This window comes from Nuphar pumila, chromosome 15 (genome assembly GCF_984573655.1).
Source record: "Nuphar pumila chromosome 15, dmNupPumi1.hap1.1, whole genome shotgun sequence".
Classification (NCBI taxonomy): Eukaryota; Viridiplantae; Streptophyta; class Magnoliopsida; order Nymphaeales; family Nymphaeaceae; genus Nuphar; species Nuphar pumila.
The window spans coordinates 20,157,315-20,298,934 of record NC_143263.1 but is presented as its reverse complement, the minus strand read 5'-3'; the positions used below and the strand labels follow the sequence as shown (position 1 = coordinate 20,298,934).

The 141,620-nt window shown below is 36.9% G+C and overlaps 3 protein-coding genes, 1 non-coding gene and 1 pseudogene across 6 annotated transcripts; 1 reads left to right on the top strand and 4 right to left on the bottom strand.

The window, feature by feature from the left end:
• Positions 1–659: 659 nt before the first annotated feature.
• On the bottom strand, positions 660–15,302 carry LOC149814737 (F-box protein SKIP8-like). Its single transcript, XM_089989174.1, has 3 exons — positions 14,569–15,302; positions 8,604–8,800; positions 660–1,308 (listed from the first exon to the last, which is right to left on the bottom strand). The coding sequence occupies exons 1-3, from the start codon at positions 15,067–15,069 to the stop codon at positions 1,086–1,088; spliced, it is 921 nt and encodes a 306-aa protein (XP_089845300.1). The 5' UTR covers positions 15,070–15,302; the 3' UTR covers positions 660–1,085.
• A 17,098-nt stretch (positions 15,303–32,400) lies between these two features.
• Positions 32,401–32,472, top strand: TRNAQ-CUG (transfer RNA glutamine (anticodon CUG)). The gene has a single exon. It is a non-coding gene; the product is annotated as a tRNA-Gln (tRNA).
• Positions 32,473–33,549: 1,077 nt separating this feature from the next.
• LOC149814735 (protein DEFECTIVE IN MERISTEM SILENCING 3-like) lies at positions 33,550–38,899 on the bottom strand. Its single transcript, XM_089990421.1, has 8 exons — positions 38,827–38,899; positions 37,958–38,116; positions 37,663–37,777; positions 36,809–37,037; positions 35,557–35,728; positions 35,021–35,436; positions 34,503–34,725; positions 33,550–33,990 (listed from the first exon to the last, which is right to left on the bottom strand). The coding sequence occupies exons 1-8, from the start codon at positions 38,854–38,856 to the stop codon at positions 33,949–33,951; spliced, it is 1,386 nt and encodes a 461-aa protein (XP_089846547.1). The 5' UTR covers positions 38,857–38,899; the 3' UTR covers positions 33,550–33,948.
• A 15,758-nt stretch (positions 38,900–54,657) lies between these two features.
• LOC149814734 (aspartyl protease family protein 2 pseudogene) lies at positions 54,658–56,441 on the bottom strand (annotated as a pseudogene). The gene has a single exon (XR_016427821.1). The product of XR_016427821.1 is annotated as an aspartyl protease family protein 2 pseudogene (transcript).
• Positions 56,442–78,074: 21,633 nt separating this feature from the next.
• Positions 78,075–138,182, bottom strand: FTSHI1 (FtsH extracellular protease family). 2 transcript variants are annotated; one of them, XM_089990062.1, is made up of 16 exons: positions 138,016–138,182; positions 134,447–135,407; positions 126,400–126,484; positions 125,693–126,127; positions 125,545–125,598; positions 125,370–125,435; positions 114,082–114,177; positions 113,861–113,989; positions 95,637–95,689; positions 93,023–93,218; positions 92,627–92,741; positions 92,221–92,495; positions 91,965–92,048; positions 91,514–91,626; positions 91,185–91,434; positions 78,075–78,722 (listed from the first exon to the last, which is right to left on the bottom strand). In XM_089990062.1, the coding sequence occupies exons 2-16, from the start codon at positions 135,184–135,186 to the stop codon at positions 78,537–78,539; spliced, it is 2,877 nt and encodes a 958-aa protein (XP_089846188.1). In that variant the 5' UTR covers positions 135,187–135,407; positions 138,016–138,182; the 3' UTR covers positions 78,075–78,536. The 2 variants fall into 2 exon arrangements, with proteins under 2 accessions (XP_089846188.1, XP_089846187.1); XM_089990061.1 differs by lacking the exon at positions 138,016–138,182 and adding an exon at positions 136,901–137,128.
• Positions 138,183–141,620: the final 3,438 nt, after the last annotated feature.

Below are 141,620 nucleotides of genomic sequence, written 5' to 3'. Positions count from 1 at the left end.
GGCAAAAATATCCAATAATAATAAAATTTTAATGCAACTTAAGCAAAATAAAATGGATTACATGTGAAGGTTTGAAGTCCGAAGCTTGCCATACATGTAAAAATAATCAGAAGGATTAAAAAAAAATCACAAGTAGATTAGTGCAGTCAACAATAGATGGTGCAACTGCTGTATTTAAACAAAAAGGAAAAAAAAGAAATGCAAAGCCAAAATTTATGCAAAATGTATGACGATCAAAAGATTAAATGCTTATGCACACTTGTGTATGACAAATGGAGACGGTTTTCCTTATCATAGAAAAGAACAAAAGGAGGAAAACCCCCTTCAAAACTATGAACATGCTTCAACCAATGCACAGATGTCCCAATTTACTGACATCCCCTGAACAGCAACGTAGGGCTTAAATAGCTTTTCTTTTAGAAAGGTTTCCATGCATAAACAAACAATGAGGGTCTATCTCCAAATCATTGTGAAATGTGAAGCACCATCCTTACAGCAAATGACGTCTGTCCACATACAAAATGGATAAGAGTAGACAATGCCTTTACCTTTGAACAAAACCACTCACATACACAATTTCGTACTCAACTTTGTCTACAAGAATTAAAGACAAAAGAACCCTTCTATCACAGACTGACCAAAACACGGTGACAATGAGATCAGCAAAATGAATGAATTTTTATGTACAGTAAAAATGGTTGCCTTATCCGTTCAGATCATTCAAACAAAGACCAACTGCTAGACATCAACATTCAACTTACATCCTTTAATTTGACAAAAGTCTGCTCACATTCTGTATAAAAACAAATATATATGAAGGCTGGAGGACAACTCATGATGAAACCTGTACAAAGCTGTTAGATTGCGCCCACTTTGAACCAACAGGGGAAACAAAAAAGGGAACTGAATAGGGGGTGAAGGAACATGGGCAAGAGAGCCTAAGAACCAACATGAGGTTGGCATGAATATCATGGAAAAAAATTTCCAATCTTTCTTCATTTTGATTGCTGAAAGCTAGCAAAAATAACCTGGTACGTAGATGCTGTATCGGATAAAGTTCATTGGTTCAACCAAAAAATAAGGGATCAACCATTGGATCCGCTGTGGTGATGAACCATAAACCATTGTCCATTATGAAACTCATAAATATTGGTGACATTAAATGGGCCAGAATCAACATTTACATATGCTTTCATGGTGACCCAAGCCATCTCAGGTAGCACACGGACACGCACATCCCTGATATGAAAGGCTATTACCTGATGCCAATTGAAAGCTAATAACCAGCTCTCCATAACAGCGTCGTATCTGAAAAAAAGTACCAAAACATGACATTATTTAAAAAGTTTCATTCTTTCAATATAGAAACTAAATGCTTTTTATAGATCGTCTCATTAAAGCAATAGCTTGCTCGCTCAATAAATTACCATCATCACAGGATTACCAACAAGAATGACTGAGAAAACTGTCCAGTTAAATCAGAAAAATGTTTTCATTCCCTTAGCAAGTCAAGAAATAACTCAAATGCATGTAATCTGACATAACGAAGGGCAGTCCAGGTTATTTCCAGTTTTCTATAACACAGTCATACCCCTATGAAACAGACCAAGGAACCATTTAAGCCTACCTTGGCTAAACAACCCGAGATATCTTCTGTTATCTTACAGGAGAAACAATAACACAGAAAACTTTTTATCTGAATTTAAGAAAAGCCCTTTATTTTTCTGAAAGAGGGTCTCCAAAAAAGTATTTACAAGCAAACGAACCATGCTTGATTAGCCTAGCTCGGTAGGCTCCATAAGGCTCGGATACAAGAATATATACAATATATTCGCAATTTTATTCAACAAATTATAGTTAGTGTAATGGGTAGCCATTAGTTTTTATCAAAAGGCTCATAATTAGAATCCCGTTTTTCACTTTTCCTGTTGTTAATATAGAGTAGTTTTAGTATGTATATATTATTTTCGGTGTCAATGACTAAAATATATGCTTTGGCTTAATCGTGGGTCACTCGGGAAACTTGAGAGGGGTTAGGGTTCGAAACCCACCTTCAACAATATTTTTAAAAAATACATTTTTTTGGAATGCCTTGAAGCTTGACTCGGCTCGAGCTCGAAACCGAGCCAAGTCCGAAAAAAGCCATTCAAGCTCGGCCCCGAGCTCAAGCCGAGCTTGGACAGAAATATTTTGCACCGAGCCAAGTTCGAACAGCCCAAGCTCGGCTCGAACTCTGCTCGTGTGCATCCCTATTGGCTAGTATTGACCATGAAGATCATTGGACGCAATTTTTGTATTTGCAACTGATGATGGGTCTAGACTGCTACGTAGGGATGCACACAAGACGAGTTCAAGCCGAGCCTGGGTTGTTCAAACTCGGCTCGTTTCAAAATGCTCCTGTTCAAGCTCAACTCGAGCTCGAAGCCGAGCTTCAACGGCATTGTTCAAACTCGTCTCAGTTCCAAGCTCGAGCCAAAATTGAACAGCATTCTAAAAAGATATATATATATATATATATATATATATATATATATATATATATATATATATATATATATATATATATAGTGAGAAGGTGTGATTCGATCCTTGACCAACCAAACGTTGCACAAACAACCCACCACTGTACCAAACCATGTTTTTTGTTTACTGTGACCCAAAAAAATATACAAATACTAAAAATGTGAGGCACGAAACTCGATCTCAGCACCTTTTGCAGAAGAGGCTAACGCCCTCCCAGTAAGCTAGCAGTAACTCTTATGTTTTAAATTGAAAACATATTATATATATATATATATATATATATATATATATATATATATATATATATATGTGTGTGTGTGTGTGCAAGCTTAATCGAGTTCAACAGCTTGATCAACCTTGTCTCGTTTATGCACACCGAGCCTAGACTTAGTGTTCAAGCTTGGCTCATTTATGTTCACAGACGAGCTCGGACCGAGCTTAAATGCCGAGCCCGAGTTGAACTCGAGCTAGCTTGGCTCGTTGTGCATCCCTACTACTGCTACGGAAGCAACTCCTCAAGCCCTTCTAATCAAGATTTTGGTTACAAACATGGAGTTTAGTTGTAAAGAAAATTTTCCTTTGGGATAAGATTAAATACCCCATTGCTTTCTTTATGCCAGCGTGAGGGAATTTAGGCTGAAATGGAAGGTTGAGTACAAAAGCAAATCTTTCCAACTAGAGATGATGTATAGAATGGATAAGACCACTCCTTTCTATGAGTTTTAAGTGTAAACAAAGAGTCAGAATGAGTCTATAAAGGTACAAGAAACAAACCTCATTTCAAGAATACGAACATTTTTTGTAAGTACTTTGTTGAGTATTGGTTGCTTTGCATAAAGGAACAAACTTGACCAAGGTTCCAGACTAGGAAGTGAAAGCGGAAAACGATACGAGAAGCAAAAGCGAAAAGCGATGCATTTTAAAATATATAGGAAGCGGGAAGCAAGGAATAAAAAGAAATATAAGAATAGAATAGGAATCAAAATGAAACTAAAATAAAAGTGACTAATATTAAATTTCATGATGTTTTAGTGTAAGAATTAAATTTTAAACAAAATCTAAAAATGATAACTACCAATTTAGAGAAAGTACATGAAAGTGTGAAAAAGTGAAAAAACACATAAAAAACATGACAAGTTGACTAAGAGAACGTATAAGAAGCATAGGAGAGGCGTGGGGGAATCGAGGTTCTCATCAAGTTTTGAAAGCGAGTATAAGCGAGTTCCTGGGAAGCGAGCTTCCCACTTATATAAGAAGCTTCCAATAACCTTGGACTTGACACACTATAGTTGAAAAGAACCGAGCAGAAATTGTCCATATTGATGAAGGTAAGCAATATATAGCTGCTTAAATTTTCAGTGTTGTTACAATAAGCTGAATCTCACCAATAGCTCCTGTACATTGAGGCCATTAAGAAAGGGACTAGACCAAGAAAACAAGGTTGCTGAGTGGGACAAGCATAGAGTAGTTTATGAAGCAACTAAGGCCAAGGGCATGATGGAGCAATTCCTAATTCTACCAATGAGAGCAACAGCATTAATGGCCTACTTGGCTAGGAAACTAGGCTCTCTACCTCTATGAGTTCAAATCCCTTCCACCAAAAGCTCATCATTGTCATTAATCGATAAGCACTGACTTGATTGCAATCTTTCCACAAATGATGATCTCCTTTTACCTCCAAAGCACGTTGGTTCCATCAATCCATCACAATTTTGACAATGTGACTTCAAAAAAGCTCAAGACAAATTGGTCTCAGGAGCAAGAATTTTGTTGCAAACACCCAATGGGTTCCATCGTTGAGAGCCTCTCAACATACAATGCACAAGCAATGTTAAAGAATGAGCCTCTTCTTGTTGATCAACAACTCCATGTTAAAAACCATAGGGTATTTGGAGACTCAAAGCTTGTTATTAACCAATGTAGAGGAGAGTCCATGCTGTAAAACTTATGAAGTACCAGAATACTATAGAGCACATGATTGATTATTTCAGTCTGATTGATTTTCAGCAAAAACCTTATTTGCAAAGTGAGTTGGCTGACTCAATGGCCAAGGCTGGCCCACCTTGTTCCTTTTGGTCGATAGGCTAGGTGTTGTGGCATACAAAGACACCAATTTTTACTCCCATTTGTATACCCTGTATGCTAGTATTGGAAACTTAATAGAAAAAGTCAAATCCCAATACAGGTGGGGTGGAACCTACTAATAGCATTATAATTTTAATACTAACCCTGGCTTGGGAGGAAGGGTGAGAGATAGTGGGTAACATGGTTAGAAGATAATCCATGTCCATTTAACAGTAAAGCCCTACCTATTTTAGGATTTATAAAAGAAGACTCATAAAAGGAAAGTGGAATTATTATGATGTCTTCGATTGGTTTACCAAAAAATGGTGGTTAATTCTCTTTATTTAATTCTTCATTATTTCTTTTTTTTTTGGAAACTCCCAGTCACCTTTCTTTTGTTCTACCATTTTTGTAGTGAGTGTTATAAATTCATTGATCATAAAAAAAAACAAAAACTCATCAGACTAAAAACAGATAATTGTAAATCCAACTACCACAATTATACAATTATAAACCATTAGTCAAATGCACTAGTTGGCACAGGCACCAAGCCCCAAAAAGGCTTAGTTTGCACCTGGCAGGACTGACCCGGCCTAGTTGGGACCAAAAAATGAAGAAAAACAAAAAACAAAAAAGTACACTAAATTCTTCAAATCACAAAGTGCACTTATATATGCAAAAATCATAAAGCATACACACACACCCCGTGCGCGCGCACACACACACACATATATATAACAATAAATTACTTGTGTTTCACAGTAGTTACATTCTACCATATTAAAATGACTAAAATACCCTTAAAAGAATGGCATTTTTTAAAGTGCATTATAGGTCATTTGAACTTGGAGGGAAATGAAAAGTCACACACCTTTTAAAAAAAAGTAACTTTATGCATCTATCAAAGTTACCTTTTCGACCTCAAAATGTAACCATGTATTTTCAGAAAAGTCATTCTTTTAAGGGTATTGTAGTCACTTAAATCACATTGAATCTACCTAATGTTAAACACAACTAGTTTATTGTTAGATAAATCCTATATATATATGGGCCTTTATATGCTATTGTCGCCCTATGTCACATGGGTGCAGGTACGGGTGCGACACGGGTGCAGAGCAATTTCAAAAATTTTGAACACAGGGACACGGCTATATATATATATATAATTGTAAATTTTAAAGCAAAACTAAAAAAATAATTCTATTGAAGTAACAACACAGACTTACCAAAATATAACACATAAAGAAGCTTGTGAGTGTGATACCGTCTTGGATCCGGGTCGGGTCCGAATCTAGACCTGACCCGAGTCCAAATTAATTTTAATAAATGGACAAAAATAGACTCTGTCAAAGTTGACCGAGTCCAAAATGTGAACGAACTCAACCCCGATAAGTTGGCTGAGTCCGACACTTAGTTGACCGTGTCTAAAGCCGCACCCGTGTCGGGGCGTGGGTGAGTCCGTGTGACTTAGCTATCGCCATTACATACAAATGTCTCCTTTTATTTTTTCCATTTTTTTGGTTATTTTTCATGAAACTAACCTTACAAATGTGATCTACATGTTTCACGTAGTGAGAATAGACTATTGGACTGCCTAGTGTAGGCAGGATTTTATAAGGCTTAAAAAATCAACGTCCTATAATGTGTGATACTTTCCCATGTCATAAAATCGTGTTTTCATCAAAACATGATCCAAAAGCCGGTTCCCACAATTTTCAATATGTTGAATGCATCCATGAGGTCAGATTGGATCAAAACAACCTGTGCATAGATCTAGAGGCAGTTGTACGTAATGGCACTATTACTAAAACTGTAAAACATTACCCTATACACACACACGCGCGCGAAAGAAGGTAGCGTAGAAAAACGTCGGGCGTGCAAGGTGTGTTCGATTTGCGAAAAAAAGGCTTCAGCAGCAATCAGCTACTGCTGCTAAAGACAGCGTGCAACCACTGCCAGAGAACCCAAAACTGTATTTTTTAAGTGCACCATTGACTGCACACTCATCCAATCATAATTGAATGAGAAGGGTGTTCGATGATACACCTCTCTCTCTCTCTTTATATATATATATATATATATATATATATATGGAGAGAGAGTAGGTGGTAGCTGCCTATACCGCCAGCGTACCAAACTTTTGAAAGTTTTTTCAATATTTTTCTTAAATCTGACCCTACAGATGTATTCTACATGCTTGATTTTATAGGAATTGACTCTTGGATCATCTGATTCCAGCACGCAGGTAAGTTTTTCAAAAGGTTTAAAAATCAACAATCTAATTTGCAAAAAACAACCTGAAAATGCCTATTTGCTCAGTAGGCTGGCAGTAGGCAGCTACCACTTTTCCATATATATATATATATATACATGTGTGTGTGGGGGGGGGGGGTGCGGTGCACAATATTTGGTACTAATAAAGGTAAGGAACTCTTGAGTAAAAATTACCTTCATTTCATGGCTTTCAGATTTTCTTTTAGTCCAGACCTTATGAATGTGATCCGTAAATGTGTTTTGAATCATGTGATTGTGACATGTAGGCAGAGTTATGGCTCGAAAAATCATATTTTAACATTGAAAGAAACATGATCCAAGGTTGAATTCCTTGGTAAACAAACCATGTTGAACACATCTATGAGGTCAGATGAAGCCGATGCAGCCTGCACCTATGATTCTAGCTCAATAGTTCTGTACCTTCATTATGCCAAATATAACCCATGTGTTTTTGTTTACAAGTGTGCATAAATATCGCATGTATGCATGTGCACTACATACATATGCAGGCACCAAACATGCACTTATGGCAAATATTGGATTTGCAATAACATCAGCAATGGTTCTTTTTTGGAGAATTTAGAAACAAGTGGCTTTTTCTTTTTGGAGAATATAAGAAATTTGTTAAAAATAAATAATAATTTGAAGATATAAATAAACATGTAAAAATAAGGAGAATGAAATATTCTATGCAAAATGATTGAGCTTTGTTGTTTCAGTTTACACAATATTTTGCAGTTCTTTCATTATTGAAAAAAAAAGCCTTCACAAGTATGATAAGATTAAAACCAGCAACATTTGTAACGACACACAATGGTGCTTCAAGATATTGTGCGTGTGTGGAGAGAGAGAGACATAAGCACATACATAAATATATGTACGTATGCATGCATGTATATGGAAGCCTAGGCCCACTTCCCAAGCTAACCAGCTTGTTTAGCTGTCCATCCAAGCATTACACTCAAGGTAGTCCACCTCAGGCCCGGCCCACAGTGTCCAACCCCCATGATTTCAGCATCCAAAGCTAGTGTGTACATGCACACATGCAAGCATGTGCATTTGTACATTTATATATTTATTTTGATACCCTATTGGATGCTGGACATGTATGTACTAATATGTATGCCTAAATGTATAGGAATAAATAAGAATAGGACATATGTCCTGATGCCAAGCTGCCTAGCACGTTCAGATTTCAACCCAGACTTTAAGCCCAAGGTGCTGAAGGCGGGCCCAAACCCACACCCAGTACCCACCCTATGGCTTTCAGATCTGAAAGATCTTGCAAGGATCGTCCTAATCAAGGAATTGAAACAACCTAGGTTGAAAAGTTAACTTCAGATCAAGAAAGGTCTTCATGACATCCCTCGAAAGCACTTACTGAAAATGCCAGTTTGTACAATTTCAAAAGGAGTCCCCACAATGTATGAAAACAATGATAAATGCATTTGTTCACATCCTCTGTACAATAGATAGTCTCTTAGCAAAACAGAACAGGAGAAACATACAGACAAAAACAGCTTCACAAAAAAATAAAATTAATTAACAAATACTTTCCATTCTACCTCAACAAAAGTGTGTTGAGTGTTTTTTAGACATTCATGGATGTCAAATAGAATGTATAGAGCACAAAGTAAACAAGGAATATGGTCCAAACATCATGCAGTTCATCCATGAAATCTTATGTTAAAAGTCAGTAAATCACTTCAGGTACCAAAGTACAACTACATTTGAAAACATACCCTGTGAAGAGCTCTCCAGACCCATGAACACACTTGACATAATCAGCTCGAAGCCAAAGACGACCCATAGCTTCGAGAGATCTCTCCCTGATAATGTTGTAAAACACAGAATTTACATTTACGACAGCTTTTGTAGCCGCATAATATGCTTTCCATCCATTTGGTGGAGTAATAGTGTCTTGTTCAACTGTAAAATCCTGGTACAACAGAATTCTGTTATCAATCTCCATATACATCTTTTCCAACAAAAGAAATTCCATAAATACCTTAAGATTCTTATAGCAGCAACAAGCAGAACCATAATACCTTGTTAACTCCAACAAAATGAACGAACCAATAGAAATTGCCTAGATATTTATATACATTATTTCCTAAAGATGATCATCCAGCCGACCAAGAGTGGAAGTTTAAGGGTTACAACAAAGTCAAAGTGCAAATGAAACAGGACATCAATCATTTCCTGTAATCTTTAAGGTAAATTCATGAGTGCAGATACACAAGAAAGCAGCCACAGTAACAAGGATCATTTTAATCACCATTTGTTAAATAGCAAACTGGCTTTGTAAAGTAGCGAATGGCTAGCTAGAAGGAAGCTCTCATAGTAGAGTACCTTTATTAATCTAATTTGAGTGTAACCTGCAATAGACAGGAATTTGCGCAGGTACTGCAGCATAGTAGCTTTTCCCTGAGATATAGTATTTTCTACGAACTAGTGGCTCTGGATCATCCTTCTAGAAAGTGTTCATAGACAAGCTTGTGCATGATTCAATGCTTAAAACGAAATATGCTTGTGAATGTGAATGAATGATGCTTGTGCATAATATCCAAGTATGTTTGGCATACATATTATTAAGGCATTGAAATCATGCATGATTGTGCCCAAACTGGAAGCATGTAAACCTAGAATTGGTTAACTGTGTAAGTGCATGAATGTCAATAGAATTAATGAAATTAAAATTTATCTTGCACATTTATTTTATTAATGCTTACAATGAGAGGGCAAGCGGTACTTCTAACTCTGTGGAAGTTTATTTAAAGCACAAAATGTTGCTTCTCTCCCACCACGAAAATAGAGGAATTGACCTCCATTGCATCTGCTAGGTGGTAGGTATGTAACTCATGAGTGAAGTCTGATATATCAGGTTAGAAGTGTTGGGAGCTCTCTCTCGACGATAGTCATCCCTCACCCAACACTGATGAATGGTGCACGGCCAGGGTTAAGCCACAACTTGTTTAAATGTACCCCTGTTAAGCCATTGCCCTAACCCAGGACATTGATTTGTGTTAGTACCCACAGATATTGAATATCGAAACAATAATTAATTGTGCATTAGTTTAGGCATTGCATGCATCACTTAAGAAAAAAAACATAAATGAAAAATGTTAAACTCACCATGCATGAAAGTGATATCTGGTTCGCATTGATAAGTACATGAATTATTTAACTGCCCATGTATAGTATTGACATTTGCTTCTGAATGAATTTGTGGCATGCACTTGTACATGAAATCATGTTTTGAATGAATAATTGTTTTAGTGTTATGAGATTGAGAATGTACTCTGAAAACTGTTTAGTTTTTTGTATTTGAATGATGGCATGTCTCATGTATATTCAGTTTTATTTTCATGTATTGTGATTTAGTATTTCCTACTGAAACTCGACGAGTCTGACCCTAATTATAACATATAGGTACTAATTGAGGAGCCTTGTGATGGCGGGATGTTCTGACGGTATCGAGAGCTAGTTTTTTTTTTCATGAGGAATGTTTTGGAAAGACAATTTTTGTTTATGTTGGACTTGAGAGACTCTGATTTAATTATTAAATTGTTGGGACTGACTTAAATTTTAAATGATGAACGTTATTCGTATTTTTAATTCAGTGTGATGATTGAATGATTTGTAACTCGCCTAGATTGTTTAACTGATTTTAACAAAAGATTTTCGGTATGATTTTGAAAATATTTGATAAAGGGTTTTGTCAAATCGCGTCAAATTGTGTATTAAAAAAATCATATATTTTCGGGATAAAATTTTGGGGCATTACGCACTCGTATTGAGATACAAGTGTGTATCATGATGATATTCCTTATAGTAACAATATGTATAGTACGATACGATACATACAACATTGTTCTATAGTACTAATTAAGGCAAAATACATGATAATATTCGAATAGGCTTATGATATTGTACATACTATAGACTAAGGATGATGTATTATGAATGAGTAAGAAAAAATAAGTACATTTAATTTACTTCACATAAACAAAAGCTATTAATATTTGATGCAAGCCCAATTGTGGGGCATTGGAGACCTTGTGGGGCCCACCCATGGGACAACCCTCCTATTTTTGGAGCTTGAAGACATAGTAGGCCCGACTCAAGTGGCACCCCACCTTAAAATAGAGCACCAAGGAACCGTGTAGAGGGCTTTGAATGCCTCTCTAAGAAAGGAGAAAGGAAGTTAAAGAAGACTATTTTTGGATATCCTAAGTCTAACTGTGGTGAATCTATTTTCGGAGCCCCATGAAAGTCGTGTAAGGGGGTTTATGACTGTCTTAAGAATGGTGAAGGAAGACCAAGACTAGTCCAAAAATAGGATAGTCAAAATAGGTTTTAACTAGATTTAGCTTTTGCCTACTTTAGGTTTTACCTACATTTAGGTTTATATTCAATATTTGCTTTTGCAACTTATGTAAGCATTATATGCCCTCATTGGCCTATATATTGGGGCCTTGTATCAGCTTAAAGAAAAATTATGGAAATGAATTAAGACTTGAACTTCTCTCTCTCTCTCTCTCTCTCTCTCTCTCTCTCTCTCTCTCTCTCTCTCTCTCTCTCTCTCTTCTAATGAGTCCCTACCCCCGACTCGTCTCTCTCTCAAAGGCTAGTCCCTCTTACATTTAGGTGTGATGATCATTAGTGGGTCTACCCACTTCAGTGAACCAATCCTGCAGCCAAGGCACACCTCTATCAAGCGAGCTCAATCCCATGTCCCCGATGGTACAACCTTGTCCAAAGTCAATCCTGTGAAGCCCTGGCCTTCCCCAACCGAACCATCTCCTGTAGCAAACCTCACCTGAGTCAGGCTCAACCCAGTAAGTAGTCCAAGCCCATCCATTAACCCTAAACCTAATTTAGAATTCACCTAACCCAATTCAGCTAAACCAAAAATCTAACGTACGCTGAAAAGTGGTAAGACTTCATAAAATCACCTAAAACCCACATTGTAAGGTGCCAGAGTTTGAATTTTGGACCCAGTATACTCTAAGGTATCTAGTGTCTACCCTCCAAATCCCATGATTTATTGAGATCTTTGTAAAGAGAATTCGATTTTATAAGTCAAGAGTTTCAAAACTCAATCTGTCCATGTACTGTCATATCTGTCCAGCAACTTCAAAAAATGAGCTCAATATTCCCGTGTTGTCTGCCCCTCAAAACTAAGCCGTACCTAGTCCAATGTGTCCAAAACCATCCCTTAAAATTTGGGATTTTTTTGTGGTACTGTTTGGGTGCATTGACTTTTCTCCCGAAACCTGTCAAAAACTCACACCCTGTTTACCTGTGTTGACCATTGACCTAGACCCTGACCAAACCCAGCCTAACCCTGCCTAAAATTTCCTAACTCGGTCCCAAGAATGCACCAATATCCAACAACAAATGTCAGATTTTTTATCAAATAAATTATCAAAAAATATGCTTTCTTAATTTAAATATTTTATTTTTTTATTTTAAATTCATAACATTCCCATGTACCTAATGGTTGACAGCTTTATGATATACTTTTTTCCACATCACTTTTTAGTTCAAATAAAGTCACACTAGTATAGTGCAACCTTTGGGCCAAATACTCACAACCAATATTATCAATATTGTATCATATTGTATGATACGACATGCTATATCAGTAGGAGAACTGATATGATATTGCCCCTGTATCAGAAAATTTACAATTATCGGTCCATATCAGACCATATCGTATGATACAGGATGCATCATAAGATATGACTACATTTTAACTTTACTTGGTTGAAATTTTTCAAGTAATTAATTTTGGATCCATCTTCACTTTTGTGACATTTTTTTACATAAATAAGACTTTATTAGAGTCCTATTCACTTATTCCATATGCTAAGACAAGAAAGAAAAGTATTATTATGGAAGAGGCAGAGCACACATTATTCAAATCTTGCACTTATTGTAATTAGCAAAACTAATTAATGAAGGACATTATGAAACTCCTTTTAATGCTTCTTGAGTCACAAATGGCACGGAAGAAGAAGACGAAGAATTAGTTTCTTTATTTATTTACTTTTTATTAGTTTCTTTACTTTTTATATGTTAATCTCATATATTTTAACTTTTATAGGTTAATCTCATTTTTTTAGTACTTATTTGAGAAGAATAAGAAGAAGTTATATGTTATATTTATTAGTTTCTTTATTTATTTACTTTTTATTAGTTTCTTTACTTTTTATATGTTAATCTCATATATTTTAACTTTTATAGGTTAATCTCATATTTTTTAGTACTTATTTGAGATTTTCTATTGCTTATTAGTTGTTGCTTTATACGACATTATATTTTTCAATTATATAATTAGTTTTCTAGTTATGTAATCAGTTTCTTAGTTACTTTTATATGTTAATCTCATATTTTTTAGTACTTATTTGAGATTTTCTATTTCTTATTGGTTGTTTCTTCATCAATAAAGAAATTTTTTATTTATTTGTATTTTTAGATATTTTTTTATAATTTTTTTAAAGTTTTCAAAAAAAAATGGAGGATTACGCTTTAGGCCTCAACACTTTTCACAACACTGCTGCATAGAAATGACATATTACTTTCTTTTTCTTTCACTTTTTAATGTTTAATTTCAGACTCTTTCGATATATGTAATGGATACATTTTTATAACCACATAATTATAGCTTTTATATTTGATAATTATTACATATTTATTCATGGTCAATTTATTTCATAATTAAGTTTACTTAATATTGTAGTTTGACTACCTAAATGTGGTTTACTTTCCTTTGTGGTCATATTCATTACATATATCAGTATTCCTTCAGCAACACCTTGTTAGCAAAATCTTTAAGAGAAAATAATCAAGCTAAATCTTTTTACTGTTATGAATACTTGGAGACTACTTGCTACCTATTTTCTCAATGCTGCTTCATTATAGCAAAGGTCCAAATACTCGGCTATTAACACCATTTAGCACAAGCTCCTTAAGGACTTCCAACACAGAAAGGTTAAATATGTGATCAAAGACAAATGCACATCAACAGTTAACACGATTATGTTAGCATGTTGGACTGAAACACAATCAACAGTCATCTCAAAATTCCAGTATAAATGATTCCATCTTCCCTAGAAGCATTTGGAAAGATACAGAAACATAGTTTCATACAGAATGTAGTGTCTGTTTACTCTTCCACTTCATATTCAGAAATCAGCAAGATTTAGTGGATGAGCTTCAATACAAGGTTAAAATGTTCAAGTCATGATGTTGGTAACCTTTGAGATTAATTTTTCGTTTTATGTAGTCTTCCATGTCACCGAAATGTAGATGCAATTTAGTCCTTGCAACGCATTGATACATACCCACAATCTTCATATAACTCGCGCATTTTGTCCAGATTAATGCATCTCATTTCCCTCCCAATGGTAACCATCATAATGTGTGCTAGTCAAAAAAATAAAAACTACGACATTTGATAGAAGGGTAACGTCTAATTTCATTAACTAGCTTTTCATTCATACCCAAGAAACTAAATAACACATCACGATCATGATGGTGAAGGTTATAATGACAAAGGAAACAATACTGTTGCGGGAAGAAGGGGAAAAAGATACTTTCACTACACTGCTTCGCAAACCAAACCATAAGAATAAAAACGAAAACAGTGAAATAACAAGCCTATCATGGAGAATATGAAGGCGGAGACGATGATATTACCTTGTGATAAAGGGCCTTCCAAGCACTATCATCATTGGCGGCCTTGCGCATCGAAGAATTGGTCATCGACAACCGGCACAAGCTCGGGTAATCCAAATAACTCAGCGCATGAGTAGTGATCTCCGGCACCAACTGCTCCATCATCGACGAGCCCGGCTGGTCCCTTTCCCTAGCAACCTCATGAACGGTAGGAGGCACGTTCCCATTCGCAGTCCCGTTAGCATAACCACAAGAACAGCGGCACCCGCAAGCCTTCTTCTTATCGTTGTCTCCGGACTCCGCTGTCTTATGCTGCTCTGGCTTCTCCATATCCGCCTTGCGCCTGAGGTTCAATCGGGCAACCCGAACCGCGCAGAAGGAACACAAGAGTGTCACCAAGGCCGCGAAGAAAGCCCACGTGCCGGGGCGCGGGAAGTCCACCTCGTGGACGCCGGACGATGACGATGGGGAGATTAGGGCAAATGGAAACAGTGAGAGAATGGGAAAGAAGCGAAGCGCCATCTACTCATCATCCAGGAATCCTCGAGGTTCTACAGAAACCCTAGAGGGGAAGGTGGTCACAAAAGAACAAAGAGAGGGCAAACAAGGAAGGGCGGAAGAGCAAGAGGAGAAACTCTCGCGCTTCTCCGTCGAAAAGAAATTTGAAGGAAGAAAGATATCCCGAAATTCAAGGGTTAAGGAAGAGAGAGATATCCAGAAATTGTAGGGGGGCTTTTTTTCTTTTTTTGCTTCTCCTTTTTCCTTCCTTTTCTAGGGTTAGGGTTTCCCCCTCGGATCGGATTCTCCTCTGCTCCCTTGATTCCGATTTCTGCAGCGCAGACTTTTCTCTCTCTCTCTCTCTCTCTCTCTGGTTGTTTGAATTTTAGGGTTCGGGTCGACCTTCGTGGAGTCCGAATCGTATAATGATGAGCTTGTGCGGTTTGTATCGGGTCGTGGCTACTTGGCCTCATAGTCAGGGGGTGTCAACGGGCCTGGTTTACCTGGACCCAACTCGAACCAAACCCTATAAGGTCCAGATATGGTGATAAATAAGAAGACCCGAGTCCGGACCTGAAAGTCCGATTAATACATGAACCCGGGTATAGTTTGTGAAATTTTATACCTGACCCGAGTTCCGTATGACCCACAATTTTTCAATGTAAAAATGATAAAAAAATATGATTTTACCAGGTATGATCGAGGTTTGGCTCATGTAGTTTTTATGGGGTTCCGGATATGGTTATCTTTATAGTAGACTCGATTAGACCCGGATCTGGACCTAATACCATACCCAAAATTCTAGTCCAAGTCTAGTTCCACCTAGGTCCGAACCAAACCGGACTCGTTGACACCCCTGGTCACACAACTCACAATCTGGTTATGAAGATATTTTTGTTATAGAAAATCTCTCAATAAATTAAAAATAATAATATTTTTGAGAAAAGTATTGACATACTTATATATATATATATATTATAATACAAAAATATTTAAAATATAAGCATCATCTTAATTCTGAGAATATTTCCATATTTTGAAAATATGGATTTTTCTGGAATATATCAGTTTTTGAAAAACTTATGATACAATGACAAGATTTTTTAAAAACCAGCGATATTTGTGACTAAGGTTGGGTGAGTTGGATTTTCTTGGCTAATGAAAATATCATGGAAAAGTAAAACTGTTTGTTTTTATACGACACAAATATATGAGAAATTTGAAAGTTTTTGAAAAAACAGCTTTGTATTGCAAATATTGTGATATTTTTGAGATTCGATGTCTGAAAATATCACGACAAAATCACGTTATTCCATTGAATTTATCATAGATGTTTATAACAAAAGTTTGGTGGGTAACCAATGGGGGCTCCGCTTTTCTGGTAAGAGCATCTAGTGCACGTCACCTTGTGTTGGAACGTTGCAGGTTCAAAACCCAAGTGTATAGTTTAACCCCAGCTTGAGAATATCCGCATCAGTCCACCTCAGCAAAACACTATTTTAAAACATGTCTTACAGGCAACTTCTTTTTTTTTTTTCATAATGGCATCAAATTAAAAGAAAGTTATAGAACATGAAAATTTGTATTTCCATATAACACGTTTCGAAAATAACTTTAGAGTATGCTGCTAAAAATAAATTAAATCAATTTGAGAGCAGCTGCTAGTTAGAATGTAAGTTGAGGATTTGGGTTTAAACCTTAAAGTTGATTATATAGGTCTTATACACCTAAAAAACCTCTAAAAACAGTTTTTTTTTTAGAAAATGAACCAACTTGTGATCGGCTCCTAATGAGCTACAGCTCGGTTCGGCTCGTGATGAGATCACAAGCCGAGACTGGGTAGGGTTATTACCCTTAACGAGTCGAGCCCGAACAAAACGAACCGGGTTCGTTTAGCAGCCATGACTAGAAGTGATAGGTGTAGATTCTAAAAATTGATGGCTTTTACTTTTCTAAATACATAAATTATCTCCTGCTTCTAGTTTTCAATCAGAGAGACTTCTTGATAAAGGATGATGAAGACATGTATGAGATTTTTGGAAGACTGAAACCTTCTCTTTGGAAGCCTTGCATTTGCATAGAAACATTATTTCAATGCGTTACCAAAATATGGTTTTGACCAAAAACATCCTTTTGTGAATGGTGTTAAAATATGGCATTGGGGCTTTCAACTTTATTACCAATGCTGTCTTTTAGCCACACTGAAACTGACGTAAAGTTGATGCCAGATTTACAGATGAATCTAACAAACTACGAGCTGCCGCTAAAATTATCTAAAATATCTAATTTTATCTAGAAAAGCAAGAAAAAAACTAGAAATAATGAGAAATTTAAACAAATCAGATTTATCTCATCTCAAACTCTCCCTAACAATTACATCTCTCCTCTTTTTAAAAAAAGATTTTTCCAATATAATCAAAACAAACAATTTTCTAAGATAACCTTTCAAAAAGATAAAATATATCTTAAAAATATAAAGCCGATCCAAATACAAAAATATCCAAAATAGCAAATGGATACAAATGGAACCTTATGAACCCAAGTCCTCTTGCTTCTCACTTGCATCATTCTCTCCGAATCCAAGAAAACTTGCCCTCAAGTATGGATCTCACTTGTGCTTTTTCAATTCAGTTTCACCTTATGGGTTATGGGCCCACAACTGCTACTCCAAAACAAAGGGGATTGTTCAATTTGATATAATATGCATATAACAAGACCAATAATATTTTTTTCAAACTATCCATAGCCTTCCACTATACCTCCATACAGATCTGAATCAAATGGATAGAATATATCCAATACAGGTATGCTCTAATCTGAAGTTGTCACGGATGTGGATTGGATTTGTTGCACCAAATTGTTCATCTCTTGATGCTCCACATGCTATTGTTGTTGGACCCTAATCAAATCCACTAATTAGACCGAGTATGGGTTGGAAAAAATAGATATGAGAGGCTTTTGGATTCTAACTAAAGGTTTGGTTTGAGAGGACTCACTATGAGATATAACCAATTGGTTTTGGGTATTGTGTAAGACATAGGAAGGTTCACCTTGGATTGGGCTTAAAGGAGTTTGGTTAATTGGATTCAAATATAAAAATAATTGGATTTGAGCATTTGGGATTGTTTTGTATCAGGTTTTAGAAAGGCTTTATTTGAGCTAGGTTCTAAATAGGTTTGGATAAGTTTTAGACCAAGAGTGAAGGGTAGTTGCTCTGTGAATCTAACCCACATCAACATCCATCCACCATCATTTAGCAGCCTTGTGAAATGCAATAGTGGCTCGAAGAACTTTTTGAAGCTTCGGGATTTAGTGTTGCTCGAAGATCCATTACATTACTTGAATCCAATTAAAGAATGCATTTAGATTGTCTCGACCTGTGAACTCAAGAATATCCAACTTATCACTATGTTCAGCATGGATCTAATATTCTAGCCATTGTTTTGCCATTCTTGGTGGATGTTTGGATCATGGGACTTGTGCATCATTTTCGGTTTGGGGCAATGAAGGGGCTTATGTATCTTGAATCATATTAGGGCTTAGGTAAGTAAAAGAATGGATTTGAATAGAATTTGGTTGGTTTGGATAGGGATTCTGGTGATTTCGGGGTTTTGAAGTATATTAGCTAGAGTTGACGAGGTTTAGGATTGGATTAGATGGGTTTTGGGGCAAAATAGTGTCCAAGGAGGTTTTAAATTTGTTCAATGAAAGGGTTTGATAAACAGTTATGTTGTTTAGAAACCGTTTTTATGGTTGAGTTTGGAGGCAAACATAAAGGGTTAGGATGTGTGGGAAGTGAGTGAGATGTGACAAATCGGTTCACAAAAGAACTGCTTTGCTCAAATCCCTCCCTGCACACGATGGGTTGAGGGATGGTGTGGAGGCTAGGGTTTTGAAAACAACCCTCCACACCCATCTCTTTGGCCATTGGCGGCCATGGTTGTCATCGACCAGGGGAGGATGGCGGAAGCTTGTTGACCATGTCCCTACTAAAGGTCAAGTTGTCACTGGCTGGTGGCCCGGTCCGCTCAAAATAAAGAAAAGGGGAATAAGAAGAAATAGGAGCACTGGTGGGCTCGACTTAGAAAGAAGACGGCGGGGAAGAAGAAAGAAGAAAGAAGAAAGAAGAAAGAAGAGATAGTGGGGTGGGTGTTGTGGTCAAGGAAGGGGGCATCAACGCGGATGGGTATCGCTAGTTGAGGTTGATCAATGCTTAGGTCAAAGGGGAGGGATGACAATGTCTAAACAACCCAATTTTGACCTAGTTATCTTGTGTCAAAGGTTGCATTTCAAAATCCAGTTGCCCCAAGTCTATTTTGACATACATATTTTACTATATTTTCTGCCTACAAAACGACATTCTCATGATTTTTATCCAAAAGATAATTGAAACTAGCTGGTATTAGAATTCAAATGTGGCAAAAATCAAGTCATTTAGATATTGGAGGATAATATTATAGCCAAAACATGTTGATTTGCTTAGTTCCAAAACCTATTTTTGGAAAGGTCTATTTTGAGTCTGATTTTGATCCCCAAAATGACTAAATTAGAATTTTGTTTGATCAAAAGATAAAATATTAGTTTTTCACACACTAAACTGCACATCAAAAGGATTAATAGTTAGAAAGATATAACCAAAACAAGTTAACCTATCAGTGCAGTGCAGTGCAGTCAAAAATTGGTTGTCTGATGACAACTCAGAAAAATGAATTGTCATTAGAGGCCAACCAATTGCCATCAGACAGGACCAGATATCCCATCGGACCAATTATTGTTAGACTAAAAAAATTCCTTTGACCAAGGAATGTGCAAGAGGATGAAAATAAGCCCTATCTAGCCATCCAAAAACCCTAGATTTCATGCTTGTACCTTCCCCAAGTCAATCATGCTAGCGTGCCAAAAACCTCATTTCTTATCTCTTAAGAAATCAGCCAACCAATAAGAGCCTGTCACTTCAAAACATCAACCAATTAGAATTAGGCCATTGCACAATAGCCATATCTCATCATCCTAGCCAAAGTACTCTCACCTCCTTAAGCCCATCAGTCATCTTCCAGATCTAGATCCACTACCCAATTGGGTCCACCGTGTTAGGCCCAATTCTTTATCCTAAATTGCCTAGTCCCTTAGGCAAGAATCTGAAAGAAAGGATGCTTTTCGATCTTTTAGGTTGGCACTTCCCTTCACATTATTTGGTGGACTCACTTCCAGCCTTTGGCACCATGCATCATAAGTGAGCTTCTAGAGGAGGGAGCTAACTTGGCCAATGGTGGATCCATTGTTGGCTTCCACTGGGATAAAAAATAGCAGACTGGTCAACTTCAATCACCATAGAATGCACTATTAAGATGACCTTTTTTGTCGGTGCTTTAATTGAGTTTTGAACTCAAAACTTTCTTTTCTCAAACTATAAAAAAATTTCACAAACATATCGACTTGTTGGAGAAAAGATATTTATAGGGGAATTTATCATGTGATCTCTATGGTTGTAACTTAAATTCATCCCCCTCATAAACGGGTAGCAACTCGACTATATTGACCCCAAGCTACAAAAGATGTGGAACCTTGTCAATGACCTCATGTAACATTTATGTAAGTGTGGGTCCAACACATTAGATGCACGAACAACAGGCTGAGGGTGACAAATCCTACAGAGCTCACACACACACACACACACACACATATTCTATAATGCACCACACTCAACCTTGAAAATGGAAGGCCACAACAAGTAGTGGACAGAGGTCCTATGCACAAACGATTAAAAGGATCCGAGCTAGAGCAACCAGTGAAGTTGCAAGATCAGCCAACTTCACAAACAATGGCACCACTCTCAAAGGCTTTTGTATATGATACTCACGATGCAGTAGTTCAACCACAAGGACATCTGACAGAGTTGTGGCTATGTCAGCATGCCTGACCACACTGCAATTTCACAACACATGTTGTCTCACAATGTAGCAAGTCATCATACAACCTTGCCGTGGATGGAACATGGCAACAACAACTCCAGCCAACTGGACAAGGTTAACATATGAGGAGAAATATTGCCCGACTGGTTCAGAAAACATCACAACAATGTCGAGCCTAGCATCAGCCCCATGGGCAGGCCTAGTGTAGTTCCTGATGGTCCCAATCGAACCGCCAGTCATAGTCATAACATCAAAAGTACTGGCAAGAGTGTCATGACAAACAGAGGATAATGGGGGCACAATTCTGCTTAGCAATGACCATTCTAAGCTCATGCGTTGAAGCCAATCCACCTTATCAGATAGGATTGTTGGAATTGTCACCATTTGTGGTGACTGCACAAGCATAGCTTCTACGTTGCAAATGCCAGCCATCAACCACAAAAGCCCTTGATCACATTTCCTAGAGGTCATCAAGCCGGCCATGTAATGAAACACTCCTTCAATTACAGCTAGCTTCTCAACGCCTAGAAAAATGTTTAAACACAACCAATTTTTTTCGCTGCATCAATGGACTGCATGCGGTCGCTCCCAAGACGATCGCATTGCTCCTCCTTCAACTGAATATATTTCTGCAACAATAAATCGAGATTTTGTTCCAGTTGCTTGGCAACAAATTTTCCTTTTACTATTATCACTTTGATGTCACACTTCCTTGCCACATCGCTCTGACAAAGCCATGACATGTGTGGTTATAGATTCTAACCCTCATCCAATGCCAAGGTCATTAGGATATGTGTCCTTGAAGCCCCATGTTGGGATGGATAACCACAATCACAACAATAACGCTAATAATAACAGTTCTATGGTATGGTGCACTATCGTCAAAGAGAAGTAGAATGTTATGAGCAAGCTGGACTGTCATTATTGAAGACAACAAAGCACTTGCACCCAAATTAAAACCTCCCAATGGATTAACATCGTTGGCCATTTTCTCCAGCGTCAATGGCTCAGTCTGTATGTTGAGCATTTTCTCACGATGCTCAGCAGAACAAGCTCTCTCTTGCACACATGAAAATTAGTTTTACTGCCTCCTATGATCCAGTTATCGCAAGGGCCACCATCCATCACAGAAATGGCCTTTGGTTCCAACATATAACAACCAAGAGACAACTTGTATTGTGGTTTCTCCTCATAATGCATGTGTTTGTCAAAGGAGCACGAACCATCTATAATCGACTGATCATACAAGCACATTGATCTATCACATAGTGTGGGAGGTTTGAGAAATCATTCGACACTTGGAGGAACTTGTCTCCAAGGTTCAATATCTCATTTTGCATCTTTTCGGACAGAGCTATGTAGTCCATTTGTTTGACTACGAAGCTCATCACCTTTCCTTGCTTCAGAATCCAAGAACTACGATGAGGATTCATCAAGAAAGAGAAAAGGAAGGATGGAATACTTCTCAATTTTATTGTTCATTGGGACCACCTTGATCACTCATTCAGGAGTCGTGTCGACATCGAGAATAATGGCAAGATCATTCTCACTAGTTTTGTCGATATGCTATGATAATTGGTTCAATTCACATGTCAAAAATTTGACATGCTTCTCGAGAACTTCTCCTCCTTAGAAAGAAAGTTGAAGCTATTACTGTGCATCTTGAACACCCACTTGGATTTGCTGTGGCAAGTTCATTATTTATCAGAAGCTAGTCGTGAGCCCAAACATGTTCTAACACCCCAAAAATCTAGGACTTGTAACTTTTAGAATAATTTAGAAAGCTTTTGAAATCATACAATTATCAGAGTTTAATTAGTAATTCAACAAAAAATGATATCTTTAAAATGACAAGTCAATGGACCTTGAGCGCATTACAGCGTAAACTTATCTTTTCAAATTTCGCACAACCATTGAAATCAAATGGTTTCAAAATGTTGTTTCAATAATTGATAGTTTGTACATCAGATTTGCAACTCATTATATTTATTGAAACAAAAAAGAAGTTCAGTATAACAGTTTTAGTAATTTAAGGTTTAATCAAAGAGAATTTTTGAAAGACATTTTATACCAAATTTACCAACATGTTCTCATAAGCGAAATGTTAGGGAAAGAGATTTATCTTGATTTCTTCACATCATCGTGTCATCGCAAGTTGTATCATCTGTACACCACCTGCCCATGAAATGGGCCAGTTTCACAAAAAACTGGTAGGTACGCAAGAGAGTCAATATAGGACTGAAATAAGCAATTAAAACAAGTTATGAGTTATATTTAGCATGTGCAATAGACTATGCAAATGAGTAAGCATTTCTAATATGAACATTTGAATATGCAAACAAATAAAGTTTACAAGGTGACCAATAAGCCATAAAATTAAGTGAGTTATCGACCATCACAAGGTATACACAACTTTACGGCAAATAACTACCTAACTCATAAGATGCAAGCAATTGCACATCAAGCAGTTTATAAGTTGCACGCGGTAAACAATCATACGACAACGGTTATACTAATTACAAGTTGTAAGCAACTTATAAGATAGGCAACTCTATTAGTCCTAGTTATAAACAGTTCATGGATTACGAGCTGTAAGCAGCCGCACTAATCTTAAGATGCAACCAGTTCGTAGATTACGAGCTGTAAGCAATCACATTGACAAGCCAGGATAGTTCGACCAAGTAGTAAAGCATGTCACAAGTGTCATATTGCAACTAGCATAATGCTATTATCATAAGCATTTAACTAGCACGAGCAACCAGTTATTACTAGCAAAGAACTAGTGCAATCACTATAACAAATGTGCACAATTCAATGAGTAGAATACTGAACTAAACAAGCAAGTCATGTCACAACGTGCATATCTCAATAATGTGAATAGTTTATCTTATGTTTCAATATTAGAGGGTAAGGCGGGTACACACAAGGCATGAAACGTAGAAACAACCAAGACCAGTCTAGGCATTTATTGTATTTTAGATAACCCGAATGACTAACTGAGTTTGCTTCTAAGGGGATGGCCAGTGGCCAAGAGAGTAAATCCTCAAAGGCATAGGTGGCCCGTGGATGCATCCAAACTTCTGTAGAAGTGGCCTAAAAGCTATCTTTTATAGCCCATTTCTCCTAACTCTCATAACTGAGGAATCTGAATCTTTTGCCCGTAACTGCTATTAAAGGACTTGTCCATCAAAGTTTTGTACCATCCATACTTTCTCTTGACGAACCGTGTCGAACGAGCACGATGGCGGTTTCTTAACCGCCACCATGTTCTACATGCTCCGATCTTTCGATCCACTCGAGCATCTTGCCTGTGAAGGCAAAACCATCACTAATCATTTGTAGGCGTGATATATCATCCACCTAATAAGTCAGAACTAATCAATTGCAGGCATGATATGTCATTCACTTATATACTAACACAAGCATCACAATCATAAGAATCTCGAAAACATAAAATTCATATGTAATTTCATCGATATGCTCTTGCTTGATAAAATACGTACCCAAAACACATAAAAGTCTTAAACTAAGACTATGAGAGTATCTATTTGATATTCTCTATGTTGTTCTATCATAGTGAAAAGGATATGGGTTACTGCTTGAGTTGTTTTTGTTGTTGCTGCTAAGGAGGTTGGAGTGTGTCGCTCGTTCGTTGGAGGTCATCGACCTTCTTCTTTCGACAAACACGGATAAAGTGGCCTATTTTGCCACAATATAAATAGCCACTAGTGTCTTAGGGGCATGGTAGTCTACGATGAACATGATTGCATCTCAGGCATTTCTGATTTGATGATCGTTGTGGCTTATTTTCTTCACCTTGTTTCTATTTCTTAGCAGATTGACGCTTGTTATCATTACTATCTTCAGTTGACTTTTTATGCGACATTGTTTAAGGTGACATTCTTTAGCAGAACGACCCACCTTTTCACATAAAATACTATCATTGGGGTTCTGAAAGCATATCAGACCTAAAAGAACTTGAGGGCTAATACCTCATTTTAGATTGATGCTTTCGCAAACCAACTCATCCACCTTATGATCCAGGTTTTGGACCATTGTTTGGAGTCGTTCAACTGTTGTGGTTAATGCATCCATTGACTTAATCAGTTCATTGAATGACATCTAAGTAGAAACATATTTCTTTAATTAAAATAAATACTAAACAATTCAACTAATAATACTTACAATGCAATGCAGATGTTGAATGATCAAGAATTATTGATTTCCTTGTCGCTCTGATACCAAGTTGTAACACCCCAAAAATCCAGGACTTATAACTTTTAGAATAATTTAGAAAGCTTTTGAAATCATACGATTATCAAAGTATAAATAGTAATTCAACTAAAAATGATATCTTTAAAATAACAAGTCAATGGACCTTAAGTGCATTATAGACCATGTAATGAAACACTCCTTCAATTACAACTAGCTTCACAGTGCCATAATCATTACTAGAAAAATATTTAAATACAACCAATTCTTCTGTTGCATCAATGGATTGCATGTGGTCCCTCACAAGATTGTCACATTGCTCCTCCTTCAACTGAATATATTTCTGCAACAATAAATCAAGACTTGTTGCAGTTGCTTGGCAGCAAATTTGCCTTTTACTATTATCACTTTGATGCCACATCGCTCTGACAAAGCCATGACATGTGTGGTTATAGATTCTAACCCTCGTCCAATGCCAAGGTCATTAGGATATGTGTCCTTGAAGCCCCATGTTGGGATGGACAACCACAATCACAACAATAACGCTAATAATAACAGTTCTATGGTATAGTGCACTATCATCAAAGAGAAGTAGAATGTTATGAGCAAGCTGGACTGTCATTATTGAAGACAACAAAGCACTTGCACCCAAATTAAAACCTCCCAATGGATTAACATCGTTGGCCATTTTCTCCAGCGTCAATGGCTCAGTCTGTATGTTGAGCATTTTCTCACGATGCTCAGCAGAACAAGCTCTCTCTTGCACACATGAAAATTAGTTTTACTACCTCCTATGATCCAGTTATCGCAAGGGCCACCATCCATCACAGAAATGGCCTTTGGTTCCAACATATAACGACCAAGAGACAACTTGTATTGTGGTTTCTCCTCATAATGCATGTGTTTGTCAAAGGAGCACAAACCATCTATAATCGACTGATCATACAAGCACATTGATCTATCACATAGTGTGGGAGGTTTGAGAAATCATTCGACACTTGGAGGAACTTGTCTCCAAGGTTCAATATCTCATTTTGCATCTTTTCGAACAGAGCTATGTAGTCCATTTGTTTGACTACGAAGCTCATCACCTTTTCTTGCTTCAGAATCCAAGAACTACGATGAGGATTCATCAAGAAAGAGAAAAGGAAGGACGGAATACTTCTCAATTTTATTGTTCATTGGGACCACCTTGATCACTCATTCAGGAGTCGTGTCGACATCGAGAATAATGGCAAGATCATTCTCACTAGTTTTGTCGATATGCTATGATAATTGATTCAATTCACATGTCAAAATTTTGACATGCTTCTCGAGAACTTCTCCTCCTTAGAAAGAAAGTTGAAGCTATTACTGTGCATCTTGAACACCCACTTGGATTTGCTGTGGCAAGTTCATTATTTATCAGAAGCTAGTCGTGAGCCCAAACATGTAGTTTTTCACATGTAAAAGCTTGGTGTTGCTTCTCTTATTTGCAGTTTTTTTGATGAGCCCAAAATTTATTTTAAAAAATTTCGAGGAATGCATGATTTTTGCTCAGATACCAATTGATACATTTTTTAGCCTGGGTTAAAAAATTTTGGGCAGGGGGTAGGCTAGGTTAGTTTAGGGTCTAGGTTAAAGTCAAACTTCGGTAGGCAAGGTTATGTTTTCTAATAGGGTTTGGTTGAGAAATCAAAACGCACAAATGGCATCACAGAAAAATATCAAATTTAAAGGATAGTTCTAAACACCTTGGACTAGGTATAATTTAAATTTGAAAGGCAAGCAACATGGGGACTGGGATATATAATTTTTATAAGAGGCCAGATTGACAAGACAGGACAAGGACAAATTGGATTTTGGGAAAAACATGCCTAACTTGTAAATTTGAGTTCTCAATAAATCATGAAATTCAAAGGGTAGACACTAGACACCCAAAAGTCTATTGGGTCCAATTTTCAGATTCAAATAATTCACGATTTGGGTTGGGCAATTTTAGGGATTGTCAAATTTTAGGTTTAGCTTAATTGGGTTAGGTGGGTTCTAAACTAAGTTTGGGGTTAAGGGAGAGGCTTAGATGACTTACTGAACTTAGGTTGGCTTGGCTAGGGTCTGCTAAAGGTTCTAGTTTAGTAGGGGGAGGCTAGGGCTTCATGGGATTGGCTTGGTAAAGGTGAGACCGCTTGTGACTTGGGTTCGAATTGTCATATTAAGGTGGGCCTTAGTTGCAGCCTTGGTCCACTGAAGTGAGCAGACCCATTAGGGATCAACACACCTAAACATGAGATGTATTAGACATTGAGAGAGAGACGAGTCAAGCAGTAGAGACTCGTTAGAAGAGAGAGAGGATCAAGTTGAGAGAGAGTGACTCAAGTTGAAAAGAGAGAAAGATGAATTTGAGCGTGATTGTATTTCATTTTTTATAATCTTCAAACTGAGACAAGGCCTCTGTATATTTGCCAATGAGGGGCATATAATGACTTACACAATTTTATAAGCAATATTAAATCTAAACCTAAATCTAGATAAAACCTAAATAGGCAAAAACTAAATCTACTTAAACCCAAAATAGGTTAGGCTATTCTTGGTTGAGATTACTTGGACCAAACTATTTTTAGAGTCTTCTCCTCCACTTTTAGTCCACACCTTAGACTTCCATTTGTCATCTTTAGCAAAACACATGAGATTCTCTACACAAGTTTTATAGAGCTCTAATTTAGAGTGGAGCACCAATGAGGTGGGTTCCATTGGGTCTCCTTGCCCTATTTCTGGAGGGGGCATTCCATGAGTGAGCCCACTTGATCTTTAATGCCCCATGGGTGGGCCCCATAGGTTCCAACACTTGTGTAATTGGATTAAGATCTGAGCCTTTAAAATTTGGATACACATCATTCTTAGACCCAATATTTATATAATCTCATCATGCATACCTCTTTTAAAGTTTTCTTTCATCCAACTTGTCGCGTTAATGAGCTCCACAAATGCATCATACTTTTGAGTTACTAAGAGTCCCTTCAATGGTTGGTTGAAATTGTTCATTATCAGAGTGATGACGTGAGACTTAGTGATAGGGTCCTTTGTACGATGGTACATGGATCTCCATCGGTTCATGAAATTCTGTGCATGTTCATCATTCTTTTATCACTTTGTTCTCTATGTTCTTCTTATATTAGATCTCGAAGTCATATCCTATGAGCTTCGTGAACCAACTTTGTTGGCTGACATTGATGATCTTCTGCTCCAACAAGTACTTAAGATAAACTTTCACTCAAGGAGATAGGGGCATCATTTCTCCACCGTAAGCACTGTTACAAGCATTTCTTCATCATAGGTAGACAAGGCATGACTTTGATTGGGCAAGACCTTACTCATGAATATAATGAGGTGTTTCTATTGAGAGAGAATAACTCCTACCCCACTGTCACATGCATATGTCTCTATCACGAAAACCTTGGAGAAATCTGATAAAGTAAAAATGGATGATGTACACATCGCTTCCTTTAACCACTTAATTGTGTTAGTGACCTTCTCGGTCCACACGATCCCATCATTCTTCAAGTGGGAGGTAAGTTGTTGGGCAATGTGATTGTTGTCCTTAACAAACCTTTGGTAATACCCAGTCAGCCTCATGAAACCCTAAGTTCCTATACAGTTTGTAGCTTGGGCCACACTCGGATTTTATCAATTTTGTTCGAATTGGCTTGGACTCCTTGACCAAAAATAATATGGCCGAGACAGCTCACTTTGTCTTGTTCAGAGAGAGACTTGGACATCTTGACACTCAAGTGAAATTCACACAAAGTCCTCAAACCAACTCACATATGTTGAAAATATGCATCCCATGAACAACTATACACCAATATATTGTCGAAAAGGACTAGTACAAACTTTTAGAGTATTATTTTAAAAATGTCATTTATGATAGATTTAAAGGTAGCAGGTGCATTGGTCAACCCAAAGGACATAATCAGGAACTCATAGAGACCCTCATGAGTCCTAAAGGTCATCTTGTGCACATTATCATGGGCCATGCACACTTGGTGGTACCTCAAACAAAAGTCTAGCTTTGTGAAGTAAGTGATACTATGCAGTTCATTAAGTAGTTTCTTGATAATCGTGATCAAGAACTTGTCTTTCATCATAATCTCATTTAATGCTTGGTAATCTATATAAAACTTCCATGTGTCATCCTTCTTTTTTACCAAGAGCATTGGTGAGGAGAAGGGACTCACACTAGGGTGGATGATCCCTTGGCTCAACATCTCCCCCACAACTTTTTAAATCACATCCTTTTAAGAGAACATACCAATAGAGCTTCACATTCATAAGACTTGTGCCCACCTTCGAGGGTATCTTATAGTCTTGAGACCCACTTGGTGAAAGCCCATGTGGCTCATCAAACATGTCAGAAAATTCAGCCAATAACATTGCCAAATCTATAGGGACATCCATAGGGATTGGGGCAATTTTTGGCTCCACCGCATAAGGGCTATAAAACAACTTCAAAATCTCTCTTGGATGCACTTTCTTCTCTATAAGAGGTTTGATTGCAATGAGAACAAGGTCTCCTCCATCCTTACTGAATGACATCTCTATCGTGAAGAAATCTCATGTTACTTTTTCCAACGTCTGTAGCCAATATATACCAAGGACCATGTCAATATTGGTTCATCCAACACAAACCATGAAATTTTTTAGGATACTATAGATTGGTATTAGAGCAAACCTCAAGAGAACATGAAGGGACCTCATCCTTCCTATATGAACAAAAATGAGAAGATTCACAAGCACACAAACAAGCTTGGGCGATTGCCAAGCATGCTTATGTCGAGTCGATTCGGCTAAGACAAGAGAGAAACGACTTCCTAGAGCATATTGAGAGGGTTGTAGTAGCCCTAGAAAAGTGGATGGATGCTCTCCACATGCAGAGGCATGAAACCAACCAAGGTGCCAACTTCAATGGTTGCCAGATAAAAAACACAAATGAGTTTATTCTTGGGAGGCCACCACAAGACTTCATGCAAAACATGGGTAAGAAACCTTAGTTCAAAGTCCCATCTTTTTTAAGTGAAAATGTACATGAGTGGGTGGGTTTTCAAATCCAAGCACTTTTTCACATGTCTAAATGTGCCTGAGGAAGTATACATGGCCGAAGCAGCCCATCTAAAGGGCAACATCCTTAATTGGTATAAGTGACTTAATCTCATACACGGGAAGCCCACATGAGCTAATTTTGTGGATCGAGTTATGAAGAGGTTTGGGTCCACGGTGCTAGTTAACCATCATGTGAAACTCAAAAACCTCAAGCAACAGGGCAGCTTGGAGGAGTACCAAGCCAAGTTTGAGAATCTGCACACGCCTTTTCTCCATGTTGACGATGAGACCTCTCTTATTTCTTATGTTAGTGCATTGTAAGAGGACCTTCATATTGAGGTCCTAGTTGCAACCGTGAGGAGTCCATATGAAGCCTATATAGTGGCTAAGTTTCATGACAAAAAGTAACAGTGACTCCAAGTGATGTGGAAGCCATATACGCTCTTCAAGTGACACGCCCAAGCCAGATCCGTTTAAGGGGCCACATCAGCCCTAAGGTGGAGCCAATCACGCATGCACAAGATGAGAAGCAGATCAAGAAAGGCTTATATTTCAATTGCAATGAAAAGTGATTCAAGGGCTATACATGCAAGCACTACCACATCTTTCCAGTGGTGGGATTTGATTTTGAAGGGTTGTCGAACAATGAACTGCCAAATGAGGAGCATTGCCATGGCAGCTTCAACCATGCACTCTCGGGTGCCTCTACTCTTAATTCTATGTACATCTATGGCTGCATAAGTGATCAGAAGGTAAAAGTTCTTGTAGAGACTGGAAGCACTCGTAACTTAATCTGTGAAAGCCTTCATGGGCCTGATGAATCAGGTGTTCAAGACCTTTTTGGATACTTTCGTGATCATATTAATTGATAACATCTTGATGTATTCAGAAAGCCAAGAACAACATCGTGAGCACCTGAGCATCATTTTGAAAACCTTGCGAAAACAATGCTTATTCACCAAGTTTTTCAAATGTGAATTTTGGCTCTAAGAGGTTATATTTTTTAAACACGTTATTTTCAAGGAAGGAGTGTTTGTGGATCCTACAACGGTAGACGTCGTGCTGAATTGGTAGCAACCGAGAAATGTTTGTAATATCAAGAGCTTTCTTGAATTAGCTGAATATTATTGAAGGTTTATCCAAGACTTTTTCAAGATTGCTCTACCTATGACTAAGCTGCTGAAGAAGGAAACTAAGTTCGAATGAAATGATAAATGCGAGAGTAGTTTTCAGATAATAAAAGAGCGACTTATCATTGCTCCTATTTTGTCCTTACCTTCGGGTCAAGGCGGTTTTGTTATCTACACTAATGCCTCTGGGTCAAGCTTAGGTTGTGTTCTGATGCAAAACGGAAAAGTAATCACTTATGCCTCGCGCCAGCTTAAAATTCCTTTATAAAATGACGCAAAATGGCCACCTCACATATCTCTGATGTGGAGTTGACTCCGACAAACATTGGGGATATGAATCAGGCCTTAAACTATATCATGGAGCAATTAGCCTAAATGTGAGCTACAAGAATTTTACACAAGGTAGTCTAATAATTCAAAACCAATTGAATGATATTTCCCATTCTCGAGGCTTAGCTTAAACGGGAAAAAATAAAACACAAAGGATCGAGGCAGAAAACTTGGAGGCACAATTAGATGATCAGCCGAGTATTTTACAAAGCAGTTGTGCCACACAGCACAGAAAATTGCTGATAAGTATAGCGATTTTCTGTGTAAAACACTGAGTACTTTGTAAAGCACTCAAACCCGATCACTGGATCTTCTCTGGAAAACTTCTGGGTCTAAAGTAAAAATTTTAGGGTTCTTCTCTAGTGAGGGTGACTCAAGCAAATGCCAAGTTTGGCAGACTGAGCCAGTGCAACCAGGTCTTCCTGCCGGGTGCGGTTTCTTCGGGTTATAAATAAAAAAAAAGTATCTTTTAGTCGACATAGCTAACGTGCATAATTGAGCTTTACCTCTAACTGCTATATGCAAAACTGAGTTTTACATAGGGTCGTTTTTCATCAGCATTATGAGAAGGATTCATTAAAACATGAGAAAGAATGCAGCAAGGAAAAATGACGTTCAAGGGTGCCTCTGACCTTTTTGCAACGCAAAAAAAACTACATTTATTTAATTTCAATGAGTTAATAAGCTTATCAGCAGGTTCCATGGTCTAGTGGTGAGGACATTGGACTCTGAATCCAGTAACCCGAGTTCAAATCTCGGTGGAACCTCCCTTTTTTGTTCTTTTCCAGAACTTATCTTTTATATTTTCTTCTTCAGTTTTAACGTTTCTTCTATCCTCCAACATTTATACAGTATCCACAAAACCGTAACGGTTACCATCCAACTAAAGCAGTAAAGTGAAAACTCTGAATCCGGTAACCCGGGCTCAAATTTTTAGAGCTGTTTTTTCTTTTCCTTTTTTCACATTTTGTCATTACCTTTTCCCTAGAAAATTTATAGAGTACCCACAAATCATAACGCTTTCCATCCAACTAAAGTCGTGTGAATCAAGTTGGATTAATTAGGAAGGTTTGATTTCTCATTTCTCAAATCCATGGTGACCACGAGTATAAAATTTGGTTTTGTTTTTTCCCCGATACCGATCATATTGAGAGAGAGGCATTTAAACCAAAAAAGCCTATTAAGAGGCGATCGTTTTTTATAATCATCAGAATTTTAAATTTTCACTGGAAAGGAAGGAATGGATTAATATTATTGAAGGCACAAATTTAAATAAAAATAAAATAAAAAGGGGAAAAACCTCGGTATTCTCTTTCATTTCTTTCTTTCTCCCGCTATCGTACAAAGTGGGGTTCTTTTCTATTTGATCACCGACGGATAATGAATCGAGTATATATGTTATAGCTTAGCATCTTATGCGTTTTACGAGAAACTCTTATCCTTTTTACAGTTTCTTCTTGTGTTTGGTTTTCTAACAATTGTAGATTGGAGAAAATTGATATATATATATATATTTGCTTTTTGGGATTTTTTTTAGGTTTTGTTGTATTTCAATGATGTTAACAGTTTTGGTATTGGTACCGCTGTCATTACTGAACTTCGTGTATAGTTTCCTTTATGGGTCTGAACATTAATTAGCCTATGATTTCTGTGGCTTGCCTTTGCTTGGTTGTTGTGTTAAGTGCAATTTTACTTCGAGATATTGCGATTAAAAGCATAAACATTATGATAAAATCACAAAATTTCAAAAATATATTGTATTTGTCTGAAAATATTGTGATATTGTGGTCGTTTGAAGTGCTGCCAAAATTTCATGATATCATTTAGGGCTTCCCATATTTGAAGCCCCTTTAGCCACTAGTCTAAGTTACAGAAGCACCAGATGCACCAAAAGAGAAACAAGGACATAACATTTAAGTTGCTGTGCAATTGGGACTGCTCCGAACAAGGAAAGGATGCTTCAAGTCATTTCAGGAGTTAAAATTGGGTCTGCAGAATCTATAAATACACAACAAATCGTTACATTAAAACAGCATTTGGTAGGGGCTTCACATGATATCACCACTAAAGGCCATCGTCTGAGGGCAATTAAATTCAATCCACAGCAACATTCAACTCTCTTGAATGATAGTTCTTACATGCAGCAGTGGCATCATGCTTGGAGGAAGTAACGCCCAGCAGAACTTGGTCAGCGACCAACAGTCTCCTTGTTCGAATTAGCAAGTACCCATCTCAACCTCCATTTATCTCCTACCATTTCTCTCTTGCCCAACAAGTCCCTGATGCTGGATATGAAAGCAGAGAATAAGTGAACATGTGAACATGTAAACATCTTTTCTCCTTTTCTTCTCAAGACATAAAAAGAAAGAACTACCAAAATGGGATGAAAATCAGAAATGGACAAGGCCAAAAAGGATTTTCCGTCACTGAACTAGCTTGGTTAGTGTGGCCATGCGATGGCGTTGAAACAAGCTCTGGTCTGAGAAAGAAAACTTGTTTTCCCGAAATGAAAGCCAAGATTTGAAAGTGGGAAGAAAGGAGACATGATAGAAGATATATGGTAAATAAATCAACATGTTACACAACTAGATGAAAATAAGCGCAAAACAGTAGGTAGTTCTGGAGCACAAATTTTCAGTAACATTATTGATAGGTTCCATTCACTAGCTCATTTGAAAAGGACGGATACCGTATGAAAAGAAACTTGAAGGCTCCCATATACACAAATAAGGATGACATGGTGAAACTAACAACTAAGACTAGATCACGTTTAACAAGGATATTTATGCTAGAATACCTTGCTCACTAATGGGGCTGTCTGAGCCAGGAAATTCATAAACTCTTCTCTTTTCTTGTTAAACATACTTTTCACATTCTCCAAGACACTCTTCTCCCTTCTCATATCTTCCTCTGTTCTTTCTTTGTTCCACATCATCAGTCTTAAGCGTTCCTCAGACTCAGCCATGTCAAGCGCTGTTGATGTAGGCAAACTTACTGGAAACCTAACTTCTACTTCTTCCCTGAAATAAGATAAAACTAACTTAACCAAAAACAAATGGGTGAATATAGCTATAATCTACCATTATCACAAATTATGCGTATGTGGTAAGTTGAGATACCATCCACTAGGACTGACAAAAAAGAAGAAAAGACTAATAGAAAGTGGAGTGGGGCATTCAAATTCCTAAGAATGAAAGTCAAACAAGTATAATAATATAAGATGTATAATGTCAATTATTTACAGCAGCATCTTACGAAAAAAAAAGTCTGGAAGAACATATGAATATAGCAACCATGATTTTATCTGACTCTCACCTGTCACCAAGCGAAAACACACCAAGACTCTTAATCATTCCACCATCCAAAGAGAGAGCACCATCACTTGTGCATGGGAGAGCAAGTTCCATCTCAGATCTCGTCCTATACACTTGCAACCGGGAGAAAAGAGCATAAAACAATGTCTCCCTCAGGCCATATCCAGAGGTTGTAACACAGGTTAAGTACATAGAGTCTATGTGGATCATATTCACTGCAAAGCCTACAAAGCCAGGTGGGTGCATGCCATTTGGAAGTGTAGGTTTCAGCAGATCAAGCCTTTTCTGTGGATCCTTTGCCACAAGCTTTCCAACATAAGGCCTGTATTCATACAAACAGAGAAAGAAACACTTCAGTTTTCTATAGCCATAAGCAAGATGCAATCCTTTCCATACAACAGTAATAGTCCAATCTTTCTGATAGGACAAATGGTTATGTTAGTTTTGACAATAGGCATCACTTATAAAGATATTCTGCACCTGCAATAAGAAACAGTGATCTGTATAAGGATCTTGCCTTAAATCTTCAAGGCAAACCGCAAGAAACCTTCCAGTGACAGGATTTCTGAGGGTTCTTCCAAGTCCATGAATACCACACATCAGGTCTATCTTGCCTTCACTGTCATACTTTTCAAGAGATTTAATGCCCTCAGACGTCTTGCATACAATGGCTAGCATATTCTCCAATCCTAGGTATTCTGATAAAAGCCTGGAAAACAGATGCTATGTCAGCTAAATATAAAAAAACCAAGGCATGATAAGAACATGAGATGCATGAAGTACATTTCGGGTATGTTTGTTCCAGTCGCTTTCTGCTTCGTGATTCTTCTTCCCTCGTTCATCATTCCAACCCATCCGTTCCTCTTCGTTTTGGGTTGAAAATCTCTCCCTTCACGTTTCATTGCGCCTTCCCATCTGATTGATGTTCAGTTCATTATCGATTGCGATCATAAGATCATGTTTTCTGATGGGTTCTAGGGTTTTGGTTGTATTGTCTTCCGGATCTTAGTTTTCATATCGGTTTGTTTCTGGTTTTGTTTTTTGCAGCAGGAGGGCGAGGAGATGCTCGTCCCTCATTCCGATTTCAACGACAGCCCGCAGTCGATGGATGGTACAGACTCTGATTGTTCATGATTTTTTTTTCTTGGGGTTTGTTGTTTGTTCTATCATCTTTTGGGGTTTGATTCCTTTGAAGGTGAATTGCTTGGGGTTTGTTTGGGTTTCTGATTGCTTGGTGGGTAATCCAATAATTGTGGCGCAAGGGGAGACCATGAGCACCACAGAGAATCAGTCGGTCGAGGAGCCTCTGATTGTTGCAAAAATTCGATGAATTTCAGGAGGGTTTTGATCTTTCCAAAGGGGAGTCAATATGCTCAGTTTAGCTTGGCTGTGATCCTTATCAGCCTGTGGCCCCAAGGGCCAGACGCTGGAGATCCTCAAACCAATCCTCAATAGTGCGAGTCGCAGCGCACGCGACGATCATGCGGTTGCGGCGGGACGGGACCGAGCCGCGGTCGCTGAAGCTTGGGCTCTCCGGCAAGATCCCGGTGTCAGTCCCAGTTGTCCGCACATCGTCATCAAACAACAGACATTTGGAACACAACATCCGAGTATGGTCCAAACAAACGTTGGACTTGATACAATTGTTATGGAACGGACAGAAGCAGTGTTCTATTCCGTCTTTTTTGTTTATTTCGTCCAATCCTAGACAAACCATCAAACATACCCTACAGGTACATGTTGCACAATTACAAGAACAGAGAACCAATGGAGATGTCCATGGACAAACCTGCTAAGGTTATCATCTGGTGCTTGTCCAAGTGTAGCAACTATACCAAGAATGTCTTTGGACAAAGCACAATCTGCTGTTTGAAGGCTTTTCACTCTGCATAATACACTAGAAGCTTTTTTATCCTGTCTTAGTATCTCATCAACAGTATCCTGCTCACTGTGCATGTTTTCATGATTCTGACCGTGGGTTTCAGCTTTTCTTGCGGAATTGTATGTAGCAAGACTACCTGTGAAAAAGTTAATTTAGAAATGACAGTTATCACAGCTGAAGAGTATTGGTTGGTTTGACACTGTTTTTTATTTTATTTTGCAAAGCTAGCAAGATGTACTAGTTTTAGCAATCAAAGGTGTTAAGCAATATCTTGTCATCTTCTCCATGTGGAGATCAAACAATTCCTTTCAGAACTGAAACTTTTAATTTTCTTAAGCTAATAATATACACCACTTTTATCAATCAAATGTGATCAAGAGGAGACATCTTGCCACCTTTCAAGTATGGAGCTCAAACAGTGACTTTGGGAACTGAAACTTTCACCAGTTTTAAATTCTGGATTGCAGCTAATCAGCAGGAGACCCTAAAAACTGACAAGGTCATAATGTAGCTATGAATTTTCATGTTCCTGTGCAAGCATTGATGCTCCTATGGTTCAGCTAAGGTTTTTCAAAATGATAAACAAAAGGTTTCAAATAAATCTTATTCAACAAAAAAAAGTGTAGAATTGGATAATACCCACTTTCCTTTTGCATTTGGCAATCTTCTACAGCAATAAGTTTCGCCAACTGATCTAAGCAAAGCATATAAATACATGGCTTGACAAAAAATTTTAAAAATTACTGTTTAGGTTCATAAACCTTCGAGATCCTTTATCAAGTTGTCTAAGTTGTTGGATTGAGTCTTCAAAAATTGCAGGTTGCCTTCATGATGCTTAATTTTTAAACCAAGATTTTGTAGATCTTCCTCATGCCTCTGCAGGAAAGCAAAGTTTTGAAAGCTTAGGTGGATATGCCACACTCCAGGCACACAACAGAATTGCTTTTAGACAGAAAGGACATATTCACCATGGGCCAGCAAATATGTTAAAGCACATCACAGTGGCAAAATATGAGATCCAACAACAAATAGAAAGAGAGAACCGTTGGAAGATACCTTCATCCGACCTATGACTACCTCCACGTTGTAGAGTAATTCCTTTTCATTTTGCAAAGCACCATTTGTGGTTCCATTGGGATTTCCTTCACCAGGAGTCAAAATTGGCAATTCTGGAAGAGTTAAAGCCTTTGAATGTGAAGGAAGGATTTTAGGACTCTGAATGACAAAATAGAAGAAATATGAATGCTGCCTATGTATATCCAAAAAATGAAATAGAAAAGTAGAAATATGTCAAAATGTCCAAAAAAATGTGTGCATTAAATAATCACTTGTAACGAGTGCAAAACAGAGGAATTGTGACTGCAGAGAGAAATGTTAAATATACTACATAGGAAGTATGGTGGTCCTTGGTGGATGCAACACTCTATTCATACAAAAAGAATATTATTTACCTTGAAAAAGAGAATTTCATGCATTTGAAGCTCTTCCACCCACTAATTCACTAATCGACAGTAAGGGAGAGAAAATTTTCAAAATTTCCTTACATACTTCACTCTCACTTTCTGCAGTCTTCTGCTCCATATGGAACTACAACACACACACACACACATTTCCCCAACTTCCAAAACCACAATCAACACCCAGAATAAATCAGGTATCAAAACATAACCATCCATACAAATCTTCGATCCCAAAGAAACCCATAATAGCAAAAACGCCTCCCTATCTGAAAAATCACCGGTGGCGGCATATGAACGTATGCTTCTTAGAAGAAAACAGGAAAACAAGCAGACAGAGATGAAGGAAAACCCCATGGATCTCAAAATTTCATGACCACCAAAATCAATCACTGCATGTACAGATCTCTTCCATTCTAAATCATGGAAAATAACAGCATAAATGGAGATGGGTAGTCATGAAATTACCTGATTTTGGTGAAACATTGGGGACTGCATGACAGAGAGCGAGGAAAATGCTGCTGGTAACTTCTGCGCCGCTGTTTTTAATCTCACTCTTAGACTTGGGTTGATTCCTCCAAGATAAGGAGTGCACCGTCAACGGGTCAGGTATGATCTTATTCTGACCCGAATGGGATCCGATAAGATTCGAGCACAGAAAACAACCAGTATACAGATCGGGTAAGCTTTATGAAATTTGATAACAGACACGATTCCCGCCAAATAAGGCCAGCTCATTTTAAATGTAAAACTTATAAAAGTTGTAATTTACATCATGTATATGATTGTGCTAATTTGATAAGAACATGAAACCCTAGTGGCAAATGGAAGCTGGATTTTTGGAATTCCAGAAATTTATAAAAAGCCCCCTGAGGTATCATTCATTTACAAAAAGCTGTCTCATGTTTAATTCATTATATTAGACTGCCTACTTTATTTGAGTACATCTCAAATACCTGCCAGAGGAACTAAGTGGCATTTTTTTTTGTACAGAACAATTCTTTTTGTGCCATCTTATGGGTTTTGTTATAAAATCAACAATGTGGACATTATAATCACTACGTTCAGCAGAACAAAGTTCAACCCAATGATTTTATTACATAATATTGGCTAACATTAGAGCCGAGTTCAAGCCCAGCCTGGGCTGTTTGAACTCGGCTTGGTTCAAAATGACTTTGTCCAAGCTTGACTCGAGCTTTTAAGGCATTTTTCAAACTCAGCCTGGTTCCGAGTTAGAGCCAAGTCGAGCTTCAACAAGATCTATTAAAAAAATTTTTGCAGAAGAGGGATTTGATTCCCCAACTGCTCTAATGTTAGCCAAAGCGTGTCTTTTGTCTATTATCACATAAACAATTATATACATACTAAAAATTCTCAATGAAAAAAGGCACAAAAGACAGGATTCAAACCCACCAATACGTTCTCAAGAAAGACTAATGCCCTACCCATTATAGTAACAATGCACTTGTGAAATTATTTGCAAAGATATTATATATATTGGGTTTACAACGAATCGAGCTTTATCGAGTCTAGCAAGCCTTATTAGGCTCGAAGCTCGTCTCGATAGCTCGTCTGAGATTTATGCACCGGTTCAAGTTTGACTCATTTACAAAGCAGATGAGCTCGATCTTGAGCAGAGCCGATCCCGAGCTGGCTCAATTCAGTGTGCATCCCTACGTGGCACCCCATTATGTGACAAGCAAATGCACCCTTAAAGTGTGCACTCACATTGAGAATGATGGTAAAGACAAATTTTTTTTGAGGTAAATGAACATTTTGTTCAAAGACTGGCCCTTGAGAGTTGAGAGTGTGGGTCTCTGCAGTTCTCGGGCAACAAACAGGCACAGAGGGAGGAAACGGTGAGGAGAGAGACATTTCTCCTGGCCGATTGCCTAAGGTGTGAACGAGAGAGAGAGAGAGAGGTCAGTGGCAGGGAGGAGGGACATGGGTGTTCCCTCTTAAGTCGGGGGGGGGGGGGGGTGGAAAGGTATAAGGAGGGAGAAATATGTTCCCTTAAGTTGGGATTTTTGGAGCAAAAACGAAGATGAGAGAAAACTCAATAATCTTCAATATAAATAAAAACAAAACACACACACATATATATATATATATTGTAAAAAGCCTTGCTCTGATACCATTGTCAAAAACTCAACCTTTGGTGTTACGAACTAAAATTTAGATAAGGCGTTAGATTCAGAGCCCCAGGATCTAACGTCCAATCAAGGGGGCCTCCCAAGTCAAAGTGGATCTCTAGGAGGTGATATGACTGCTAACATGACAGATCTACATGAAAAAAGTCAAAGAACACATGTCATCTTCATATTCAAGCAAGGGAAAATGGTAGGTGTCCCACAGATTGGATACATGACACACAAGGAGAGCTCCCTGCATGGGAAACAACTTTTCTTATAAGTGAAGATACTTAGCATCAAGGAGAAGAAGAAGAAAAATGAAGGAAGCTGGCTAAATGGGAGGAGGCCAAAGTCATTGTAGGGACCACCCTTTATAAAGGAGGAAGGATAAAAAAAGAAAAGGAAAGAGTGGGCACCCTCCTACTTTCCAAAATAGGGGGATGTCTCCCCCTCTCCTTCCTTCTTTCTATTTTGCAAAGGGTCAAGCATTATGGTAATTTCATATTCAATACATTATGATTTTAGTAACTTAGTTAGGTCTCTAGAATTTGTTTAGAGAGGGACCTCAGTCAGGTTAATTGACTCCCTATTTGGTCCAGTTTTGACTACCAGTTAGGATCTTATTTTGGCATCTAGAGGGTGTGTAAAACCCAAAAAAAAATTAAGAATTTACATGCGAAATTTTATAATCAATGAAAAAAAATCAGTTTAATTAACATATGTGATTGAATTGTTTTTAATTACTAATATTCCTGGTTTAACTTTGGTACAATTGATAATTAGTGGCTAATTGATAAATAAACTAAGAGATTTGATTAATTAACAACTAAATTAAATTATTAATTTATTTGGTAGAATAAAATGAATTGAGGTAAATTACCTTGTTAAATCATAAATAATTATGCAAGTTAATCAAATCATAGTTAGAAGAAAATTAATGGTAAGTATTGAATACATAAATTTATTTAGACTTATTGGTTATCCAATTGGATTTGGATCAGACCCAATTGGATTTAGATAAGATCTTATTGGATTTGAATTTGGATCAAACTCAATTGGATTGGATCCAAATAAGGATTCAATGTGTTTAGCATCTAACTGGACTAGGGCCGATTAGGGTTAGATTTGGACCACCAATTCCAATGGGATGGGACAATTTTCAAGAAGATGTTCCTTGAAAATCACATAGAGGAGGAAAAGATAAGTGGAACCTCTTACTCTTTTCTCTATTCCAAAAAAGTCTTCTCTCTTTTCAAAATAAGGACCAAAACCCAATCTCTGTGGATTTTTGAAAATCACTCTCTTCTCTTCTGCCTCTCTACAGAATTTTGGAGGAAACTTAGGTGTTTGGTTCATCTTTTCTACCTTCATTCGTATAGGATTGAGTACCTTTTGGGACTTCATTCTACACATTTTTGACGAAGACAACCCTAGTGCCTTATGATGTTTTTTTCAAGAAGTTCATTGTGCTTGTGTGGATTTATCTTCTAAGGTAAAAAAAAATCACTAGCATATAGTTTATAAGTGTTATGACATTTATCCACCATATGTACATGTGTTTATTTATAATAATGTATATCTAAGTATTGATATGCATGGCATAGTCCATGCAAATGTCTTTAAATGCTTTTGATTAGATCTAATGCAATGTATTAGCAGATTTATTTTTTTGAATAAATATAATAAATGCAATGTATGAGCAGATTTATTTATTTTAATGAATACAATATATGAGTAAATTTATTTTTTTACTGGATGCAATATATGACAGATTCATTTTTTTTACTAAATGCAATGTATGAGCAAATTCATTATTTTGAATGAATGTAATGAATGTAATGAATGCAATGTATTCGCAGGTTCAATTATAAGGAGTTTAGTTTGAATAGTCAATGTAAATTTGTATGAATTGTCAAACTTTATGGATGTAAATTATGAATTTAAATTTTGGATGTTCTTTCAAGAATTAAACTGTAAACTTATGAGAATGAGAAAGTCCACATAAAATATAAGCAAATAATGATCAATGTTTGCGATGATTAGGAAGTCAAAATAAACTATAGATGAATAATAACCAATATTTATGATGATGGAAAAGTTTGTGAGGTATATGCAATTGTAGTCTAGTATTTGCATAAAATATACATGAACCTCATTTACTATTTGTGAAGTTACGTGGTTTAATTTAACTTCGCATATATTTTCATAAAATTCGCATATATAGAACGAATTTTGCACGAATGTATTTATGAACTTCTTGTAATTGAAACATGTCAACATTTCACAAATAGTATATAAGAGATTCACAAATTTACTAAAGACTTAAATGTGAACCTCCCCATTACAAATAACAAATATATATCTCAGCATTCCAGAACAATTTACATTCACTCTATCAATAAGTCTTTGTTTCTCTTAATTATGCCCCCGGGTACTCGAAGGGTGAACCATCAGAATAGATGAGGTCACAATGGGTGTTTATTATACTAGATGATTCTCTTAATTACGCCCTTGGACACTCAAAAGGTGAACCATCAGAACAGATGAGGTCACAATAGATATTTATTATGCTAGGTAAAGTAATTTCCTTAAGTGTCTATCTGAGGGGATTCCAAAGCGGGTGGCCAGTGACTGAGCGATAACTCCCACAGAGGCATGACGTTCAGTATAGGATATATTCAGACTATCTGCAGTAGTTGGAGACTATCACCTTGGATACGAGGATAACCCCAATCTCATATACCTTAGAGTGACGGGAGAACATCTAGGATGTTGTTGCTCCCAAAAACATGATATACCACTCAAGGTTGTACCACTGTACCCTCTCCAAGGTCGACATTCTTCTAAATAAGTTATTTTGTTCTTGTTAAGGAATTGATCAATCACATGTGCCTTAATCCATAGGTAAAGCAGGGCTCAGTAGCCTAAATACTCATTTTGGATATCAATCAATTTTAGAATGTATTTACTAGTACCCAACCTAATTCAGTATGCTTTGGCGCTTTTAGCCCATATGAGCACTTTTGTAAAACCTATACAACAACAACAACAACAACTACGCCTTCATCCCAAAACAATTGGGGTCAGCGATATGAACCAAAAAAGAAATTCATTTTGGGTCTTCCACATGAATCCTTTTCCTCCAATCATTTCTATCCAACGCCATGTCCTCGGTGAGGTTCAAAGCATTCATATCCTTTCCTATCATCTCCATCCAAGTCTTCCTAGGCCTACCCCGACCTCTTTTAACTAATATATTTTCCCATTTCTCCAACCTTCTAACTGGAGCATCATTAGGCCTTCGCCGAATATGTCCAAACCACCGTAAACGATTCTCTCGCATCTTATTTTCAATGGGTGCAACACCTACTTTCTTACGTATCTCTTCGTTCCGAATCTTATCTTTTATTGTATTTCCACACATCCATCTAAGCATCCGCATCTCAGCTACACTCATTTTTTGAATATGATGTCTCTTGGCAGCCCAACATTCCGTACCATATAGTAAAGCGGGTCTAATAGTCGTCCTATAAAACTTTCCCTTCAACCGCAATGGCATTCTACAATCGCACAGCACTCCAGTAGCACTTTTCCATTTCATCCACCCAACCTTTATCCTATGATTTACATCTACATCAATTTCTCCATACTTTTGAATGATGAATCCCAAATACTTGAAATAATCATTCACCGGTATATCTTGCTCACCAAGCTTCACTACACTCCCATCCCTACTTCGTTGCTTACTAAACCGACATTCCATATATTCAGTCTTACTCTTACTCAACTTAAAACCTCTAGCTTCCAATGTCTGTCTCCATAATTCTAACTTAGCATTAACCCCAGCTCTAGACTCATCAATCAAAACAATATCATCAGCAAACAACATACACCACGGTACATTTTCTTGAATTGATCTCGTAAGCTCATCCATCACTATCGCAAATAGGAAAGGGCTTAAAGCAGATCCTTGATGTAACCCAACCGTTATCGGAAAATTGGTTGTCACCCCTCCACAAGTGCGGACATTGGTTACTACTCCTTCATACATATCTTTAATTATACTAATGTACTTGAGAGAAACACCTTTCTTCATCATTGTCCACCAGAGAACGTCCCTAGGTACTCTATCGTATGCCTTCTCTAAATCAATAAAAACCATATGCAAATCTTTGTTCCTCTCTCTATATCTTTCAATAAGTTGTCTAAGAAGATGTATAGCTTCCATAGTTGATCTTCCAGGCATAAAACCAAATTGATTCTCCGATATCATGACAACCTTCCTCAACCTAGACTCAATCACCCTCTCTCAAAGTTTCATAGTATGACTCATGAGTTTTATACCACGATAGTTTGTGCAATCTTGTATATCACCCTTATTCTTATATAAAGGCACCAAAGTACTCTTCCTCCACTCATTAGGCATCTTATTTGTTCGCCAAATCAAGTTAAAAAGATTTGTCAACCATTCTAAACCTTTCTCTCCCAAGCATTTCCAAGCCTCGATAGGTATACCATCTGGGCCAACTGCCCTTCTTGATTTCATTTTCTTCAAAGCCTCTGCAATTTCTTTCTTTTGAATCTTGCGCATGAAGTCACGATTTATCTCATGAAAAGGAATGGAGAAGTTTCCAAGATCTTGAGCATGACTATCATTAAATAGCTTATCAAAATAATCTTTCCATCTCTCCTTAATCTCCTCATCTTTGACTAAAACCCTTTGCGTTTCATCTTTGATACATCTAACCATACCCAAATCCTTCGATTTCCTATCTCTCATCTTTGCAAGCCTATAAATATCCTTCTCGCCTTCTTTGGTATCCAACTTGTCATAAACCTCCTTATATACCTTAGCCCTCGCGTTTCGAACAACTTTTTTAGCTTCCTTCTTTGCTATCATATACTTCTCCAAATTCTCATTATCACGACTCTTACTTAGATTTCTATAACACTCTCTTTTAACCTTAATAGCTAATTTGACATCCTCGTTCCACCATGATGTATCCTTACCTAGTGGTGCACCGCCTTTAGACTCACCCAATACCTCCTTAGCTACTTTTCTCATACCACTCGCTATCTTATTCCACATTGATTCTGAATCCTCCTCGAGACACCAATCAACTTCCTTAACTACCTGCTCTACAAACATTCCTTGTTTAGCTCCTTTCAGTGCCCACCACTTAATTCTAGGATCTATCCTATGTCTATCCCTTTTGCGGCATTGTCTAATTCTAAGATCTAAAATTAAGACTCTATGTTGTGTAGCTACACTTTCTCCTGGTATAACCTTACAATCGATGCAACAACCCCTATCTCTCTTTCTAAGTAGGAAAAAATCTATCTGACTCGTATTAACCCCACTTTTAAATGTTACTAGGTGAGACTCCCTCGTCCTAAACCAAGTGTTTGCTAAGATCATATCATAGGACAAACAAAAATCTAAAATCCTTTCTCCACTTTCATTTCTTTCTCCTATACCATAGCCTCCATGGATATTCTCAAATCCATCCCTACTAATGCCTACATGTCCATTAAGGTCACCGCCGATGAAAAGCTTTTCTCCATAGGATGTCTCTTGTACTACTCCATCTAAATCTTCCCAAAATTGATGCTTAATGGAATCATCTAAACCTACTTGAGGTGCATAAACACTAATAATATTAATAATATCCGTACCTAATACTAATTTAATAAGTAAAATTCTATCACCCTTCCTACGGACCTCAACTACATTATCTATAAACTGACGACTCATAACAATCCCTACTCCATTCCTATTCCTATTTATTCCTGTATACCAAATCTTATATCCCCAAGGTTCTATCACTTTAGCTTTCTCACCTACCCATTTGGTCTCTTGAAGACATAAAATATCAATCTTTCTCCTACATATAACATCTACTAACTCTACCAACTTACCAGTTAAAGACCCTATGTTCCAAGTGGCTAACCTAATTTTATGGTCTTGGACTAACTTCTTTACCCCCACCCGTCCAACAAAGTGAGGGAACCCTTGCCTATTTGACACCACACCCGGGCGCTGGTGTGACGCGTCGCTTCTGAGCGACGACCTAGCAACCCTTGCACATTTATCACTGCCTCCGGGCCTAGAGAGTACAGCGCGTCGCTCAGTAGGGAACGCCCCAACGAAATTCTCATATTGGTTCATTTTCATAGGATATGACAAAGTTTTTATGCTGGCTGTCACAGGCCTACCGCAACCCTCCTCCTTTATCCGGGCTTGGGACCGGCAGTGTATAACTACACAGGCGGAGTTATATTTTTTAAAATTATAAATAAATAAAAAAATCATCCATATTCTCATGTTAAAAATGTATTTCTAGCTTTTGAATCTCATTTATTGGTATTTTACATGTTCAATTGCTCATTTTTGGTCAATAAGGGTATAATTGGTATTTTTAGAAATTTTCAGTCAATTAACTATTTAAAATAGTAAAATTATAGTTACAACTATATATTTTAGTGAGTTATGACTTATCAAGTTGTTTTCATAGTGTTTTGAGCTTAGCTAGAGGTATTATAGAAGCTTACAAAAGGATTTTAATCAAAAGGGTATTTTGGTTATAAATAATTTAAGTGGATATTTGATCAAATATAATTATTAATCATGAAATTTCTAAGACAATAAATTATTTAGAATGAGAATAGTTTATTTTGTTTTAGCAAAAACCTAGGATTTAGTTTTGGAAAAGATATAGATTTCTAAAATGGATCAAGGTCTGTAGGGGTTGGACCCAATTGGATCGATCCAAAATTGGGTTTTAATAACTAAAGAGAATTATATTATTCTATTTTTTCATCTTGAAATAGTACACAAAGATATAGCATTTTTACAATTTTATTTTAGTATTTATTCCTATGTATAACCCGATATTGGGTTTTGCTCCAAAATAGAACAAACCAGATCCGGTTTGGACCCGATTTGGAGTATGCGCACAATATGGGATAAAATGTGGTCATGTGGGGCCTACTAGGGCACCCCAACCCCTCATTCTCCTTTCTTTTTATCTCCTCAAGGTCGACACCCCCATTCCCTTTGCTCCCTTTTTGGTTTTTGAGAAAAAAATCCCTCTCCTTCTTTTAGTTTTTTAGAGAAAAACTCTCTCTATCTTCTTTCCTATTAGCCTACCGCTTCCCCATTTTCGCTATCCTCTTCATAGATAGAATGGAGAAGTAATAAGGGTAGCATCATGGGAGCTTTCACCTTAGACTACCTGAACACCCCCTCGAAGTCGTACGCTTGACCTTCAAAGATGCTGACACCGACGGTCAGGCCCCAACGAGCTTCGATTGGAGCAATTGGGGGGGGGGGGGGGGTGATCTCTTTCACCACTTTCTCTTAGAATATGGTGGTTTGTCTAAGGTTTCACACCTTTATTTGGATAACCTATATGGACAAGCAAGTTCATGGGTGTTGAGTCATTTTTCAATGGATTCAGCATCAGAGGTTCAAATTGGGGACCGACGTCTACTTTATTGGATCACTATTCTAGGAGAAAATGCATGGATTGGACAATCGCCTTTGATAGCTGGTTCTTTGATGTCTTGTACCGATGATACATCCATGCAAAGAGATAAGCGCCAGAGAGAGAGAGACCCCAACAATGGATATTCATTTTAATACATTACATCCTGAAGTGTCAGATCTTTCAAAGTGTGCCTAGAAGTTGTGCGAGACTGGGAGTCACAGTCAGCAACAACACAAGGTTGAAGATACTGCTGATAAAAATACTTCTATTTAGAGAGCGGAGCATACTTTTGAAACAGATTTCCTCCCCTATTTAGTCAGGATATATGATGTGTCAGTTGTTGATTTGAAGCTCAAGGATGTGTGCGAGTTTATCAAAATGTTCACTTTCTATCCATAACTTGTGTCTTATACAAATTGTGATGATGACTCGGCTTATGCTTTCCGCAAAAAGTGTTTTAACTCAACTACTAGCTAGCAAGCTGATCTCTATAAGGGAACTCATTCACTTGGGAATCATGTTGCTTTGGGTAGTTATGCCACCGCATGGAGACCACTTTGGGGTGTGTGCAGCATATGGAAATGCCCCATCCAATCCTATTGTGCCCATGGTTTTATAGGTTTTACATTTTCAACAGCACACCAAGTGTTCGGTGAATCACCAAAGTAGCAGTTCGTTGTGGTTTTTGCAAAATCCCTTGACCTTTTGGGTTTCGCAACATTAGATTCTGAATCTATGATGGTAGGAACCCTTAATTGAATTTTGAGAATGCTCATTAAGTTATTTTATCGCAATCTAGTGTATATTTAGCATTATGTTAGTCTAAGCATGTAGCGCAGTATCACGTTAGTGCAGTTTGGTTTTAACATGCCTAATACTTGAATTATGTTGATTCTTGATTAATTAATAATATGATCATATAATTAGAATTGATTATTTAACATAATTAAATCTGTTTTGCATGTTAGTAATTCTATAATTTTAGTTTTACCTTGAAAATTGTGTGACACATTAATTATTTGGTAAAATGCTTAAGGGATAAATTTTTAAATTTAGATGCGGTTTTGAATGAGATTCAAAATCACTTTTTAAAAGTCAATCATGTGAATTTAAAACCCAATCTTGAAGAGATTTTTAGAGACTTTCGTGTCATGATTTTGATTATGTCAAATGCATCTGAACAAGGGTGAATATGCGAAGTTAACTTTGTTAACACCCACATCATAATTTTAGTTTGACTCAAGTGCTCATGGATTATTTATGCTCGCTATTGCTAATACATAGATGCATGTGTTAAGTCAATCTTTGATATGTATAAAATGCTTTAATTTCTTGAACCATACATGTATATAATTTCTCATGTAGGTACCACAAAAATGTGATACTTAATGCTAAGTATCGCAAAGTGGCCATTGAGACAATGCACATTAAAAAATGAAAATGAATGCAATATTTAAGAAAATCAGGTAAACTACCCATGGTGAGTATGAGTGATGTAAAACATTATACAAACCTTGAATTGTAGACCAAAAATCATGCAGAGCATGATTTGAATATATGAAAATAAAAGTGTTCTTTTGTTATGGTTTAGGAGATCATGCTTGACATGATTTAAATAGTGGAATATGAAGTGCTTTTGTTGGTACATGTGTACAAATGCAAGAATGAACTGAATGTTGCGTGAATGATATGAATGCATGGCTAAATTGAATGTTTGCATGTGAAGCATGCCATGTATACAATGAATGTATCATGTACATGAATTTGAATTTAATGAATCATGCATATGGGCATGAATGAATTATGACATGTATCATGCATCAAAGCATATTTGAATGTGTCATGGATCATGCATTAAGGCATGAATTAAATATTATATGAATTATGTGTAAGGGCATAAGAGAGTTATCCTATGATAAAATGGCACTGGAATGTGACCTATGACTTTAATGAAAAGATAACCATGGGACCACAGGTCCAAATGAGGCGTCAGTGAAGTCAGACTCTCAAAGATGGTTGGGTCTGTCCCAATATCAATGAGATGGCTGGGTCTATCTCAATCTTATGTCTTTCTTAGAAAGAGAATGGTGGTACAAACCTCATGGGGTACTATAATGTTGGAGAACTACATGTGTGTCATCCCTGACCCACGGAGGTTAAAAAGACATGCCTACCCGGAGATTCACAAGGTAGAGCCAAAAACTCTACAAAGTGAGGGAAGATGTTCATTTTTTTTAAATCGGGTGGCGTACGTGGGTATAGGCCGGTATAAGGACTTCGTATCCATCTCTTAATCATTGTATTGTAGGATTGACCACTTGGGATAGATTCAGTTAAGCCATAGGAAAAATAAATAAAAATACATAGAGTAATAAATATTCCTATGATTGTTTTTGGACAGTTATACCCTCTATTGTACTAGATGGGTTTAAATAATCAAGAGAAATAATGCACGAGATTTGTAAAATTACAATTATCATGTGTATAAAATATAGAAGTAGGCATGTAAAATTTATAATGTTTACTGTATATGAATATACATGTGAATGAAAAAGACATATATAGTGTCATGTAATTGACCTGATAATTCAAGTCAAGACTTGATAGATATGCACATGCGGTGCATGTGTGTGTAAGACACACGGGAAATGTTGAAAGAAATGCAATATTTTATTTTCTTAATGGGATCCATTTGGGTTAACAAATGGACCCAAAAATTCACCACTCTTAGTGGGATCTATTTGTGTCTTCAAATAGATACAATTTATCCTTTTATTTTATGGGATCCATTTGAGTTTCCAAATAGATCCACAACATTTCTTACTTAGCAGGATCCATTTGAGTTTTCAAATGGATCTAAAATATTCATTTCTTAGTGGGTTCCATTTGAGTGTTGTAATTGGATCCAAATTCCTCCTAAGTCCAGTTTAAACCCCGATATGGGTCTAATGCATAACTGAATTGAATTGGGTTGACCTGACTTATTCAGATATCCAATTAAGGTGGATCAGAGTCTTGTAAGTCAACATGGATACATTTCAGTTTAGATCTTCTACTTGGATCCAAAATATCCTTTATTTAGTGGGATCCATCTAGGTCTTCCAATTGGATCCAAAATTTATTCTACATAGTGGGATCCATTTGGGTTTCAACTGGATCCAAATCCCTTTAATGTCTGGTTTAAACCCTGATATGTGTCTAAACCTTACCCAAACTCATTTGGGTTTATCTAAATCATACAAAGATCCATACAGAGCGGATCCAGAATATCCAAAGTCACAAAGGATTGGTTTGAGTTTGGATCATTTCCCAGAACCAAACTCAATAATTCAATTCTAGATTGGGTCCACCTGCTAGACCTAATCTTAAACGCGTTGTATGACATCTATTCAAAAAGAATAAAATTCTTATAATAACTCATAAATAATTAAATACCATAAAAGAACAAAATTCAAACTAGACTCATACTTATAGAGAAATGTCGGTCTGTTGGATGTGCCGTGAGCCAATTTTTTTATCCCACTCTAATACCAATTGTAACACCCCACGATTTTTAACTTTTGAAAAATACATGAAAATTAAAACTTTTTTCTTTTATTAAATAATCATCAGCATAAACCTTTTTAAACTTGGGTTACATTTCACTTAAAAATTATTGTACTGAATTCAAATATGAATAACATGACGCATTTATGGTATTTCAATTCCAAAAAAATAGACTATTACAAAAGACAAAACAATAGTAACATGTATCAAAATTCAGTACCCGAGAAAAAAAAATAATTGGCTCATCAATGTCGCCGCAACATCCTACATTCACTCTGCAACTAAACTTGTAATCACCTATATACCCATAAAATTGGTCAAACTCATGAAAGCCTGGTAGGTCTACACCAAAACACGTGATGAGTGTACAAAGCTAATACAAGTAGCATATTAATGATAACATAATTCATTCCATCAGATATCCATGATACACTTCAATCATGGTATATATATATGTGATATATATCCATCGGGAGAACATAGTGCATTCATTTGCAAAGTAACTAAGTAAGTGTGATGTGTCATTTACTAACATGTTCAATCGTGATCTCATGTCATTCAACACATTATCAATATAGCTCACCATGACAGTATATTTCAATATGAGATATTACAGTTCATCAAAACATAGTACATTTCAATATGAAATATCACAGTTTATCAAGGCATGGTACATTTCAATATGAGATATCACAATTCATCAAAGCATGGTACATCTCAATATGAGATATAGTTCCATGATATAATTCTAATGTAGTTTCTCAAGGCATGATACAATTGAGGGAATAGTTTAACAGGAATAGTATGACATGTTTAAGAGTTAACAACTATGAAGAAACATGCAACTTTATTCAAAATATAACTGTGTAGCATTATGATATATTTTTATTTCAAAACTGTGTGAGTAAGGTCTTTGTTTCTCTTAATTATAGCCTCTTTGTGTATGCAAGGGAACGATCACCTTAAAAAAATCACAATATTTCAAGGATATATTATTCATAACTTATATTTTACCCGGGTGTCGAACTGAGTAGGATCCAAAGCAGACGGTCTGTGATCGGGAGAAACCTATGATGATGTATACACAAAATAGAATACATCCTGAACTAGTTGCAGTAGTTGGAAATCTATCACCTAAGACACATTGATAGTGTCAGTCTCCTATCCTTTGAGTTACTCGAGACCATTTGGGACACCTTGCTTTTATAAAAATAATATTATTGCTCGAGGTTTGTACCACCTACCTCTCTAGGTAGTCCACATATCAGAATGGGTAATAGGGTTTTTATTAGAGGATCTTATCATTTCATATGCCTTACATCATTAGGCAATTCGAGGTTCAGTAATCCAGTACCCTTCTAGGATAATCATGATTCATTTGTAGGTACCCAACCCATTCAAATATTGCTCAAGCATTTTTAGCCCATATGAGTGCATCAACTGTTAAAGTGAACCAACAAATTAAGTGTGTGTATGCATGTATCATTCATAGCACGATGCCTCTTCCATACTTCTAGGGTTTGTATCAATCCCAAGTTTGTATACGATCAATCACAAGTAAACACATACTTTTCATGCTTTACAGTATAACACAATTCACACGCCATACACACTGATATGCTAAATTGACACTACAAGGGTTCCTTGAACCACAGGCTACGATACGAGCTATCATTCATGCAAATCATGCATCATTTCATATAACATAACAAAAAATCATATAAGAATATGCTCCACATGTCTAGACAGATTTCATGAACTCTAAGCTCCATCATAAGCCATAAACAACTATCACATGCATCATGTAGTATTTTAGCATCACATATATCACATGTTATACACACCATATACCCAATGGCACTATACAAGTTCTTTGAACCCTCGACCCCAACATGAGCCAATATACGTGCAAATTGTGCATCATGTCCTATGTCACAAAGGATTTGTTTGAGTTAAGATCTTTTTTCAGATCCAAACTTAATAATTCAATTTCAAATCGGGTCCACCAGCTAGATCCAATCTTGAACACATGGGTTGATCAATTTGGATCTTCCTTGAGATCCAAATCTCGATACTTCATTCAACACCTCATGAATTCCTTAATTAAATATTTAAATAAATATAATTGCCAAATATTTAAAATTTATCGTTCAATGATCGAATAATCTTAATTAAATATCAAAATATTATTAATAATTAATTGCCAATTAATTATCCAGAAAATACATGAATAATTCTTGTTAAAATCTAAAAAAAATTGCAGGTATTATATCACCTCACATAATAATCATTGAGGTAATGAGTAGTTGCGTTGGAGCGATGGTGGGATGCGACAAGCAATGCCAAAAACCAATCATCTTTAGATCGCGGGACTTGATTTAGAATTTAGCTAAGACTGTCAATTTTATTTTGGAGTTAGACAGTTATGCTTGCTTAATGAATAGTTTGAAATATGGTTTGTGGATTGTATGATATCTTTTTTTGGATTTGACTTCTTTACTTGAAACTGAATTACGAGTTAGACTTGAATCCAAGTCCAAATAAGATTTGGATCCAATCCCATTAATGTTCAAATACATAACCTGCCCACGATTTCTAATTGAAAACCAAAACAAATGTTTTTGTTGATATATGTTTGTCACCAGTGGGTGGTTTGTTGCTCTAGTCAAGGAAGGCAAATGTTAGATAGCTAAATTGAATGGGGATATTTGGGCATTGTTGCCATGGAGGGAAAATCTGAAAATGGTATATATATATATATATATATATATAATGTTTAACCATATTTGAAAGGGATACCATGATTGTCACCACCGTAAAAGAAACAAGGCTTGGTATTGTTTTTCACTAGTGCAAGGGACTGTTTTATTACATTTTTAGGGATGAGTTTCTTGGGCATTTGACAGAAGTTAATGGTTTCACCCTCCCAACAAGTAAGAGAAACCTGTTAATGTTCTATTATTCCATATCTTATTTGACAGGGATACCATTATTGCCACCATCATACATGAAACTTGAATCCACATCATATTTGTTCGCATCCATGCCATCCCAACGTTAGACTTAAGTAAAACCGATAAGATGGTAGAGGCTGGCCGGAGCAAACAAATCTCACACCGCAATGGAAAGTGGAAACCACCAACCTGTAATTTAACCATTTAACGAGATGCAGATGTGCACTTTTAAGTGTAGTACCGACTCCCAATTAAAGTGGGGACTGACAACCCCCATTAATTTAGTAAGACATTAAAAGGCGTTTATCACCCACATGTAAACAAACACACCACTCATCATCACTCTCCACCACCAGCACCATCACGAGTTCATTTACTGTTGTCTCATTCCCCCGTCCTAGACTAATAAAGGCTATTTATGTAAAAAACAAGCATATCCAGAAACGGCTCCGACCCGACCCAACCCAAATCGACGCCACTGCTAGCACGCGTGAGGGATGAAACCGACCCGAGATCCGACTGTGTCCAGGACGACCCGGATCCCCTGCTGCTGGAGGTTGCCGATGATGGATAGGCCGCTAGCGGTGCCGGCGAAGGCGAAGCAGAACATGCCATTGGAGTTGACGGGTATGAGGTAGTTGCTCGCCGGCAGTGGCAGGTCTGCTTGCCCACCGAAGTGGAAGACCACGGTCGGCACCCTCACCACGTCCCGGCCGCTCAGATCGTAACACGTGTCGAAGAGCGAGAAGCCACCAACGGTACGCCGGAGATTCGTCGTTCCCGACCGGAAGGCGTCCCGCACCGCCTCGTACGCCGACTGGACCAGGCGGGTGACGGAGGTGCCGGAATCGACGATAACGCCGCCGCTTCCGTCGGCGGAGATCTGGAACTCCGACGCCGGAACGGCGACCGGCGTCCCTCCCACGCTGATTCCGACGAGCTGCACGTAGTAGAACGTCCCCATCCTGGGGTTCGCCACCATCGGCGTGTAGACTGCGGCGGGTGCGGCCCCTCCGGGGCCGGACGGAGGGACGGCGGCGTCGCCGAAGAGGAGCGAGGAGCCTAGTGAGCTGCCGGCCTGGCGGTCGGAGAGGCAGTAGGAGAACCGCTGGCCGAAGATCCGGCCGGTCTGAGTGGGGAAAGAGAGGTCACCGCGGCCAAGGCCGAGGAGACCTGCCGCTCCAGCGAAGAGGCCCTCGTTGTCGTGGCCGCAACCAAGCGACACCCGGCCGATGGAGGCGCGGCGGAAGGTGAGAGTCTCGGTGGAGAAGTCGCCGACGGTGAAGGACCCGTCGCCGTAGGAGACCTGGTAGAGGCAGGACCGGCGCTGGTCGCAGCTGGAGACATCGAGGCTCCGGCAGATCGGCGACGAGCACGGCACTCCGTCGAAGGACGAGGACGACCTCGGGTCGAAGACAGGGTCCGACTGCGAGTAGCAGCGGCGACAGGGGGAGCACTGGATCCACATCACGTCGCTGCCGGTGTCCACCACCATGTACATGGAACGTGCGGGGGTGCCCACTCCCACACGCGTAAAGTACTCGCCGCTGCCCTGCGAGAGGCCGGAGACGACCGGGGAGGAGAAGCCCGTCGGCGTGGGCATGCCGGCGGCCTTCCTCTCGGCTTCTGGTCTGCGCTGCGGGAGACGCCAGAGGATGGAGTCGACTCGAGCGGAGTCTCGGGCGAGACGGATGGAGAGGAGCTCGGCGGGGGTGGAGTTGAGGGCGAGCGAGTCTCTGTGCTCGAGTCGGAGGAACAGAGAGGGGAAGGAGGATGAGGACTCGGGCTGGGTGAGAGTATCGCTCCAAGGGAGTGAGGAGTCGAGAGGGGGTGGGCTGGAGAGGGGGAGGAGGAAGAGGGTTTGGTAAGCGATGGGCTCAGCACAGGCGGTGGTGAGGACGAGCAAGATGACCAATAGAGAGGAGGGTGGCCTTCTCGCCATGGTGGAGAGAGAGAGAGAGAGAGAAAAGGTTAGAGATTTAAAAGATTTAAAGAGAGAGATTTACCTTTTCATCTGCCTTTTTCTTTTTACCGCGGTAAAAAATAAAATAAAATAAATGCCAACCTGTTGGCCTGCTGCAAATTTTAGTTGAGAGGATAATTAATAAATGATTTACATGTTTTTTTTTTTCCTTTCATTTTGTGGATGATGGATATGGCCCCAAAAATAAGCAGAGTTTGCTAAAAAAATAAAAAAACTTAAAAATAAAATCCTTTGATACATGAAAAACCCACTTAAATTAAATAGCGGTATTATCATGATTTTTACAAAAATATACATGTATCAAATATTCTGTATAAGAAGATTTAAAATTCATGTAAAAAAACAAATCTTTCAGGTACACATCTATGTTTAGGGGTGTCAATGGGACTGGTTTACCAGGACCGTATCGGACCAAACACTATAGGGTTCAGGTATGGTGATAAATAAGAAGACCCGATTAAGACCTGGGTCCGGACCTAAAGGTCCCATTAATACATGGATCCGGGTATAGTTTGTAAAATTTTATGTCAAACCCAGGCCTGACCCGAGTTCTGATTAAGACCCATAATTTTTTAACATAAAAATGATAAAAAATATTATTTTATCGAGCATGGTCTGGGTCTGGTTCATGTATCCGGGTATGGTTTCTCTTATAATGGACTTAATTAGACCTAGGTCCAGACCCGGTACCATACCTGGGTCCCAACCAAATTCTACCTGTTGACACCCTATCTATCTTGTAACATATTTCTTAGCTTTCACTTATACAATATTTAAATATGAAAAACTCAAAAAATATTTTAGAAATTTTAGCAAAACCTGTCTTAAATTAGTATGAAAAATCCCAGAATTTAGTTTAAAAAAAATTTGGCAGAACCTCCCCGGGAGTAAATAGACTGAGATTTTGACATAATAACTGTATTTTAATTTACAAAGAAAATCCTAAAGTTTTAGAAGGGAAGTTAGGAAGCCCTATAGGTTCATACAAGAGACCATACTGAGTCCTACACGTACATACCTTGCTTGTGGGAGTTTAAGCGGCACTTCTGTAGCATGGTTTCAAAGCCTCTGAAAAAAATTCCAGTGCTTCCGCTACACATTATTAAATTTTCTCATGATGAACAATGATTTTGGCAGCCTAATAGCGTAACATAAGAATATTATTTGATTTACGTAACATAAGAATATTGTTCGATTTAAACGAAGGAACACACAACTAGGTGCAGGTTGTTTTGGTCTGTCGCACACGAAGTTGTGCACAAACGCAACAATGCAGGCATGTAGAGATGTTCACTGACAAAGGAGGGAAGCCGATATGGCCACTGGTGTAGTAAGTGAACTGTGATAGGTGTCTAGACAACACCTATGGATTAGCAGGTACATCGACAAAGAAAAGTGGTCGAAAAGGCCTCTAGTGCCTTGGGCGGACCCTAAAAAGCTCCTTAACAAACGTGAGGGTGCTAAGAAAGGTGCATAGTGATGAGGGGTTCCACAAATAAAAGAGGGTGACCCATTAAGGCCTCCGGGACTGCGAGTGTTTGTATAAATACACCTTGACAGAGGCGTGTGCTCCTAGAAGTGCACTCTTAGGGGTGCATGGTAGTGGGTCTCCACGTCATAGGGGTGGCCATTTAAGGCCTCTGGTGTTGTGGTTGCACCGTGTGAAGCATCTCAAATATGCTTCAAGGATTATCCTATGCAAGGGGCATGCGTGTGCATGGCCAAGTCGCAGGAGAGCTCAGATTTGCTTACCATGTTTTGAATCGAACAATACTCCTGCTAGCGATGCTCCAAAAGCTGGATTTATTTGGTTAGAGTTTACCCAAACAAATTGAAATCGTAGGAATATAGAGGTCAGCGTTACAAGTCTTTCTCCTAAAACAGATAGGAGAAATAGCGGGGTTTGGGTAGAGTTTTCTAGAGAGAACTTAGATTTTAGAGAGAGAAAGCAGAAAATTGGGAGAGAGAGCTAGAGAGGGAAGGAGAGAATAAATTTTTTTAAGAGAGAGCTCCAAGGCATATTTATAGCCCAAGGAGAGAGAGAGAGAACCCTACTAGGTGTCCTCTCCTGATTGGCCTTCCTCAAAACCATGTTCTGGTTCTATGGAACTTGGTTTTGTAAAACTACGTTATGGGCCCTTGGTTTTTGAAATATGGTTTTGCAAAACCACTTGCAAAATTCATTGGCCTTCGATGGTTTTACAAAAAATGTGAGAACTTTGATTATATTATTATTATTTTATTATTTATTTATTTTATATTTTTTATAAATCTCATTTATTTTTACCAAAATGGCCTTGGTCTAACCAAGTTGCTATTTGGGTTATGAAAATTATATTTTTACACCTTTGTAGTTTGGGCATTTACCTGAATATGCCCTTAACTATTTTCTTGAAAATACCCTTGAGTCATAAAATTACTATTTTACCCTTAGATAATTTTATTATTTCCTAAAATATACTTCCTAAGTGTTGAAATTATTGTTTTGTCCATGAATAATTTAAATATTTCTAAGCATATATCCCTGAATTTTTTATCTGGAAATATCTAGATATATTAAAAATATCCATTCGAATATTATCCATATTTGTTTAAAGGATCCAGTCACTATGGACCTGGATCGATATCTAGAACAAACAAAGGATTCATATCATTATCTTACTTTGATCTTCTGGACCTCGAATCTCATTTAAATGTGAATCAAATTTGAATGGGTTGAAGCATACTTCAAAAATCACAAATTAAAATAAAAGAATTTATTAAACCTTTAAAATTTTTAGGTATTACACTAAGTCTGCACACTTCTTACCGGTTAGAGTGAATCAAACTTTAAAAGTTTGACAGATTTGTATGTCGAAAAGATTGTTCGACTATATGGGGTACCACAGTCCATCATATATGATCGTGACCTGTGGTTTATGTCATGGTTTTGACGGCAGTTACAAAAAATTTTGAGGCAAAGTTATAATTTAGAAATGTGTTTTACCCACAAATAGATGGACAGTCAGAAAAGACCAACCCTGCTTTAGAAGACATGTTGAGGGTGTATGCCTTAGATTGGTAAGGTAATTGGTATCAACACATGAAGTTGGTAGAATTTGAGTACAATAATAACTATCATACCAACATTGAGATGACACCCTTTAAGGCGTTATATGGTAGACCTTGTCATCACCGACTACAATGATATGTGTGTTTTGTACTTTTTACATAATCTCAAGATGATGTTTTTACATAATCTCAAGATGATGCAAAGGATTACGTAGTTATAAGGTAATCATGGTATGTTTGTGTTATTACTGTTTTTTAGACCTAGTAAGAATAATGCAAAATAGTGTTGAGACATGATGTGTCTCTATATTTTTAAGATCCGTGCATGTAGACAAATGGGTGTCACAACATAGAAACTTTTAGGTTTTTGAGATAGACTGGATTGGACAATACTCTTTTGTTGTTGTGTCTTTTTGGATTGTAAACCTTGAACTTCATTTATAAAATGAATGGTTTAAATTTTTTGTTATATTTGAATTGCATTGGTTGAATGACTTTATTCTAAACTGGTGACACCCTCGAGTTTTAAGAGTAGTTTTGAAATGACTTTGGCTGTGTTTAAAAAAAAAAATCTCCCTAGTTTTGAAAGGTAGGGCATGACATTTGGTCCAGGTAAACCCGACCCTTTGAAACCCCTTAGTGACAATGAGTCATTCAATCAAATCCCAGTTTCTCTTCCATGAGATAAGCATTTAATATTTCAAACTCTTTCAATCTCTGCATGTGTTGGGGCCCACTAGGTAAAGCTTGTGGGTGAACCATTTAAAGGTTTGGTTTGGTGGTGGCTCATGAATTTAGGTTTAGTTGTTGGTGAGTGTCAGAACCATAATAATTAATAGCCATGTTTCACTTACAGATAGGTGTGTGTGTGTGTGTTGGGAAGATATTAATTAGTTACCAGAAAGGAAATGGAAGTGCAAGTATCAAGCATGTCACGAGTAGGTTTCACTCGCATTCTTTTGAGCAAAAGCATCCCACTCAGGTTTTTTTTTTTTTTCCTTCTTTTTGTTATTTCCTAACTTTATGGTTTTTCTGTTTCTTCTATTTAAATGTAAATGAGATTATCTTTTCTATCAAACATGATTGGTTTTCAGTTATCTTTTATATTTTGCTTTCCAGTCTTTGAAGAAATGGGATCTTCACAAAGTTTGTATTGCTGGTCTTAAATGTATTTGGTATTCTTTTGTTGTACACAAGCTTTATCCTTCTATCTTTTCCTTACTGTTCAGCAAACTTCCTTTTAATTAAAGGGTTCCATAAGAGAATTGAATGACTCTCAAGCTTATGCTGCTCGGTGTAGATCTTGAGACTTAATTAACCATAATAATCTTACAGTCTGGTACTCGTACTGTAGCAGATTAATAATGAGTTGATCAGGAGTTGAACACAAAGTTCAAGTTCCCAATTTGTTATTGTGCCGACTGTGGAAAACGTGCTTAGAAGGAGATTATGGACAAGTATTGTTAAGACTGCACTGCAGCAAGAAGGTTATAGGACTTCTTTTTCTATTATAAAACTGGGTTGGTCTGAATATTGTTTTTGTAACCTATCATGTGAGTTTCCAAGCCTGAATGAAAGAAAGGTATCACATTCAGGACCAACCAATGGAATTAGATCCAGATCCAAATCTAGGGTGCTATGATCGATGTGCGCTTCAGCCAATGTGCAACCTGAACGATCAATTCCATATCACTTGATATTTTCCTCTCTCATAATTAGTTCCTGGCATGATTTTCATATTGTGATTTGGTATATCTTACCCATGGTTTTTAGAGTTTAAAGTTGTTCAGATTCAATTATTTGAGTTGGATCCATATCGAGATTTGTTTATATTTTATGCAGATCCTGTGAAAAATCAAAAAAATCTGTGTAGGATACGTGTTGCATCATTGTTAAAGAGAGAAGACAACTAAATGGTTATTAACGAGGCACTCACTACCTAACCTGCTGTGACCAAGTGGGATCTGGTCAGCTACATATGGATCTGTCCAAGTGGGTCTATTAGTGTTATCAATCGGATCTATGCTCAAGTCCAAACAAAAATCCATTAACTGTTTGTACATTTTACATATAAAATGCTTGCTCTTACTCATTCAGTGTGGGATCCAGAATTACCATGCAAATTTGGATTTAGATTCAAGTATCCCACCTCATTGAATCTTGTTCACATTTGGATTTGGGACGATTGTTCAAAATCAGATTCACATCCATACCAGCTAATATCCCGTGTCCATTTCATTTGCACCCCGGCATGTGCTAACTATTGCGCATGGATCTAGATCTAATCATCCAAGACAAGGTTGGGTTCCTTCTCGTATCCAGCTTACTAGATAAAAGCTAAGCACCAAGAAAATGCAAATATTTAGGATCGTGGACCAGCTGGACCCAGTTACCAAACAAAGACTAAGAGGCAAAATAAGACATGGTAACATGAGGTTGGTGGACGTACACGGACCTGTTCTGGACCCAACCTTTGACAACCCAAGCCCTACTACCCACTCAGAGAAAATGTACTTGGCAAGTTATTTCATTGAATTTCAACGTGTCTATAGGGATGGCAATGGACCGGGGAGGGGGACAAGGTCTAAATTTAAATTATCCAACTATTCAAATTGAATTTTGGAGGTCGAACAAGATATTTAGATTTGGATCTTAGTAAGGAACCAATCAAGATCCATATACACAATTCCAAATTTAAAATATCCAATTAGAGTGTCTTGGATCTAATAGATCCAAAAGTCATCTGGGTTTGGTTCTTAATAGATCCACACGAGTCAACCTACCCAAAACAATTATTTTACCGAAGAAGTTTAGATCCCTATTTGGATCTAGGAGATTCAAATGGATCAATACATTCGATTGAGATTGGATCCACTTGGCAGATCCAATCCAAATTACAATCTAAATTTTTGTGTTTTGGATCCATATTTATATCAGATGGATAATGAATTTGGGTTTGAATCTAAGGATTCAAAACTCAATCCAATCTTAATCCCAAATAATCCCTCTCACATCACATTAACCCCAAATCCCAAAAGACCTCTCTCACCTATCAAATTAACTACAAACCACCTATCAAATTAACTACAAACCCCCAAAACTCCCTGTATATTACATCAATTCCACCTCCCAAGCCACTCACCCATCACATCCCAAAAACTCTCTCTCTCAAAAACCCGCTTTACCAAAAGTCTCTTATCCCCAAGTTTTTCTCACTCCCATGCAAATACCCTCTCTCTCTCCGCTATAAATACCTCAATTTCTTTCTCTTAACGCATCACCCTCTCTCTCTCTCTCAGCCGAGATCATCTTCTTCTTCTTCAGTTTTGCAAATGCCTATCCACCTCACCGCCCTTGTTCTCCCATTTTGTAAACACTGCACCGCCCTCCTTCTGTCTTTCTGCAGACGTCGCCAACAACACCCATCCACATGCGCTTCTCTCCATTTTCTTTTTTTTTTCTCCTTCTCATAGCACCAGACTGACGATGGTCATCCTGCGCACCACCTTCTCTATTTTTCTGCAAAATGACAGCAGTTGCATAAGCCACTATACCTCCTTTTTTTCTATTTTTCTTTCTTTCCCCAAGACATTGATCGGTGTCTTTTCTTCCTGTTTTTCTTTCATCTGCAAGCATTGCTCACAACCATCACTCTTGACTACAATATGCAGAGCCGCTTGATTATTGCAAAAGACAGTTACTGGTTGTGTATGTACAACGCACATGTCAATTAATAATAATTTAAGCCAGACAACCTCGGTACTCTGCCTCGATGGACGAACAGGAAATCGTGGTTTGTTTCTTTGTTTTTTAAGAGATAGGAGTGAGACCCAAAAATATGCAATACCCGGTTATAGAGCATCGCGTTTATGGGCAGACTGCCCAATCTGAGTCACATAATGCAGTAAGATAAAGAGAATTATTGCTTTGAAGTAATATGCATTGTCCAGGTTATGACTTCAAGTATCAAACCACTCGGAGGGTAGCTTGAAAATGTGAGAGTCTCGGTTGCTGCATGAACTGACTCAGGACATGTACTACAAATTGTATGTTTGGTCGTGTGATGCTTAAATATATCAGTCGTTCAACAAGATGGCGATAGTGAAGAGGTTATGTATAAGATCCCCCTGTTCTGAACTGAGTCCGTGTTTTTGCTCCATGAGAAAAGAAACAAGTTTGGCACCAAGAAGACCCATCTCGATTATAATATCTAAGGCATACTTTTGTTGAGACAAGTAAATTCCCTTGTCTCAGTGGGCAACCTCAATGTCCAAAAAATACTTTAGAGCTCCTACATCTTTCATGTGAAATAGCCGAGAGATATATAGCTTCAACTTATCAATTACTTCTGAATTATTACCTGCAATGACTAGAGCATCCACATAAACTAAAACCGCCACAAAAACATGACGTTTAACATAAGCAAAGAGCGAATGATCCGCATGAGACTGTTTAAACCTAAAACTTTTAAGAGCCTTAGAGAGTTTGGGATACCAATTTTGTGGTGACTGTTTTAGGCCATATAGAGACTTCTGTAATTTACACACTAGATTCTCCCCCTATTGAGCATATCCTGAGAGAATCTTCATATATACATTTTCATGTAAATCTCCATGCACAAATGTGTTCTGAACATCCATTTGGCAAAGCACCCATTTGCGAGCAGCTGCAATCGTTAGTAAAGTTCTTACCGTGACCATCTTCGCGACTGGAGCAAAAGTCTCATTATAGTCAAGTCTCTCTTGTTGTGAGTATCCTTTGGCGACCAGTTGTGCCTTATACCATTCTATCGTCCCATTAGATTTATGTTTTACTTTATATACTCACTTGCAATCGATGGGTTTCACATTGTCTGGTAAAGTGGTGATGGTCCAAGTATTATTCTCTTGCAAAGCACATATTTCTGAGTGTATAGCACCTTATACTGAACAACTTCTTCAAATGTGTCAGGTTCATAAGTAGAAGCAAGAGAGGCTAAGAAAGAAGAATGTGTACTTAAAGTTTTTTTGAAAGAGACAAATATTGATAATGGAAAGCGAGTACTTAACTTGGACCATTGTGTTGAAGACGTGTTCGAGCTTGGTGAAGAGATCAACGAGCAGTAGAATTCCTTTAACCATGTATTGGGTTTTTTTGGTTGAGATGACCTTCTAAGACCACTCTCGAGATAAGGTATGAAGGATGCGGGTTCAATGCTACTACAATTTTCATTCACAATTTCAGGTTGAGGCTTTATAAAAGAATCTGTTGTTTCATAGGTAGATTATTCAGGTACTGAATCCTGTAACGGATATGATATGGTAATGGTTTCTTGGCTTTCAACATGATTTATAGGCTTAGGCAACACGGTTCCATCCTCTTTTTCTTCAATAGATTTATAAGAAAATATGTTTTCATGAAAAATTACATCTCTACTCGTAACATTTTGACAATTTTCTAAATTGTACACTTTATATGCCTTTTGAACTTTTGAGTATCCAAGAAATACATAACGCCTGACTCTTGAGTCAAATTTACTTTTATTTTGGCTGGTGTCCATAGCATAACATAATAAACCAAAAACACGAAGATGTTTATAACTTGGTCTTTTATGAAATAGTTTTTTCAAAAGGCAATTTACCTTCAAGTTTTGGTGTCAATGTTCAATTGATTAGATAGGTCGTAGCTAGAACACACTCGCCCCAAAAATATATAGGTAAGTTTGATTGAAATCGGAGAGCTCAAGCTACTTCAAGAAGATGTCGATGTTTATGCTCAACTACCCCATTCTATTGGGGAGTGTAAACACAACTATGTTGATGTATCACACCATTATTTAAAAAAAAAAAAACTTGAATTTTATTTGAGAAAAATTTGGACCCATTATTCGAACAAAGGATTTTAATTTGTTTACGAATTTGGGTATTGACATGGCTAAAGAAATCTTTTATAAGGGCAAAAGCTTCATACTTGTGCTTCATGAGAAAAACCCAAGTTATTGTAGTGAAATCGTCCACTATGCTTAAAAAATAGTGTACACCGAACAAGGTGGATTTCAAATAGGGCCCTCATATATCACAACGAATCATATCAAAAGCACTTTCAGTATTAATCTCACTTAAGGGAAATTTCAATCTGGTTTGTTTGGCTTTATGGCAAGTATCACAAAAAAGAGAATCATCAAAGTCAAAAACTAGATTTAAATGTGACTTTACTAATTTCATTCTTGAAGATGAATGATGTCTGAATCGTCTATGCCATAGTTCATGATTGTTTTCAGTGGTAAGGCAAGCTTGAATATTTTTGTTTGGTTGTAGGAAGTACAACTTGTTTCTTTCTTCACCTTGTTCAATCATCGTCTTTGATTTCATGTCTTGAATAACACAAGAATTAGGATAGAAAGTTATTGAATAATTCAAAGATTTAGTCAATTGACTGACTGATAGTAAATTCAATTTAAACAAAGGAACACAATGAACATGTTTCATACTAAACTGGGGAAGAGAGATTGAACCTTGATGTGACACAAGAATATGTTTACCATTAGGTAATGAAGCAGGTATATTGCATGATGCAAGGTTATAAAAATCAAGGGACTTAGTTCCCATATGTTGACTTGCATCAGAGTCAATAACCCACAACTGGTTAGAAGAATCCATGAATGGAGAAGTCATACCTGCAAAATTGGTTGACGTGGGCTATTTTTTTATAAGTGACAGGAGTTTATGATACCCGTCCATAGTGAATGCGGGAGCAACATTACTTAACCCATCACCCTTACCAGTAATGCTATGTGCATCTGTTGGCGTAGTCTGAAGATCGTTGCAAAAGGATGATGTAGCAATGTTGGGTTTAAAATTCGGATCATAAAGCCGGTGGCCTGGAGGATATCCTATCAGTTTGAAACATTTTTTCTTTGAAGTGACTGACTCCATTCCAATAGCTACACACGGGTCAGTTTTGACGATTATTCCTGATTTTTTGAAATCGGGTTGTTGATCCTCGCCTGACCCCATTTTATGGTTCACGATTAATGATATTGTCTTGTGGCACGGCTAAGGCTGAACTCGATTGACCATTAATCGGCATCGCGAACCTTGCTTCATGTTGTTTTTCTTTTTGGAGCACCAATGCATATATTTTAGTCATGTTAGGCAAGGGGTCAAGCAAGAGGATTTGTCCTCTAATAGCATTATAGGAGTCATTTAACCCCATTAAAAACTGAATAACCCTTTCTCGTTGTATTTGATCAGAAAACATTTTCATTGAGCCACATTTGCACATTGAAACTTGAGAATACGAGCTAAGTTCGTCCCATAAAGATTTTATTTTAGTAAAGTAGCCACTGACATTGTTTCTTGTTGCAAGCGATAAATAGAACTTTGGATTTGATAGATTCGTGGTGCCAGGCTTTGAGTGTACCTTTCTTGTAGATCTCTACATACCTCATGGGCAGTAGATGAATAAATAACATTGTTGGCAATGTCCTTGCTTACCAAATTCAAAATCTAAGATAATATCATGTTATTGCATCAAAACTAGGATGGGTGATCGACGGTTCCTTCTTCAGATTTAGTGATAGAACCGTCAATAAAACCAAGTTTGTTTTTAACACTAAGAGCCATCATCATAGCCCTACTCCAAGTGTCATAGTTGTCTTAGGTCAACTGTTGAGAAACCAAGACGTTGTCGGGATTATCGAATGAAGGAGCTAGAAGTATCCTGACCTGATTCTGTTTTGGAAGGCATATCCTTCGAACTTCCTTCTTCTTACGCCATTGATGCAAAATCTCAGCCTTGGTGATGCTGTTTTGATACCATGTGAAAATCGGCTCACAAAAGGGAAGAGAGGCAATATAGAAACCATGTATGATATTGAGAAATATTGTGAAAGACTTGATACAATGGTACTTTACGTTGCTTAAGCATACAAGTATTTATAAAAAAAATACAAAGCACTACACATCAATTTAGAGTCTTGTACAACTAACGACTCTCAAATAACAAGCAAGCTTTTGATAAACTTGAACTCTAATAATGCAGAACGAGATAAACTTGAACTCTAATAATGTAGAACGACTTTCTGAAATCCTGATAGAATATGAAGTCTGGATATGAGGACTTCTAATAAGATAGACTTCTGATAAGATATGAAGTCTGGCTGGATATGAAGTCTCGACCGATCTTAACACCTCACACTCTCATCTTCCTCATTTTCTTCTGTTTTACAGCACCACCACCACCACCGTTGGACGCCCCACTTTCCTCTCTGTTCCTGTTTTTCCCAATAGCAACAGCTTGTTGAGCCGACTGCTCCACCTCCTTCCTTTTTTCACTGACAGCAGCCACCATCTTTTTGTTTAGTGGACAATCCCACTGCCATCTTTGCGGGTTTTGTGCAAAATTGTTCTGCTTTCGTCGCCTTTGCCGCAACCTCCGTTGCCGAGCCCCGTGCCACAGGTGCTTTCGACATGAATACAGAGGCGCAAATGAACCTCGTTCACGAGCACTACTCACCTTGAGGGACGAATGTGTATTCTTGAGGAAGAACCCCCACGAGTATTTTTGGAATTATCCCCATCTTATGAAACTTCACGTATTACAAGTAGGGAAAGCAGTGGACCGGGGGAAAGCGGGGCCCCGCCCCGCCTCACCCCGTTTGGACCGGGGATGAAGGGCATGAAACAGGGATGAAGGTTAAAATCTATCCCCGTGCGGGGATGGAGGCAGGGATGGACTAAGCTTTTCCCCGCCCCATCCCATCCCCATCATGATCCATGCCTTGCCCCGCCCCATCCCATCCCCATCATGATCCATGCCTTGCCCCGCCCCATCCCCAATCCTTCTAAAGGATGGCAATAGACCGAGGGGAAACGGGGCCCCGCCTCATCCTCGTTTGAACCGGGGATGGAAGATATGAAACGATGATGGAGGCAGGGCTGGAGGTTAAAATCCATCCCTGTGCGGGGATGGAGGCGGGGGTGGAGGTTCAAATTTTGAGATGGAGCGGGGGTGGAGACCTTGTCCCCCGCCCCGGTCCATTGCCATCCCTAATTACAAGGTAGGGTTTTTTTTATGCCTTTTTATCTAAATTTTTTATAATATTAAAATATTCATATACATCCAAAAATATAAAAAAAAAAACAATACCATGTTGAAAATACACGAATTTATGTGCAAAAATATGTAAGAAATATATAAATTTTGTTTTCCTCCTTTTTCTCGTCTTTGTTTCTTTTTCAGTTAAAGAGCTATCGAAAAGATAAGGTGATTCTAAAATATTTTAAAAAGTAAGCCACCAGGGCACCGCATTTATTTAAGTTTTTAATCAATACAAAACTATTTTTTAACATTGTAAGATATAAAAATGCATTTTTATTGAAGTATTATAAGAAGGTATTTAAAAAATATCTAAAAATTAACAAATAATATCCTATGACACGCACCTTCAATAGTGTGCCGCTGTGACAAGGTTAAAAGGCATGCTCTTCTCATGGAGAGAGAGTAGTAAACAAAAAAAAAATGGAAGACTAAAAAAAATGTCGGAATCGTATTGGATCCTAAGTCAATTTTTATAATGATTCAGGGAATCGACTGATTCCGATTTTGAACCGAATGCCAATTTTTAACCGGCAGATAACACGTAACAGGAAAAACAATAAAATAATATTCAAAAATATTTAAAAGGTATTTTTAAAAAATAAGCTGAATCATCTTGTTTCCTATGTAGGCCGATTGGCAGGGAAACTTATAACAATGGTAAAAATCTCATAGGTAAGATCAGAGTTGTTAGTCGGGGAAGCGAGAGCCGAAGCCAGAAGTGAGGTACTTCCAAAATTTTAGTAAGCGAAAAGCACGAGACGACTTAAAAGAAAATTAAAAATCGTCTCGAAAGTGACCTACGAAACAAACCGAAAGCGACCTAAAAAGCGAGGGAGAAATGAGAGAAAAGCAAAAAAAATGAGAAAAATTTAAAAAAAAACACACAAAAAACTAAAGGAAAGCCAGGAGAAAGTGTGTTTTCCCTAAATTGAGAAGCGTGCTTCTCATTTTTTTTTTTTGGCTGAGTGACAATATCCTAAGCACACAGAAGGTATAATCATACTTAATAAGTGACAATAGTCAAACCATACAGAAGATATACTGACACTTGGTGCCTTACAGCGGCCCTTGGCACATGCTTGACCAGAAAACTGATGGATGATGCCAAACACCACTGATTTATGGTCAGACCAAGCAGGTGCTCCAACAGTGTTAACCAAAGGGGTACATGTGCACCACTTGAATCTTAGCTAAAATTCACACTACTGCTCATGTGGGTCTGCACAAAATATTCAGTAGCCCATACTTGCACTGGTTACGCATGACAAAGCTGCGTATCGTACATAAACTAGTGTCCCTTCTTCTATGTTAAATGATACCATATATTGATTGTCCTACCTACACACCTGAACATTAAAACACACACACACACACACACACACACACACAGGTCTTCATAAGAATTCTTTGAGTAAACTACAGAAAGCCACACACACACACACACACACACACACACACAGGTCTTCATAAGAATTCTTTGAGTAAACTACAGAAAGCCATGAAGCTTTTTGGTTGCTACATTTAGCTGCCTTTTTTAATGAATTTGAAATATCAGCTTAAGGTGTTCTTTCTTTTCGGGGTTTTTTTTCTTTCTTTATCAAATGAATCATTAAAGAAACAGTTTTGTTGAAATGGATCAGCTAGGGTGTCAACGGATCAGGTTTGGTTCGTACTCGGAACAAGACTTGGACCAGATTTTCGGGTATGGTATTGGGTCCAGATCTGGGTCTAATCCGGTCTACTATAAGAGAACCATACCCGGACCCAATAAGAATTATATGAACCAGACCCGGACCATACCCAGTAAAATAATAATTTTTATCATTTTTACATTGAGATTTTGTATGTTTTAATCGGAACTCAGCAGGTCGGGCCGGGGTCTGGTATAAAATTTCACAAAATATGCCCGGGGTCCATCTATTAATCGGACCTTCAGTTTCGGACCCGTGTATTAATCGAGTCTTCTTATTTATCACCATACCCGGATCCTATAAGGTTTGGTCCGGGTCAGTCCGGGTAAACCTGACCCATTGACACATAGCATCCTATGGGAATATGATAAGGCCCTTATTAGGTCAGGGTAAATATACGGTGGACAATTTTGCCTCCCTCGGCACCTTGCAAGCAAATCGGAAGTAGGGGTAATTGTTTGGATACTTTGGAGGAGAATATTCTCAATGTAGAGAATTATCAAGAAAGAGAATTCTCAATATTTAGATTTCTTGCGTTCGGATAACTTGAACACTTTTTGTTTTTTTGAGAATTCATATTATTTTTTAATTTTATCATGGAATTAATGCGAGGGTTCTTATTCTTTTGGATTAATGTAGACAAAAAATGAACGTATACTAGTAGGAATATAAACGGACCATAATCTATTAATTTGGATCTATACATTATTAAATTTGACTTGATTCAGTCTAGTATGACTGTGAATGGATCCTAAACACAAGATTCAAATGTGCATTCTGGATCAGATTCAGACCACTTAATCAGATTACTTTTGGATTCAAATTGGATCCAAATCTTAATTTTGCTGGATCTATGTTTGGTTTCAAATCAAATCTGATCCATTTGCATTTTTATATGTAAAATGCCTACTTTTTATCAATTTTGTGGATTCATGTTGTTATTTTTATTTCAGATCCATCTTCGATCCATCTCATTGGATACCATTCAGATCCTTGTTTGGATCTGGTTTTAAGGCATACATTTTAGAGTTGGGTTTGGATCTAATGATAGACCCATATCCTAACCATTTTTACTTCTCGCAAGTAAGTCTGCCAATGGGTCGGACAAGCCCAGAACCCGCTGGGTCCAGACTGGGTTCAACTTTATGGTTCCAGTACCGGATCCATGTCTCACTAGACCTAATATAAATCAGAACTGGTTCTGATCCCAATATGTACAAATGTTTCAAACCCAATAAAACAATATATTCTTTATTAAAAATATTGGATCTCAAATGGAAATAAACTCATACCCGGGTCCACATATCCTGGTTACCAATGGGACCTATCCCATTCGTTTTAAACCCAAGCCCATTTGAATCAGAACCGAGACGTGATCAAGATAGACCCGACCTGTCGACAGGCCTAACAGAGAGAGAGAGGTGGAAGTTGAGGAGGAGGATGAGGCGGAGAAAGATGGGAAGAGGAGGAACAGGCGGAAGAAGAGCAGAGGTGGAGGAGGCGGTAGAGGTGAAGAAAGGGGAAAAGGAAGAGGAGAAGAGCAGATGAGGAGGCGGCGGTAGAGGTGAAGAAAGGGGAAAAGGAAGAGGAGAAGAGCAGATGAGGAGGCGGCGGTAGAGGTGAAGAAAAGGGGGAAAAGGAGGAGGAGAAGAGCAGATGAGGAGGATGAGGAAGGGAAAAAAGGGGGCATGAGAAGGAGGGTGGAAGAGAGAGGGAGGGAGAGAGAGAATGAGTGCGAGAGGAAGGGTCGATCAGGAGGGAGAACAAGAGAGGAAGGAGAGATTGGCATCTATCGGGAACTCCCGATAGATCGAGAATTAGAGTTCCCACCTAAGGAGCTCGGGAACTCTAAACAAAGAATTCTAAAATTTTAGAATTCCCTTTCTTAAAAGATTGATAGCATCCGAACAAGAGAATCATACATTTTGAGAGCTGTGAATTCTCGTTCCTGAAAATTAACATGAATTCAAAAGCATCCTTAGTTTGTGCTGTGTGGCCTCAAGTCAAGTATTCACATTTCCTTCATCTGGGTGGACGTATCCCCACATGTGGAGTATCATCTATTTGGACGACAAATGGGCAAATCATACCAGAGAATTAAGGAAACCATTATATACATTAAGTTTATGATATCAAGGAAACATGCCACTTACACCACTTTTTTTTTAATGAAGTTTTATTAGCAGCTGGATAACCACTAGCATGGTGTGGATAGTAAACCAGAATATCTTGGTGCAATGCATCAAATTATTTCTCATACAAATTGGTGACCATTCTCGGTTGAACATAGATTTGTATTTGACCTATGGCTATTTTCAAGACTATACTAATTAGTTTGGGTCCACTGGACAATGGACTGGTTGGATTTGTTGGATCAACTTGGATATAGTGGATTATTGGAACAAAACCAGCTATGCACATGGAACGCATAAAAATGGTTTGATAAACTTTTTCAAGATCCTAATAGTTATTTTGGATCTCTGTTGGTATTAGGTTTGAATGACTCGGGCTTGTGAGTTTTTATTTTATTGGGTCAAATAACTGAATATTGGATATAAATACATATATTTGTTTAGAATGGTACAGTTTGAATCTAGTTATGATCAGATGAAGGCTCAACCTAATATGGGTCAGTTTAGATCTAAATTAGCATGATGAGATCCAAAATTACTTCTATTGGCATAAGGAGCATTGAATGGTCTCTCTTTGGATCCTCTGATTGTCTTTGATATGCTTTATAACTTGTTCATGTTTGGATCCTATTAATATATGAATTCAGTATGACTTAATATTGGTCCAGTTTTTATGATGAATCAAGTTAGATTTGCTATTGGATTTGATGCTTGAATCAATAAAGTTAACATGAGAGCATGATAAATCAAGTTTGTACAGGTAGTATTCTATAGACCTAGTTTGGTCTAGTAAAATATATTGAATCTAATTGAACCTATATGAATCTGAATAGATTCAGTTGAATGAGTTTGGAATCCAAGCAAGACCATTAAATTCAATGAACCTATTAGATATTAATATAGTTATGGTCTGAATGAAATTCCTACATTATTCAGGTGGGTTGGATTCATACGAGATCTAAGAACATTTTATATTATTGCATTGCATGTGCTTATGGATAACCCTTGTTTGGTCCTATTATATATGAATCTATTGTGGTTTCAAATCAGTATAATGACATTCAAGTTTATTTAACTTGGTTATGTAGAACTATGTATAGTTTGATGCATGTATATTTTGGGCAGTTCTTTATTAGGTCATCTTATTGAATTTAGAAAAGCATAATGTCAGATATGGAGTATAGATCCATTTGAATTTGAAACATAATGACATGAATTTGGATTATAGTCAAATCCTGTGTGACTCATTGTTTTTGCTCAGATCCATTTTTTACTATGGATCATGTTGAACTTTATGATAACATCTAAAGTCAGTTTTGAATATTTTTTGGATCTTATAATGGATTTGAATTTATATGTTAACATACTTATTGTTTGATTGCTTATTATTATATTTAATAAGATTAAAACCTAAAAAATAAATGAGCTTATCATGTTTGTTATATTCAAATGGTAATGAGACATAAAAAGATAACCTTCATTGATTATGGATCTGGTGCATATCTAAATTGCATATGGATATAATGGCTTATGTTTTACTTCTAATGCATATTGCTTCTAGTTTGTAATGTCTTAATGCACAAATTGCTTAAATATAATGCATTAGAAAAGTAAAAGTTGAATTATAATTTTACACATGCATGTGGATATTTATTTGCATATGATGATAAATAATCATTATAAATGATTGCATGAAAAAATATTTTTTATGTTTTACAAGCTTTATACATGGTATACAACATTGTGATATTTATATTTTATAAAAATTATATTTATGACTATTTGAATATATCGATCAAAAAATATTCAAGTGATGGTTAACCTAATGAAAGTTAAAAGCATGTTGCATGCAATTAAGATGCACATGGTAGTGAGAGTGTTATCTGTGATAAAATTTTGGAAAGAGAAAGTATTTGTTATATCATGATTTTATATAAATTTATGGGTTGATAAAAATCTATAGTACTCCACTATAGTGCATGAGAACTTTTTGCAAGGTTATTAAAGCATGATGATGTCCTATCACATGGTTATGAAAGAGTAATATAAAACCCCATGGCTAACTAAGAAAGTGAGACCCAAAATATGATTTATTTATTTGAATATGGTATTGCTCATTAAGAGATAATTTAAATTATGATATGATAAGAAACTCATATAGTTATCTGAAATGAGTGCATTGAAAGGATGATGACATAGCTAAATTCATATTATATGTAAAAAAAACCATAGTTTATATGATGATGGAAAGCTCACATGACTGTAAAAAATAACTCATAACATGTATGGAAAACATGATACTTAAAATAAAGGAAAATACACAGCTGTGTGAAAAATAACTTATAGCATGTGTGAAAGCCACGTATTTTCAAATGATGAAAAACTATAACTCTTGGCGGTGTCCCTCATTCTCTTTCAATGAGAAGGAAGGATGCCAACACTCCATGATAGTACACGTGAGAGTTCTGAGAGGTTTGTTTAAATGAGTAGAGATGTTATAGTCAGATCTTGAATATATTTTACTTAGTGATATGATGGATCTCTTTTACCTTACATTTCACTGTCGCCTACTCTTATTATTCCTTTTTGTTATTTTTCAATTGCTTGAATCGAAAACGCTTTGAAGGGAAAACTTTATTTACATTGGGGTTTTATCCCAAGTATTTACATTCATTCTTGTTTTAATATTTTAGCTGTACAAATTTATGATTTTCTGTCTTTTCAACCCTTTGCTGGGGTTGGAGTTCGTAGGGTTGGTTAAGGGTGGTTTAAAGAGAGAGAGATTATGAGTCCATCATCTAGACAGTCCGATTTCAACAATCGGAATGTCCATATAATAATATAGATTCCTCTCTCTCTCTCTCTCTCTCTCTCTCTATATATATATATATATATATATATATATATATAGAGAGAGAGAGAGAGAGAGAGAGAGAGGAATGAAAACCTCCCCAACGCTCAAACCAACCCAATAAAAAAGTTTTGGTGTTTTTTGTTGACCATACACATGTGTTCACCATGAGTGATTTACTAGAAATCATCATGAATTTTGGATATAAAAAATGGTATTTAGAGCCTAAAAAATTTATGAAAATTGGACACCATTGATTTTTTGAAACTTATAAAAAACTACCCGTGAAATCAAATGCTCCAAGAACTGATTCTTATAAAAACAAGCATATAAATCACATCTGTGCAATCAAATTTTGAAAAAAAAATACCAAAAATCAAATAAAACGTTCATTGGGTATGTTTGGGAGGGTTTTCCATTGAGTAGGTTTTCATTCATATATATATATATATATATATATATATATATATATATATATATATATATATATATAATGAGTCAATATTGGCTATTAATGAAGGTACAAAACTAACAAGTAGAAATCATTTTTTTTTCTTCAAAAAATATTAATTTTTTTTAGATCAAAGGTATGTGTTCACTTATCATACCTTAACTTTTGATTTATACTCAAATATAATTCAACATTGTTAATGTACTATATTATGTATTAATCCTTGCATGTTTTTAATATAAGAATACATATTCATTGAAATGCCTCTAAGACAGTGACAGTATTCATGAATTTTCATTTATTAGAAGAGAATGATCGAAGAGAATTGTGTCTTAAGATGTGAATGGCGTTTTGCACTCCAAAGCTGCATGGATTGATCAGGGCATGAAAAATAATTTCTTATATTGTTATCAATAATGCAATATAGGACTAGTCATGAATGAAACTTCGTTCTATAGGTAACGTAATGACTGTACAAAAATACGAACAAAAAGTAAAGAATGATTGTGTAAACCATAGATATCACGACGAGTGATATTTGATTGTGCAATAGAAATTAAGTTGAGCACCAAATGGTCAGCTGAGAAGTCCAACTATTTGGGCTTGTTCAACAATCATCAAGTCGCCCTTGCACAGTTAACAAGTGTATTTTTGCGCAAAGTATCAAATTTTAATAATGTAGAAAACTTCAAAATTTTCAAACCATTGATTTTAGCGCATCATAAAACCTTGTATACACTTATAAAACAAATGCTACAAGAATCCGATTCATAGGTTTTTTATCATAGAGATCGCATCCATACAATTATATTTGCCAAAAAACACCTTTAAATCAATTTTCGAAAATGAACTCAACAATTTGTACCTTTGGATGGTTCAAATTTGGATCAGCTGCAAGAAAATACCATATTTGACAAATTGGATGTTGACTAATCGGATTAAAATTTGGATTCAGATCCATATTTTTACATGTAAACTAATTTCGTTATCCATTAAATCTGATATTTGTCAATTCAATAGCAAAAATCAAAATCACATTTGCATCCAATTATAATCAAATATGGTTTTGGCTTACCAAATGCAACTAACCAGAATTGAGTTCATATGGGATAAAACATGATTCATTAACATCCCTAGTTGTAGGCAATAAAGATGTTGGGCCCATAGCAACTTTCTATTGGGACCTTTCACATGGCAGGAAGGTGATAAGTTTTTTTCATTTTATTTTTAAATTCTGACCGTACATATGTGATCTATGAAATAGATTTTATAAGGATCAGCTCTTGAAGTTTTCAATTCCGATACATTGGTGGATTTTATAAGGTTCGACAAATCAACGGTCCAAAATCTTTGTAAATTTTCAAGGGTCCAAATATCATTTTTTTCATGGAAAACACATGATCCAAGTGTGGATTCCTCTAAATCAACCATGCCCAACACATTTATGGGATAGCAACTACGAATGAAATGCTGGAAGAGCAGAAAAACCCACTAAGCACGTATCTATTTCATTAAGCACCTACCCAATTCTCATATATATATATATATGGGTCTGTGCTAAACCCATTTGGTGCTAAACTGAAAGCTAAATAGGTTTCTCAGCTTCTCCGGTGCTTTTTATGGGGTTTCGACCCTATAAATGTGTTGCACATGGTCAATTTACTAAGAATTGACACCTGTATCATGTGTTTTCGGTGAAAAAAATGATGCTTGAAATTTACAAAGATTTTAGACCATTGATCCAACTTTATAAAAACTCACGTGTAGGAATCAAACTCTTCAAGAGCTGATCCCTATAAAATCAAGTACATATATCACATCTGTATGGTCAAAATTTAAAAATAAAAAGAAAACATCCCGAAAAAAGTATTTAGCACGTGGTTTAGCACCAAATGGGCTTAGCACGGACCCATTAATATATATATATATATAGAGAGAGAGAGAGAGAGAGAGTAATGGGTAGGTGTCTGACACTTTTTGTGCTTACTGAGCTTTGGAAAGATTGCTTCTATTTTTTTTATAAAATCTAACATTACAGATGTGATCTACATACTTGATTTTATGGGAATCCTCTTTTGGATTGTCCATTCCAACATCAGGTTAGGTTTTTATAAAATTCAAAAATTACCTGTCTATAATTTTAAAAATATTTAATGCTTAAAAAATCATCTTTTTCTCAAAAAAACATGATCCAAGTGTGATTTCCTAGCAAATCGACCATGCAGAACACATCTGCAGTGTCAAATTTTTTAAAAACAACCTGAAAACTCCTATCCACTGATGGTAGGCAACGTCAGGCACCTACTCATTACTCTATATATATAAGCAACTTGTTTGCAAAATTGCACCACTATAAGAGAATAACAATAGATAGCATCATATATTCTCACATCTATGCACAGTTCTAAGCATTACCAGCTGAGACCAGAAACACCACCAAGATGTTACAGCAATTGTACAAGGAACGTTGGCAGATTCCAATCAAAGCAGCGATGACCGAAAAAAATTGTGCCAGAAAGAAAATGGCCCTGCTTTGGGTTTCCTTTAACCTTGGACCAAATGCGCATCCAAGTGCTGAAAAGAATAGAGAACAAATATAAGCCCCTTGATTCCAGAGGACATAGAGCATCAAATGTATATCCACCATCTCATCTTTCCAATCTGATCTCAGCTAGTCCATAAGATTCCACGTTCAGATTTTCATGACAATCTCTGATTGAAGCATTAGTGAGTAAAAGAACACCCACAACTCCACTCTGAAGAAACTCTCTAATTTGTTGATGAATGTTTATGATTGGATTGCCACTCCAGATTCTTACAGGTTCTCTTCCTTTGATAAAGAAGCAGAAGGTAATGCAAACTCGTGCACTTTTGCATGAAAAAATGGCAAGCTTCCTGGGTTTTCCTCATCCAAAACACGATTAACTGGTATATCTGCTGGGTAAGTATCCAGTATATACTCAATTTCTTCTCCAGTAATTTCCTTTTTTGCTAGAAGAACCTGCATCAAGAGAAAGGGTAAGTTCTCAGCTCCTTGAGTCTATGCTTGTGCTTCACAAGGCTCTCCGAATTTACAAGACAACATGAAGAAGTGCTGCTATCCACACCTGTAACAAAATTCGCAACATCGGCCAATTTGATCAAGTTCTCATGTCACTGAGTCATTTACATCTTAGTGAAGGTTTATTTTCAGATAGAAAGGATGTATTCAGAAGTTATTTCCACCATTTTGATTTGTTCTAGAACCTCTTGGGACCTGCATGTAGGGATGTAGTGCTTTTACAGATAAGCATTTTTATCTATCGTTATTTTTTTATTTTTTTTAGAGAGTCTATCTTTTATTGTTTGAGATATAAGAAAAACAAAAAGGAAGATTTCTTTTAGCTTCGTGTGGGTTAGTTCAGGTATCTTTCATCTTGTTGCAGGCAAGTTCAAGGCATTGAAGAATTGCAGGTTGCTTCTCCCCAACCATACACTTCTCTATAGATCTGGCTGATAGCATAAGAGTTCATTTACCCATCCGCCCATAAAAAAGAATCAAGTTTAGAACCAAGAGGAGCAGATTCTATTAAGAAATATGTAATGTTACTTTATTTGTTTTGGGTATCTTGCCTTACTCAATATACTTATAGGTATCTTGTATTGTATTTATTTCTTTTGTTTTTGTATTCTAGGTATACTAAATGTATACCTATTATTTGTATTTTGTATTTTAAGAAATGTATACTGTAAGGTATACCAATTAGGCTAGGTGAAGTATACTGTATACATAATGTATACTTACAGAATATATTAGGGCCATTTTAAATATTTCTTTTTTGTATTTTATTTTTTATATTTTTGTAGCAGGTCCAACTAGCCATTGGACCAGTCATTGGGTTTTAACTAGTCGTTAGGATGGTCTAACAGCTAGTTAAACTAGCAGTTGCACCATCCTAAAGGCTAGTATACTACTTTTATATATGAAGCATTCGCCTCATTATGAGTTTGAGAGAGAGTGATGAGTAGTTAGGTGTGTGTGTGTGTGTGTGTAGTGAGGTTGCCTTGGACATTATGTGAATATTTTTTATTAACAAAATATTTATTTTTTTATTTCTTGTTCTTATTCTTTGTTATGTATTGCTTGAGTTTAGCCAAATGCATTTGAATTGCATATATTTTAGTGGAACCGTTATTGTTTTTATTTTCTTTTTGGTGCTTCAGATTTCATGTCACTTTGTGACATGGTATAAGAGCCAAGGCTTGATCACCTTAGTGTTTTTGGTGAATTCAGGCCTCTTGCTCTTGTATGTGATTCATGAGAAGACTTGGTTCGTGATATCACTTGAAACAAGGGAATTCTTGATTTGGTATGTATCTTATTCTTTGGAATACAATTTGTTTGTGTTTTGCTTTTTGCTCTCATGCATTGTGTAAGAGAGTATTTGACTCTTTATGGATATTTGAAATTTTGAATGAAAATTATTGGTGTTTTCAAGAATTTTCTTTTTTGGAAATTCTTTTGATCACATTGTTTTTTAAAAGATGTCCGTGTTGTGGCCTATATTTTTTGTGAATTTCAACATTTTTTTTGTCATTTTGGGGCTTGATTTATAGTGTATTAGTCTTGATTAGTATTTTGTTATAGTTATGAATATTGTGTTGCGTCTTTAGGGTTAATAAATATATCTTGATGAGTGAGCTCTTTTAAAATCTAATTATTTGGTTTGAGCTTCTTGTGTGCTTTGTGCTTGTGCATGTGCATGAACCTTGAGTGAGAATTATATTGAGATGATGTGAATGTTCTTTTGCTTGTGTTAGACATCTTGTGATTCTTGGAGAATTTATTTGATAAAACATGTTTTCTTTGACCTCTTATGATAAACTTCTTCAAGAAGTTTGTTACTTTTTTATTAGCATGTGTTTGAATTCTCTAGTGAGGTTTGTGTCTACATATATTCTTATTGTATTCATTGTAGAGTGTAGGCTTTGTTAAAATATATATATATACAGAGAGAGATTGTGATCTGTGCCTGACACTTTTTTGTGCCTACCGCGTGCCTATTGAGCTTTGGAAAGATTGTTTCTATTTTTTCTAAAATTTGACTGTACAGATGTGATCTACATGCTTGATTTTTTGAGAATCGACTTTTGGATCATCTAATTCCAACACCAAGTTAGGTTTTTATAAGATTCAAAAATCAACGGTCTACAATTTTAAAAAAATATTCAATGTTTAAAAATTTTATTTTCTCAAAAAAGCATGATCCAAGTGTGATTTTCTAGCAAATCGATAGAACACATATGTAGGATCAGATTTTTGAAAAACAACCTGAAAACCCCTATCCAAGCTCAGTAGGCACACGGTAGGTACAAAAAAGAGAAGCACCTACTCATTTCTGTATATATCTATATTGTATGTTTTGTAATAGGTAATGCTCTCTAGGGGCGTTTTGGTCATGTTATTTTCATGTAAATAGTGACTGTCCACTATGGACATTATTGTATTTTTGTTCTTTATTTTCTTTTTGTCTTTATTGTATAGTGTAAGGGGTCTATATGACTGTTTGAATAGCCCAACAGCATGTTGGACTGCTCCAACAGTCATAAGTATGACTTGGATTGTTCTAACAGTGAATGCCTCTCTTAAATGCCCATCTTGGCTCTCTATATAGTGTCTTTCTCCACTTTGTAAGATAATGCTTCTCTTAAGCATTCATGCTCAATAAAATGAATATTTTTTATATTTTTATGTTCATCTCTTTAGTTCTTTGATGTCTTGAATGTACTTAGTGCTTGTATAATGTCGTTGTGCTCTTGTATTGTCCCTTAGTTGGACTTGTATATGTGCATGTGCACTTTGCGTTCATGATCTTATAAGCCCTTAGAGGCCCTCATTTTGTATTTTCGCATATTTCATTACATGATATCAGAGCTAAAAAATCTTAGTATTTTGCCTTTTTTGGTCTTTGGATTCTTTGGTTCAAGTTCGTAATTCGTGAAAGATTTGTGATCGTTGTGTGGCTTGGATTCAAGGGAAATCTTGACCCGGTATGTATCTTATATCTTTAGTATTACTTGAGTTATCTATCTCATGCATTATGCATGAGAAAGCACTCATTTTTCTTATCTTTAAAAAGTTATTTGTTATTTTTGTTAAAAACAAAAATCTTTAAATATTTTTTAAAATTATCGTTGGATTTATTTTTATTAAATATTTTATAAGGTTTATAATATTTGTTTGATCTTGTGAAATTATATATGTGCATGCTTTTATGAGATCTAGTTTGAATCTTAGTTTTTCGAACTCACTTTATTTAATATGTACATATATGATGATCTAGTATTCTTGAGCATGTATTGTTGGCATTTAGATATTTTATTTGAACACTTCATGGTTATAAATGTCAAATCATGTTTGTATTTATTATTAAACCTTATTTTGTTTTTTGTTTTTTATCAAATATTTTAAAATAATTTGAAATGGTGTTGTGTGTCATTCACAAGTATGATCTTATGAGATTTTGCTTAACATGTGTTCGAATTTTTTTCTTTCTTTACTCTTGATGTATTGGTATCAAACACAGTCCCTGGAACTTTGGAATCCCATTACCATCCCAGGATTCCATGAGCCCGAAAAGTAACTACCCATGGTCCCATTCTAAGAACAGATAAAAGATCCTCCTACAAACTGAATCTCACCAAGAATTCGCTCTCAGGGAGTGCCAAAAAAATGGGAGTCATCGATAAATTCCAATGCTTGTATAGTTCCTTTGTGCAAAATTCTCTTTCCATAAGCTTGGTATCCCATTTACACACTAGGCATGAGCCATAAGCTTTGTGTTTGTTATCATAAAAGTCTTGAGGAACAACGATAGTACACTTACCGTCAATCTCCACAGGGTACGGGAGCAAAGGATTTGGCAAGATCGATCAGCATCCAACAACTTGAGCCCATGATTTAATGGTAAATCATGTGCACTCCTTATCAGATGCAAAAACATGGGATGCAGCATCTTTCATAGCAGCAGTAGGCGAACTAGGGTATGGGACGCCACCCCCTGCCACAGAACTGATCAAGAGCGAAGAAGACCGACCAGCGCTAAGAGGCCGATCTGCGATCTCTGCCTCCAAGAAAGTGACGTCAAGATCCTGACATCTGAACCCAGCATCAAGATTCAAAGAACTCACTGTCTCCCAAACCGAAGGAACCTGAGTTGCCCACTTCTTGGACTCATCAGATCCAAGAATGATCTCATGATCACATGAAGCGCCCCTCTCAGATCTCATTGTTTCTTGCTTTGCTTCTGGATCACGAACAGATCTACGAGGAATTGAGGAGCAGGGCATACCACACGTCTGTGAAAGTATCTCCAACAAGATACTACGAACAATATTACAATATTCTTGGAAATAAATGCGTATACAAACGCCCAACAAGAACACTTGAAACACTTGTGCACACAATGCACAACACAAACTCACAAATGCACAAATAAGAACCCAAAAGTCATAAGTTCCACTAACACAAGCTTGGGCTATAATCCCAAAGCCTTAAAATATACAATGGAGGAGAGCCCTTTATATAGGGCTTGGAGAGACCCTTGGAAGGGCTCCCACATAGTCGTTGGAGCCCCTCCAACGGTCACAAATGTGACCGTTGAAGGGGCCCAACGACTAGTGGTAGCCCCCCCCCAAGGTACAAAGTACAAAGGGTACAAAAAAGAAAAAGGAAAAATACAATACATATTCAAGAAATGAATATGTGCAAAAATGAGAAAAAGACTAAACTACCCCTACGGCTAAATAATAGAAATATATATTTTATATATATATATATATAATAAGTAGATACATATACATATATATTAATATATTATATGTATTACTTTATATATATAAAATATATATATAACATTACATGATTTAATTACATAATTTAACACCCCCCCTCAAACTTAGGGCAGGATGACCGAAAGTTTGCTAAAAAGGAAGTTGAAGCGTGGAGCACACAAAGCCTTAGTGAAGAAATCCGCCAACTGATATTCTGATGTGACATATGGAAGGTCAATGAGTCCTTTGAGATACGCCTCACGAACATAATGGCAATCCATTTCTATGTGTTTGGTCCACTCATGGAAAGTGTGATTCCTATCAATATAAATCGCACTTTTGTTGTCACAGCATAGCTTGGTGGGCCCTTCTATTGTGATCCCCATATCTTCCAGCAACTGATGGATCCATACAATTTTCATAGTAGTAGTCGCCATGACACGATATTCGGTTTCAGTTGATGATAGAGACACCTTTTGCTGCTTGACGGTTATTTGGGTCACCTCCCCAATCAGAGTCAGTATATGCAATTAATTTTAAATAAGAGGAAGAGGACAAGAAAACTCCCTTATTTAGAGTGTCCTTTATGTATCTTACGACTCATAAAATAACACTCATGTGAACGGAGGTTGGTGCATGCTGAAACTAGCTTGTCGTATGAACTGCATGTGAGATATCTGGTCTTGTAATACTCAGATACATCAACGATCCTACAAGTTCTCTGTAGGAAGTAGGATCGGATAGAAGAACACCATCATCAATCTTCATTTTAGCTCCTACTATAGCAGGAGTTTCACAAACCTTATCATCAGTAATACCTGACTTGTCAATAATCTCATACGCAAGCTTAGTTTGAGACAAAAAATGCCCTCTATGAGAGTAAGCTACTTCAATACCCAAAAAATAAGTTAGAAAACCCAAGTCAGGCATTTCAAACTTATCCTTTAAAATTGATTTTATGCTTTTAACCCCTTTAAAATCACTTCCGGTTATAAGCATATCATCCACATATAAAAGTAAGATAACAATCTCTGCATTAGATTTCTTAACAAATAAAGCAGTATCAGTAAAGCAAGATGAAAAACCATTTTCTATCATTACAGAGTTAAACCTATCATACCAAGCCGTAAGGGCTTATTTTAAGCCATAAAGGGCTTTTCTAAGGCGAAGTACCTTCTCTTTGGGAATCTCCATTCCAGGTGGAACATCCATGTAAACATCTTCATTCAAGTCACCATTCAGAAAAGCATTTTTAACATCCATTTGTTGATAGAAGCAGCAGAGATGAGACATCAGACAGTTACCATTCGAGCAACGGGCGCAAAAGTTTGTTCATAGTCAATCTCATACTCTTGACTATACTCTTTAGCAACTAATTGAGCTTTGTATCTCTCCAGAGATCCATCGCTCTTAGTCTTAACCTTAAATACCCAACAACAGCCTATGGCTTTCTTTCCAATAGGTAGAGTTTGGAATTCCCATGTCTCTGCTTTCCTAAGAGCAGTGAGTTCATTTTGCATAGCTTCTTGCCATTCTATACATTTTTTAGCTTCATCAAAATTCCTTGGTTTAAAGTAAGAGTGAATAGCGCTAAGACAAGACCTATATTTGGGTGAAAAAGAATCAAATGAGACAAACCTAGAGGGTACTCTTCTACTTCTCTCAGTTCTTCGTAGATCATCATTTGTTGAACTAGAACTACTAGGTTCACTGTATTTTTCAATAGCACTCCTGAAATTACTTCTATCTCTATGGATATATGTTATAGGTTCTCTTAAATCTTCTTCATTACTATGTTGAGGTACCAAGGGAAGAGGAGGGGAAGTATCTTCATTTTCATTGATGTCATTAGGAGTAAAAACATCACTATCCTGATTGTCATCATCTAACATTTCAAATAGGAAAGAATAATCCATGTTATCTTCACAGGATTCACCTTTTTCAAAACTATTAACATTTTCCAAAAAACTCACATTTCTGAAGACATACAACTTATCATTCTTGATATCATAACAACGAAACCCCTTATGGGTTTCGAAATATCCAAGAAAAGCACAAAGAATCGCTTTAGGTGAGAGCTTATCGTTCTTATCAGTAAGAACAAAGCATTTACAACCAAATATTCTTAATCAACTATAGTCAGGTTCTTTAGTATAGAGGTTTTCAAAAGGCGAGATATTGTTTAAGTTTTTAGAGGGTAGTCGATTTATCAGATAAAGAGATGCAAGAGCAGCTTCAGCCCAAAAACCTTTTGGGATGTTTTGAGAGACCAACAAAGTTCAGGTTGTCTCTATTATATGTCTATGCTTTCTTTCGGCTAACCCGTTTTGTTGAGGGGTTTTTGGACAAGATCTTTGGTGGAGAATACCATAATTTTCAAGGTAGTTTTTTAAATCATTTGAAAGGCATTCTCCACCTGAGTCAGTTCTAAAAATTTTGAGATTCCCATTAAACTGATTCTTAATCATCATATGATAGGTTTTAAAAGTTGAAAAAACTTCATATTTGTGTTTAAGAAAATAAATCCAACAATATCTCGTATAATCGTCAACAAAAATAACATAATAAGCAAATCCACCTTTTGATAAAACTAGTGTCGGACCCCATACATCAGAATGGACAATTTCAAACGGTCTAGTTGTAAACATAGATCTTTGAAAGAAAGGTAATTTTTTTCATTTTCCCAAGTATACGATCATTACAAGTGAAATCACTTTTGCATAAACTTTTGACAAAAGGCAAATGGGAAATTTTTACAATATTTGGATGTCCAAGTCTTTTGTGTCATACATTAATATCTTTTTGGACAACATTACAAAAAGAATTCTTTGGAACTTGAAGAGAATCGACATAGTAAAGATCACCCTTCCTAGAGCCTTCCCCAATCAATCTCCCGGACTGACGATCCTGTATCAAACATTTGTTAGATAAAAAATTTATATCACACCTATGATCCGAGAGTTGAAAAACGGAAAGTAAATTTAAGTTTAATTTGGGTATAAATCTAATTTTTGGAATAAAGAATCCTTATTTTTCAAAGTTACCCATTCATTTTACTTTAAGAGACGTTCCATCCGCGGTTGAAACAAAAGATTGAAGGGGATTTTTTGTATACTCGAAAAAAGAATTAAAACTTGGAGTCATATGAAAGAAAGCACCCGAATCCAAAAGCCAAGAAGTCTTACCGGGGGGAGAGGAGGTTGACATGACCGCACCGGAAGTGACCCATTTTAGAAGGGGTTGAAGAGCATCGACGATTTGTTGAAGAGAGAGGGCTTCATTTGAAGATGATGGGCCTTCTTGAGATGTAGTGGCCATGGCAAGAAACTTTTTTAACTTTGGACACATGGGTTTTATGTGCCCCGGTTTCTTACAAAAGTAGTAAGTAAACTTGCTATAGTCCCTCCTTCCTCCTTGTCCACTTGAATTTTGGTTTTTGAAATGAGGAGGCTTGTATGTCTTTAAGTTGTTTCCTGGTCTTGAAACGGCATTTACACCTTCATTATTTAAAGGTGTGGCTAATACACTTGGGGTATTCTTGCATATACTCATCCGAGTTTCTTCCCCACTTAACTTAGTTAATACATCTTCAAGAGGAGGAGAAGAAAAAGTGGATAAAAGAGAAGATCGGATTTGTTCGAATTCGAGCCTAAGCCCATTCAAAAAATTAAAAAATCTATCTTCTTCCAATTGTTTGTGACGAAGCTCTATGACTTCACCACTCCATTTGGGTTCGAGCATAGCAAGCTCATCCCAAATACAAGAGAGCTCGACAAAGTACTTTCTAATAGACATTTCTCCTTGTTGAAGCGTTAGCACCCTCTTTTGGAGATAGTATTTATGGGATAAATCTCTCGAAGTATACATCTTCTCAAGATATTCCCATGCTTGAGAAGCCTTCTTGAACTTTATGATATTTGCATTGATTCTCGTTTTTATGGATGAAAATATCCAAGAAAGGATTTTAAAATTTCTCATTTCTCATTCTTCATGCTTTTTCGTATATTCTTCAAGGGCCTTGATTCTTTCATCTCCTTCAAGAATTTTTATCTCTCCTCCTTCTAATAAAGTTATCTTGGGTTCCGGTTCGGGAATCGAAACTTGGACATAGCCCCAAAGCCCTTTTCCTTTGATGTGAGCTTCCATGTTACCGGCCCAAACATGATAGTTGGACCCATTGAGTTTGAACCCAAGAGAGAAATGAGAGTCTTTTTCACCCATTAGAGAGGAGAGATTATGAAAAACAATACGTACCTTAAAGGCTTTTCAACTCTTTTTTGACAAAAGAGGCTTCAAAAATATTGCCCGAAGGAGATGATCCACTCCAAACTCCAATAGATTGAAGGCACGTTTTTCAAGGCACTTCAAAAGAGAAGAAACACACAATCCTCCTCCTTCAAACAAGGCTATGATACCATGTGAAAGTATCTCCAACAAGATACTACGAACAATATTACAATATTCTTGAAAATAAATGCATATACAAACGCCCAACAAGAACACTTGTGCACACAATGCACAACACAAACTCACAAATGCACAAATACGAACCCAAAAGTCATAAGTTCCACTAACACAAGCTTGGGCTATAATCCCAAAGCCTTAAAATATACAATGGAGGAGAGCCCTTTATATAGGGCTTGGAGAGACCCTTGGAAGGGCTCCCACATAGTCGTTGGAGCCCCTCCAACGGTCACAAATGTGACCGTTGAAGGGGCCCAACGACTAGTGGTAGCCCCCCCCCAAGGTACAAAGTACAAAGGGTACAAAAAAGAAAAAGGAAAAATACAATACATATTCAAGAAATGAATATGTGCAAAAATGAGAAAAAGACTAAACTACCCCTACGGCTAAATAATAAAAATATATATTTTATATAAATAAAAAAAGGGCAGTTGGCCCAGATGGTATACCTATCGAGGCTTGGAAATGCTTGGCAGAGAAAGGTTTAGAATGGTTGACAAATCTTTTTAACTTGATTTGGCGAACAAATAAGATGCCTAATGAGTGGAGGAAGAGTACTTTGGTGCCTTTATATAAGAATAAGGGTGATATACAAGATTGCACAAACTATCGTGGTATAAAACTCATGAGTCATACTATGAAACTTTGGGAGAGGGTGATTGAGTCTAGGTTGAGGAAGGTTGTCATGATATCGGAGAATCAATTTGGTTTTATGCCTGGAAGATCAACTATGGAAGCTATACATCTTCTTAGACAACTTATTGAAAGATATAGAGAGAGGAACAAAGATTTGCATATGGTTTTTATTGATTTAGAGAAGGCATACGATAGAGTACCTAGGGACGTTCTCTGGTGGACAATGATGAAGAAAGGTGTTTCTCTCAAGTACATTAGTATAATTAAAGATATGTATGAAGGAGTAGTAACCAATGTCCGCACTTGTGGAGGGGTGACAACCAATTTCCCGATAACGGTTGGGTTACATCAAGGATCTGCTTTAAGCCCTTTCCTATTTGCGATAGTGATGGATGAGCTTACGAGATCAATTCAAGAAAATGTACCGTGGTGTATGTTGTTTGCTGATGATATTGTTTTGATTGATGAGTCTAGAGCTGGGGTTAATGCTAAGTTAGAATTATGGAGACAGACATTGGAAGCTAGAGGTTTTAAGTTGAGTAAGAGTAAGACTGAATATATGGAATGTCGGTTTAGTAAGCAACGAAGTAGTGATGGGAGTGTAGTGAAGCTTGGTGAGCAAGATATACCGGTGAATGATTATTTCAAATATTTGGGATCCATCATTCAAAAGTATGGAGAAATTGATGGAGATGTAAATCATAGGATAAAGGTTGGGTGGATGAAATGGAAAAGTGCTACTGGAGTGCTGTGCGATCGTAGAATGCCATTGCGGTTGAAGGGAAAGTTTTATAGGACGACTATTAGACCCGCTTTACTATATGGTACGGAATGTTGGGCTGCCAAGAGACATCATATTCAAAAAATGAGTGTAGCTGAGATGCGGATGCTTAGATGGATGTGTGGAAATACAATAAAAGATAAGATTCGGAACGAAGAGATACGTAAGAAGGTAGGTGTTGCACCCATTGAAAATAAGATGTGAGAGAATCGTTCAAGGTGGTTTGGACATATTCGGCGAAGGCCTAATGATGCTCCAGTTAGAAGGTTGGAGAAATGGGAAAATATATTAGTTAAAAGAGGTCGGGGTAGGCCTAGGAAGACTTGGATGAAGATGATAGGAAAGGATATGAATGCTTTGAACCTCACCGAGGACATGGCGTTGGATAGAAATGATTGGAGGAAAAGGATTCATGTGGAAGACCCAAAATGAATTTCTTTTTTGGTTCATATCGCTGACCCCAATTGTTTTGGGATGAAGGCGTAGTTGTTGTTGTTGTTGTTGTATATATATAATAAGTAGATACATATACATATATAGTAATATATGTATATGTATTACTTTATATATATAAAATATATATATATATATATAACATTACATGATTTGATTACATAGTTTAACAACGTCATGGTTGCACCATCTTTGAAACCTTCTAAATCAAGAAAAAAGTCTGAAGGAAAGTTTCCAAGGCAGGATCCTGCACGATGAAGCTGCAGGATACAAGGATCTGCCTCCTCCATAGGGAGAGGGGGAGGGGAAGCCGTCTCTCAACTTCCCCTAGCAAAGCTAGTCACAGGAGAGATGGAAGCAGTGAGCACACCAGCACTCGGGTGGGAGAAGGCAACACAAGCACTGGCCGGCCAAAGGCCGACAATCACATGAATATCGGCCCACAAGAAGCCCAAAGGGACGAAACCCTAGCAGAGCGACATACTTCAAGAATATTTATTTGTATACCTAGCAATGTGACATACTAGATGTATACCTATTATTTGTATTTTGCTTAAAGAAAGGTATTCCAATTAGGCTAGGTGAAATATACATGATGTATACTTGTAGAATAGATATTAGCCTATTAGGGCTATTTTAAGTATTTCTTTTTTGTATTTTTTTATATTTTTGTGGCTGGCCCAAATAGCTGTTGGACCAGTCAATGGGCTTTGACTAGCCATTAGGATGGTCTAACAGCTAGTCAAACTAGCAGTTAGACCATCCTAACGGCTAGAATTCTTCTTTCTTTTATATATGAGGCATATGCCTCATTATGAGTTTGAGAGAATGATAGGTAGTTAGGTGCGTGAGTAGTGAGGTTTCCTTGTAATGTGAATTTTTTATTAATAAAATATTTTAATTATTATTTCCTATTCTTGTTCTTTATTATGTATTGCTTGTTGAGTTTAGCCAAATGTATTATGTTAATACATTTGAATTTCATATGTTTTAGTAGAACTTATTGTTTTTATTTTCTTTTTTATGCCTCAGACTTTGTGCCACTTCATGACAGATTCAACCCCTCTTGTTCAAGTTGAAGACAAAAACCTATCATCTCATACCCACCCCAAATCAGCTTGCGAATTTTATCTTGAGCATTCTTTTCAGTGTTGGTTAGTTATTGCACACTAACACATTAAGAAATTGTATTAACTATTAAGCACAGCAAACATATCAAAAAACCTACATTTAACTAAACAGTCCCCAAATTACAAAATAGATGGTATATGTAGGCTTTTAAATTTTGTGTGTGTGTGCATGCACATTATCATTTACCTGCACAGTCTTGACTAAAGCTGCATGATTCCTTCGTATCAAGGAGACTGTTCGGACGTACATGTCATGGATCAACTCCTCAGTTCTGTGAGCAACCATGTCATCCAACTCATAGTTAAGAGGAGGTTCAAACAACCCATAGTCATCATATAGTGATCCTTCAAAGTCCAACCGTGGACCAATAAAGCTAGAATTTTTTCTCCAGGGAGCAGGCTCTCCATGGATGGTCATTGGATTTTCAAGGTTCCATCTGAATATGAGAAAACATATGAATGCGATGTTTTCTAAGAAAAATAAAAATGGCATGCATGACATCAAGAAGAGCTTACACTGAGATAATTTTGCGTGCAAGCCAAGATGCATCTGCAAGGTAGCTCACAGAGGCTGTAGATGTGTCTCGCCCAAATGTAACCTCTTCAGCTGCCCTCCCACCTAATAACACCTTCACAAAAAATCTCACAGTTCACACCCAAGTATATATTTTTTGGATAATCCAAGGGAAAAACACCCCCATCATCGACTGCACATTGACTGGCCTCCGGTTGGTAAATAAAACCCTTGAGGTCCCCCCTGGCCACCGGGAGTACACCCAGCTTCGACCTTGTGGCAAGGGATGCCACCCATGGGTTTCAAACTAGTGGCGTCCCGTCAACTTGGTGACATTCACAAGTTGCCCCTAACAGATGAGTGGAGCCCTTATGAATATTAAAACCATAATTTGCAAACATAACTATTAATAGTAAATAGTTTGCTGGCAGGGAGTCTTTTAAAACAACACACCTGAAGTCGATGCAAAAGCTGAGGACGCCGTTTGAACATGTATGACTCATCATCAAGACGATGAAATACTATTTGTGAATATGTCTGCAAGAAATTACAAGTGCCATCACCCCTTCAAATTATATCACTTGCTCAGATTAACAGAAAATCAACAGAACAACAACATGAATGTAACTGCCCAATGAAAGTTTAAGACCCCATAGAGGAAGGTGGAGAGTAAATGAACAGTATAACTGGTAAGGAAAAAAATTAAAACCTGGCCACGAGGATTAATAGAAATGCGCTCACAGAATTCAACTTCTGCATTCTCAAAGCGTCTCAACAGATGAGAGGTCAAAGCAGTTCCAGCTTCAGTAATAGCTCTTCGAGTCTGTCCCTGATTACCCAGCTCAATCCCTAAACGTTTTGGTCCAACAGTTAGCCGGTCAACTGCATCATCCAAATCAGAATCAACTATAGAGCTATGCCCATTCCTGACTGCCACTAAGGCAGCTTCCTGCAGAAGCTGTGCCAACTTGGCCCCACTCCATCCTGACAATCAAACACCACTTTCAGGAACTCAGAACATACAAATATAGAAATACAATGATAATTATCACAAAAAACCAAGTTGATTCACTAAGCAGCCTCCAGTTACAGAAAGTTATCAGCAGAAACAATACCAGGCAAGTTTTGAGCATAGGTTGACAGATCAACTGAAGGCGACATTTTTACTTTCTTCGCATGGACTTTCAAGATGTCCAATCTCCCTTTTGCTCCAGGAGGACGGATTCTTATCTGGAGATGAAAGTAAAGATTAGAAACTGCAAGAATTCTGTTGACTAACTTGAGTTTCAACCTAGCAAAACACTGTAGACAGTTCAAGAATCAATATTAAATATCCTTTTCACCATATTCCTATATGCTGTCTATATGCCAAACAAAAAAGTTGGAACAACAAAGCTTTCACATAAGCCATGAGGCAATAAGGAGAAAAAAAGGTAGATGCACCATGTACCAGGATCATAAAACAGAAAAAGATACTAATAACAAAATGAAAGCAGATTAAATAAACATACCTTGCGATCAAAGCGACCAGGACGAAGAAGTGCAGGATCCAACAAATCCATGCGATTTGTTGCTCCCAGGAATATCACACCTTTTCCAGTATCAAACCCATCTAGCTCAATCAAGAGCTGGTTCAACGTTGTCTCCCTCTCTTGTGTTGCAGCGTTATAAAGGTTGTTAGAGGATTCACTGAAAATACCTTCTCGCCTGATCACAGAAATCATGTCATTTGTTCACTAGTATATCATTGAAACAAAACACAGAATTCAAATCGAGGTCTCTCAAATAATGCATCAACTCTAAAAATGCAACTTTAAAAAAAAAATCAAGAAACTATAGTAACAACAACAGTATTATTCCTATTGTTGTTATCATTTATTACTACTGCTGCTGCTATTGCTATTAGTTAACTAGTCAGTTAGCAGTCATCGCTGTCATCATAAGGCATTCTATTAGATGAATTTCTGAGACCTATCAGTCTTGGTTTGAGTAGAGTATCCAGATAAGATACACAAAAAAAACATCTCGCTTGTCATGAAAGAAATAAATTCTCGTTCTATCTTAATAAGCTTGTGAAAGTAGCAAACTATGATAGTGATAGCAGGCTAGATGCTAGACAAAAAGATGCAAATCCAAATTACAGTAACAGTATCAGAATCAAATCCAATGCCATTAGAAACACTACATGAAGACCTAAAAAACTGAAACTGTTTCTTTGTATTTAGCTTCTCTAATAATAGATAGACAGTAGGGATTAATGCCACTATCGGTAACATTGCTCCAACCAAATAACAAATGAAAATTGCATAAAAGGATATGTATCAAGCAATATTTAAGTGAACCTAGAATTTTCTGTGGAGAGAGGTGCATTTTTTTATTTATAGCCCGAAGAAACCGCACCCGGCATGAAGACCCAGTCACGCTGGCTCATCCTGCCTTACCTATGGTCGCCATTGCAGCGGCATAAAACTCCTAGGCCAGGACCCTCACCCTCGGGGCCTCAGAAGAAAAGAAAGCCAGATAATTACTAAAAAATCACAAGAAATTATAATTATGTTCTCCAGGAAATTAAACGATAGTGGTGGTGATGATGTTAAATACCAACTGCAAACCAAGGTAACATGATCAGGAAAAAAATTTAGAAATACAATATAAGATGTGTCAAAACAAGCCGGCTCACAATGTGGTTCTAATGATAGTCAGGGCTCATCTGTGGAAATAGATCTGGCTAAACAGAGCTGAATCAGGTCGAATTCAATCAAATGGACAACCCCATCTGATAGGTGGTAATGATCCCATGTCAGGCAATTTCCTCATGGTAATGCATAATTAGCAAATAATGTCTCCGGAATTAAATACCAGAGTTACCGGAAGCTTCTTAGATAGGTGGAAAGCCCACTTCCCGGAAACTTGCTTCAGAAGCACGATACTCCTCACTTCCAAAACTTGATGGGAATCTCGATTCTCCCACGCTTCTATGCTTCCAACACGCTTCATATATTCTTCTTACATATTTTCTCACTCTATTTTTCATGTTTTTATGTGTTTTCTCACGCTTCTCACTCACTTCCATGTGATTTCTCTAAATTGGCAATCACCATTTTTAGATTTTGTTAAAAAATTAATTCTTACACTAAAAAATCATGAAATTTAAGAAGTCACTTTTAATTTAGTTTTTATTTTTGTTCTATTTTTATTCCAATTTAAGTCTTATATTGCTTTTTTGTTCCTCACTTCCCGCTTCCTATACATTTTAAAATGCATTGCTTCTCGCTTCCGCTTCCCGCAACGTTCCCCGCTTCCACTTCCTAGTCTGGCAACCTTGTTAAATACACACAAGTTAGGTTCCTCTTGTGGAATTCAATGAAAAGCCCTTGTTTGTGACACAACTCAAATCCTCAAGCACTTCAACAAAAACTGATTTTTTCATGATATGAACAAAAACATTATAAACTCCAATCTGGATTCATGCACACAGCAAGTACATATGATTTGCGCAATCGTATATCACAACAGAAAAGGCATAACATCAAAAGTTAGGACTAGATATACACTTGTATCAGCAAATAAAAATGCATGCACATAGCCAATCTTTACTTCCACATAATCACTACATAAATTGAAAGGTGCACAGGAAAGTCCATATAGCCTTTAAAAAATCTAGACAAAATATTCAACTACCACCACTAATATAGAAAAGGATTCTATTAATTAATCCAAAAAGTAAAAGAGAGGAAAAAAGGACAGATTGTACATAGCATCATATAGTGCTACAAATAGCATATTTCCTTCATGATTAAGCCAATCCACTATTTCTATACATAGATGTCAATTTTACCCCATTACCAAGTTGTATGCATGCTAAAGCACCAGAAGTATAGTATCCAAACATGAACCAATTACAAAGTTCCATGATAACATGAAACGCCACGCAAAGTAATACACATTCACATGAACAAATATTAATATATTAGGTTCATTTATACAAGCCTTCTGATAACATTTATTTTATTCAGCACCACTAATTCACTTAGGTGATATGATGCTATCAATCTGCAGCCAATTTTCTTCCAAAAGTAATCAGCTCATTAATAAGATAAGTACTTTGGAAGTTTCCATTCTTACCTAGTTGCCAATGCATCAATTTCATCAATAAAGACAACCGAGGGCTTATTTACCTGCATGAAGAAGCAAGTAACTACATTATGCAAAGAAAATAATTATATTTTATCCATAAAAATAACAGAACAAATAACAAAAAAGCAATAAGTAGAAGAAACAGTCCACCCAGATGATATACAACATCATCATAAATCCAAGTTAAATCTGATAAATTGGATAGGATAAAAGAGAAATGTTCAGATTTTGCTCCCCTGCAAGCACCATACTAGATACAGATGGTGTACAAAGGTTAGGGCAATATGATAACTACAATGATGACACTATTGAAACATGATGTTTGAGTCTGGATCCAGATCCAGACTGACATCCTGATGTATTTTGGGTTTTAATATGTATTTTGTTTACTGTTTCCAGCATTGCCCCTCTTATGTAAGAACCCTTGTATATTAGTCTCGGTATTATTTGTAAAGATGTCAATACTTAAAGGAACCCACTACCCACAATGGGATTGGCGTGGAGTTTTGTGCTGCAGCCTTATCTTCTCCTACCTCTTCTTCCTTTTCTGGATTTCGGGTGATGCGTCCCTGATTTACATGGTATCATAGCGCGGTTGGGTTTCGATCTTCTCATCCAAGTAAGTTCGGAAAGTTCTTGGCTTGTTCCTCCTTTCTTTTCTTGCTTCTACCTTTTCATTGTTCCTCTCCTTTTCGTTTCAGATATGAAAAACCCTAAATATCGTTTTCTCTTTTTAATAAGGCCTTTCTTCTCATTGTTTCAGATCTGAAGAGATTCAGATCTTTCTCTTTTTCCAAATCGCTATTTTGATTCAGATCTGCTCCTCTGATTCAGATCTTGTTTTGGGTGTTTTTAATCTGATTTATTCTTTCCAGATCTGAATCTGAATCAAGATTCAGATCTGTCTCTCCTTTGCAAATCGTCAACCCATTTAGATTTAGTGTTTCAATATCCTTTCCCCAGATCTGAATCTGAATCATGGTTCAGATCTGAATCTGAATCAAGGTTCAGATCTGCCCCTCATTTTCAAACCTCGATCAGGAAATTCAGATCCTTCAAAAAAAAAGGGGGATCTATTTCTTGTTTTGTCAAAAAAAAAAATCGATAGTGTAAGATCTCGTATTTTGGTACTTAGACATTTCTTGAGATTTTCGAAAATTTGTCTAAGTCTGGGAGAAAAATCGTTTGAGGCTCGATTTTTAGACCGATGCCTTTGAGCCCGGGTTTGACCCAGGTCTCATCGACAAGGTTGAGGCGAGCCAATCAAAACGTAGTAGAGAGTTTTAGAAAGTTTGGAAAGTCTTAGGAATAGAAAAGTCAACATTTGATGGTTTTTCAAAAAATTTGGAAACTAGAGGGAGGAGAGAGAGTTTCCATCTTTTTGGGAACTCTCTTAGAGAGGGCTGGAGAAGGGAGGGGCGACCTCCCCTATGGGGGCCTATAAAAAGACCTCAAAAAGAGAGAGAAAAGAGAAATAGAAGGAAAAAAAAGAAGGGGGAGAGAGAAGGTGAGGAAAAGAGAGGTAAAAAGTGGAAGAAGCCATTTTTTCCAGCTCCAAGCCCTATTCCACCATTGTTTTCACCTTTTCTTGCAATGTACGGGTTTTTCTTTTGAGTTAAGTAAGGAAAAAGAACATGGATTCGATTTCCATGAAGTATTTTAGTGTAAAAGCATATGGATGAGTAAATCTAGACGTTTACTCTAAGATCCATGGATGAAATCCATGTATTTTCATCTTCTTGAAAGTTATTATGGAATAACATGCTTGTAGAAGGTATTTGTATGGTAAATCAGAAATTTTAATCCATAAAAAAAAATAATACAGTTTGTTATGTGCGTGCAATATGATATCATCGTTTTCCATGAAAATACGTTTTTTCTCATGTTTCAAGATGAGGAAAGGCATGTACATGTTTGATTTCTTTTCAAGCCTGTGTATTTAAGCATATTTGCTCGCAAAACAGCCTGTATATGCATGCAAAAAAAAATATTTTCCCTAAATATGAACGTATCTTTGTTCATCAAAAAAAATTATATATATATATATATATATATATATATATATATATATATATATATATATATATATATATATATATATATATATATATCCTTTGTAGTGTTAGGCCCCAGCCGACCACAGTCGGCTGAGCCTTGTGCTGGCAGACCCAGCTGACTGGGTCGGCTGGGCTGGGGGCTTGACTCGACCAGCCAAGTGCTGGCAATGAAAAAAAAACAAGAAAAACAGGTATTGGTTAGGTTAGGCAGCAGTCTGGCCAGCTTAGGCCAGACTGAGCCCTGGTGCTATGGTTCCTGCCAGACTGTCGAGCAGCAACCTTCACTCTCAAGAAACTGTTTTTTTTAAGCAAAGTTTAAAATGAAACTCTTAAAATATGAGTGATGGGTATGGCTGGCAGCCAACCGAGTGAGTCTCGGATGACTGCCATACCTTGGCAGCATGGCAAGGGGGTGCACAGACCTAGCAAGGTCGTGTGGCACCCATGTCAGGCATTGGCTTTTGCATATATTCAAGAGGAAAGAAAGGGGTAAATGTACTGCTGGCCTGTTTTTACAAAAGAACAAGCAAACCAAGTCACTAACTCAGTATAAGAAATGCTGGTCCTCTATGCATGAGTGCTTTAGTCCATCGTACATAAAATATTGATGAGTACAGAGAAAATATACCTCAGTTGAATAGTAACTAAAATTTCATGACACCTATATGCATTCGAGATTTAGAAAAAAAAATGATAACACTCAAGAAGATAATGTGCATTAACCCAATAACCAGTTTATTTTGTGCATGTTGCGTGCCATCTTCTGGCCACATATCAGCATGATTGAATAAGTCTTGGTGTTCCCGGACCAAAGATGATGCAGCATGATCTGTAATATTCACTAGATACTGGAGAACAAAGCAGACTTTGGCACTCTTTCTTCATGAGTCGATGGCAAATCCACTTAACTATCCATTTGAGATGCACAACAGTTACATCATGTAATGCCTCTTCTAGTAAGACCAGACCAGAAGACCTTAAAAAAAGTTTTTTGGAAATAATTTCTCATGGATTTGTTTATCCTATTAACAGATTTTCTTTTCACAAACTGTTGGAGTCTGTCTCTAATGGCTAACAGTAGCTGTCTCTGACATACTCAACTTTCCAAATACCTAATGATGCTTCGATTGAAGTGGTTTTCATGAGGAGTTTCAGTGCTTCACTCATTTCTGGAAATTTCAGGGAATATTACTAGAAATATAAAGGTGTTCATGTATATTTACCAATGACTTGCTATGCCCATACATCATATTCACAAAGAAAAACCTCCCTCATAGGTATTATCAACTACAAGTCAAGCACCAACTCTTCTACAGGTATTTGAGATTCTTTGCATGACATGTTATTAAGGAGTTGGTTTGGGTGCATGAATAAAATGTTACGCGTAAAAATCATTTCTCCATCTCTATCAGAGTTCACCAGCCTGATCTGAACCCCAACCGAATCAGGGCTGAACTCTAGCCAACAAGGAGGCTAGGCTTGGTAAGCCAACTCAAAAAAATATATATATTACGTGTATACTTTAACACTTAGTGTTATTTTGATTCTAGAGCTAGATTTTTAAATTTGCAAGTTAAATTTCCAGATTTAGTTATATGCATGTATGGTAATTTTAATACATGTTATGAATGAGATTATTCATATGCTTTGATTTGATGTGACATGCCTAAGCATTATGCTATTGTAAAATTTGTTCAAGTGCACGTACAAACTACAAACATGAAATCGATGTGTGTTTAGCATGTACAATGTTGCTTGAATGTCCACATGTACTTATGAATCATGAATGAATGCATGTATATGAAATGATTGCATAAAAACACATGCACATTAATAGTGAACTCATGCACATGCATATGTATATTATTGTTTCATGCACATCTTTAAATTGTCATACATATGCATCGAAAAGCATGTGGAAAATAATGCATAGAGGCATATGATTGATGATTTTTGTTGATGAATGCATTGATGATCAAATTGGATCATCCTGGGTTGTGTGAGCCTTGAGCAGGTGTTTCTTTTTGTTTTAATTGTTTTATGCATTGTAAAAATCGAAAGTGATATTATGGTTTTACAACACTGTTCTCTGTTGCCACGGGTTGTGGTCCCGTGAAGAGCTTGGCATGTTGTTTTGCAAGCTTATGTTATTAATTTTGCATGTTGATTTACAAATGTAAAAGAGATGAATTAATAACAAGATAAAAGAAAGTAAAAAACAATGTAATTTATGTTTCCTTGATGTTCCTTCTTTAGTGTGGGAATCTTGGAGGTTGCGGTTTGGGAGAAACCATGAAGATACAAAAACTTCGTGTGCGTTGTTTTTGCCCTTGAACCCGATATTGAGGTTCTTCTCCCGGCCACGGTTTTATGGAGAGTCTGTCACTTTGCCTGGAGGTGGTGTGTTTGACACAGCTGTTGTTGTTTTGGTATACCAAGAAAATGGCGCCAGTGGATGTTGTTTTACATGGTGTCCCCGACATTGGATGTTGTTTTTCAATGTTCCGATGGATGGTGTTGTTTCCTGATATCAGTCGAGGGCTAAGTTTGAAACCCAGTAAATAAATTACAACTTGTGTGCTAAGCTACCCTGGGAACTTAACTTGACCTCGGGGACTGTACCCGTTTAGTGTATCCGCGGGCAACGGTAATTAATTAAAAGAGAAACTTAAAGTTTGTGCATTTAATAGGGCATGCATGTGGACAAGGGAACTTAATGAAAGATAATAAGAGGATTCATGCATTACACATAAGTCATGCATTTTCCTGCTATGCATTAGATCATGCATATTTCAATTGTTCCCTCAATCATTACATGATAATGAGTGTATGGTGTTTACTTCCTAATGCATGTTAAAGGTTTGTTACTTGTTTTTGCTTTAATGTTTCTTCATGCCTAGCACTTATAATTATTGCATGAAAAATTTCTTAAATGCTATAAATTGTCAGCTAAATTTTATACATGTTATTGTTGTTGTGTAGTTTCCTTTGTTTCTGTATATGCTAAAAATCATACACGACACCTACATCACATACTTGACACATGATATACCTGCGAGAAAATTTACAGTATTTCCTACTTAAACAATTGTAGTTTAATTCCTATAAATTTATCATTTTTTAGGTGGAGAGTAGAGCGTATGAGCGGCTGCGGGATGAGGCATCAGATCGAGATTTTGGATTTATTGTTCTAGGGATAGTTTGAGAAACTCTGATATTAATATTCATTGATAATGAAATGAAATAAATATTTTGGTCTTGCTCCCCACTGTAATGTTCTGGAATACTTAACCTTATAGTATTACTTGTTTCTGCTGTTTCAAAAAAAAAATCCTCAAAATTTGGGTTAAGATTTCGGGGCGTTACAGATAGAGTTAGTATTCCTGCATTGATATTGAAGGTATCATTTTGTTGTTGATAAATTTCTCTTCCCGACTGAGTCTGCCTACAAAAAAAAAGAGAACAGACCAGCATATTACTGAACCTACTGTTTTCCTTTCGATTTATTTAACAGTAATGTTTTAGCTGTGACCTTTTTTTATTCCTTGGTTATGGATTATTCTTCTTCTTCTTCAACCATGTCAGCTAGCTTTCTTAATGAGCTAGTTTCAGAAAAATTGTTTACTTCCAATTTCCTCACTTGGAAGAGACAAATAATTCCCTTTATTCGAAGCCAAGATCTCTTGGGACACCTGGATGGGTTAGTTAAAATTCCACCAGAATTTGTCTTGCGAGAACAAAATGATAAAAATGAGGTTGTCACTACTGTTGTTCATGTTTGAAATCCAAAGTATGTGTCCTGGATGAAGCGTAATCAGGCCACTTACTGTCTATATCACGTCTACTCTCTCACAGGAAGTCTTAGTGAGCATTCCTGATGATTGCTCAGCCATGGAACTATGGGTTGCACTTGTGTAGACATATTCACAGGTTTCAGAGGCAAGGGTTATGTATTTGAGGAAAGAGTTTCTGAATCTTAAAAAGGGCCCTATGTCAGTTATGGACTACCTTGATAAGATGAAGGAAATAATTGATCAGTTTGCCATGGTCGGTTTTCAGATTCTCGATAACAACAAAGTACAACAGGCTCTCAATGGGCTTGGGCCTGAGTATAGCGTCTTCTACACCACTCTGTCATGCTTTGATGAGTTGCTCACGTTCAAAGCCTTGCGTCCAAAGTTGCTTCAGTTTGAAATGAATATAACATGAGCATCAGAGATCATCAGCTGTTTCAGATAGCCATAATGTACTCATGTCAGGTATACAGTATGGAAGAGGAAGAGGTGGCGTGAGAGGAGGATGATAAGGTAATCAGGGAGGTCGTGGGTTGCTTCTTCTTCCCAATACTCCATTTATCCCTACCAAGGCAAGAAAATTTTCACATGCTTTATTTGCTAGAAACCAGGCCATGTTAAAGGCAACTGCTGATTTAAAGATGATTCAAAGTATATTGGAGACAGCAACTCACAAGAGAAGAATGTTGCAAAATCAGAGGGGACAGAATAACAATTACTGATGAATATGCAGCTTTTATTGCTGTTATTGTAGGGTTAAATCTGAAACAAAAGGAGTTTTTTATGTGGATTTAGGAGCAGGAAATCATATCACTGGAGATAAAGGTAAATTTAATAACTTGACTCCTTTCTTTGGTAAAGATAAAGTTATTGTTGTAGATGGTACTCGTCACCCCATCACACACACTGGAAAAGTACTCATTCTCATGTTCGATTCCAATCTTTAATTGTCCAATGTTTTTCTTGTTCCTAACATTAAAAAGAATCTTATTTATGTTTTTAAACTTATCGATGATACCAATTTTTGTGTTGTTTTTACTCCTATTTATGTGAAGAATCTTCACATATGCATCTCTTAAAGGAAAATTTGTTCGTCAGTATTCAACACAAGTCCACAGAAAAATCTAGAAGGTCTTATTCTCCTTGTTTTGTAAATTAGTCGGAGTCAAATCAACCAAGTGGACAACAAAAAAGTGTTTTCGTAAGGAACACACTCTCAACACCCACAAAGGGGCACACGCAAGAAGGTTCACAATATAAAGAATAAGATTTTATTAAACATCACAAGTATGCAAAAAGTGTTTGAAATTTTTATCCATAAACAACTTCCGTATAAAGGAAAATAAGTAGTAAAAGATTAGAAATTTCAAGAAGAGATTTAAAAAAAAATACATAACAAAGAGAATAATATTTGCAAATCAACACATGAAGAGATTTAAATTCTCACAAATATCAAGTGATATTTTATAAATTTCAACAATAGTTTGACCACCACAAGTAATCACCTCCTAGGCCTTCAAACCTCAAGCATCAAGTGTATCAACGACTAAAACAAGAGCATAATCATCATGTCACTAAAGGGCCAAATACACACACGAAGGTGTGTATAAACATCTCTTGGTCTACATATAATGATACTTAAAAACAAGTGTATCAGCAACTAGAACAAGAGTATAATGCCAATGATGGGCTAAAATCACACACGGAGTAATAAATATCTCTTGTCTACATATAATGACACTCAAAAAATCAAGTGTATCAACGACTAGATCAAGAGCATAATCACAATGCTAACAATGAGCTAAAACACACACACGAATGTATAAATAAACATCTCTTGTCTACATATAATGACACTTAGATAAAAGAGATAATAGGAGGAAACACAAAAGGTAAGAGAGCGTGTAATGAAAACACACAAATGTTATCAATAAAAATATCAATTTTAACCATCTTTCGAAATACCATGGTTTCAAAAATATATAGTAATCGCAATGGTCATACAACAAATGAGTGATACAACACACTCAGATCTAGAGATCAAACAATCGTCAGTTAGAGCCAAATCATAAATTGACAATCTAAAATGACATAAAACACGGTACACACAACTCACCCCAATAACATCTCCGAATAAAAAATAACAAGGCCAAGAGAAATAATGTATCATATAAAATTTTGTGATGGACACAACAAATGTCATAAGAAGGCAAAATATATTCACGAAAACCATTTTCAAACAAGTGAGTTCAAATATAGGAATCAATTTGAAAAAACAAAGTTTCAAATCAAATCCAACAACAGTAGATGAAAATTTTGGACTTAATATAGTGCAATCATATGCACATAAAATCATGTGCACATGCAATCATAAGCATCGTTAATATAAGCAAGCTATATATAGAGACAACTCAATCTAGATTACAAGTCTACTATGAGACAATCAATGTCATTAAAGATACCAAAACATATATAGAGATTCTCAAATAACCATTTAAAAAACCAAGTGCATACACAAGTATAATTAATCATGGATTCTCACAAAGAAATCAAAAGAACTATATGCAATAATCTAAATAAATTAAAGCCACATATCTTATACAAAAGACATGCATAGGAACAAATTTAAGCATATATGCAAGTGATAGATTTAAGGCACTAAGGGCACAATATAAAAATTTATGTTTTATAAATACCAAGTATGCAATGAATCAAGAGTCCTTAATCAAGAACGCACATGTCCACCAAAGATCTAAGCGGACAAACACGTTCATCAATAATGGACAAGTACTAAAGTGAACCATGAGAGAAACACATATAACTCTCATAAAAACCCAGAATTTTCTCATGGTTCTCAACTTAATATTTTATTAAAAACTAAGTATGCAACACAATATTTAAATCACATGTAAAGCATGTAAAATAATGTCGTGAGACTAATAACATAATCATAAGTACCACAAAAAGGATAAGCAATATAAACACCTAATATAATAACTATTATCATACAAAAGACCCATAAAAGCCATTTATTAAAGTGAATAACTTCCCATAAGAAATTATGCTCAATACCTTATGCACAAACAAACAATCTTATTCATCATCTAAGGCAATCATAAGTGCATAAGGATCAAATATCAATAAAAATTATTTTATAAGCTATATCATAATTTTTAACACTTCATATGCTACTTTTAATATACCAAGAGTAAAGAGAAATAATAAACACAAGTTCAAGCAAAATTTCATAAAATTATACTTGTGAAATACACACAACTTCATTATTTTGAAATATTTCAAATTATTTTAAAATATATAACAATTTATCAAAAAAGAACAAAACCAAGTTCAACAATACGAACATGATTTGACATTTATAATCATGACTTTTTCAAATAAAGCATCTAAATGCCAACAATACATGCTTAAGCATACACGATTGTATACATATATATCAAATAAAACAAGTTTGAAAGATTAAGATTCGAACATGATTTCAAAACATACATATATCTAATTTCTCAAAAATAAACAAATAAGTCTTATAAGATATTTAATAAGAAACAAGTCCAACGATGATTAAAAAACCATTTAAAGATTTTTTTTTAATAATAATAACATATATATATATTTTAACGATAAAAAAAATAAGTATTTTCTCATGCATAATGTATGGAATAGATAACACAAAAGATATAAGATACATATTAGGTCTATATTTCCCTTGAATTCAAGTCATACAACGATCATGAATCCTTCACGAAGCACGAACTCAAACCAAAGAATCCCAAGACCCAAAAGAAGCAAAATGCCAAGAAGAATAACCTGGCTCTTATACTACGTAATGAAATAGTGAAAAATACAAAAACAATGCCACTAAGAGCTTTACAAGATTATAATCACAAAAGTGCATAACCACAAACCAATGTCATTAAGAGCTTACAAGATCGCAACACAATGTGCACAAGCACAAGTCCACTATAGGACAAAACAACAGCCATCAAGGAGCAACAACACAAGCACTAAGCGCATATAAAACATTAAGAAACTAAACAAAAAAACACAAAATGTAAAAAATATTTATCTTTATTGAGCATAAATGCTAAAGAGAAGCATTAACAAATGAGAGGGAACAAAGTGTTACGACAATGAAGCCGTACATGATACTTCAAGTACAAGGTTTTGATGATGAGCAAGTGAATCAACTGCATTTCAGCTAAGGCAATGAAGAAATGTGACAAACATTGAAGAATTTGATGAAGAATCTTTAAAGACTAGTGTGCAAATGTTAAATTCATTAAAAGTCTTAGATTCTTGTAAGAGTCTTACTTAGAGTGCATATTTCGGTTGCATTTTACCTAAAAAGTCTTTAGAAAAACTTTTCTAAAAGAACCATTCATGAAAATCTTTTTAGAAAATTCTTTTCTTAAATTTTCGTGTTTATTAGTCGACCAATAGACTCACCAGTCGACTAATCCTTTCGCGCCAAATTTTCTAAACAAAATGTCATTTTTATCAAATTAGTCGACCGAAGGTTTTATTAGTCGACCGGACAAAATGTATGTTTTCTGAAAATTTTAGCAGCAGTCGACTAATGACTTTATCAGTCGACTGGACAGAACATGTGTTTTCTGGAAATTTAGCAGGAGTCGACTAATGCTTTTATCAGTCGACTACACAGAACTTGTATTTTTTAGAAAATTTTAGCAGCAGTCGACTGAAAGGTTTTTCAGTCTACTGATGATATTATCAGTCGACTAACTTTTCTCTAGTCGACTAAGTTTCAAATCTTCAGATTTTCAAACGGCTCGATTAACAGATCAGTCGACCGATGATAACTGTCAGTCTACTAATAACTAATTATTAGTCGACTAACTACTGTTTCAGTCGACTAATTTTGTCGTTTTTCCTGAAACTTTAAAAAGGTGTGTCTTTTCATTTTTCAAACGTTTTGATCGTTCAAAATGGACTGTTTTGACACCCTTTCATACCCTCAACGTATGAAAACTTTCAACTATAAATATGAGTGCATTTTACACTCAAAAGCACTGCAATTCAATCAATTTGAATCAATTACTCTTTGCTTTTCACTCATATTCATTTTCTCACTCACGTGATATTTTTCACTTCAGTTTTTTCACTCAAATTCCTTTGAGAGATAGTGAATTCGTGAGTAGAGTATTCCAACAACCTCAAAAGCCAATTGCATCTCATTTGCATTCATAAGAAGGGCTCATAGGTTGTATTGTAAGTTGTTACTTGTTTCAATTTTCTGTAAAAGAAAGGACTCCTTAGTTTAAAGAAATTGTTTGCTTTCAGTAGGTGTGTTACTGAAAGTGAGACCGGATTTGGTCTGTATGATCTTGTAGTTACACAAGGTTGATAGTGAATTGTTCCTAATGAACCGTCCTTATTACATGAGTAAAATGATGAAAATACGCCTAGAGGATATTTACCTATTACATTATTATAAATAATATATATACATACATATATATATATAAACAAGATGGCCACCTAAGTGGTCAACCATGGGTTAGCCCTCTCTTCAAACTCCATTGGGTTGGAAAAGAGGTGCCAACGAACCTTGCCAGCCCCTTCTCCCTTGGTCGCTCTCCATTGGCCAGCCAAGAGGAGAATGGAACAAAAATATTCAAAGAATGACAGCCATGCTACAACTCCACATTTAAAACCATTCCAACAAAAAGAGTCCATGATATCTCTTTGAAAAAAAATCTGGAAAAAGAAAACAAAAATGGAAAAAATGAAAGGAAAGCATGGAGAGAGGGAAAATTGTGAGTTTTGGGAGAGTTTCAAACTTGTGGGTTGACAGAACTTGTGACTTGAGGGTTTTTGAACCTTGTGGGTTAAAGGAACCTAGTGTGGGACGTCTGGTCTATTGCGCAAACTCGTGGCTGTAACGTGTGAGTTCCGATTTGGTGTTTGAACTTGTGAGAGGAATCGTATCACCGTGCTAGTCGTGAAGGGGCGTGAACCTGTCCATTGTTGGAGCAAGCTTTATGTTTGGTCACCTGTCCTTTCAAGGAGATAACAGATTTGTGTTTTTCCCTTCCCCTCTCTTTCTATATTGTTCAATGTTCGGATTGAACGTGTTAGATATGCTGAAATCTGATTTGTGCTTGAGAAAAAGCAATTTGCTTATGTTTTATATGCCTATTGATTGAACTTAAAATTGCTTCGTTTGAAATCAGGTTGAGAACAAGGAAAAACGTTGTTAGCATCTTGAGCAGTAGGCGTGTTTCCTATTCACGGCTCTGCTGTGACGTTGGGCTGCAGCCAACGTCCAGCCTGATTTATTGCTGTAGTACTTGGTTAAAAACTGAACCCAGTCCATTGGGTGTGGTTTGACTTGAGTGAACAATAAGTTTGGTGTCGATTTGAATCATTTCCAAGTGCAATGTACAGGAACCTCTTAAATTTGTGTCCGTTAAACAGTCATTTCTGAAATCTGACTCGCATTGGTATATATATATATATATATATATATATATATATATATATTTTTTTTTTTGCTAAACAAAAAAATCACTGCAAAATTTTTCTAGCGTTAATTGCAATTTGCTGTGCGATTTCCCTATTCCCAGCAAGCCGATTTAAGCCTTGTTAACAGCCTGATTAATTGTTGATTTTGTTGCCTGATTCACACCTTCAATCTGTGCCGAGCAATTGAATTCCGTCGTGGCTGTTTTTCCTGGGTGTTTTGTGTTGTTAGTGGTTTTACGTGCCCGCGAATAGAGATCAGCAGCCCCATTGCTGTCAAAATTTTTGTCACCAGTTTAGGCATCATAAACGCCCTCATTTCAGCTGGGATTGTAACGCTGAAACAGTCCAGTGACTGTCCATCTCATCACAGTCTGCATGGAGCTGAATTTTGGACTGAACATTATCCATTAAAGAAAACTCGTTCCCTCTGTTCCTGAAATTAAAATTTGCATTTCTGTGAACCAGTGAAATTCCTAAACTAAATTTTCTTGTGTTTGCTTGGTTGCCATCAATGTTGTTTACCAGAACTGAACTTGTGTGAACTGAGTACTAGTGCACCTAGGTCTGTCATTGCATGGTTGTTGAATTCACATTCATAGGGCGTCAGTATATATATAATATATATAGTCATTCATATATATTTATGTAGGTGGCCATATATCTTTGTCTAGTGTTGTAGTATTAGGTGAGTTAGCATAGTTAGTCTTGGTCTTTATGTTAAAAAAAAACAACAAAATAGTTTTCAAAATTTATTTTTTCATTTAGGTTTTATTCACTTCCGCATATTAGTTTAGCCGTTTAGGTGTGAGTGCTAACCGACCCTGAGTAGTCGGTTTTCATCATGTTGCCTCTAAAGGAGGATTAACTTATTACGTGATTTTTGTTGATGATTATTCTAGTTTTACTTGGATTTAGTTTTTTAGGCACAAATATGAAGCTTTTGAGATTTCAAAACTTTTTATAACCTTGTTAGAAATCTCTTTAAAACCAATATTTCTATATTTTGTTCTGATTCAGGGGGAGAATATATGTCAAATGACTTTAAAAATTATTTGGAAAATCACGGCATTTTGCATCAAAGATATTGTGCAAACATGTCTCAACGAAATGGTTTGGCAAAAAGGAAATGCAAGCACATAGTAGAAACCACTAGAACCTTGTTTATTTCTAAACAAGTTCCAAAATATTTTTGGGCTGAAGTTGCACTTACTTCGGTATACCTTACCAACAGACTTCTTTCAATCAAACTTCAAAATATTTCTTTGTATGAGAAACTTTACAAAACTACCCCTGATTATTTCATACTAAGAACCTTTGAATGTAAATGTTTTATTCTTACAAATAAAAATGACAAACTTTCTCCGAGAACCATTCCTTGTGTTTCTTTTGTTATGGAAAAAGCCAAAAAGAATCTAAATGTTATAATTTTAAAATATCTCAAGGAATGTTATCTTTATAGAGCAAGAAAGTTTTTTTGAAGCAAATGTGCCAAATAAAGAAAATGATGATTACTCCTTTTTGGAATTATTTTCTAAATGTAATGATGGTGTTAAATGATGAACCTCAAAACAATAACAAGTGTGGTGAGTCTCATGACATTGATGGTGGATCTTTAGTTATATAAGAATTGGTGATAGATATCCCAATGCCTTAGAACAATATTCTATCATAGAAAATCAAGAACAAAGCACTCTTAGGAAATAAGAAAGAACACATAGGCCTCCAAATAGATTTGTATCCTATGAAAATTTTACTCTTCAATATAGAGCTTGTCTAGCCAAGATATTTTCCTACTTTAAACCCTCCTCATACAATCAGGCCAAGAATCATCCTGAATGGATGAGAGCTATGAATGACAAAATACGATTCTTAGAAAAATCCAAAACCTAGGATATAAAAAATCTTTCTCATGGAAAGAAGACCGATAAGATGTAGATAGGTGTTTAAAATTAAAACCAAGAGTGGTACAATTTTATAGAGACATAAGGCTAGATTAGTGGCAAAGGGTTATTCTCAAGAGTATGGAATAGATTATGATTAAACTTTTTCTCTAGTAGCTAGGATGACTTCTGTTAAAACCCTTATAGTTGTAGCTACCATTAGAAGTTGGCAATCAAATGAATGTCAAGAATACCTTCTTCAATGATGAATTGAAGGAAAAAGTTTATATGGATCCACCACCTAGATATGATATTCCTGTTGAAAAAGTGTTTCACTTAAGAATAAGTCTTTTATAGTTCGAAACAGGCGCCTAAAGACCGATATGATTGTTTTAGTTTTGTTATGGTTAAATTATGCTTTACTTCTTATTATATTGACAATGCTATGTTTATTAAGAGATATGATGAAAGTATTGTTATTCTTCTTCTCTAAGTTGACGACATGATCATCACAGGGGCAGACAAACAAGGAGTTAGTTTCATTAAGAATGTTTTAAAATAAAAACAAGCTTTGAAATTATTGATTTAGGTTTTCTTAAATATTTTTTAGGGATTGAGGTTGTGTATTCTGCTTGTGGCTATTTTCTAACTCAATCCAAGTTTGTCTCTGACATCATAGTTAGGTCTGAAATTACAGATGATAAAAGGGTAGACACTCCTGAAGTGATAAATGCAAAAATGAAGATAGATGATGACACACCTTTGGACGATCCTACACCTTACCGTCAAATGATTGGGGCTCTCACATATTTGACCATCACCAAACCTGATATCTCACATATCGTCCATATAGCACATAAGTGACGTTATGTGTATCATAAAATATTTAAAAAAAATTGTTTCTAAAGAGATTTTGTCTTCATCCTCCTCACTCGAATTAATTTCTTATACTGAATCTGATTAGGGAGGAGATCCTAATGATAGATGCTTAATTATAAGTTTATGTGTCTTTTTAGGTGACTTGCTGGTATCATTATTGTCAACTGAAATTGATTATCAGGTCATGGCTACCACAACATCTGAAATTGTGTGGTTGAGAAGATTATTGAAAGACATGGGGTCTGGTATCATTATTGTCAACTGGAATTGATTATCAGGTCATGGCTACCACAACATCTGAAATTGTGTGGTTGAGAAGATTATTGAAAGACATGGGGGTGCATGTGCAATCGCCCTGAAGGTTATGTTGTGATAATAAAAGTGTCATCTACATAGTTGGCATTCACACGTTTCATGAACGCACAAAACATATTAAGATGGATTGCCAATATGTTCGTGAAGAGTATACGAAAAAGACCATCATCATGCCATATGTAGCATTGAAATTTCAGTTGGCTGACTTCTTTACGAAAGTTCTTCCCTCTCCCCAGTTTCACTTTTTGCTTGACAAACTTTCAGTGATTACACCGTAGGTTTGAGGAAGAGTGTTAAAGTACATATATATATATATATATATATATATGTATGTATATATATGTTAATATAATAGGTAATACCCATTAGTGGTATTTTAGTCTTTTCATTTTATGTAATTAGTTGTGTTCATTAAGGGCACTTTAGGGTTTTCTATTTTTTATGTATTTTATGTCTTTTATCAAGGGCATTATAGACCTTATAATGTCCTTAAAATAGAGTTGTTGGTAGTGCTCCCAACGATTATATTTCTAGCCATTGGGAGCACTCCCAATGGCTATTGGTGGTCCCTTTTGTGTACAAAAAAGGGATGAATCTCCTGTTATTTTTTATGCTTGTTCTCAAGCACTCTCTCAATAAAGTCTATATATTTTGTATGCTTTCTCTTTTGCCCATAAGTAGCATTGTGTTTGTGATTGTATCTTGACCCATAAGTAGTCTCCATTTGTGTGTGTTGTACTTGCTCATAAGAGGCACTTGGTTGTGTTCTTCATATTTCATTACAACTTTATATATATATATATATATATATATATATATATATATATATATATATATATATATATATATATATTTGCTATGGTCGTTTACATGAAAAAAACGACATCAAAAATATCGCCGATATTTTGAAAATATCGCAATAATATCAGCGATATCAAGTCAGCCAAAATATATCATGATATTTTCAAAATATCACCAATAACCAAAATATCGCAATATTATGATAATATCACAATACTTTTGGGAAAATACATTTTTATAGTTTAAGAATACATTTCCAATTTTTTGTTTCTTTTATATTTTAAAACCTTTTAAATTTGTTTCTTTGTATTTTTGCAAGAATTCATGCAAAACTTATGTTCTTATTTTTTTCTTATTATTATATTTTTGTCAATATTTTTAAACCCTTGAGATTTTTCATAGAAAAAAATAACTTTTGAAAATCTCTCCTAGAAAAACCCTCACCAAGAAAAAACCTTGAACGATATAGGTGACTGGTACAAATGCCTCTTTTTTAAAAAATTTATTTTTTGGTTGTTTTTCATTAAACTAACCTTACAGCTGTAATCTACATGTCTTTCTTAGAGGGAATCATCACTTGGACCATCCAATTCTGACATGTAGGCAAGGAGAAGAACAAAAGCAACAATAACAGGAGAAGAACAATAGCAAGAATATATTTGGAAAACAATAGTTAATGGCATTATGAAATATGAAATTTTGATAATTCAAAGATGAGGATAGATCATCTAGAGGACGTAGCTACCATTCTTCATCATCCTGGATATAAGTCACCATAATGTCAGTCTTTACTCTTAGGTCTCTACTGACAGAATAGCTAACATTTTTCATATATAATCTTTAACAAGCACTCTGGATCAAAGCAGAGTGGGCCAAAGGAATAATTATTGCCCACAAAGAAGGTTTTATAATCACAATAGCCAAATCACAAGCTCAACTATCAAAGATGTGCACTCTTTTGGCAAATACAGTAGACTGCAAAATTTCAATTGATCCAAAATGGATTTTTGTTTAATAGGCAAAAAAAGTGATAAAAATATGTGGCTGATTAAATAGTTTACCTTTTCACACAGTTAATAATAACTTCCTCACCTAGTCTATGACCCATAGATGATAATATGGTATGTAGATACAACAGGTCAGAGAAAATTTATACATTAAAAGAAGGCATATTGACATACATAGGTAGATTAAATTTTTAGATAATTCTGCAAGCATTATATTTATATATATATATATATATATATATAATATAACATATAACATATAACAACCAAATTGAGTTCGCTAAACTCAAATCAAGGCCCAAGATCATTAAAACAAGAAACAAAGCCATGCCAAGGACAAAATGATGAAAACAAAAATCCGACCATGAATAAAATGAAGACATATGATCATCAAAAAGTGTAGAAAAAAAAACACATGAAGTCTTTGCATTGTGTTGACTGTCTATTACATGGTTTACCCCCTCCATAGTGTTGTGGTGTGCCCAGGGGTCTTGCCATATCATGTCTGAACTAATACCCAGGGCTAATTGAGGCCACCCAGTGATGCAGAGGTGAATACAGTCATCTTTCTTATGACCCTCACTACTTTATAATTAAGGTTTTCTTCAACCTGAAGAGTCTCACAGACCCATATGAGGTGGATATATACAGCCTCCACAAAGATTATAGCCGAACCTGAAAGCATTGTTCCCTTTTATCATAAGATAACAAAAAGAATTACCAGGAACCAACTTGACTCTATATGGAAGATGGACACATTCACAAGAATTGAACTGATACATTGATGCCTAATGCCAGCCTGCTTGAGCCACTGCTTTATAAGAAAGCAACTTATATCACAAAACCAATCAGACAAGAATGAACCCTTTTTTTGCTTAAAGAACTGTAAAAAAAAATTTAAGTTATAACTAATAACAATGAGATAGAAGTACAATTGTCATATAAATGATAATTAAAAGCATTAAGTCCACTCACCTTAGCTCGTTTAAAAAGATCACGTATACGAGCAGAACCAACACCAACAAGAACTTCAACAAATTCTGACCCAGCCATTTGGTAAAAAGGCACACCAGCTTCTCCAGCTATCGCTTTCGCCACTAAAGTCTGGCAAAGAAAAAGAGTAACACCCTCATCCATGGCTGTATAAATTTCAGCAGTTTGGATGTGCAGCAAGCAAAAGTAATGCAGAAACTGACCTTGCCACATCCTGGAGGCCCCTGTAGGAGGACACCATGAGGAGGCTTTATGCCCATTTTATCAAATAATTCAGGATTCTTCAAGTATCTCACCAACTAAACAAAAAGGAGTTAGATCTTCAAATGTTAGAAATCACTCTAGCAACAATTACATCACCAGCAGCAGCGGATTTAAAAATGCCAATGAATCCATATGCTACAGAAAAAAAAAACAAGTGCACAGTTCCAAGAAAAGAGAGACAGAATGTGACAAGAGGTTCACTTAATCTTCTGTAAGAAAAATGACATAAAGTACATAAGGTATAAAAAGAATGTGAAAATTCCTGTATTGACATCAATATAATGACAAAAAATGAATGCTTATTGTAAATTCGCCATCGCCAATCTACTCAATGGATTGACTTTTATTAAAAGGGCATTTTTTCTTTCATTTTCTTAAAAGAGACTAAATATATTGATAACAGACCGCAAAATGAACAAAAAAAGGGGGATTACATCCATCCTTATTTTGAGTGCACCATGCCTATTGTACTATATAATGTCTTTGGCACCATTAAGGATCAGCTTGTCCAGATTCCAAGGGGCTGGTACCATGTCGCTGAGAGGGGCCCAGACCCACCATCTTGCCAGCCACAGAAAAGAGGTTTGTCAGTGTTAAGAGTTATGGATTATGTATTGTATTTGCTGTGTACAGCAAGGGTATTCCTGTCCTTTGTATATTATGTGTTAAAAGTCATATTATGAGAGTACAGGGGCTTTTCTGTAAATACAGCCCTTTTATTAATATATAGAGGTTGACCCACAGACAGGGTATGACTCCTTTTCTCACCCATCTTCATCTTTTCCTTTTTCTCTTATTGTCTTCTTGTGATTGCAGGGCACAGAAACCGAGGCAGCAGTTCTCGCAATGTATCAAAGCGGGACACAGGTAAGCCCCATCAGATATAGGCTATGTCCCTGCCTTTTCTCCTATATCTTTTCTTCTTCCATCATTAAATCTTCTTCCTTTTAAATACTTCTTGTTGCCAAAATCCGTTTTTTACCATCCCCTTATCTCTGAATCAGATCTGGTATGCCATCTCAAGTCTGAATTTGGGGCCTTAACAAGAGGTAATTCAAGTGTGCTAGAGTTCTTGAATAAGGTCAAGTATGTGAATGATCAGTTTTCCGGCATAGGAAGTCCCATTTCGGATGAAGATATATGTACTCAGACTGTTAAGAGGCCTAGAGCTGAATACAAAACATTTGTGGCCAAGTACATGGGACGCATTCCTAGACCAACTTTTGATGAGCTTCCATCTATGCTACTTGAGTTTGAATCTATGTCCAATCTTTCTTTCAAAAAGAGTGATCAACAACAGCCCCAACATGAAGTTATGGTTGCAGCGAATAGTAAACATGAATCCAATGACTACACAAGATCTACAGGGTCAGGACTTGATAGAGGTGTTGGCCCCCCTTCTTACACCTGGTCATGGCTCAAGTAGTGGTCCCCCAAATATTACTTGTCAGATGTGTGGGAAATGAGGTTACACTAGTTTTGATTGCTTTTGGTGATATGTTTTGACATACCGACTTCCCACAATGCTTTATCCTGCTTGATTTTGTGCTTCTGCTCCCACTCTTACTCCTCCAAGAGGGCCATGACCTAGAGCATATAATACTAGCTATGTATCTTCTTATGCTCCTTCAATTACATCATCACAGGCAGGTCCATTCAAGACATAGATACTCTCAGTGCATCTTTCAAACCAATGGGCCTGCACAACAATTCCTGGATTACTGGAACAAGCATGCAAGCATGGGCTGCTTCCGCTAGTGCACAACCTTCAATGCAAAATAGTTGGTTTCTTGAATCAAGAGTAGCACAGCATGTGATGGGAGATTCAAGTAAACTCACTGATCTTATGCCTTATTATGGTAGTGATAAGATAGTCATTAATGAAGGAAAACATCATCCTATCACACATGTAAGCACTGCCATTGTCCCTACTCATTTTGATTGTCTTCATCTCCCAAATACTTTTCTTGTTCTCAATATTCAATGTAACCTGATTTTTGTATCTCAGTTGGCTGATCAAACTAACTCACACGCTTCTTTTTCTTCATTGTCTATTTCTATAAAGGAACTTCGCACAAAGCAGAACTTCGTTCAAGGAAAGGGATGTGGAGGTCCATATGTGATTAAAGAGGCCCAAAAGTGTCTTGATATCTTTCTTCAATTGTTTGTGCCTGATGTGGATCATCTCAACAATGAAGCCGAGTTGTGGCATAAGCATTTAGGCTATTCAAATTCTTATTTTGTCGAGATTTTATATAATACGGGGTTAATTCCCTTGCGAAATAAGTCTCCGAATTTGTCTTTTTTATGTTCTAGTTGTCAAATTCGTAAGAGTCATGAACTTCCATCTGATTCATCTAATAAAAGAGTCTCATTTTCTTTTGAATTAATCCACTATGATGTTTGGAGGCCTGCCCAAGTTGTCTCCTTCAAAGTCCATCTATTATATAATTTTTGTTGATGATTTCAATAGGTACACTTGGATTTTCTTTTTGAAATATAAAGATCAAGTGTTCTCTACTTTCCAAAGGTTCAAAGCATATGTTGAAATGCAATTTTCATGAAAAACCATTTGTTTTCATAGTGATGGTGGCAGTGAGAACATGTTTGTCACTTTTTCAAACTACTTAATGTAAGAGTTGTCTTGTTCAAAAAACTCTCAACAAAATGGTGGGTCTGAAAGAAAGCACCATCACATCACAAAGACTGCTCTGACAATGATTGTAAAATCCAAAATAAGAAGGGGTTTGTGATCAAAGGATTTTTATACAGCAGTGTATTTGATAAATTGCATGCCACTTACGTCTTGGGAGGCAACTCACCATATTTTGTGCATGAGTCACTTCGTGACAAACTTTCACCAAAGGCACAAGTTTGTAAATTTGTGGGATATGGCGATGAATATAAGGGCGATGTTATAATGCTGAAACTAAGAGAATAATCTTTTCAAGGCATGCAGTCTTCCATGAAAATGTTTTTTAGCAGCTCTGTAGTGATTCAAATTCCCAACAGTACAGTAAAAGTGTGCACCATATGTGTTGTGATAGTGAAGATAGGGCATATTCTAATATATATATATATATATATAGATAGATAGATAGATAGATAGATATAGAGAGAGAGAGAGGTGCAATCTTCTAAATTAGAATCCTACAAACTGTAATATAAACTGGCATTTCAGGGGTTTTTTTTAATCTGACTGTACGGGATGTGTTCTACATGCTTGATTTTGTAGGTATTGGATATTGGATCATCCGAGTACAACACATGAGTAGGCTTTTTTTGGGATTGAAAATCAACAGTCCAAAGTTTGTGTAAATATTCAAGCCTCAAAAAAAAAATTTTGTTGAAAAAACATGATTCAAGTGTCAACTCCTGGCAAATGGACCAAGTCGAACACATATGCAGGGTCGGATTTGCAGAAAAAGTGAAGTAATTCCCAATTCATACCAACTTCGTGTATTTGGTGGTGTATATATATATATATATATATGGAAAAATATAAGGTGGTTCCGTACCATGATACCATACGGTGGTACACACTCTTTTTTATATGGATCTAGCCACCAAATGGTAGATCTAACTGTACAGATGTGCTTAGCATGATTTATTTACTATGTTAGAAAGTTTTATCATGTCTAATACATCATAAGATCATATTTTTTAAACCATGAAAATCAATGGCTCACAATACATGAAAACAAGGGTGGTCTAGAATTGGTATAAAACATCATATTTCATTCAATTTTAATGCATGGAAATAGCAAATAGAACATGTTAAACATGATCTAAAGGTTAGACTTTGCATTTGGAGCTTAGATCTATATAAATCAAGTGTGCAGTTATGGTGATACGGTACCACCATAGAAGCACCGTATGTGTGTGTGTGTATATATATATATATATATTGGATTAAATTTTGTCATGGCTCCACCAGGTACACGAGGTACAAACACCTAATTTTTAACTTTTTATTTTTTGTTTTGTCAAAAATCTATGAACAAAAGGAAATGAAAAAAAGGGCAAAAATGAGGTGTCTGTGTAAGATTTTGATATATTTGGGCTGTAACAAAAGAGAGAGATAGAGAGGGAAATAGGAAAACCTGAGAGAGAGGAAGAGAGGAGAGATAAAGTAGGGGCGCAGAAGTCTTCTCCCCCTTTGTATCATTCTATTTATACTCAAAATGTACATTTTACAAAATACATAATAAAAAAGAATGTAATTACAAGTATGCCACCGCCTAGAGGCGTGTGACTTAGGCGGTGTTATGGATTGGATCAAGATCTGATCCAATCCAAATGTGTCTTCTTAACAGCCCCCCTCAAGTTGGGCATGGGGATGAATCATGCACAACTTGTTCTTCAAAGTCCAGAAGTGCTCGCCTGTAAGTCCTTTAGTAAACAAGTCTGCCACCTGTTGTGATGTAGGAATATATGTTGGAGAAATGACCCCGTCTTCAACCTTTTGACGAATGAAATGTTGATCAATCTCTATGTGCTTGGTACGACTGTGAGAGATGGGATTGAAAGCCATTTTAATAGCACTCTGATTATCACAAAGGAAGGAGGAGCTGGCAATGGGAAGTAAGAGTTCTCCAAGGAGGTGTCGTAACCATGCAACTTCAGCAGTGCCGGCAGCCATGGCTCTATATTCTGCTTCTGTGCTTGACTTGCAAATGGCCCGTTTTCTTTTGCTACTCCAACAGACGAGATTGGAGTCAAGAAAAACACAATAACCCGAAACAGACCGTCTCTCATCTGGATCACCCCCCCCAGTCAGCATCAGTATAGGTATAAAGATGATGTCCATCCAAGACATTTGAGGACCTTGTGTAAACGAGGCCATCTCCAATAGTAGCTTTGAGATAGCGTAAAATCCGCTTAACTGCTTCCATATGCTCTTCTGTGGGAGCATGCATGAATTGAGAGACCTGGTTCACTGCATATACTATGTCAGGACGGGTAAAAGTGAGGTATTGCAACATGCCAACAATACTTCGATAAAACCGAGGATTAGGATATGCATCACTTCCATCAAGAGCACGCAACTTGGAGTTAAGAACACTGGGAGTATTTATGGGTTTGCACTGCGACATCCCTGCCTTGTTTAATATGTCAAGAGCATACTTATGTTGAGTGAGAGTCATCTCATTATCTTTTCTATCAAGTTCAACCCCCAAGAAGTATCGTAGCTCGCCAAGATCTTTCATTTTAAAAGCCTCTTGTAGGACCTCTTTAACATGAGCGATATGAGAGGAAGAGTTTCCCGTGAGTACTATATCATCCACATATATGAGAAGCCAAGTTACAGTTTCACCTGACCGATATAAGAATAAAGAATGATCAAGAGCGCTTCGAGTGAAACCAGCCTGCTGAATATGGAGAGAGAACCTGTCAAACCATGATCTAGATGCTTGTTTGAGCCCATATAATGACTTCTGTAGTTTGCAAACCCATTGAGTAGGATCACTTGATGCATACCCTGGAGGTTGCTCCATATATACTTCTTCTTTCAAATAGCCATGAAGAAATGCATTCTTCACATCCAACTGATATAAAGGCCATCCATGTGACACTGCCACTGAAAGAATAACTCGTATTGTCCCCATCTTGACAACTGGACTGAAAGTTTCATCATAATCCTCACCATACTGTTGAGTGAATCCTCTGGCAACAAGACGGGCTTTGTATCGATCAACACTGCCATCGGGTTGGAACTCACTACATTTTTCCCGTCTGGTCGAGGAACAAGAGCCCAAGTTTGACATTCATGCAAGGCAGACATCTCCTCATTCATGGCATCAATCCAACGTCTATCTTGAGAGGCTTGATCATAACTCTTGGGCTCCTCATTTTTGTTCACCTCTGTCATAAAGATCTGAAAATCTAAAGAAAAATTGTCATAGCTGACCCACCTGTCATGTCTCACCCGTTCTGATCTGCGTGGAAGAACATCGGTTGTGTCTGAAGCACGGATAGAGGGAAGCCTTCTACTATAAGTCATCCCTGAAAAATAACCAGATGGTCGAGGATCACATGTGGATGGTTCTGAATCAACTTGGGATGAGGCAAAGGAAGTGTCATGACATATTGGAGCCGAAGATTGATGTGGATCACCCTGTGGAGATAAGATTTCAGCACTTAGCCATGGATCATAAGACTGAGGATCAGCATTGGATTCCACAAGTGTGTCTGTCGAGTCCTTGAATCTGAGTTCATCAAAAACAACATGACGGGAAATGTGTACACGCCCAGTTTTGGGATTGTAACATCTATACCCTTTATAACTGTCTATATAACCAATAAATCTGCACATAATAGCCCTATCCTGAAATTTGTTTCGTAAAGAGACATCAACATGAACATAACAAATACACCCAAAAACCCGCAGCACATTGTAATCAGGGTGTTCATGATGTAAAAGGAAATATGGAGAGTTTCCTTCAAGTAATGACAATGGCAAACGATTGATGATATATACGGCAGTATGGAAAGCTTCAGTCCAAAGAGTCATGGGGATGCCAGTATTATGTAACATGCTTAATGCAGATTCAACTATATGTCTGTGTTTTCTCTCTGCTATGCCATTTTGTTGAGGTGTATGTGGACAGAAAATCTGTCTAGTGATCCCATGATTTAGTAAGTACTCAGTAAATTCTTTTGAGATAAATTCTCCCCCACCATCACATTGGAAATGCACAATATTAGAGGAGTATTTGTTGCGGACTAAGGCATGAAATTGAGTAAACAAGTGAAACACTTCGGATTTATGCTTCATAAAATAAATCCAAGTGTATCGAGAGTAAGAATCAATAAAAACAACATAATATTTGCTCCCAGAAGAAGAAGAAAGAGGAGCTGGTCCCCAAACATCAGAATATATTGTCTCAAATAATTTGGAAGCTCGTTTATTTATCAACTGAAAAGGCAAGGCATGGCTCTTACAAATATGACAATTAGAGCACATGTCTGACTCATTGGCAGGACTCAGACTGGACTTGGGGATGAACCCATTCTTAACAAGATCACGAATAAAAGAATGACTGCAATGACCTAAACGGCCATGCCAAATGAATGACCTATCATACTCTGTTAAAGCAACAGGATGAGGACTAGGAGAAGACGGAACAGAGACACTTGACGAAGACACTGTTGGAGCTTCCTCAAGAACGTACATGTTGCCCTTGCGAACACCCTCAGCGAATGTCTTCTTGGTTCGAGCATCCTTGACATAAACAGAAGATGGAGTAAATTCAACAGAGGAATTAGAATCATCAATAAGCTTAGAGACAGAAATAATATTTTTCTTGATATTTGGAACAACTAGAACATTTTTCAAGGGTAAAGAACAGTGAGACAAAGACACTTGTGCATTTCCAATGTGGGATATCTTATGATGGGATCCATCTCCTGTAACAACTGAGCCTTGAGCTAAATAAGGGAGAGCACTAGAAAGTTTACCTGCATTATCAGTCACATGAGTTGCTGCACCAGAGTCCACATACCAAGTTCCTTCCTCATTCTGTTTAAAATTGATCTTGGACATAGCAGTCATAAGAATTTGTTGCACATCTGGAGGAATATGGTTGCCTGGCACATGTGAACTCGTCTGCGTGTTATCGCGTCGAACCCCTTTGCCTTTGTTCTACGGATTGTGCCAACACTCAGACTTTACGTGTCCCTTTTTGTTACAATAAAAACAAGTAGGGATCCTCCGTGGGATATTGCCCTGTGTGGTAGCCTGAGGAGTAGGAAGGATTCCTCTTCCCGTCCCTGGTTGCACATGGAACCCTCTAGCACGATTCCCTGGATGAGAATAAGTGTTTGTAACAAGAACATTGTGTTGACCATGCGGCAATAAGTCCTGACGTTGCAATCGGCTGGCTTCATGTTGAAGCAGTTTTGCCTTGAGATCTTCAAATGAGGGAAGGGAAGGCAACACCTCTAAAGCAGTACAGAAGACATCGAAATCAGATCCCAACCCACTTAGGACTTGTTGAACTTTGTCTTTATCGTTAATAGGGTGTCCCACAATGGCCAGTTGATCGCTAATATTCTTCAGTTCAGTCATAAACTCCAAAACTGATCTAGTACCACGCTTGCAATCTTGAAATTGCCTCTTAAGTTGAAGAAATCGGGCTTCAGAAATTTGGGAATATGTTGTGGCTAAGGCCTGCCACAACTCCATTGCAGTGAGATCATCATCAATCCCTGCGAGCACTTCATCTGAAAGGGTTGATGTAATATAAGCAACAAGAGCTTGATCACGTGCCGTCCATGTATCATAATCCGGATTAGGCTCAGTTAATGTGCTTTCAACTTCCCCGGCAGCATTCTTCACATCAGTCACATTGAACTCAGGTGGTGCAGGAAGAGAGCCATCAATGTGGCCATAAAGCCGATGACTCTTGATAAAGGGGATGATTTGACGTTTCTACGTCAAATAATTGGTTTGATTGAGTTTTTGAGAGATAAGTTGAGAAAGAAAGCTGGAAGAGAGGGCAGTCATAGAGGGATTTAAGATAAAATCAGACGAATTTGGGATTTAGGGCAAAATTAGGGCAAAATTTGAGAAAATTAGGGGCGGATTGAAAATTAGGGCAGAAATTAGGGCACAGTAGAGACAAAAACAGATGGTGTTTTCGGAGTAAAAGGAGATCTTCACGGTAAGAAAGAAGAAGAAGAGGAGAAATAGGGTTATTTGGGAGAAAGAGGGATTCACGGCAAGAAGGAGAGAGGTTTAGGGATTTTGGGAGAGAGGAACTTACGATCAAGAGAGAGATCCCGCACGATATGTCTTCAGCCCGAACCTTGCTTTGATACCATGTAAGATTTTGATATATTTGGGCTGTAACAAAAGAGAGAGATAGAGAGGGAAATAGGAAAACCTGAGAGAGAGGAAGAGAGGAGAGATAAAGTAGGGGCGCAGAAGTCTTCTCCCCCTTTGTATCATTCTATTTATACTCAAAATGTACATTTTACAAAATACATAATAAAAAAGAATGTAATTACAAGTATGCCACCGCCTAGAGGCGCGTGCCTTAGGCGGTGTTATGGATTGGATCAAGATCTGATCCAATCCAAATGTGTCTTCTTAACAGTCTGTACCTCATGGCAACAGTAACAAATATTAAACCGCACACACAGACACACAAATATATGTAGGGAAAATATATAGTGGTTATGTACCATGATATCATACGGTGGTGTGCACTCTTGTTTGTATGGATCTAGCCACCAAATATTAAATCGAAGTTATCTAACCATTCAGATGTGTTTAGCATCATTTATTTACTATTAGAATTGTTTGTCAAATCTAATACACCATAAGATTTTATTTTTGAGATGGTGAAAAATCAACGACTCACAATACATGAAGATAAGAGTGGTTTAAAAATGGTATAAAGCATCATGTTTGACTCAACTTTAACGCATGGATGTAGTAAATAAAACATGATAAACATGTTCCAAAGGTTTTAATTTTGGAACTTAAATCTATGTAAATCAAGTGTGTACCATGGTAAGTTATGGTAGTACAGTACCACAATAGAAGCATCCATATATATATATATATATAGAGAGAGAGAGAGAGAGCATCATCATGGTCAATGAAATGGTAAGCTTTCATAACATTGATGGTGATAGTAAATACTGATGAGCATGATGACAGGAGATGCACAAATATGATGACTGACAATGATGATAATGGCAGCACATGCACAATGACCAGTGATGCAAAGAAAAAACAAAATGATAACGTGGTTATGATGAGACAGTCTGTGCTGCATCATTCCCAATTATGTTAAAGGTGGAAATGCCCATGGGGATCCTAGTTACAAACTCATGTCTATAGTCTGAGTATCAATGCATTTATAGGCAGCCACTTGAGGCACTTATCGCACTTCGTTAACTAAAGGTTCTTATGTGCAAAGTTTGCAAGACGCGACTTGAAACCACCTGCACAGACAGCATGCCTAAGCCGCTATATGAAATGCTGAAAGCTTCACACCCTTGGAGAAACATATAATTAGAATTTGAAATAAATTTTTTTTAATTGATAAAAAAAAGGTTCCATAAGTTAACAGTTAAATAATGATAAAACTAAGTGCCTAAAATAACATAATATTGTGTTTTTATGTCTTTAAAAGTCATCTTTCTTAAGGAACTCAAAGTGCAGATGACCTAGCAAAAGGGGCTCCAAGGAAAAATATGTTGAAAAAATCAAATGATGTTTTGCTAGAAAAATTGATGGGGAAGGATGTAAGGCTGGCATTGGTTGGGTCCACAGAATCAGATACAGCAAGAATTTCTACTTGACCGTGAATGCAGTTTCCCTTGTTTTCCAATTCAATATCGGGGTTACTTGACCGTGAATGCAGTTTCCCTTGTTTTCCAATTCAAAACTAGTCTAAAATGAAGCGCCCACAGCTCCCTGCTTTTCCCCAACATTCTAAAAGTAGATGATGTATAATATGTATTCATAAGCAACAAGTTTAAGCTCGTAAATAAGCTCAACTCAAGCTTATCTAAGTGACCTCAAGCATTCTAAGCCTAGTTGTCACTCAACTTCGAGCTCAAGTTGAGCTCAAAGCTGGCCAATAGAGCACTGAAACAAACTTGAACAGGCCAAGATAAGTCTTGAATAGGCTTACGCTTCTTTTTGTTAAAAATTACATGTTCACTTATGATTTTCTTGCGGTTTATGGTTGCTTTCCAATGCGCTTCCTGCTTCTCACTTCTTACAGCCTTTAAAATGTCTCGCTTCTCACTCTCATTCATGTATCTTTTTGTGACTTTGATAATCTTGTCTCCAATTTGAAAACTGTCCAGAAGTTTATTAATAAACAGTGCAGATTTATTTATAACATTATACGAATAACAGCTATGCAAATTCCAAGCTATCATAAAGTCCTCTGAAACCATTAATGTATTCTTAGCACCATATAAATGCTCAAAATCTGAGATCTCTTAATCTGTACTGACAAGGCACATCATTCAGACACCAAAAAAGAACACAGATTTTATGGTTAAGTTCCTAGAATGCTACACATGATCATATAAAAGAGAACAGTATCTATGTCCCTCAACTTGCATCATAGTGAACCATAAAACCAACACCACATTAAAGTACTTTGTGCACACAACTTATACTAGGTAAAATAGCAAGCCTACCATAAGAATTGGAAAATAAGAAATAAACATTAGTAATACAAGTTTCACATTTTACTTCTTGCAATTCCTCCACTGCTTCATCAATCCCAGCCACATCATTGAAGGTGACTCCAGTTGAACCCTAATAAAGTACAAGACACAAGTGTATCAAAATTCCTTGTAAACACAAACATAGAGAGAGAGAGAGAGGTGGACAAGATGAAGATACTCATAGCACAAGAAAAAATTACATCAACTCGGGCCTGGGGTTTTGACTGTCCAAACTCAATCCCTTGCCATATATCCTGCATGAAATACAAGCAGCATGAATAGTACCCACCACCAGGTTCACAACTCAGAGTGGCACAAATTCAACAGCAACAATGAAACATGCAGTACCCATTTTCTGAAGTTCTTTGGCCTTCTTGAAAGAGTAAATCGAACAAGCAACGCCATTGTCAAGACAACAAACATAATAGGCTTTAACATTTCAATGCTGGAAGCAACACCACCAAAAGTGTAAAAGTCATAAAGCCTTGTGATAATCCCGCCGTCACTGAATACATCAACAAGATTTTCCCAAATTCTCTCCAAGATACTGAAGGAAATACTGAGAAAGAGCTTAAGAAATGGCCTTGCCAAAGGCCAAATTACATAAGCAGCAACAACAAATAGAAAACTCGTAACAGCAATTGCTGCTGATGCAAGGAAACCACTAATCACTAAAGCAGCACCAGCAATCAAAGCTGTCACAGATGCAAGTTCAACCATCATTCTGCTAGATACAGAAGAAGCCACAGGATGAGGATAGTTGGGTGATTTTCCGACATATGACTGCATAAAGATAACAAATGGTTAGCAAAACATACATAAGAAGACCTACTAGGACTAACAATACATGCTAATCAATGATTGCCTGCTCTGGCACATAGAAAATCAGTCATCCTGCACTGCAGCAGGGACGTTTCTTCCCATTCATACAACAGCTAACTCTCCAACCAAAGAATGATCCGAAAAACAGACAAAGGCAACTTGATATGCCCCTATTAATGACGAATTCATTGTATGGCAATGAAAACTAAGTGGCATTATGTCAGACATGATACCGTCATATTCTTCTCGATTTCATACTGTGGACCCCTGTATTCCTCCAGAACAACCTGTGCTTCTTTCTCATTTAACTGCATTGCCCTGGCACAAAGGAAGAGTCCCGAAAGGTAAGCAAGTGCAGAAAACCAGAACACACATATGTGCAGGCACACGCACACACACACACAGAGGAAGCTATTGATATGATAATTCTTGTGAGGTTCAGAGGACATAAACACATCTGTTTGGCCCTTAACAATTCTTGAGTAGCATATGAGACCTTGTATCAGTTAGCATAATTGATGGTACTTTATTACAGAAATAACCTGCATGTGTAACATATCAAAAGACTCCTTATCCCATAGTTATTATTGTAATGAAAAGAGGCGGAAGCACCAATAGAGCAAAAGTCACTCCTTGAGAGTGACTACAAGAGCCAAGAACACAAACACCAAATGTGCACACACAAAAACTCACAAATATAGGAAATGACTTAAAGTCATAACTTGGATTTATTGAAGAAAGGAAGAGAAGGGTGTAAAAACCCATACATTTAAGAGGGGAAGACCTCCTCTATTTATAGAGGAGGGAAGCACTAAAAGGAACCACAAGGGGGGCTCCCTTGTAGTCGTTGGGAGCCCCAACGGTCAGAAATCTGACCGTTGGAGCCCCAACGACTACAAGTGTGGGGCCCCCTTGTGGTCATTACAAAAAGGAAAAAATAAAGAAAAAAGAAAAAGGAAAAAGGGAAAAAAAAGAAAAAATAAAAAGGAAAAAAGATACATATGTGGTTTTACAAGAATACCCCTATCGGGTATTTATTTAAATGAGAAATAATATATATATATACATATATGTATATATATACTTATATATATACGGATGTATATATATAGGTATATATATATATATTTTAACACGCCCCCTCAAACTTTACGGGGAGAAGACCGAAAGTTTGCTAAGGAGGAACATAAATCGTGGAGTTGGAAGCGCTTTGGTGAAGAAGTCAGCCAGCTGATATTCTGAAGTAACATATGGTAATGAGATAGTCCTTCTGAGATATTCGTCTCGAACATAATGGCAATCCATCTCGATATGCTTTGTCCGTTCATGAAAGGTGTGATTGCTGGCAATGTATATCGCATTTTTGTTATCACAGCAGAGCTTGGTAGGAGTGGAAATGAGGACGCCCATGTCAGCAAGGAGACTTCTGAGCCATACGATTTCCATAGTTGTCATCGCCATAGCCCGATACTCAGCTTCGGTAGATGATAAGGAGACTTTCTGCTGCTTCTTGCATCTCCACGAGATGAGAGATTCACCTAAAAAGATACAAAGACCGGTAATTGAGATACGATCATTGGGATTGCCTCCCCAGTCAGCATCAGTAAAAGCAGTCAATTCAAGAGATGAGGAAGAGGATAAGAAGAGTCCCTTTGAGATGGTGTTTTTGATATATCGCACAATTCTCATTACGGCCGCCATATGAACCGTGGAAGGTGCATGCTGGAACTGGCTTGCTGCATGAACCGCATGAGCTATGTCAGGACGGGTGATGGATAGATAAGTGAGGGATCCAATTAATTGACGGTAGGGAGTTGGATCTTCAAGAAGAACACCATCTTCAAGTCTAAGTTTTGCATTGATAACTTCGGGAGTCTAAACTTTCTTTTCATCAGATATTCCTGATTTGGTACAAATTTCAGCAGCTAACTTCATCTGAGATAAGATGTATCCACGTTCGGAATAAGCCACTTCAATACCTAAAAAATATCGCAAATAACCAAGGTCAGACATATCAAAGGTATCTTTTAGCATAGACTTAACATCATTTACTCCCTTTTTGTCATTCCCAGTGATGATCATATCATCAACATACAGCAGAAGCATAATAATGGAGTCACTTGTTCTCTTCACAAAAAGAGCAGTGTCAGTATAACAAGAAGAAAATCCTAAATTTATTAATACGTTACTAAACCTATCATACCAAGCTTTAGGTGCTTGCTTAAGACCATATAAAGCCTTTTTTAATTTCAAAATTTTTTCATTTAAATCCATACCTGGAAGTGGTTCCATATACACTTCTTCATTTAAATTACCATTCAAAAAGGCATTTTTAACATCAAGTTGAAAAATTGGCCATTTTTTAACTACGGCTATAGCAATAAGAGCTCGAACACTAGTCATTCGAGCAACGGGGCAAAGGTTTCATCATAATCTACCCCATACTCTTGGGCATATCCTTTGGCTACCAACCTAGCCTTATACCTTTCCAATGAACCATCACTCTTAGTTTTTACTTACCCATCTACATCCGATGGGTTTCTTGCCATTGGGAGGATCAATGATTTCCCAAGTTTGTGCCTTTTTAAGAGCATTAAGTTCAAGTTGCATAGCTTCATTCCAATGAGCATATTGCTTTTGTAATGAGATGGTTCATGAAAAGAGTGAAGAGCAAGAAGGCATGCTCGAAAGTTAGGCGAAAAAGAATCATAAGAAACAAATCTATTTGGTATTTTGGAAATCCGATTTGATCTTCTTTGAGAAGTCTCTTCGGTGAACTCATTTTGGGAAAATTTTTCAAGGGCACAAGGAGGATTCCTTTCATTTCTTCTAGAGTAGACTTGAATTTGTCTTGAAACATTTTCTTCAAGGTTTTGATCATCGTTTGGATGTTCAACAAGATCTTCACTAAGAGATTCATTAGAATCAATATGATCATCTATGATGTTTTCTTTAGGCAATAAGTCAAATAAGAATGAATAATCAATATTTTCATTCGGTTGGTGCGAAAAACCACTTTCCTCTTCAAGGAATGTGACATCTTTAGAGATATAAAGCTTATTTTTAAGTATGTCAAAACATCTATACCCTTTTTGTTTTTCGCCATATCCCAAAAAAATACATTCAATAGCCCTAGGGGAAAGTTTATCATTCTTGTGAGTTAAAACAAAACATTTACATCCAAAAATTTTTAGTCTTTTGTAATCGGGAGACATATTGTAAAGTTTTTCAAATGGAGAAAGATTTTTTAAAGAGGACGAAGGGGTTCTATTGATAAGATATGTAGAGGTTAGAACCGCTTCGGCCCAAAAGGATTTTGGAATGTTTCTTGAGATTAATAACGTTCTTGTAGTCTCTATTATGTGCCTATGCTTTCTTTCCGCAAGTCCATTTTGTTGTGGAGTGTTGGGACAAGAACGTTGGTGGAAAATTCCATTTTCTTTTAAATAGTTTTGAAAATCATTGGACATATATTCGCCTCCCGAATCGGATCTAAGAATAGATAAATTTCCCAAAAATTGGTTTTTGACCATTGCATGAAATTCTTTAAAGAAGGAGAAAACTTCGGATTTGTGACTTAGGAAGTAAATCCACGTGAATCGAGTAAAATCATCAATAAATATCACATAATAAGAAAAACCTCCTTTAGACAAAATTGGGGAAGGTCCCCACACATCGGAATGAATAAGTTCAAATGGCCGAGTGGTAAAGTAACTTCTTTGTGAAAATGGAATAGCTTTAGATTTCCCAAAAATGCAATATTTACAAGTCATGTGATTGTCTTTACAAGTATTGTTCAAAAACGGAAAAAGAGACATTTTTACAAAATTTGGATGGCCAAGTCTCTCATGCCATATTCCAACACTTTTGTCTTTTACAAGATTGCATGATGCCTTAGATGGGAGAGTCAAAAAATCCATAAAGTAGAGGTCACCCCTTCTATGGCCTTGCCCAATCAGCTTCCCTGACTGGAGATCCTGCACGGTGCAATCCTTAGGTGAGAAAGAGAATTGGCATCCATGATCGGTGATTTGAGATACGGAAAAAAGATTTAAATTTATTTTAGGAACGATTCTTACTTTAGGAACAAAGAAGTTTTTGAAATCAAGAGATCCAATACTTTCAATTTTTAGTGATGTACCATCGGTCGTTGAAACACAAGAAGATATAGGTTCGGAAAAAATATTTGAAAGAGAATTTTTATGAGATGTCATATGAAAAGAAGCACCGGAGTCTAGTATCCACATACCTGGAGGAGATGAAGAGTAGGCAATGGCGGCCCCGGATGTTGAAGGAGAAGTCTTGAGAAGATGTTGAAGAACTTCGGAGATGTGATTTAGAGTTTCTTTGATATCTCCTTCATTGGTACTTTCTTCCTTCTTTGGAGAAGTTTCCCCAACCACGGCAACTTTTCCTTTGAGTTTTGGACAAGCCGGTCTAATGTGACCCGGTTCATTACAATAATGGCATATTATTCCCCTTCTAGGCCCATTGATATTTTTGTTAAAGTGGGGAGGTCTATATGCTTTAACATTTGATCCGGGCCTATTAACGGCCAAAACTTCATCATTCCTAATGCTCAAGCCAAGTCGAGTTTCTTCTTGACATACCTCGGCAAGAGCATCTTCAATAGGTAAGGCTTTGCTTCTATGGAGAAGAGATGCCCTCACTTGTTCAAATTCCGGGCGAAGTCCATGAAGGAATTGAAAAAAGTGCTCATTTTCAATTTGTTCCCTTCTTAGTTCAATGTCTTGTGGAGCAACCCATTTGGGCTCAAGAAGGGCAAGCTCATCCCAAAGAGGAGTTAGAGAGCTAAAATAGTCCCGGACACTCATATCCATTTGTTTGGTGGAACGAATTTTTTCTTGGCAAAAGAATTGCCGAGCAAGATCCTTTTGGGTATACATACCCTTAAGAAAAAACCAAACCTCATTGGCTCTTCTAAACTTGGCAATATTGGCACAATTTTTAAGATCTACGTTGTTCATAAACCATGCCAAGATTTTGGCATGGTTGTTTTCCCAATCCTCGATTTTGGATTGATGTTCATTAATGGCTTTGATGCGCTCATCGCCATCTAAAGCCTTTTCAACTTCATTTTCAATTTTGGTAAGAACAAGAGAGGGTTCGGGAGTAGTCCCGATAACAAAGCCCCAAAGTTTCTTACCTCTTAGATGATTTTCCATAGCGGAGGCCCACATGAGATAGTTGGACCCATTTAGCTTGAAAGAGAGCTCCACTTTAGAGTCACGTTCCATCGGCACCAAATATACTTCCTTTCTTCAAAACTTTGAGAGGCACGCTTTCCAAGATGTTAAAAGAGAAGCCCAATCACCAACCGAGCTTTGATACCATGTAATGAAAAGAGGCGGAAGCACCAATAGAGCAAAAGTCACTCCTTAAGAGTGACTACAAGAGCCAAGAACACAAACACCAAATGTGCACACACAAAAACTCACAAATATAGGAAATGACTTAAAGTCATAACTTGGATTTATTGAAGAAAGGAAGAGAAGGGTGTAAAAACCCATACATTTAAGAGGGGAAGACCTCCTCTATTTATAGAGGAGGGAAGCACTAAAAGGAACCACAAGGGGGGCTCCCTTGTAGTCGTTGGGAGCCCCAACGGTCAGAAATCTGACCGTTGGAGCCCCAACGACTACAAGTGTGGGGCCCCCTTGTGGTCATTACAAAAAGGAAAAAATAAAGAAAAAAGAAAAAGGAAAAAGGGAAAAAAAAGAAAAAATAAAAAGGAAAAAAGATACATATGTGGTTTTACAAGAATACCCCTATCGGGTATTTATTTAAATGAGAAATAATATATATATACATATATGTATATATATACTTATATATATACGGATGTATATATATATATAGGTATATATATATATATATTAACAATTATGTACTCCTTTAGCCTTTTCAAAGATCTTTGGAGATGCCAACTAACTGACATTTCAAAAATTGTTAAAGCAAAAGAACTAGAGAAACTTGACTAAAAGCAGTATTAATAACTCCAAATACAGGCATATATACATAAAGAACATACATAGAAACATATCCCCCTCATTGAAAGCCGGCAAATTCTTACCACTCCATCTTAATAGAAGAAATGCAGATGGACATCTCGAAGGCTACATATGGGCCAGTGAGAAGAAATAAAGCTAAGAAAACAGAGGGAAAATTCTAAGGAGACAGTCAAAGAGGGGATAGATTGTGGGAAGGAATGTGAAATGCAGCAAGTTGAAAGAACTCTGATGGTTAGGGAACCAGAGAGCTAAAGACAGCAGGAAAAAGCCTCGTTCGAGCTAGGAAACAAGCAGGGTCTAGGCTGGGAAGGGAAGTGGCAAGGAAGGGTCTGAACAGGTTCGGATTCGTATCAAATCAGATCAACTAAAGGCTTTTCAGATCCAGACTCGAATAAAACTAAGGTCTAGAAATTCCCAACTTGATCCAGCCTGATTTAGTTCCTAACTCATCAGGTCCGACTACTAAATGCAACCCAAAACCTGCCAGATTAAGATTAATTTTTGCATTTGAAAACTATTACTGCATCCAACTGATCAAGTAAGCAAATATGGCACTAAATTCACTCAGGTCAGTCTTAAAAGTTAAATCCAACCTGATTAAATTCAGTCAGGTTTAAATCCAACACCAACATGTGTATGTTCACATTTCCATTGCAAAGGATGGTGGTAAATGAGTAAGGTGAAGCACCAGAACACATGTTGGATCATGTGCAACACTTGGAGAAATGGTGGTGAGCACTCAAAAGAGGTGTTGCAAGCATTCAGAGCCATCAAAGGTGAGGTTTCTTACAAATAGACTATAGTTAAATAAATTGGATATTTGCCACGATGGCCCTAATGATTACAATAAGAATTTGCATAATACCCACACACACATATTTCTGTGTATGTCACATCGATATGACAGTAGATACAGAGATTCGACCATTTTTGTGAAGTTTTTCAAGATGTCTAGCATACAAGAGGACATGGTGCAGGAATGGAATTAAAGTATCCATGTGTCCATGTTACGCACATGCACACATGCATGTCACATGGATATGGCAGTAGATCATTGGATATGGCTTCTCAATATGATTATTATCCAAGTGATATGGTACAGGAGCTGAACAGAGTACCTACAACACACACACAAAACCTCATGTCCACAGATTTCTTTCAGCTCAATGATAAAATCAAAACACAAGCATATGAGCTCCCAATTACGTGGAAGTCACATCAGGATGACAGGAGGCTGTTTCCACTCACAGTACTTATCAACCAACTTATCCACAGAGAAACTTTTGTATTTCCCTCTTAACCTCATGTTCCCAGGAATTTCTTTCAGCTCAATGTTAAAATCAAATATGAGCTCCCAATTATGTGGCAGTCACATCAGGATGACAAGAGGGTATTTCCGCTCACAGTACTTCTTATCAACCAACTTATCCACAGAGGAGCTTTTGTATTACAATTATATCTTGTTTTCAAATATATCCTGACAACTTTATAGTGCTTGGACATTTATTCATCCACATCCAGAAAAATGGGACAAACTGGGATACAGCATTTGTTATATTAATATCTACATTTTTATGGATAAGTTGGTTGATCCATGATTTCCTAAGGCTACCTCTTTGTTGCAATGTATTGTCAATTTCCACCATTTATATCCTGAGGATTGGGTGGTAAAGGAGCTAATAAGGGAGCTTATTCCATTCTAACATGAGGCACTTGCATTTCCCCTGCCAATACCTGTTAGGGCACCTTGCTGAGTGACCTTTGGCTACTATTGTGCAGTTCTCCAGGAATCTAAGTAAACCGTTCATTCTCCAGCAGGATTTCCCAACAAGAATGGATTTCTCACTTTGATTCTCCTGGATTCTTCATGACTCTTTGCTTCCAGTCCTCTAAATGCAAACGGAACCAGAACATGGTGACAGTGTTGAACAGGGGTATCTCAGCAAGCATGAAGGGATATTGAGGGTGAGGTCCATTTAAAATAGACCAGGGTTGAAACAATTTGTTGCCATACAAAAATGGATAATAACCATGTATGGCCCTAAAAACTACAAAATATGAACTTGTTAACTCAGTTAAGCGCTGAGCATGTCCCAGGAAAATGGTAAAATAAGGTACAGAAATACATGTGTATGCATACATATGCATGTGCATGTGTGTGTGCCTGTGTGCATGAATGTGTACGTGTGCCTATAAGTGAAGAAGAGGAAGACAAATGCAAAAGTATATGAAAGGAAACCAGGCTCACCATTTTGTCCTCTGTAATCTCTTGTCTCCAGGGATTTCTTTCAGCTCAACAATAAAATCACGATAACCATAAGCAAATGAACTCACACTGAGGTTTTTGGAAGTCAACAACTTTATTTTATCACTCTGCAGGGCCCTCATACATTCTTCAAAGCTCATCTTTGGCAGTGTAGCCAAACTTCTGTCAAATTCCTCTCTTTCTGAAAGTGGCTCCTTGAACATCTCTTCAGGAACATACAGTTTACCTCTGAACTCCCTAAGGATATCCTTGAGATATACAGGATTCAACAAGCCTTCTTTTTCTTCACCAAGCACTTTTGCTTCTGGTTCCACTCCAGTTTCATGCTGATTTTTTGCTTTGTATAATTTATCTTGGAGTTGCTTCACTAGACGAGCAAGTACAGTTTCAAAACTTGCCTCCTTTAGTTGTTCCTTCTCTCTTAAGGTATATATGTGATCTCCAACTAAAACCCTAGGTTCTACTTGACTGGGATTTTCACGCAAAACCTTGCTTGTAAAATCTTCATTGGCATCTTTCCCATAATTTGATATTGAAACTGAATTAGATCTCCTACAGAATACAAGTGTTCTGCAAAAGGGTAACTTACGGTGCTGTCTACTGAGATGAACAAAACCAGGCCTTGATTTCAAGAATGAATGGTTCTTCTGTGACCTTGGAAACATACATCTTTGTGGACATAGAACTTTGTTTGGAACTAATAATCCCCCAGTACTCATCATTGATAGAAAACCAGATTTAAATTTGCCTAACTTGCAAGTTCTTCTCAAACTTAACTATGACAACTGCAGTCAACTTTTACACAGGATCAAGCCCCCATCACCATCATGATGGAAGCCTACATAACCAAATCCTTAAAACTTGCATAGTGAGTTTGCTATTTGGTCATAGCTCCAGGGCAACTGCTTACACTCTTCTGCGCTCCATCAGCTTTCCTGAGGTCCTAAAAGCTCAAATACATGATTTGATCAGTGCCCATCTCACGAAATAAGTTCTTTTGTTCAAAAGTGTACACTACCAATTACTAATTAGTATCATTTAAAGAAGCAAAAACTTGACACAATTTTTTTATTTGTTTAAAGGCATCATGATCATCCAAGACACAAAATATTAATACTAATGCACCAGGATCACCCATGTTTATTGCAGTGTTGAAGTCAGACATCAAAAAGGGAAATAAAAGAACATTAAATTTTCTTTTTTTTTTCCACCTTGAATTATCAATTCAGGAAAAAGAAAACATAGAATATGCTAGGTTCACATATTATGTCATCAAACGTTAGAAATAAAAAGCTAATAAGCAGTCATTTTGAAATTATACTCAGAAGATTAGAATGAAATTTTGATTTTTCAGTGTTGACTTGTATTAACTAATGAGAATCTCCACGTATGCTTCTAAAAGCACCTTTGCACACATTTCTGAATCACACCTATAGTATGATAAATATCCTTTACAATATGCTGAGAAGCTGGTTTCTTATGAGTTATCGCCCAATTATTCCAATGTAGCTAGACAACTTCCTGCTCAAGTTGTCTGGTGTATTTGTCTACATCAAGGGCGCAGATATCAGCAATATTTTTGAAAATAATGTGACAATGTAAAAACTACTGACTAGGTAGAATATCACAATATTTTAACCAGATAATAAATCTAAAAATATCGCAATAATTCCAAGAACAAATTATCACAATATTAGCATGATATTTTCATTTCTGTTTACCTTTCTATTCCTTTTCATATTTGAAACATGATTTTTCTTCATTTTATATTTTTATATGTTAAAAGTTCCTATATCTTTTATTTACATTTTTGCAAAAAGTTTTCTAAACCCATTCTGACTTTTAGTTATTTTTGTACATTTTAACTCCCAAGACTTTCCCTAGATTTTACCCAGATTTGTCAAAAAAAACTATAATATCCCAAGAACCAAAATATGGCTGAGACCTATATATGTGACTATGTTCTCCATAGGCAAGAGCTAATAAAAAAGGGAAACACACACACACACAAAGTAAACTGCAGTCAGTATAGCCTGGACATGAATTCCACTTGTTAAGGAATTCAAACCAATCTTTACCAAGGACAGGACTAATCAAATCATCTTATGGTGTCATATACAGTGGCACATACCTGGTGCAGCACCCCGACTAAATTTCAAAAAGAACTTCGCCATTAGACAGTTCGAAGTTACATATTATCTTTACAAGAATCACAGGACATGTAACACCCTCTTAAACAGAAACTAAACAAAACAAATCTTTCCTCTCACCCCCAAATTATCTCTGTCCACAACTTTTTCACGCAAAAACTAGTGAATCACCAAAGTTGGTCATAGCTAAAACGGTAATATATCACCAAACACAACCATTTTAGCATTTCCTACTTTACAACATAGTACCCAGAGAGAGAGAGAGAGAGAGAGAGAGAGAGATTACTTTTGGGGGCTATTGTGTAATCTAGATGGAAAGAGAGGGTGCCGGTATGATTCTTTCTTGGGAGGAAACAAGGTCGGAGAAGAGATGATGATGAGGCGAATGGTCAAGGAGAGAGAGAAGGCTTCCCCTCCGGGGCCCTGCTTTCCTTCCCAGTACCCTCTTCCCCCCACATCAAAAGCCTGATCTGCTTATCCAGGGCCAGGCCTAGCCTTCAGAGCAGAGACTGTCAAATGGGTCGGGTTCCCAATATCCATTTGGTGGTGACCGAAGAAGGTGCTCATCAAAGCAACAAGGACGTATTCCAAAGGCCTAATTGGACCCAGAATCCAGACTTATACGCAAATCAACCGATCCGTTCTCTAGGGCCCCGTTTGTTGCATGTATGAGAAAGAGAAATGGTTTTCACATGAAAACCATTTATAACGAGAAAGATAAAATATATGAAAGAAATTTCATGTCAAATAATGTTTCTGGCGGGGTTTGTTTTGCTTGAGAAAGGTGAATGACAGTCTCACGTGTTTGTTTCATGTGGGAAACATGAGTGAGAATCAACAAAGAACAGAGGTTTTGTTGGAGAGCAGATCAGGTTCAAGGGACTCTGGACAGAAAACTGTCCAAGGTTCATCATCAAAATGAACGGCACCCAGAAACCATCCAAAGCTTCTGATTTTGGACAAATTTCAGCCGTCCATTTTTCAACCATTGATGTCTTTCATCTACCAAGCGAACGGCATCCAAAAAAAATTTGGGACCCATCTGGGTGGGGACCATCTTTTTTTTACAGCTTTTGGGTGCCATTCATCTTGATGATGGACGTCATCCCTTGGACAGAAAACTGCCCAAGGTCCCTTAGACCTGATCAGCTCTTGTTTTGTTGGGGGTTCTTTTGCAAACACAACCAAGAACGAAAGAGGGTTTTCATACAAAGCCCAATAAAAAGAGAAAGAGGGGTCTCCTCAACCTCATGCGACCAAGAAATAGGGGTTTTTGCAACCCCATCAAAGAGAGAGAGGTTCAAGAAGATGAAGAAAAAGGTCGATGGTGATGAATATCGAGAGATAGAAGATGAAGAAACAGGTCAATGGGGATGAACGTAGATAGAGAGAGAGACTTACCTGCTGTGTGGAATGGTGGGGAATGGCTGCACGACAGTGGTGGGTGATGGAGGATGGCACATTCAGCAGAGAATTGGGGAAGAGGTCACGACAATTGCAGGCTTGCAGCAATACACTTTCAGTTGAGTGGGGAAATAGGGTTCGTCCGTGGATTCAATTTTCTGCTCAATATCATTCCCCAGGAGGGGGGGGCATTCGAAAAGGTTTTCGATGGAAAGCACAGGTCCGGGCGAAAGGGGCTTCCCTTGGACCGTGGGCTCCACTGGACGATTGTTTGTTACACCCAAAGGGGATCTCCTTTTCACGTGAAAATGAGCTATTTCCTGTTAAAGACGTGAAACAAGCGGTCCCGCAGTTTTTACATTACCACTCAAGGGAAGCCAATTTCCGATGATTCCTCGAAAGAGGATAAAGACGTTTTTTGCATTTCTTATGTGGGCGTCATCACATATTTGTCATGGATGTGTTTGTTTCACCTTCCTTAAGAAAATGGTCCTCTTTCTTATGAAAATGGGCCTCTTTCATGGGAAAGAGCAGGAAACAAAAACCCGAGATTGGTATTCCTGGCCTTGAGTAGCAAATCGGCCCCGAAACTAACTTAGTAGTGCCTCAAATCTTGTTCTAAAAAAAAAATCGGCAAGGAAAATCTCATAATGAACTAGAAATATTTGTTTTTAAAAATATTAAACGGTACTGCTATAAATTAAAAGTTATATAAATCATATAAATTTATAAAAAACTAAATATAAGTATTTTTTATCATGGTGACACCCAAATAAATACATGATTATCAAATTAGGTGATACTATGAAAATATCATGCTTTCTCAGGAGAATGTACCAGTCTTTGAAAATATCATGATTTATGAGGCACTCACTTTTTGACAAAGATGTTTTCCTTACAAAACTTTCACCTTCTCCTAAAGCAAGACACCCTCAAACCTATTTTTGACCTCCAAAGCGACCAGTTTTGCGTTTTTTATCAAAAGAGTTAAATAAGAGATTTACAACTTTTCAACGAGCCAAAAATCAAGTTCATTCGACATCATGATCGAAGTTATGGCCGAAGCAACTTTTCAGTCTCTGACTAGTTATGTTGTTGTTAGCTCCATCTGGAATTATCGCCACCCATGTCTTGTTGTCACCATTGTCTTTAAATTGTCGATAATGTCATGAAATTATCGTCAAAGGACCCTCTCTTTTGGGAAAATGACAACACCATAAGTTGTCGTCATGACCTAGCAATCTGTCATCATTGGTGGCTCGATCCATGAGTTATTGTCAATGCAACTTGTTAGTGAAAGATGTCGTCAACTGCATCTTTTACTCATCAGTTACATTTTTTTCATGTCTCTTGGATAGAATTCGCCTCCTCAGCCTTCCAAACTCAAATTTGGAAGGTTTTCAATTTCTAAAATCCAATTTTTTTTTTAGAAAACCTTCATTCAAGGCAATAAACCATAGATGGATCTTAGACCTCTGTTCAAAAACCTCTTATTAGGAACCATCCATCTAGATAGATTTCGGATATGTAGAAAACATATTTGGATCCACCTAAAAAGCTACAAATACGAGTATCACCCCCCTATTTGAGAGATCTGACCCTTATATTTCTAGCACTATCACTTTGTCAAAATCTCGTTAGAGACTAGACTTAGCCTAGCTGATCTACCTAGCCGACTAGCCTAGTCTCAATCCATACTGGACTCAATCTAGGATCCAGATCCTCTTTCTCACACTCATATTGTGGTTGTGTCAAGCTGAAGTGTCACTCGTGATCTTATGCTCGTCAACTATAGAAAGGTTTACCTAAGCTTGAGGTGTCGTTTAATGTTCATATTTAGTTTGTTTTGTGTGTTTTATTACGTTTTAATAGCTATAACGTTTGTATGTTGTTTGCTTTGTTGTCTTTTTCTGAGTTTTGGTGGCTCCCACCATCAAACTCATTTTCTTCTTGGATTCGCGTACGAGGTACAAGTCTTCGCAACAATGTCACTCTAAAAACAAAGATTGAAGGCTCTTCGTTTGGCCGATCCCTTTCAACAGAGGAGAAAAGGCACATTACCTTAAAGAATGGTCTACACACTTTATCAAATTCAAATATGATTTTTGAAACCATTTTAAAACATATATTTCTTAGTGAAAAACCTCTTGTTTTGTTTTTAAAAAATTGGAAGGATCTAGAGAATGGTGATCGCAGTAGAACGTCCATTTAACTCCAACAAAAGGAAGACTGAAAGAAGGCTTCAAGGATCAAGGAGATCGTGATACTGACCAAACTTGAGTCAAGGCCATGGGTTGGGTTCGTCCTACACTTTTGGTAGGTTCAAGAGGGTATTGTGAGAATGTTTGTAAGCCATCAAGGACATTTTGGGTATGAGTTTCTTGGGTAGTTTGGAAGGATATTTTAGTCTTTTGAGGCCCTTGCTGTAGCTATAAATAAAGGCACTCTTTCTCACTTGTATTCATTCTATCATCTCAATGGCAACTTGGCTCCTTGTGAGATTTGGCTCTTCTAATTCTCTATTTGAGATTAGGCTCCCAACTACTTGTAATTGAGAGAATCCCCTACCCTAACCACTCCACCAAACCTCTAACCTCTCCCTAACCGCTTTTATTCTCCCTAATCCCTCTTTTTTTCTCTATTCCCCACACCATATCCACCTCCATTGATCCCAAACACCTTAGCCACTGAACCTTGTTACATGTACTTTTCCATTAGAAGGTAACTATTTTGGTATAAAAGCATCAATATCCAACACTTTTTGTTCCATTCATCAGCAAGATCCAAGGAGAACTGGCGTAAAGAAGCTCTACACCCAAGGTGGAGTTTATCATATTGAAGAATTGGCCTTCCTACATCCAAGATCATGGAAGTGGCTGCCATTGGACCATTTTCACGTGAAGATCAAGTGAAGGAACATTCAAAGAAGAAGTTTTGGAACTCGTGATTAGAAGAGTGGAACCGTTTGGACAAGGTGTGACCAAGTTCTTGATCTATCTTTGGAGCCAAATTCAGTTCAACAATTCAGAACCTGAAAATTGAGTTCGATTCAAAAATTCATATCTCCCTGAATATGTGGAGTATGGATCTTAATTTTTTTTGCATAAGTTACTTTCACATATTAGCTTACTACCTACCAAGTCTGGGAATTTTTTGAAATCTACTTCCTGAGATATAATATTTTTAGTGAAACTTGTTTTCACCACCTTGTGTAAACTGAACCCTGTCATACTTTGGCCAACCTGAATTGTATCCACGAATTGACCTAGTTACATTAGCCCATTTGACTTAAAATTTGGACTGGACATACCCAAGATATACTCCATAAAATCAAACATAGTCCTAGTTATGATCAAACCCTGACCTAACCCAGAAGTAAATGAACCACACAAGTTCATACCTAAATAGAATCTTTTAACTGGTTAGACCTTATGGTAGACCATGGTGACCCGTGGGACCCAAGACATGTTTGATACCTTCAAGGTTGAGAACCAAGAGAAGGAATAAGTTGAACAACCTTTAATAGAGAATGGACCTCTTACTTGAAGAGTTTGAAGCTATGAGGCATGGAAGCACACTTGGACACCATGAATCCCAAGAGA

Excerpts from the sequence above, each read along its gene's own strand:
- LOC149814737 (XM_089989174.1), bottom strand. The coding sequence starts at position 15,069 with ATGGCGCTTCGCTTCTTTCCCATTCTCTCACTGTTTCCATTTGCCCTA. Across the intron at positions 8,801-14,568 it reads GGAAGGCCCTTTATCACAAG|GATTTTACAGTTGAACAAGA; the intron begins GTAATATCATCG and ends CTGTTGTACCAG. Across the intron at positions 1,309-8,603 it reads TCTGGAGAGCTCTTCACAGG|ATACGACGCTGTTATGGAGA; the intron begins GTATGTTTTCAA and ends ACTTTTTTTCAG.
- LOC149814735 (XM_089990421.1), bottom strand. The coding sequence starts at position 38,856 with ATGCAGTCCCCAATGTTTCACCAAAATCAG. Across the intron at positions 37,778-37,957 it reads TAGTCATAGGTCGGATGAAG|AGGCATGAGGAAGATCTACA; the intron begins GTATCTTCCAAC and ends GCTTTCCTGCAG. Across the intron at positions 33,991-34,502 it reads CAGCCCCATTAGTGAGCAAG|CATCAGGGACTTGTTGGGCA; the intron begins GTATTCTAGCAT and ends TTTCATATCCAG.
- FTSHI1 (XM_089990062.1), bottom strand. The coding sequence starts at position 135,186 with ATGATGAGTACTGGGGGATTATTAGTTCCAAACAAAGTTCTATGTCCA. Across the intron at positions 113,990-114,081 it reads GGCCTCCAGGATGTGGCAAG|ACTTTAGTGGCGAAAGCGAT; the intron begins GTCAGTTTCTGC and ends TTTCTTTGCCAG. Across the intron at positions 92,742-93,022 it reads CTGGTCGCTTTGATCGCAAG|ATAAGAATCCGTCCTCCTGG; the intron begins GTATGTTTATTT and ends TTTCATCTCCAG.